Source organism: Chiloscyllium plagiosum, unplaced genomic scaffold (assembly GCF_037043375.1).
Source record: "Chiloscyllium plagiosum isolate Xiang-an unplaced genomic scaffold, Cpla_swu_hap1 HiC_scaffold_5, whole genome shotgun sequence".
In the NCBI taxonomy this organism is placed as follows: domain Eukaryota; kingdom Metazoa; phylum Chordata; class Chondrichthyes; order Orectolobiformes; family Hemiscylliidae; genus Chiloscyllium; species Chiloscyllium plagiosum.
The window spans coordinates 14198792-14342970 of NW_028270143.1; the positions used below are offsets into that span (position 1 = coordinate 14198792).

Genomic DNA, 144179 nt, shown 5'->3' on the forward strand with positions numbered 1-144179 from the left:
TCCTCTCTGTGTGAAAAACTTTAACTCTGAATTTCTGCCATCCTTCTCTGAGACCCTGGGTGAAATTTTGTTTGAGTGGAGGAAGGTATAAAAATAGGAGGGACTTCTGCTCAGGGACACATTGGGTTTTTCCACATAATTACATCATTCTTAGCTTGTTCCATATTCATGCACAGGGAAAATGCCAAATGTACTGCACGGGCAGGCATGAAGTTCTGCACCACTCCCAGCCCCTTCATTGAGGCATCTGGAAAAAAACTGAACTCTTTTTTTTTCCCATTGCATTTTAACTTTATTTGAAGATGTAAAACGTATAGAAAATCCAAGTTTACTTATTAGTATGTACACAATCAAATTCATTTAAATTCAAATGGCAGACGTGTGAAGAAAGGCGTAATAGTTGAAGCACCATACCATAGTGTACCTGGTTTCAGCATTCCTAGCATTCAGCCTCTTTATCATTCTGGATGAATAAAATACAGTTTTTCTCATATTAGGTGCAGCAATCAATGTCAGGAATGGATGCCAGGATCCAGCATGTACAACTTCCAGAAGATCAGGAGGTTAAGGGGTTTATAGAGGTATATAAAATCATGACGGGCACAGATTAGATGTTTAGTAAAGGTCTTTTCCCTAAGGTAGGGGTGTTCAAAACTAGATGGCATAATTTTAAGGTGAGAGGAGTAAGATTTAATATCCTTTAGGGAAGGAAACTGTCATCTTTACCTGGTCTGGCTTACATATGACACCACACCCACAGTACTGAGGGTGACTCTTAACTGTGCTCTGGGCATTTAGGGTTATGCAATAAATTCTAGCCAACAATGCCCTTACCCTGTTGTGGTTCTGTTCGCCGAGTTGGAAATTTTTGTTGCAAACGTTTTGTCCCCTGTCTAGGTGACATCCTCAGTGCTTGGGAGCCTCCTGTGAAGCGCTTCTGTGGTGTTTCCTCCGGCATTTATAGTGGCCTGTCCCTGCCGCTTCCGGTTGTCAGTTTCAGCTGTCCGCTGTAGTGGCCGGTATAATGGATCCAGGTCGATGTGTTTGTTGATGGAGTTTGTGGATGAGTGCCATGCTTCTAGGAATTCCCTGGCTATTCTTTGTTTGGCTTGCCCTATAATGGTAGTGTTGTCCCAGTCGAATTCATGTTGCTTGTCGTCTGCGTGTGTGGCTACTAAGGATAGCTGGTCGTGGCGTTTGGTGGCTAGTTGATGTTCATGGATGCGGATCGTTAGCTGTCTTCCTGGTTGTCCTATGTAGTGTTTTGTGCAGTCCTTGCATGGGATTTTGTACACTACATTAGTTTTGCTCATGCTGGGTATTGGGTCCTTCGTTCTGGTGAGTTGTTGTCTGAGGGTGGCTGTTGGTTTGTGTGCTGTTATAAGTCCTAGTGGTCGCAGTAGTCTGGCTGTCAGTTCTGAAATGCTCCTGATGTATGGTAGTGTGGCTAGTCCTTTGGGTTGCGGCATGTCCTTGTTCCGTTGTCTTTCTCTTAGGCATCTGTTGATGAAATTGCGCGGGTATCTGTTTTTGGCGAATACCTTGTACAGGTGTTTCTCTTCCTCTTTTTGCAGTTCTGATGTCAGATATGTTGATGACACCTTTGTAATCATTAAAAACACAGAAATAGAGAAAACACACCGGATCATCAACACCACACTAACAGGAATCCGATTCACGAGAGAAGAAGAAAAGGATAACCAACTCCCATTCCTAGACGTGATGGTACAGAGAACACCGAACGGAGAATTCACCACCAAGGTATACAGGAAAGCCACACACACAGACCAAGTCCTGAACTATGAAAGCAACCACCCCAACATACACAAATGAAGTTGCATCAAGACACTATTCAAAAGGGCCACAACACACTGCAGCACACTAGAACTGCAAAAAGAGGAAGAGGAACACCTGTACAAGGTATTCGCCAAAAACAGATACCCGCGAAACTAGCCACGAAACGCCACGACCAGCTATCCTTAGTAGCCACACACGCAGACGACAAGCAACATGAATTCGACTGGGACAACACTACCATTATAGGGCAAGCCAAACAAAGAACAGCCAGGGAATTCCTAGAAGCATGGCACTCATCCACAAACTCCATCAACAAACACATAGACCTGGACCCAATATACCGACCACTACAGCGGACAGCTGAAACTGACAACCGGAAGCGGCAGGGACAGGCCACTATAAATGCCGGAGGAAACACCACAAAAGCGCTTCACAGGAGGCTCCCAAGCACTGAGGATGTCACCTGGACAGGGGATGAAACGTTTGCAACAAAAATTTCCAGCTCGGCGAACAGAACCACAACAACGAGCACCCGAGCTACAAATCTTCACCCAAACTTTGATGCCCTTACCCTGTGAATAAAATAAATAACAGACTTCCTCTGAGCTTTTGAACATAAAGAAGCTTTATCCCTTTTGCCGTAGGCATTTAAATACAATGCAGCAAACCGCATATGGGACTTCTCTTGAGCTGGTTGATCTGATCAGACTTTACCCCATACTCTGCAAGTGTTTGCACAAAAAAGGCTTGTTTACAAAGAAGCAAAATCAGTGAAGAAGTTGGCACTCACTGGAGCTTGGAGGAAGCAGTCTTCCCTGCCAGGGACACACCTCATATACTACAGTTATTTTTCCTGTTTTTGACTAAAGGGATTGTGAAAGTAATTCCAGTCAGCTTGGGTATCAATGAGCATTTATAACATGGAAGTCAGGAAACCCAGCCAATCTAAAGGCTTCTGAAAACATAATACCAGAAGTTTCATTCACTGCGAGGGCATGGAACTTTTGCCTTCCAATTATTTAAGTTCCCTTGCTGCCCTCAGTAAAGCATCAAGCAGGAACAAATGATTCTGCCCTTTCTCTTTCCTTGCAACACTTAGTGATCTGAATCATTTGAATTCTGGCTTTTTGATAATTGAGGAAATTGTCCTCTTTGTCCCCAGATGTGAAGCCATGATGTCGACTTAAGCATCATCCTGTCAGTTCTGAAGGGCCACTGGACTCGAAATACTAACTCTGCTTTCTCTTCACAAATGTGAAAGACATTTGGAATAAAAATAGGAAAGGTTTAGAGGGATATGGGCCAGAAACAAGCAGGTGGTACTAGTTTAGTTTGGGATTATGTTTGGCATGGACTGGTTGGACCAAAGGGTCTGTTTCCATGCTGTATGACTCTATGATGTGAGACCTGCTGAATTTCTCTGGCAATTTCTATTTCTATTTCACAAATCCGGGTATCCACAGTTTTTTATTTTATTCCAATTCTCAAGCCCTCTTTGAAAATGTTCAATCACGAGAAATATTTTAGCCAAATTAATGAGTAGTGTTTGTTTGCATCACCATCCCAAATGACATAGGCTGAGGAGTGGCAGATGGAGTTTAATTTAGATAAATGCAAGGTGCTGCATTTTTGGAAAGCAAATCTTAGCAGGACTTATACACTTAATGGTAAGATCCTAGAGAGTGTGGCTGAACAAAGAGACCTTGGGGTGCAGTTTCATAGCTCCTTGAAAGTGGAGACACAGATAGAGAGGATAGTGAAGAAGGCATTTGGTATGCTTTCCTTTATTGGTCAGAGTATTGAGTACAGGAGTTGGGAGGTCATGTTGCGGCTGTACAGGAGATTGGTTAGGCCACTTTTGGAATATTGCTTGCAGTTCTGGTCTCCTTCCTATTGGAAAGATGTTGTGAAACTTGAAAGGGTTCAGAAAAGATTTACAAGGATGTTGCCAGGGTTGGAGGACTTGAACTATAGGGAGAGGTTGAATAGGCTGGGGCTGTTTTCCCTGGAGCGTCGGAGGCTGAGGAGTTTGGGAAGTGGGTATCCCAAACCAATAAAGCGACTCCACTTTCAAGAAACAATGAACCTGCACCTGTTTTCCTCATTTGTTTCTAGTTCTGGGAGAGTTTGGAGATGTGTTGGCAAAATGACCGGAAGTCGGCATCCATTCCAATTTCAGTCCTGTTGCTTTAACTACATGAAATAGGCCAGTTAATGAACTTCATTTATGCCTCACACCATGTACAAATGAGAAAGAAATAACTGGTAATTGAGATTATGTTTGAAGAGCAAATATTAGGCAAAGGTAATTACTTAGAGAAAATAGGTGGCTGAAGTTTTATTAAAAATTAAGTGATGAACTGGAAAGGAGCCTATGATTGAGGTGCTACAATTGGGAGCAAATAAGACAACTAGACCCTGTCATCAAGAGTGGAACGAGTTTCAAGTTTGGTCTGGGAGAAAACAGAAAAGCCATTATTGCGAGTAAGAATGCTTGTGGATGGAGGGGTGGGTGGCATCAATTGGGATCCATTACAGGTCAGGGGTACTGTTTGTTAATTTGCATGGACAGATGGTGTGGAAAACCTAACAAACATGTGTTTTCTACTGTCAAAACAAAAGATAACAGAGCAAAAAATGATATGATGAATGGATAAAAATACAGAGCAGGAGCAAGAGATCCTGAGTTTAAAGCTTAATCTGTAACTGCAGGGTTACCACAACTGATCTCTGTCCACCTTAAGGGAAAAGAAATATTTTGACCTAGTAATAGTACATGTGGTGGAGGTGAAGTAATAAACAATGTATGCAAAGAATATCCTTAAAAATCTTCTGCTGGAGTACTAGCAGCAGTATCCAAAATATTAATCACTGATTCCTGAAGATACCAACCAACTTTAACATTATAGAGAATAAGGCAAGATGTTCAATGAGGATGACTGCTTGGTGCCTCTCAGAAAGGAGACACCCAGTCATACAGTTAAACCCCAAATCAATGATGGCTTCAGACTCAATGATAACTTATTTATATAGCTTCCTTTTACATCGTAGTGTCTCTCACAGAAATATTATAAAACCAAGACATATGTGGACATATGAAGATATTAAGCAAGATGAGCAAAAACTTTGTTAAAGTTGGATTTAATAATTATCATAAAGGAGGAAAGTGAGGTAGCGAGAGATGGAGTAGGATGGGAATTCCAGAGATTGGACCCTAGATAGTTGAAGATACAGCCACCAGTCATAGAGTAATTACAATTGGGAATGCAAAAAAAAACGAATTAGAGAAGCACAGATATGTTGGAGAGTTATGGGGTTTGAAGTAATTAACAACATGGAGGTTGAGACCTTGCAGGGATTTGAGAACAACGATGAGAATTTTAAAATCAAAATGTTGCTTGACTAGGAGTTGATGAGGGTCAGTAAACATAGGGATGATAAGACAACAGGAATTAGACCATAAGATGTGGGAGCAGAAGTAGGACAATTGAATCATCAAGTCACTTCCACCATTAAATGAAATCATGGCTGATCTGATATGCCTCAGCTCTACTTTCCTGTCTTATGGCCATCATCCTTGATTCTCTCAATAGTAATCTATCTCAGCATTCAATATATTTAACAAACCAGCCTCAAAGGCCCTCTGTGATAAAGAATTGCACAGACCCATCACCCTGAGAGAGAAAAAAAATCCTTGGCTGTCTTAAATGGGTGACTCCTTAGTCTAATTCTCACACAAGAGGAAACAACCTCTGTTTCTACCTTAGTGGTGCTGGAAGAGCACAGCAGTTCAGGCAGCATCCGAGGAGCAGTAAAATCGACGTTTCGGGCAAAAGCCCTTAATCAGGAATAAAGGCAGAGAGCCTGAAGCGTGGAGAGATAAGCTCGAGGAGGGTGGGGGTGGGGAGACAGTAGCATAGAGTACAATAGGTGGGTGGGGGAGGAGATGAAGGTGATAGGTCAGGGAGGAGAGGGTGGAGTGGATAGGTGGAAAAGAAGATAGGCAGGTAGGACAACTCATGGGGACAGTGCTGAGCTGGAAGTTTGGAACTAGGGTGAGGTGGGGGAAGGGGAAATGAGGAAACTGTTGAAGTCCACATTGATGCCCTGGGGTTGAAGTGTTCCGAGGCGGAAGATGAGGCATTTTTCCTCCAGGTGTCTGGTGGTGAGGGAGCGGCGGTGAAGGAGGCCCAGGACCTCCATGTCCTTGGCAGAGTGGGAGGGCGAGTCGGTCCACAGAGCAGTGTGGTTGATTGGTGCGGGTGTCCCGGAGATGTTCCCTAAAGCGCTCTGTTAGAAGGGGTCCAGTCTCCCCAATTTAGAGGAGACCGCATCGGGAGCAACGGATACAATAAATGATATTAGTGGATGTGCAGGTAAAACTTTGATGGATGTGGGGTTTTACCTGCACATCCACTAATATCATTTATTGTATCCGTTGCTCCCGATGCAGTCTCCTCTACATTGGGGAGACTGGACGCCTCCTAGCAGAGCGCTTTAGGGAACATCTCCGGGACACCCGCACCAATCAATCACACCGCCCTGTGGCCCGACATTTCAACTCCCCCTCCCACTCTGCCGAGGACATGGAGGTCCTGGGCCTCCTTCACCGCCGCTCCCTCACCACCAGATGCCTGGAGGAAAAACGCCTCATCTTCCGCCTCGGAACACTTCAACCCCAGGGCATCAATGTGGACTTCAACAGTTTCCTCATTTCCCCTTCCCCCATCTCACCCTAGTTCCAAACTTCCAGCTCAGCACTGTCCCCATGACTTGTCCTAACTGCCTATCTTCTTTTCCACCTATCCACTCCACCCTCCACCCCCAACCTATCACCTTCATCCCCTCCCCCACCCACCTATTGTACTCTATGCTACTTTCTCCCCACCCCCACCCTCCTCTAGCTTATCTCTCCACATTTCAGGCTCTCTGCCTTTATTCCTGATGAAAGGCTTTTGCCCGAAACCTCGATTTTACTGCTCCTCGGATGCTGCCTGAACTGCTGTGCTCTTCCAGCACCACTAATCCAGAATCTGGTTTCCAGCATCTGCAGTCATTGTTTTTACCCTCTGTTTCTAGGAGAAAGTGAGGACTGCAGATGCTGGAGATCAGAGCTGAAAATGTGTTGCTGGAAAAGCACAGCAGGTCAGGCAGCATCCAAGGAACAGGAGAATCGATGTTTCGGGCATAAGCCCTTCTTCAGGAAGAAGGGCTCATACCCGAAACGTCGATTCTCGTGCTCCTTGGATGCTGCCTGACCTGCTGCGCTTTTCCAGCAACATATTTTCACCCTCTGTTTCTACCTTGTCAACCCCTTTTAAGGATCCTATGTGTCTTCTCAGGCCTCCTCTTATTCTCCTAAGGTCCAAATAGTACAAGGCCAAACTACTCATACTGCATTTAAAAATCCCTCCATACCTGGGATCAACCTAGTGAATGAAACTTGTTGCAAGTTGAGATAGGAGCAGCAGATCTTTGAATGGCCTCAATTTTGCATGGGGAGATCACGTGAATAGGATAGAATAGTTGAAACTACAGGTTCTGAAGAAAGGTCCTTTACAAGATATTGCATGATTTAGAAAGGGTGGACGCTGGAAATTTTTTTGATAGGTGGGGAGACTAGGACCCGTGGGCACAGCCTTAGAATTAGAGGGGGTCAATTTAGAACAGAAATGGGGAGACATTTCTGCAGCCAAAGAGTGGTGGGCCTGTGGAATTTATTGCCGCGGAGGGCAGTGGAGGCCTGGACGTTGGGTGTTTTTAAGGCAGAGATTGATAACTTCTTGATCTCTCAAGGAATTAAGGGCTACAGGGAGAGTGCGGGTAAGGGGATTTGAAATGCCCATCAGCCATTACTGAATGGGAAGTGGACTCAATGGGCTGAATGGCTTTACTTCCACTCCTATGCCTTATGGACTTGAAATGTTGACTCTTTACTCCACCCCCAGAGATCCCATCAGACTTAGCATATGCTTCCAGCATTTTCTGTTTTATAGTAGACAGCTGCATCTTTCTAATGAGACACTAGATTGAAGGCCCATCTGCTGGTTTGGCAGCTTGGGGGATGTAAAAGATCTCATGACTGCACTGCCAACGACGAGTAGAAAAGGAGTTATCCTGGTGACTTGACCAATACCCATCCCTCTGACAAAATGACAAAGCCACAGAGTGTCTGGTCATTATTCATTCATAAATGCTGGCGGAATACAGATGTAAGTCAGAGAACAACAACTGCTGTTTGCGAGGAAGCCCAGGGATGGAGCTAACATCGGCCTCACACTGCAGACCACAAACTGATTTGGAGGTGCCGGTGTTGGACTGGGGTGGACAAAGTTAAAATTCACACAACACCAGGTTGTAGTCCAACAGGTTTAATTGGAAGCACACTAGCTTTCGGAGCGCTGCTGCTTGAGCAGGTGTGTGCAGAGGACACCATTGTAAGATACAGAACTGATAGCAAAAGTTTACAGTGTGATGTAACTGAAATTATACATTGAAAATACAACAAACAATCAAGGCATTTTTCAATGTATACAATGTTACATCACACTGTAAACTTTTGCTATCAGTTCTGTATCTTACAATTATGTGCTCCACAAGCCCCTGGCTCAAGCAGCAGCCCTCCGAAAGCTAGTGCTTCCAATTAAACCTGTTGGACTACAACCTGGTGTTGTGTGATTTTTAACACTGACCACAGACTGTGCAGTCCACAACCGGAAGAAGGAAGAGGCTGCTCCAGGAGACGGGCGGAAGTGACCTCACAGACTGCCCGACAATGGTGGCGTGAGGCGGAGCGTGCCGCTTCCGGTTCTTGCGCAAGGAGAGAGAGAGAGCGCGAGAGTGTGTGTGTGTGTGAAGGGGGGCGGGGCTCTCCAACCGTTCGCCCGGTCGCGCGATGGCGGAGAAGTTCGACAACCTGGAGGAGCAGCTGGAGAAGTTCATCGAGAACATCCGGCAGCTCGGCATCATCGTCAGTGACTTCCAGCCCAGCAGCCAGGCCGGCCTCAACCAGAAGCTGTAAGCCGGGAGGCGGCCTGGCCTGGGCCGGGCCGGGCCGGGCCGGGTCGTCAGATGTGGGCGCGGGGAATGGGGGCAGTGGAGTTGGGGAGAAGCAAAGCCGGGGTAAGGGGGGGGGGGGGGCGGGACTGGGACTGGGACTGGGACTGGGTAGAGGTACGTCAAGGAGACCAAAATAAGGCAGAGGGGTGTTAAAAGTGCCCAGACAGCAAAGTAGTCTGATCTGAAGGTCTTTTGCAGTTGCACTGTGTTCCCTCTGTTCTAAGTTGAAGGTGGGTGTAATTGCAGCCTGCAAAGCTTAATTTCATTGTTCACAACAATGCTGTTTCTTTAAGTTACACTCCAGCTGGATATGGACCTCAAGTAACCTACTCAGGATGCATTTCCATGTCGTAGGCTTTTCCAATGCACATAATTTTATTAATTGGTTTGTGTGCTGCTAGAAGACTTGTTAGCTTAGTTGGCTAGATGGTTGCTTTGTGAAGCAAAGTGATGCCAACAGCGAGTTCAATTCCTGCACCGGCTGAGTTACAGTGAAGGGCACTCCTCAACCTTTTCTTGAACCTGAAGCAACGTAACCCTCAGGTTAAACCAGTTACAGTCATGACACACTGATGAGAGCAGTTCCATGGTCTGGTAACACAATGGTGACTTTACCTTTGCTTAAACAGGCTATTTTGGCCCTGCTGGGTCTCTGCCAGGAGTGAGCAGGTAGGTGGAGATGGAGACCAGAGAGAGAGAGAACAGCAGTTAGGGAGACAAAAGGATAGGTGAATGTGTGCTCAAGAGAAAGAAAAAGTGATGATGACCATAAGTAGGTGAAAACTGGTTTACTGTACTGAAAGCAGTCCATGTCATGACAGGGCCTGGGGTGTGTGGGGTTTGGTAAATGGAACGGAAGAAAGTGTTTAGGTTCTGAACTTATCAAATTTGATATTCAGTCCTGAAGACTGCCTTGGTGGAGTGCTGCAATAGGCCCAAAAAGAGAAGTGAAACATGGTGGTGTGTTAAAGTGGCAGGCAACTGGAAGCTTCAGACTACTTTTGCACACAAAATGAAGGTGTTCTGCAAAGCAGTCACCCAGCCTGTGTTTTGTCTCCTCTGTGTAAAAGAATGAGTAGTGAATACAATAGATTAGATTCAGTGGAGTGCAGCTAAATTGTTGTATCACCTGGAAGGTGTGTCTGGAGCCTTGCAAAATGAAGAGGGACAATGCAAAAGGGCAGGTGTTACACCTTCTGCAATTGCATAGGAAGGTGCTGCAGGGATGTGGGGAGCTGTTGGAAATGGCGAAGTAGTGGACCAGGGTGCCCTGGAGGGTACGGTCCCTATGGAATGCTGACGAGAAGGGTGGCAGTATATGTCTGGTGGCATCCCACTGCAGTTGGCAGAAATGGAAGCTTATGATCCTTTGGCTGTAGATGTTAGTGCTTTGGAAAGTGAGAACCTTATTGGTACTGTTGGAGGGAAGGGAATAGGTAAGAGCAGAAGTGCACAAAATGAGTCAGCCATGGCCAAGGGTCCTGTCACCTTGTCTGTCTTTGCCTCAATGCAAGTTTAACCCACAGCACTATGTCCTGCACTGAGTCGGCAGGATCCATCCTGGCCAAACAGGGATTGAACCCTGTGCAATTTGCACCAATTTGATCAATTTGGGGTATCCAACTAACTGAACAACTATCTTCCTCCTAAGGAGTCTTGTGTGTTGTGACATTGTAAACTTTACATGCATTTTGTAGGCTGGAGCTATAGATAGTGATAAAACATAACAAACTGAAACCAATATAGGGCATTTGGCCCCTTGAGACTGCATCTTTGTTAACTACATTATGGCTGATCATGCCTAATACCATATTCCCACTCTATCCCCATATCCTTTGATATTTTTATATCTGGAAATATCTATCTTGAACAAGCCCAATGACTGCACCTCTACAGCCCTCGGATAGAGAATTCTAAATATTTACCGTACTTTTGGTGAAGGAGTTCCTCCCTATTTCAGTTCTGAGACTTTTTCTTCTGGGTTTAGACCTCCAAGCTGGGGGAACATCCTGCAACTATGGTGTTGGGCCCTGTAAAAACTTTGTACGATTCAATGAGACCACTTTTCATTTTGCCAAACATGACAAAATAAAGGCCAATCTCCTTGATTTAATCTGCCCATCCCAGTATGATTAAATGGGAGTTGAACACCAGAACCTGATAAAGTAAAAATAGCGTGGGTATCAGTGAATTGTTGGTTATATTCTAATTCAGGTTTCAGAATATGGATCTTGTTTATATTTAATGTACTTAGTGGCAATTTAGCAAATCCAGGTAAAATTGTTCACTAGTATAAATAAAAGTGAAGCCTTCTAAAATCTAAATCAAGGTACGTTATTAAATCTTTTAACAGGATTCATCAGTCATCATAGGGTCATTGAGATATACAGCACGGAAACAGACTCTTCGGTCCAACTTGTCCGTGATGACCAGATATCCTAAATTAACTTAGTCCCATTTGCCAGCATTTGGCCCATATCCCTCTAAACCCTTCCTTATTTATGGTCACTGCCTTTGTCTTCCTTCTACTTTTTTAAATTGCTGTTGTTTTGATCTCGCCCCCTTCTTTTCGTTCCCCCCCCCCCCCATTCTGAAACAATGCAACAGCTTATAAAACAGTAACTACTGCTTCTAGAATTTGAGGAAATCAGCTCCAACACTGAAAATATCCCAAAAAAAGGAATAGCTCTTAAACAGCCACAATTTATTCCCATCCACCATCTTGGATTCCTTTCAACATTTTAAAAAATTCTGGGTGTTTCACAACAAGGCTTTGTAAAATAGTCTGTGTTTAAACATTAAGTTAGAGTGTATATTTTACATATAACATTAATCAAGCAAAAAGTACGATTGCCCAAAGATTTTGCTAATAATATCTTGTACAAATTCTTGATTTAATTTGATAGTTTGTGAGTAAAATCATATTTCACTCTTCTTCTCCAGAAATTCTATGATTTCGGGGTTGCAGGATGTCGATAAATGCCGACAACAGCTACATGATATTAATGTACCTCTGGAAGTATTTGAGTAAGTATGAATTATAACTCATAATTTGTGACACAAAGTAAGTCTTGACAAATACTTTTTGCAGTCAAGCTTGCAAGTGTGGACTGAGCAGGGTATTTGTATGAGATATCTGTAATCTGCAATGTATTACTGAATTCTGAAGATCAACTTTCATTTGGTGAGTTTTTAATGTGTAAATAGGTTAATGCCAGTCACTTCAATTGTTTCACAAGTGAAAGTGGTTAAAGTACCTATAGTCTTTACTGTAATTATATTAAATCTTTGTTGTTTAAAGCTGCATTTACATAAGAGTTTATTGCAAAATGGGTGTACTTGAACTATTTTTGTAAATCCAGAATCAAACTTTTTTTTGTAGGGTAAAGTGATAATAAGATTCCCTGAAATTTTTTTAATGTACTTTTAATTTCATCACAGCAGCCTAGGGCTTTGCAGCTTCAATGTCTGGATTATGATTGTTGTCATCAGAAAACTCTTGATAAAGAAATACTTCACTATGAGACTGAATCGCTTTTGGTTTTTCTAACTTAACTGATGGAATCAGCTTTGAAGAGGAAGGCCTCTTAATAAAGTGGGAATGATTGGTCTCGACATCATGGCAGCATTTGGCTGGCAGCAATGAACCCCAGCAAAATTTAAATCAGTTGGAGTCAGGGCAACTCTCCATTGGATGGAGTCATAACTAGGAAAGAAAGGTGGTTATGGTTATTGCAATGAATTATCTCAATCTCAGAACATTGTTGCAGGAGTTCTGAGGGTAGTATTCTAGGTTCAGTTATCTTCAACCATTTAATGACATTGCTGTATCGAGGTGAAAAATGAGGACGTTCTCTGCTTGTACAGCATCAAACACTACTCTCGAACACCTCAGTTACTGAAACAAGCAGTAAGACTTAGACGGCAGTCTGGTAATAGACCGTTGACAGTCATGCCACCCAAGTCGCTGATATTCAGTGGTATTATCATTATTATTTCCTTACTATTAACATTTTTGGGTTGCTATTGACCAGAAATATAACAGCATGAGTCATATAAATACAGCCGCTATCTAAAGCTCTCTGAAGAAGTTTGTTTTTTTACTTGTTCTAAATCTCTTGCATTTAATTTTGGAGCAATGTGGAAATGGAATTGGTAAATCTTCCTCTTCTTTCTCCTCTTTCAAAGTTTAGCATTCAGTCTAGTTAAAGGTTAATAAGGTAGCTGACTCAAATGGTAGGCAATAAACAGCGCATACATGTGAGGAATATTAAAACTGACAATAAGACCTTTTAAATACATAAAAAACACTTCCCAGAAAATTAATCTGGGAAGAGACTACAGGGGAACAAGGAAATGGCAGAGGAATTAAACACATATATTGCTTCAGTTTTTACAGTGGAAGATATTATGAGTATCCCATTAATAGTAAAGAAAAATAGGGAAGAATTAAGTACCACTATCGGAGTAGTAGTATAAGGCTAATGGAGTTGAAGACAGATAAGCCCTTTGACCCTGATGCTTCCTAGGATCCTAAAAGAGGTAGCTACTGAGGTATTGAATACATTAGTTCTAATTTTCCAAAAACCTTTGGATTCTGAAAAACATTGGAAAACCTTCCTATTCAAAAAGGGAGGGAGGTAAAAAAGTGGGTAAGTATGGGGGTTAATTAGCCTGCCATCTGTTATTGGAAAAATATTGGAATCCATTATCAAGATTTAATAGCAACACATTTGAAAATCATAATCCAACCCAGCAGAGTCAGCATGGCTGCATGAAAGGGAAACTGTCTAGCTAATTTATTCAAAGTCAGATGTCACAACACAAGGTTATAATAAACCAGGTTTATTTGAAGTACTTTTGGAGTACTGAAAGCTTGTGATTTCAAATAAACCTGCTGGACTATAACTTGGTGTCATGTGACTTCTGACTTTGCCCACCCCAGTCCATCTCTACATCATAATTTGTTCAAGTTTTTCGAGGAAGTCTCAACCAGAGTAGATAGAGAGGAGCCAGTGAATGTGCTGTATTTGGACGACCAAAGGTGTTTGACAAGGTACCTTACAAAAGGTAACCTAAGATAAGCATCCGTTATGTTGGAGGTTGTATGTAGGCATAATGAATTGGCTAATGGGCAGGAAACAATGAGTGGGGATAAGGGGTTATTTTCAGGTTGGCAACGTGTGACCAGTGGATTCCGAAGACAGTGATTAGTGTTGGGACCGCAACTGTTTAAAATATATATGAATGATTTGCAGGAAGTAATGTAGCCAGATTTGCAGACAACACTAAAATAGGTGGAAAGGCAGTTTGTGAGAAGGATGCAAGCAGTTTACAGAGATATTAATAGGTTATGAAAGTGGACAAAAAGTTTGTAAATGGAGTATAATGTGGGAAAATGTGAACTTGTTCATTTTGGAAGGCAAATCAAAAGAACAGTATTATTTATATAGTGAAAATAACTGCTGGAAGCTTCAATACAGTGCTTGAAACACAGGAGCTAGCACACAGCTGCAGCAAGCAACCAGGAAGGAGAATAGAATGTTGGCCCTTATAGCTTAGGCTTTATGATTATGGAATATGATTAGGGAAGTCTTACTGCAACTGTACATGGTGCTGATGAGACCACATCTACTACTGAGAGCAGTTTTGGTCCCCTTATTTAGGGTAAAAGATAATTTTGGTGGGGGCGTGGGAAGGGGAATTGTCTTGAGCAAAGGCTGGAATTATTTGGAAGCTTGCTCACTGAGGTTTAGAAGAATGAGCGGTGATCTCATTTAAATATATAGGATTTTTAAGGGGATTGGCAGATAAATGCTGAAGAAGGGCTTATGCCCGAAACGTCGATTCTCCTGTTCCCTGGATGCTGCCTGACCTGCTGCGCTTTTCCAGCAACACATTTCCAGCTCTGATCTCCAGCATCTGCAGACCTCACTTTCTCCTCAAAGATAAATGCTGAGAGGATGTTTCACGTTATGGGAGAGTCCAGGTCCACCGGGCATAATCTCAAAATTAAGACTGAGATGAGGAATTTATTATCACGATTGAGTCTTTGGAACTCCTTGCCATAGAGTTGTGGGTGCAAAATCCTTGTCTACATTTACGTTTGAGAAAGATAGGTTCTTGATTAATACAGTGTAACAATTAAGGGTTAAGTGGTAAATGCAAATAAGTGGATATGACAAATATTGAATCAGCCACAATGCTTTTAAAGGTGGAGTAGGCTCAAGGAGTTGAAAGGCTTACTCCTGTTTTTTCTGAATCTTGTTTCATGATAAGTCACTATGAAGAGAGGAAATGCACCGTAAGCAAGGATGGAAATTGCCAGGGCACTTGCCATAACTTTCCAATTCTTCTTAGGTACAGATCTAGTGCCAGAGGATTGGAGAATTCCAGATATTATACCTTTTTGTTTAAAAACCCAGCAGCTACAGGCTAGTTAGTTGAGCCTTAGTGGGAGGCTGTCCTTTGGAACTGATAATTTGGGACACAATTAGCTCACTTTTGCAAATGTGGGTTCTTTAAGGAAAGCCAACATTGAGTTACTGAGGTCAGATCGTGGGCGGCACGGTGGCACAGTGGTTAGCACTGCTGCCTCACAGTGCCAGAGACCCGGGTTCAATTCCCGCCTCAGGCAACTGACTGTCTGGAGTTTGCACATTCTCCCCGTGGGTTTCCTCCGGGTGCTCCGGTTTCCTCCCACAGTCCAAAAATGTTCAGGTCAGGTGAATTGGCCATGCTAAATTGCCTGTAGTGTTAGGTGCAGGGGTAAATGTAGGGGAATGGGTCTGGGTGGGTTGCGCTTCGGCGGGTCGGTGTGGACTTGTTGGGCCGAATGGCCTGTTTCCACACTGTAAAGTAATCTAATCTAAGTAATCTAATCTAATCTAATCTAATCTAATCATGTATAACTAACATATTCACTGAGTTCAACTCAGAAGTTTGACACCCTTATACTGGAGGATTGAGCAGTATTCATGTTACAAGATTCAGGCCCCTCAATGAAGTGCTTAAAGGTGGTTATGCCCTTCAGTGATTGAAACATAGAGATAGTGTATTGATTTTAATTACAATTTTGATTCAGCACCACTTGCCTGTTAGTCAGTTAACCCATCCGTTTTTGTTTTTACGCAGTGCTTAAAGGCTTGCAGATTTTGAAACTGATTAACGAGCACGTTAATTTTTTGATGCAAGTCACTATAATTCCAGCATCAGGATGTGAATGTATTTCTTGAATAAAATAGCATGATAATTTAAGTTTGTTCCAGTAACTGGTTTGAAGGAGTAATGTGGTTGATGTGGTTGCCATGGACTTCCAAAACACATTTAATAAAGTGCTCCAACAGTTTTATAAACAAAGATAGGACTCCTAGAATACAACGGACAGTAGCAACATGGATGTGACATTCGCTGAAAAATAGCAGTGAACAGTTTTCTTTTGGACTGGAGGAACATTTATAGTGGGGCTGCTCAGGGGCTGATGTTGGAATCTAGCTCTTTTTAAATATTAATGACCTAAACTTTGGTGTTAATGGCACAATGTCAAAGTTCCAGATGAAATAAAGATTGGAAGTAATGTGAACTGTGCACATTGAGGAAACTTGTGTAGAATGCAAAGTGGTCTAGACAGGTTTGTGGGAATAAATGGTCAGATGACAACTGAAATTTAATGTAGAGAGCCATGAAGTGACTTATTTTGGTCTGAATTCTAATTCTAAAGAGAATTCAGGAGCAGAGGGACCATTTGCACGAATCATTGGAGGTATCAGGATGATAAAGCATTCACAATTCTGCGAGGTATAAAATATAAAAGCAAATATAAAAGATTGATTCAGCTTCATCCTTGTTTTTATTTCACCACATCTTAATGTTGTGAAGACATTAGAATGCAGGAACAACTTAATGATTCCATGGATGAAAATCTTCAGTTATGTGGATAGTTTTGAAAAGCTGGGCTTGCTCCTCTTGTAGAAGAGAAGGTTAAGAGGAGATTGACAGAGATATTCAGAATTATGAAGGATAGTGAGAGTAGATGGGGAGAAGATATACCCTTGGGAAGAATTAAGAACCAGAGTGCCCATTTAAGGTAATTGAGAAAATCAACATTAGTATGATGAGTAACTTTAAGCAGTGAATGGTTAAGATCTGAATTGCACTACCTGAAAGTTTGGCAGAGATAGATTTAATTATGGCTTTCATGATGAATTGTATGAATTTGATTAAGTAAAGTTTGCAGCACTGTGGTGAAAAAGGTAGGCAATTGGAACTCGAATTGCTCTGGTAAAGAACTAATCCTGTCACGAGTTGAATCACTGCATTTGTACTGTAGCCATTCTGATTCTATGATGTGTTACCCTTTAATTATTGGAAGTAGTCTTTTTTTAAATCAACCTTGTCTCATCCCTTCATAATTCTGGAAAAAAAACAAGACATTTGCATTCTTTCACATGATTTTCCTTGTATTTCTATGTCTTCAATGTGTGCCACATATTTTCAAAACTCTTAGCTTTTATTTTGCAGACTCCAATAGTCTGCAGCACTCTGTAACTGAGGTATTAAGGTTTTATAAAAGCTCATGATTGTCTGAGAATTTTTATATCTATATTTTTTGGGATAGTTCTATTAGTATTTTTACTGTTATCCCAGCTGATGGTAAAACTGGACAAGTCAGATCCCAAAGTGAAACATGGCTAGACTGAACATAAGTTTTATTTTTGCCATTTGTTTACTTTGGTGATCTGTCACTGAACATTTTCTCAAGAGGATGCTGAGAGGTTTATAGAAAGAAAGTAAAGATTTGGGGTGGCATGGTGGCTCAGTGGTTAGCACTGCTGCCTGACAGCACCAGGGACCCGAGTTTGATTCCAGCCTCTGGCAACTGTCTGTGGAGTTTGCACATTCTCCCCGAATATATATGGGTTTCCTCCGGGTGCTTCAGTTTCCTCCCACAATTCAAAGATGTGCAGGTCAGGTGAATTGGCCATGCTAAATTGCCCATAGTGTTAGGTGCATTAGTCAGAGGTAAGTATAGGGTAGGTAAATGGGTCTGGGTGGGTTGTTTTTCTGAGGGTCGTTGTGGACTTGTTGGGCCGAAGGGCCTGTTTTCATACTGTAGGGAATCTGACTTAATTTATTATACAGAAAAAAAAATACACAGTGAAAGAATTGTTTGAAATGATATTTTAAACGTTTAAATGATATATTCCAGAGGCTGGAATCAAACTCGGGTCCCTGGTGCTGTCAGGCAGCAGTGCTAACCACTGAGCCACCATGCCACCCCAAATCTTTACTTTCTTTCTATAAACCTCTCAGCATCCTCTTGAGAAAATGTTCAGTGACAGATCACCAAAGTAAACAAATGGCAAAAATAAAACTTATGTTCGGTCTAGCCATGTTTCACTTTGGGATCTGACTTGTCCAGTTTTACCATCAGCTGGGATAACAGTAAAAATACTAATAGGACTATCCCAAAAAATATAGATATAAAAATTCTCAGACAATCATGAGCTTTTATAAAATATCATTGCAAATATCATTAATAAGATTTCAACTCTTTTGCGCTCAGCAAGAATCGTGCAATATTCAACTTTTGGAGAAGGGTCACCCTGTCTCCACTTTAAAGCAGCTTGTTCAGTTGGCATACTTATAATTGGTCTACTTTGGAAATTTATTTTGCATTCACTCCATGTTGCTTTCTTTAGTTAATGTCTTTTCTTGATATCCTTAAATAGTTGACTAACACAGCTCACTTGTTATTTAACATTGGCTGTTTAAATGCATCCAGAAGGAATTTTCTTCCAAACAATTTGAGACATTTTCACCACCTCAGCTGCTTTGGAGACTGCTATAAATAGTACTTCTGCCGACATTTTCCTCTCTGAATGAAGCCTGTTATTGCCTGACCTTTTTTGGGTTGTTCTGATTTTATGTTGCTTCACTCTTGTTTTTTGCTCCTACCTTTTTGTTCCTAATGCACTGAACTAATAATTGTCTATGTTTTAAAGAGCTTGTTGAAATGCATATAAACAAACCAAGTCTTCCATCATTCTTGCAACGCATCTAAAATGAAAGTACAAAGAATGAAATCTTTTAAAAATGCTCTCCCCTTAACACACAATGTAGAAATACAAAGCTCTATAGATCATCCTTCCACTTAGATTAATAATCTGTTATGAACCTACATCACATTGCAGATACATTAACCTTGGATGCGAACATTAATGTTTTAATAGGCTCACACGAGTAGCTCATTCAACAAATTGTCCTGCTCCATCATTCCATGTGATCAGTGTTGATCCTCTCTTCCACTGTCATAGTCTCACTTTCTCCCATATTTCTTGATATTTTTAAACATATTTTATTGAAAAATAGATTTTTTGCTATTACAAAAAGTACAAAACATTACAAATATATATTAAAAAGCTAAAGACACATAAATAATAACTAACAAATAATATGGCTCAGTGAGGCAAAACACTAGCTCTTGACCATCAAGAGCATTAACTTACATGTTCATATGTTCGCAGTTCCCCCATTCTGGGTATTAGACTTGTAAAACACAATCTTTACGGTTATATAAAAAAAACTCTTATTAGTGTGGCAGCCAGAGCAATGTTTAGGTAGTCCAATAAGGGCTGCCATGTCTTATAAAAATTCTCAGTTTTATGGTGTACCATACATGTAAGCAAATCCAAAGGGATATGCTCCAAAACTACCTTACACCAATCCAACAGACCCGGAGGATTTTCAGACACCCAATCAAACAGAATATTCTTTTTTGTGCAAAAAAGTAAGTATGTTGAAAAGTTTTTTTTTTCTTATGCACACCTACAGGGCAGGCCAGGAGGAGGAGAAACCAAGTCCATCTCCACCCTTGTCCCTGAGATCCTCACAATTGCACCTACCATAGAGCTCCAGTATGTCCGGAGCCTGCAGCAGAACCAGAGGCAATGAGTAAGAGTGCCCGTACTTGCTTTGCATGTGGAGAATCTTCAACTGTAAAGCATGGCGCCTATTGCAAATCAAAATCTTTCTCGTGTTTTCCTAAATATCTTCCCATGTCTCTGAAGTGGTCTCAATGCCCAACTCTCTCTCCCGCACTCTGCAAAGCCATTTGGTCTCAACAGGTGATAGAGTGCTGACAAAGTGTTTTCTTAGCACTGAGCACCCTCTTCTCTATCAGATCTGTAGAGATTGGTTAAAAGTGTAGCCCTTTTTTGAATGAAATCCCTGGCCTTTGGCGAACCTGCTCACCCCTAAGGCATGCTTGGATGGCGAAAACGCAGGTAAGTGTCGTCTTAGAACTTTCTAGGACTCTGATTTTTTCAGAGTTCTAGAATACCACGATGACCTGGGTAGCATGGTTTTGGACTTTGCCCCGCCTGCGATGTGGTACCGAGCTCTGCAAAGCGATCTTCCTACCAGATCACTACCATCTTGGATTCTTCCCCCCCCCCCGATACCTTTAACCTCTATGTTTCTTAAAATATGGTCAGTGACCTGGTCACTGCAGAGGTAGAAAATTCCACAGGTTCATAAAAATCTTTACCTCAGTCTGAAATGGCTGATCATGGATCCTGACCTCTTCTAAACTCTCCTGCCAAGGGAAGCATTAACTGTGTCTGGCTCTGCATCCAGTCTGTCCAGCCTTTCAGAATTTGATGTTACAATCTGTTCGCCCCTCCCTCTTCTCAACTCCAGTTCAGGTTGTTCTGCTATAACAAACATTTTGTTAACGTGAATTCGCTATAACACAATTGATGAATTGGGGATGTTATTTTTGGAAAGTGTGAACTTTTAAAATATGTTGCCTGTAACGCGATTACATTGCCAACATTTTAAGCAAGGTTTCTAAAGTGCAATTTTTCTCTAACATGGAGTTGCACGAGAATGTAACCATCGCGTTATAGAAGAACTACCTATAATTACACCCCCAGATGTATTATCTCTCATGACAAACATGCCATCCCAGAAATGAGTCTGGTGAAATCCCTCAAATTCTTTAAATACATAAAGCTGTGGCTACTTTTTATTCACAACATAATTGCTGTTTTCAAGCCAAATTTTATCAACTGACAGTCACTGATATTGAATTCCATCGATGTGTTTTCATTGATGTGCTTCAGGTAGCTTTGATGTTGGATTTTTTTAGATATTTGTTCAGCAGGTATTCAAGTTTGTGCTCGTGAGGAATTACCAGAGTAAAGATGTGACTTGCTCCTGATAGGAATGATCAGGATTGAAGGGATTGAAGATTTTCATAAGTAGACAAGGGCAGAAGTGGGATTAATTGATTAGATCAGCAGCTGCAAAAGTATTGCAGTGAATGGAGGGCCTGAGTTTAAGCAATAAGGGATCATGACTGTTGAGTGCTGATAGTATTTGGAAAGCTTTATCTTTTCTGGAATTTAATGTGGGGTGGGGGCGCGGGGGGGGGGGGGCGTTTGAGTGAATGCAAGAGAATAATCAATGTGGTCTTATGATTGGAGACTTGTTTCAACTTCTGTTTCTTCTGAGTTCTTAGTGCTCAGAATGGCTACTCTTGTGCAATATTGCTGTGTAATACTTCGAAAAAAATACACACACAGCATCTCATGCATTTCATGTTTTTAATTTTAAACAGGTATATTGATCAAGGCCGAAATCCTCAACTTTACACCAAAGAATGCCTGGAGCGAGCCTTGGCCAAGAATGAACAAGTCAAAGGAAAAATTGACACATTAAAGGTAGACAATCTGAAGAATTACTTTGTCAGTACTGATTGAAATGAATCATTTTACAAGAGTATGCTTATTCAAGTCCCAGCCTTGGCCAAAATGCAGCCTCACTTCCACAATATCAATTAGTTTGCACTGGTTTGTTTTTACTTGTTCGTCTTCCTTGCTTTGCATGTTGCGTGCATTGAGAAAGTCTTTGAATTATCCTTTTTAATATTTTTCCATTTTGTGAGCCTAATTAAGGACAAAAGGACAACTAGGGAGTGAATAGGGCCCCTCAAGGATCAGCAAGGCGGCCTTTGTGTGGAGCCGCAAGAGATGGGGAGATACTAAACGAGTATTTTGCATCAGTATTTACTGTGGAAAAGGGCATGGAAGATATAGAATGTAGGGAAATAGATGGTGACATCTTGAAAAATGTCCATATTATAGAGGAGGAACTGCTGGATGTCTTGAAACGCATAAAGGTGGATAAATCCTTAGGACCTGATTAGATGTACCCTAGAACTCTGTGGGAAGCTAGGGAAGGATTGCTGGGCCTCATGCTGAGATATTTGGATCATTGATAGTCACAGGTGAGGTGCTGGAAGACTGGAGGTTGGCTAATGTGGTGCCACAGTTTAAGAAGGGTGGTAAGGACAAGCCAGGGAACAATAGACCAGTGAGCCTGATGTTGATGTTGGAGGGAATCCTGAGGGACAGGATGTACATGTATTTGGAAAGACAAGAATAAAGCTACAAGAGTTCATGGTTTAAAATAAAAGTTTTTTTTCCTAGACAAGGGTCAAACAAGGGAAATGCTAAATATTATCTTAGGTAAGGAGTGATACCTAAACCCAGAATCATTATAAGCTAAACACGAATTAACAGAAATTATAATTAATTATAAATGACTAACTTCTTGGTCGATGCAACCAACATGTTATCATTGGCTCAGCAGACCATTTGGCATTTATGACATAAACGTCTGGCAGAAAATCCTTCAAAACTCTCTTTCTCAAAGAATTTTAGCCTTCTAGTGGCTAACTTGCTGTTCAACTGTCAGCATTTTCCAAGTTCTTCACCAAAATGGCATACATCTGCAAGCTCTTCTCAGCTTTGATGAATGTACACAACACAGATCACAATGTTATCATTAAGTAATAGACACAACTGCAGTAACTAACTTATGCTAATAGAAAGCTTTGTGGTTGAGCCGCTGTCGTCTTCAACCTGTACTGCATCACTAGACTTGTCTACAACTAACAGCTCTTGGTTTTCCTTTTTATATAGTTTCAATTGCACTTTTTGTTTTGTTTTCCAATATTGGTTTCAGCCTTCATTTCTGTAACAAATGAAAGGTGATTTTTCAGTTTATGTCTTTGTCAAAAACAATAATCCCTTTTCTCAGATTTAATCACATTAACATTTCTTCATTTAATAGGCAAGTGAGTTATTTTAGTTTTTTGTTTTGAATAAAATAATTTGGGTCGAATGTTCACAAGGGAATATTTGTACTCAAGGAAGTGAAAGTAACACATGGTCACAGCCCGTTTTCTTTCAGGTAACACTTGGCCAATTTCTGGTAAAATTCACCCCATACTCTTTAGGGCCTCTTGTATCACTCCGAAGTTTCTAAACAAGACAGCCATTGGAACGTAGTGAGATAATAGAAGTCTAATTGTTGTGTCAGGTGGGCCAACGTAAAGAAGAACGTTATAAGTGATCAACATTCTGAAAAACATTAGAAAATCAAGTCCTGCAGGAACCGAAAAGTATGTATGTTTTACTGTGAAATTGAAATCTAGTTGCAAGCGATTAAAAACACCTAATTGTGGGAAACTATATAGTAGACCCCCTAGTAGTCAGCGGGAAATTGAGTAACAAACATGTAGGGAGTTTTCTGTTATCTGTAAGAATAAGAGGGTGGGTACGGTAGGGGATTTTAACCTTCCAAACATAGACTGGGACTGCCATAGTGTTAAGGGTTTAGATGGAAAGGAATTTCTTAAGTGTGTACAAGAACATTTTCTGATTCAGTATGTGAATGTACCTACTAGAGAAGGTTCAAAAGTTGACCAACTCTTGGGAAATAAGGCCGGGCAGGTGACTGAGGTGTCAGTGGGGGAGTACTTTGAGGCCTGTGACCATAATTCTACTAGATTTAAAATAATGATGGAAAACGATAGACCGGATTTAAAAGTTGAAGTTCTAAATTGGAGGAAGGCCAATTTTGACGACATTAGGCAAGAACTTTTAAAAGCTGATTGGGGTCAGATGTTCGCAGGTAAAGGGACGGCTGGAAAATGGGAAGCTTTCAAAAACGAGAGAACAAGAGTCCAGAGACAGTATATTCTTGTTAGGGTGAAAGAAAAGGTTGGTAGGTATAGGAAAAACTGGATGACTAGAGAAATTGAGGTTTTGGTTTAAAAAAAAAAGCCTTTGTCAGGTATAGACAGGAGACATCGAGTGAATCCTTAGAGTATAAAGGCAGTAGGAGTATACTTAAGAGGGCAAAAATTGGACATGAGATAGCTTTGGCAAATAGGGGAAAGGAAAATTCCACAGGGTTTTTATAAATACATTAAGGACAAGACGGTAACTAGGGAGAGAATAGGACCCCTCTAAGATCAGCAAGGCAGCCTATGTGTGCAGCCGTAGAAGACTGGGGAGGTACTAAATGAGTATTTTGCATTAGTGTTTACTGTGAAGGGCATGGAGGATATAGAATGTAGGAAAATAGATGGTGACGTCTTGAAAAATGTCCACATTAGAGAGGACGATGTCGTGCTGGATGTCTTGAAACACAAAAGTGGATAAATCTCCAGCACCTGATCATACATACCCTAGAACTCTGTGGGAAGCTAGGGAAGTGATTGCTGGGCCTCTTGCTGAGATATTTGTGTCATTGATAGTCACAAGTAAGGTGCTGGAAGACTGGAGGTTGGCTAATGTGGTGCCACTGTTTAAGAAAGATGGCAAGGAAAAGCCTGGGAACTATAGACCAGTGAGCCTGACATCAGTGGTGGGCAAGTTGTTTGAGGAAATCCTGAAGGACAGGATTTACGTGTATTTGGAAAGGCAAGAACTGATTAGGGATAGTCAGCATGGCTTTGTGCATGGGAAATAATGTCTCATGAACTTGATTGAGTTTTTTGAAGAAGTAACAAAGAGGATTGATGAGGGCAGCGCGATGGGCGTGATCTATATGGACTTCAGTAAGGCGTTCGACAATGTTCCCCATGGGAGACTGGTTAGCAAGGTTAGATCTTATGGAATACAGGGAGAACTAGCCATTTGGATACAGAACTGGCTTGATGCTAGAAGACAGAGGGTGCTGGTGGAGGGTTGATTTTCAGACTGGAGGCCTGTGACCAGTGGTGTGTGAGAGAAGGATTGGTGCGGAGTCCAGTACTTTTCATTTATATAAATAATTTGGATGTGAGCATGAGAGGAATAGTTAGTAAGTTTGCAGGTGACACTAAAATTGGAGGCGTAGTGGACAGCAAAGATGATTACCTCAGAGTACAACGGGATCTTGATGAGATGGGCCAATGGTCTGAGGAGTGGCAGATGGGGTTTAATTTTGATAGATGTGAGGTGCTGCATTTTGGAAAAGCAAATCAGAGCAGGACTTGTAAACTTAATGGTAAGGTCCTGGGGAGCGTTGCTGAACAAAGAACTTGGAGTGCAAGTTAATAGCTCCTTGAAAGTAGAGTCGCAGGTAGATAGGATAGTGAAGGCAGCGTTTGGTATGCTTTCTTTTATTGGTCAGAGCATTGGGTATGGGAGTTGGGAGGCCATGTTGTGGCTGTACAGAACATTGGTTAGGCCACTTTTGGAATATTGCGTGCAATTATTCTGGTCTCCTGTCGGAAGAATGTTGTGAAATTTGAAAGGATTCAGAAAAGTTTTACAAGGCTGTTGCCAGGTTTGGAGGATTTGCGCTAAAGGGAGAGGTTGCATAGACTGGGGTTGTTTTCCCTGGCACGTTGGAGGCTGAGGGGTGACTTTCATAGAGGTTTATAAAATCATGAGGGGCATGGATAGGATAAAAAGACAAAGTTTTTTCCCTGCTGTGGGGGAGCCCAGAACTAGGGGGCAATAATTTAGGGTGAGGGGGGAAAAACCTAAAAGGGACCAAAGGGGTAACTTTTTCACGCAGAAGGTGGTACGTGTATGGACTGAGCTGCCAGAGGAAGTGATGGAGGCTGGTACAATTGCAACATTTAAAAGGCATCTGCATGGGTATATGAATAGGAAGGATTTTGAGGGCTATGGGCCAGGTCTTGGCAAATGGGACTAGATTAGGTTACCATATCTAGTTGGCACGGACAAGTTGGACCAAAGGGTCTATTTCCGTGCTGTACATCTGTATGACTCTATAAATGTAGTAAGTGGACAAGCATGGATGAAGTGAGAAACAAAGGAAAGATGTTGAGGATGTGAAATTACAAGAGGACAAGAATTTTATACAGTAAGTTTTGTTCTTCAATTTCCATTATTTAATATTACTGAAGAAGGCAATATTTATCAAAACATTCTTGCATTTATCAGGAAAATTGACAAACATACCAAGCCGAAGGGAAAATCAACAATTATACTACATGATGAGAGTGCTGATTCATTAACACCTGAGTTCTGGTCGATTGTTCTCATGACAAATGTACCAACTAATGATTGACTGTTAACTGTCAGGCTGTGTTTAAATTTGAAACCAGACCGGTTGACCCTAATTAGCCAGGCATTGGACAGAAAAGCGATACTACTTTTATTGGGTTGAAACAGGCACAATATGTGAATGTATTCTTTCTTTTTGCAAAGGGCAGGGCCCTGTGTATTATGTGCAGCTTCCATTCCATGCAAGTTCCTCACAATGTGAGCCTAACTGACAATCTAAATGGGATGTCAGTGTGATTCTATATACAATCAGGGTTATCCAGCAAATATTTGGTTTCAGATAAACATCAAATGTGAATATGATTTGCTGCAGTCTTAATGGCAATGCCTCTACCAGTGAGAGACCATTTTCAAGAACTGTTATCTCATGCGGTATGAATTTTGGTATTCCCCTTGAATTAGTGTTGTGAATTATCCTGATGAATGCAAAATGAAAAGCTTTGACAAATTGATTTCTTTTCAACAATATTCAAGAAATGGAAGAGGTAACAATAAGTTGCACTTGAAAACAATGAAGATCAAGATTTGGAGATGCCCGTGTTGGACTGGGGTGTACAAAGTTAAAAATCACATGATACCAGGTTATAGTCCAACAGGTTTAATTGGATTCACTAGCTTTCGGAGCGCTGCTCCACCTAATGAAGGAGCAGCGCTCTGAAAGCCAGTGCTTTCAATTAAACCTGTTGGACTATAACCTGGTGTTGAATGAAGATCAAAGAATTCTAAACTATTGAGCAAGGACAAAAACACTAGGATTAATTTTCTTGCATGTCTCAACAATGATCTTATGAATTTTTGATGTAGCTGAGCTGTAAAAGATTTGGAGACAGTAACGATACAGGAAGAAAGGGAAAATTTTTTGTAGTTAACCTGCTAAGGTTGAATGTTGTGCTTTCACTATAGCAGTTTTTCTGACAGAATTGACCTCAAGCGCACATGTCCATTGTTGAATGCATCTCGCTTCACATTTCTGCACACCTTTTAATTTGGTCTCTTGTGAACTACATTTCTAGCACTTTGGCCATTCAGAAGACATTTCACTCCATACTATCAAATCACTTCTCTTTTCATCAATTGTGCCTCTTTCACTGGTCTTCTCTTCAATTCAGTTGCACATTTCAAACAGAAGATGGAGTTAAAATCAGTTCAATATTGCTACCACGTGGGAATGTTCAATCTGGCAACATGGCGTCACAACTCTGTTTTATAATTCTTGACTTCCAAAATTTGTCAGGTTGCCACTTTATTTTTTTCCTTTCTAATACTTGCTGAAATTTAATGCAATTTGAACTTTTCTCTGTTCAGATAAAATATTATGGATGTGAAACATGACCTCTATTTCTCTGTCCTTGTTACTAGCTGACTTTTGGTGCAATTGGTGTATGATTTGATATTTCTTGATGAAAGGATGACTATAATTTAGGCAGCAATGAAAACATACATTGGTTCATGTATGGTGTCTAGGTGTATGCTTCTCACTTTTGGCGAACTAGTTAATTATTATGTAAGAGGTACCCGAATTCATATCCCAGAGAAGCTGTCATGTGCTGCCAGGTTGTTGGTAAGATGTCCGGTAAGACCATGTCGCTAACACTGTGGAGGCAAAGAGTTATCTACATATGTGTAGGTTATGTAAATCACATAACATCATTTGTGTGAGAGCTCTCTCCATCTGTTCACTGGACATGTTGATTGCTGTCTGACACTGCATCCTCCAGTTCCACCCCATTCCCTTCCCCCACATTGCTCACATCTCTCCTCCATTTGATGGTAGGGTTGTCAAAAATCACAACCTTTTAATTGATCTTGTACTTAAGCAGGTGGGATTTACTAAAATAAGGAGTAGATTTCCTAACCTTAGGAGTCAATGCAACCAACTTCTCATTGCAGCACACATGCAGAGAACAAAAATGTACTCAAAAGCATATTTGCTTGTGTGATTATACTCTGAAAATATGAATGAATACAACTCTATGCTTGTAGGTTCAGGGAACATGCTGAATGTATTTAATTGAAATCTTGTCTGAAATAATACTGACAGAACTAGGAGTCCTACAGTTTAATTTGCATTCACTTTGTTCTGAGGCTTTCACTGAACCAAAAATGAGTCTTTGTGTGGCTGAGCAATCTAAAACAGGGCAACTAACTATCAGGACAGTTGGGTTAGACTAAAATCAATTGCTGGGCAGCAAATGTTTGATAATGGTTTCACTAGTCAGAGTTAAAAATCTCGCAACACCAGGTTATAGTCCAACTGGTTTATTTGGAAGTACAAGCTTTTGGAGCTTTGTTTTGCTACTGATGAAGGAGCAGTGCTCCGAAAGCTAGTGCTTCCAAATAAATCAGTTGGACTATAACCTGGTGTTGTGACATTTAACTTTGCCCACCCCAGTCCAACACCAACACCTTCACATCATTGTCCGATAGTGTTAGAGGGAGAACTTTGCACAGCAAATGTTAAGAGTGGCAGTTTATTTTCTGACAACCTGGTCCAGTAAATGAACCAGACTACCAATGAACTCATCCACAGAGTTAAGATGGTGAAAAAAAATGATTGACCAGCCATCAGGCTGACCACAAGGCTATTGGCTATCTCCAGTGTAGCTCTATGCTCCCTTGTGGGATAACATCTCCTCTTTTCAATGCGACACTTCACAAACTTCCAGAGTCAACACTGAGTTCAATAATATCACTTTGGATGCTGCCTTAATTTTAATTTCTTCACTTTGCAGGTATGAATCTTAGCCTTGTACAAGTGAATGTTGTTTGGATATCAGTTGTTCATCAGTCTGCTGTTCACACTTCTTCCAGACACAGCTTTTGGATTTTGTTGCGTTGCTTCATTTCAAATAATTTAGAGACATTGTATCCCATTCATGGTCTTCCTTCTCCTCTCTTTTGCTCTGTTTGACTTTCTTTTTCCTTTCTTCTTTCTCTCTGTCATAGTCTTCCCTCTTTCTTTGCCTCCTAGTCTCTGTCACAGGTAGGATCGAAGACTTATTCCTGATCCAAGCAGTTTGTTCTTCAGGGATAACAAGAGATAAAGCATTGGTGAAATAAACAAACAACTGTCTGGATTCAAATCATGCTTTCTGGTTATTGTTCAGGAACCTTCCAGAACCATCTTTCTCATAGATTAAGATCCTTGAATCTTTTTAAAGCAGTGGTTGGTAGATTATGAAGCTGAGGGGTTATTGGGCAGGTGGGAGTGTGCATTTGGTGTTGCAAATCAGGTCAATAAGTAATTATTCTAGTGAAACAAAGCACTTCTAAACTGTCTGTGATATTTCTGGGAAAATAATCATTTGATGGTGGTGCATTGTGTTATCAAAAGCCATTTTAATCTTTCAGTTAATTCTGAATATTTCAGCTCCTTTAGCAGGATGTAGGGGTGAATGGCCTCATCCACTCCTAATTTCAAAGTTTGTGTAGAAAGTATTTGTTAAAGATGTTGCAGAATCAATTGCATTGTAAATTAAGGGAATGTCTGTGTGCCCTCTGATATGTGTTAAATAGATCTCCATAAAAGTGGAGTGTATGGAAAGCGTTTGCATAGGGATCAGGTAGCCAGAAAAATAGAGACTCTGACTGTTTGTTTGTTTTATGAAATATGCGTCCAAAGGTTAAGCTGAATCTAAGCAAAGCAGATGAAATATGAATGATGGACTGATATCATTGTTCTGTCCTGGTGATTTTTCTTGGAGAGAAGTGAGGCATAAATTATTGCCAAAGCTTGAAGTTGAGTGTGAAAAGGATAAGATTAAATGGTTTTCAATAATAGAATGTGCAATCATTAAATAGTTATTTTTGCAAAAGTTAGAATCTAATTATTATATTTGTGCACTAAGGAATTATGTAGGCTGGAGAAATTACATGACCTGGATAATTTAAAGGACACAAATTTAGTTGGGGAGTTGGTTAGGATGTTTGAAAGGTGAAGAGAAGGAACAGGTTTGTGTAGGATGACCTATCAGGTGACAGGACTGCATCATTGCTGGATTAATGAGTGGCACTTAATTTGGTGGAGCTTTCGCTGACTATCCAGCTGACTGGCGGGACCACTGCAGCCAATGAAAAATACTTCCTGCTGTTTTCAGTTTGCACCAAATCTTAGCTACTGACTCCACTCCTTTTCCAGACAATAGTCTCAGGCTGAACCAAACTAGTTGACTTCAAGATAAGCATGAGTTGATATCAGCACTGCATCACCAAGGCTGCTTATTCTATTGTTAGATTAGATTAGATTAGATGACACTTTATGTTTGAGTCCATCATATCATCTGTTCATCTGTAATTCTTATCCATGCCTTTGTTATCTATTAACATGGCTAATTCATCGCACCTATGTCTGGTCTTCAATCTTTCACACTGCATAAATTTCAGAATTCTACTCCATGTTATCTTACATTGCATTCCTGTTCTCAGAGATAATTTGACTCCTGGTCAATTAACAGCACAATTGAAAAAAAATGTTCATATTTGTTGGAACATATCATCAAGTCACCTCTTTTGTAACCTTCTCCAGGCATACATCTCTCATTCTTCCACTACTCCAATTGTGGCATCTTGTTCATGCCAGATTTTAATCATTTCAGTGATCAGCTATTCCTTCTGCCTTAGCCTTAAACTATGAAATTGCCCCCCTAAACCTCACCCCTCTCCATTTCTTTCTTTCTTATTTCAAGATGCTCCTTAAAACCAACCTTTTAACCAAGCTTTCAATTATCTGTCCTAGTCCAAAAAATTGTTCATGTGCTTTTGAATGTTTTCATGTTTTGCTATGTTAAAGATTATAAGGAACCTGCTGCCTTGTCATTTTGCATCAACATCTAAACTCCAATCTAAGACTCTTCTCTAGATACATGCCACTTTGTATCTTTGTTATAGAGAAAGACACAATGGAAACAAATTGAGACATGGTGTCTCATATTGGCACCAAATGTCTGCAACACAGCATAGCTAAGGGAGTCCACATTTTTCTTATTTATGGGATCAGTGTTTACTGCAAAGAGCTGTTCTATTATGTTTCCTTATCTGTATTGATATTTGTATTAGATGTTTGTAACTTTTCAAAGCTGTGAGGTTTAAAAATGTTGAGCTTTTAACTTTTGTACTGATTTCAATATCATTTGAGTGTTTTTTGGAAACATTTTGTTTTGCTTAGACAATACTGCCATAAACGTTGTACTTCCATATTGTCCCTTCAGTGTCATGTTGCAGGTATTCACTGAAGCTGTTTAATACATAGGGTCACATTCCATGCTTTTATTGTTAACCCTACATAGTAAACCTGTGTGCCTCAAATACAAATATGCATTCCATGTCCAAAAAATTGAGGCTGTATGATGTGACGACTATGTTCTTGTAGATCTATCTTGATAAAATAATGACCTGAATCTTCTATTGGAAACATAAAAACCTAGAAGATAGGAAGCCAGTTGGTCCTTCGAGCCTGCTCTGCCATTCATCGCGATCATGGCTGATCGTCTAACTCAATAGCTTAATCCTACTTTCTTCCCGTAACCTTTGCTCCCATTCGTCCCAAGTGCTTTATTTAACTGTCTATTGAATACATTCAACGTTCTGGCATCCTGTAGTAATGAATTTCACAGGCTCGCCACTCTTTGTGTGAAGAAATGTCTCCTCATCTCTGTTTTAAATGGTCTACCCCGATTCCTCAGACTGTGACTCCTGGTTCTGGATGCACTCACCATTGGGGACATGCTCCCTGCAGAATTTTATAAGTCTGTTAGAATTTTATAAGTCATTATATGATGTCCCCTCATTTGTCTGAACTTCAGCGAAAACAATCCTGGTCTAGTCAATCTCTCCTCATGTGTCAGTTCCGTGATCCCCTAATGTGGGGACCAGTGAATTATTGAATTTGGCTGATGTGTATGCGACCCTGAAGAAGTCTCAACATGCACAAATGTCTGATACTTACCTGGGAAGTTTCTGTTTCTAATTGTTAGTTTTACTGTTCTTGAATGATGCGCAGTTCTATAAAACATAAGGATCAGGTAACCAGAAAAATAGAGACTCTGACTGTTTGCCCAACTTGGCGTACATGTTCAGATGTTCAGTTGTTTGAGATTCATTTGCCCTGTGTTTTTTATATCTATTATCGGCATGGTGGCTCAGTGTTTAGCACTGCTGCCTCAGCGCCGGATTCAATTCCAGCCTCGGGCGACTATCTGTGTGGAGTTTGCACATTCTCCCCGTGTCTGTGTGGGTTTCCTGTGCTCCAGTTTCCTCCCACAATCCAAAGATGTGCAGGTCAGGTGGATTGGCCATGCTAAATTGCCCATAGTGTTAGGTGCTTTTGTCGGAGGGAGTTGGGTCTGGGTGGGTTACTCTTAGGAGGATTTGTGTGGACTTATTGTGCCAAAGGGCCTGTTTCCATACTCTAGGAATCTAATTTTCTTAGCAGGTGTGTGTAAAGCTTGCTGGAAAGTGTAGCGTGAAGTAACTCTGTTGTGAAAGCATTCTTGAAAACAATGTTGATACCACTCCCATTCCAACAATGTTTATGGACCCCCTCGCTTCCCACAACTCTTTCTCCTCTTCTTGTCATCCATCCTCTGCGATGAGTGTGTCCAATCCTCCTTACCAAGGCTCACCCCTCCACTGTTATCACCTGCTCCCAGCTAATATTTGTCACTCCTCCTCATTTGTCTTATGGGGTCCCTGTTCAGTTAGGGGAGTGATAATTTTTTTTGGGCAAGTTTCTGAGCTGACAGAGCAGTTTAAAACAGTAAATGGTAATGAACTGAAGACATCTTAAATGGCGAGCCTTCAGTTCACGATGACAAAAGGCCTAGGGATGGCTTCATTGTAGTTATTCTTAGTACTTAGCCTCCCAATATTGTCACTGCTGGATTTGAACTTAACTTTCAGGTATCCAGTGCCAGCTATGATTTGAGGAAGAAGGCCCAGGGGCCAATGCATCTAGATGCACCAAGCACACCGGAAGCAAAACTGTAAGATAAAACTGCGAGCTTCCCAGGTTCTGAATACTGTAGTGACTGTTGATGAACTGCAATAGGCAGAATTTCCTTTAGGCCATCTTAATTATGCATTTGCCTGTTAAGATGTGATCTGAACTGGGAGTATTTCTTGTCTAGTCCGTTGTTTTGTCTGTTTTGTGTGCAGTTAATTTACTCCAAACTTGAGAGAAACTATCCTTCTGCACCCAGGTTGAAAGTAAGGATGTTTGTCCTTCTGTCTTCTGTTTCTTATAATAAATTTGCTTTTTATCTTCACTGACATTGTTGTGAGCATGGTGTTGAACTAGGATCAAACTTGTTTTGGTTGTTTTTTTTTCTATTTCACACTGGTAATTATATACTTCCAAATTCATTGCTTTACAACACAATGAGAATCTCAAAATTGTGAAGAATTGCAACATTTTGCATACTATTCTGAGCCATCTTAATATTTCTATAATCATTTTTCTTTGTTTTGCTTTTTATATATAAAAGTCTTCAAACGTTGCAGCAATCTTTCTTTTGAACATTCAAAAATGAATGAGGATACTCAAACTCTAAATAATAGAACCAGAAAATAACTAGTATCCATCAAGATTGCATGGAGAGGTGGATGGTGTTGATGTAATGAATGGATAAAACACAGAGAACTATGAACTAAAATTAAATAAAACTAATAATTTTAAGCTTGTCATGTAAAAACATCTTGCAATTAATGAATCTTCTTCATTGTTCCAGAAATTCAAGGGACTTCTGATTCATGAACTGAGCAAAGTTTTTCCTGAAGAAATGTCCAAATACCGAGCTATCCGATGTGACGATCACCTGTCCACGTAGCTGGGATACAATAAGTTCTATTTGATGGAATGAAACTGCTTCCTTTTTTCAGGAACTAACTGAATTTGGCTAACTTTTTGCAGCCAGAGTTGTTCTTCCTCGATGCTGAAAAGTAATACATAATTTGTTTCCTACTGGAAAATTGACTAGAAACTTACTTGAGAAATGTGCAAAGGCCTTCTTACTTCCTAGATGTATTAGTGTTTGGACTAAATGGGATTTATTTAGTTCATGACATAATGTGAAGGCACCACTGTTTAGATGGGAAGATAAACTCAGTAAAATAGATTGAAATACTTTTGTACCAGTATATGTGATAAAATCACTTTGTAGAGTGCTAGTCAATGCAGCAATTTTTGTAACAAAATAAGTTCTTTGCTACCAGAGTGCTTAAACAGATTTTTGGCTTATCATATTTATTACTAACTGTACAATTTTTGAATGGATTTAAAAATGGCAAATGAGACCATTAGGAAACCGATACAAAAGAACTGTTTAGCTCAGCGTATATTATCCAGAGTCCATGGATGTCCTTCCACACTGCAGTAACAAATACTAAAGTTTTTCCATGACTCTGCTGATAGTGCAGAATCAGGTAGTGATGTTAATTATTTCTGAAATCTCAGTCTCACTGTTTAACAGTTAATATCACAGCTTTAATACAGTGCTAGTCATTCCCAATCAATCATTGTCCTGAAATGTTCATTGTTTCTTTGTCCACAAATGCTGTCAGACCTGAGTGTTTCTGGAATTTTCTGATTTTGTTCTAACTCTTTGTGGGTTGGTGGGGGGAGGAAAGGGTATTTTTCTGGTCCTTGAGGTTTGTGAATTTTTATATGTCCTTAAGGCATATGTTCATGGAAATAAAATTAGATTTTTCCAGATATTTATTGTACAATGCCTTTTTATTATGTATTGTTATTGACAAAGTAAATATCAACAAACTCACTTTATTTCCCCTTTCACTGATCCCATGAATGGTGCCATTTCCCATTGAATTTGATGAACAAGTAATCATTTAAAAGCCTTCAGCCATAACATTTCAACTGCAGCTCAGATTTCTAACTGAGTTTTCCTTAAGACTAGTAACTTAAAATTTGCAGTTAATATTTTTGCAACTGAAATCAATAACCAGTACAATTATTAACATTGTATTATTTTGTAGTAGTCATTGAAATTATTGACATCTTTTTTGAATCTTTAAATTTAAATTTGTAAATGTTTTCTCTCAGCACTATTCTGATTTTTGTTTTAAAGTAAATTTGATATCCGACAATGAAAACTTGCCATTAAAAGGTAAGGATATTAGATTTAATTTGGACTTGGGGATTTTTCACTTTGCCAACCCTGTAGGCTTCCATGGAACCATTTTGAAAACAGTATTCCAGTATTTTGAATAAAAGTTGGATCCTAAAGTAAATTTGGTCAGAAACAACTAAATAACATAGACCAAAGCTAGTTTAATAACAATTATTATTGAAAATATTGCCATGTAAGGAATTAGAGATGAATCAAGATTAGAGCCCATGGTCTTATGGGGCAAGATACTGGCATGTATAGAGAATTGGCTGACTGACAGAAGGCAGAGAGTAGGGATAAAGGGGCCTTTCAGGATGGCAGCTGGTGACAAGTAGAGTTCTGCAGAGTTCATTGTTGGGACCACAACCATTCATGTTATACATTAACAAGCTAGATGAAGGAATTGAGGGCATATTTGCTAAGTTTGCTAATGATGGAAATATAGGTGGGACAGATATTGAGGAAGGGGGAGGCTGCAGATAGACTTGGGTATGCTCGGCAAGTGGTCAAAGAAGTGGCAGATGCAATACAATGTGGGAAGGTGTGAGGTTTTGCACTTTTGGAGGAAGAGTAGAGGTATAGACTATTTTCTAAATTAGGAAAGACTTTAAAAATCTGAAGTGCACGGAGACTTAAGAAGTCCTAAGTTCTCTTAAGGTTAGCATGCAGGTTCAGTTGGCAGTTCGAAAAGCAAATGCAATTTGGAATATTGAGAGCAGTTTTGGGTTCTGTATCAAGGAAAAGTTCAGAAGAGATTTACAAGAACGATCCTGGGGATGAAAGGCTTGTCATATGAGGAGTGGTTGAGGTCTCTGGAGTAGTTAAGTAGGATGAGGAGCGATGTTATTGAATTTTTAGGATACTGAGAGGCCTGGATAGAGTGAACTTGGAGATGTTTCTGCTAGTAGGAGTAGATAGGACCTAGGGGCATAACCTGAGTAAGAACGGGCAACCATTTAGAACTGAAATGAGGAATTTCTGCAGCCAGAGGTTCGTGGCTGTGGAACTTATTAACACAGGGCTATGGAGGCCAAGTTATTTGAATGTATTTAAGACAGAGGTTCTTGATCAGCAAGGCAATTGAAAGTTAGTGAGAGATGGCAAGTGAATGTGACTGTGACTAGTCATGATCAAGTGGCAGAGCAGACTTGATGGCCTATTATTTTGCTCCTAATCTTATGGTCGAATGTTTTATTGCTAATTCTACGTTTACAGTTCTATGAAAAAGAAGTGTTATGGCAAGCTGATCAAGGAGTTTTTGTAGCCAAGGGGTACAGCAACTGAAGCTTCATTTGCTCTCAATTTGAAGTGTTTTATATGTGGGTGCAAGATTCTGAGCTGCAGCTGCAAGAACTTCTGAGCTTTTGCTATGAATGTTGAAGACTGGCTTGAGTGCTGAACCAGCACTAATTCAACACCAAAACAATCTTATGGAAGACTTAATTTCAGTTATGACTTTTTAGTTAATCTACTTAAAAACCGTTCTTGCTGTATTCTGAGCTGAGGAAAGTGCATGTGCAACCAGTATCCATCCAAATTATATCTGCATAGTGATTTAGTTGCCATTTTAGATGGTATTTAATAATCCTGTAAAAGTGTGGTCAACATGGATATAGTTATTTTTAATTGCTTTGATGCAAGCTTTTGATAAATGAGGAAATAATTTAGAACAAACATTTTCAGTTTGAATCTTTTGAGAATTGGGATAAGAAAATGAATAATAACTGAATTTAATGTATTATGTATGCCATGTGCAAACAGCTCTGCATTGAGGCTCAGTGCACTACTCATCCAAAAACTCTGGTATTGTGTTTAAGCTTAGTTCGGTGTCTCAAATGGACAATTACTGTATTTCTTGACGAAGATAGGCATCGAAAATTAATTGTTAAAAGCTTTAAAATCAAATTAGAGATTAGTTCACAAACATTTACGTGATATTGCACTGCTTTGAGTTATTTGATTTCCTTCAAATTGGACATATTACCAATAGGGGTAATAGTCTATAAGTATTGTTTAATTTTGATTCCCATCTGGCAAATTGGCACATTGCCTTATTTGAATCTGGTAATGCTCATTCAAAAATGCAAATACCCTTTGGGCCATTAACATGTATCATATAAAGATATTTCACTTGTGTCTAATCTTTATTGGACTCACTTAACAATGATTTTTGTACATGACTTTGATTTTCAGAAAATAGAAGTAACAGCTCCCAATTGTATGCACATAGTCTCAAGCTCACCTTGAAGATCAGAAATTAGAAACACTTGTCACTTTGATTAGTCCTGTGGGCCCATATGACAATGATGCTGTTCAGTTAGCATACGATTTTCTAAAACGGTAAACTTGAAATTTCTCTTATCACAGATCCTGCAAAACATACTGCATGTTTTCAGCAGTTTGTTTATTTTGTTATAAATAAACCTTAATTGGGGATTAAGCTTTTGTAATCCTTTACATGTGTGAGAATTTTGATGCTTATGCCTCAGAGATCAGTATTGGGACAGCACTTGTTTACATAGGTGGTTTAGAATTGGGAACAAATATAGTGTGTTCAAAATTTGCAGATGAACTGGTAGAGCAAAACGTACAGAGGATACTTAAAAATGTCTGCAGAGAGATATAGAAGTGAGTGGGCAAGGGTCTGGCAGATGAGTACAATGTTGGTAAATGTGAGGTCATTGATTTTGGAAGGAATAATTGCAAAATGGGACTATTAATTGAATGGCGAAAACTGGCAGCATGCTGCTGTGCAGAGGGATCTGGGTGTGGTTATGCATAGAACATAGAACAGTACAGCACAGAACAGGCCCTTCAGTCCACAATGTTGTGCCGACCACTGATCCTCATGTATGCACCCTCAAATTTCTGTGACCATATGCATGTCCAGGAGTCTCTTAAATGTCCCCAATGACCCTGCCTCCACCACTGCTGCTGGCAACGGATTCCATGATCTCTCAACTCTGTGTAAAGAACCCACCTCTGACATCCCCTCTATACTTTCCTCCAACCAGCTTAAAACTATGACCCGTCGTGTTAGTCATTTCTGCCCTGGAAATAGTCTCTGGCTATCGACTCTATCTATGCCTCTCATTATCTTGTATACATCAATTAGGTCCCCTCTTCTCCTCCTCTTCTCCAATGAAAAATGTCCGAGCTCAGTCAACCTCTCCTCATAAGATAAGCCCTCCAGTCCAGGCGGCATCCTGGTAAACCTCCTCTGAACCCTCTCCAAAGCATCCACATCTTTCTTATAATAGGGTGACCAGAACTGGACACAGTATTCTAATTGCGGTCTAACCAAAGTTTTATAGAGCTGCAACAAGATCTCACGACTCTTAAACTCAATCCCCCTGTTAATGAAAGCCAAAACACCATATGCTTTCTTAACAACTCTGTCCACTTGGATGGCCATTTTAAGGGATCTATGTACCTGCACATCAACATCCCTCTGCTCCTCCACACTGCCAAGAATCCTATCCTTAATCCTGTACTCAGCTTTCAAATTCAACCTTCCAAAATGCATCACCTTGCATTTATCCAGGTTTAACTCCATCTGCCACCTCTCAGTCTATCTCTGTATCCTGTCAATGTCCCGCTGCAGCCTGCAACAGCCCTCTATACTGTCAATGACACCTCCAACCTTTGTGTCATCTGCAAACCTGCTGACCCATCCTTCAATCCCCTCATCCAAGTCATTAATAAAAATTACAAACAATAGAGGCCCAAGGACAGCCCTGTGGAACACCACTCACCACAGACTTCCAGGCAGAATATTTTCCTTCTACTACCACTCGCTGTCTTCTGTTGGCCAGCCAATTCTGTATCCAGACAGCTATGTTCCCCTGAATCCCATTCCTCCTGACCTTCTGAATAAGCCTACCAATGGGAGCCTTATCAAATGCCTTGCTGAAGTTCATATACACCACATCCACAGCTCGACCCTCATCAACTTTTCTAGTCACATCCTCAAAGAACTCGATAAGGTTTGTGAGGCATGACCTGCCCCTCACAAAGCCGTGTTGACTGCATTTAATCAAGCCATGCTCTTCCAGATGGTCATAAATCCTATCCTTCAGAATCCTTTCTAACACCTTGCAGATGACAGACGTGAGACTGACTGGTCTGTAATTGCCGGGGATTTCCCTATTTCCTTTCTTAAAGAGAGGAATTACATTTGCCTCTCTCCAGTCCTCAGGTACGACTCCAGTGGAGAGTGAGGATGAAAAGACCTTCGCAAGTGGCGAAGCAATTGCATTTCTCGTTTCCCAAAGCAGCCGAGGACAAATCTGCTCCGGGCCTGGCGACTTGTCAATCTTTGTCAAATGTTTGACAAAAGTTTCAGCACATCAGCTACCTCTATCTATATTCATTTCAGCATGCACACCTGCTCTTCAAAGGTTTCATTCACTACAAAGTTTGTTTCTTTCGTAAAGACAGAAGCAAAAAACTCATTTAGGGCTTCCCCTCCCACCTCACACTCACACACAAATTCCCTATGCTATCCCTGATCGGCCCTACTCTTTCTTTGACCATTCTCTTATTCCTCACATAAGTGTAAATTGCCTTTGTGTTCTCCCTAATCCGTTCTGCCAAGCCTTTCTCATGCCCCCTCCTGGCTCTCCTCAGACCATTTTTAAGCTCCTTCCTCACCTGCCTGTAATCCTGTAGAGCGGAGCTTGACCCTAGCTTCCTCCACCTTATGTAAGCTACCTTCTTCCTTTTGACGAGAAGCTCCACCGCTCTCGTCATCCAAGGTTCCTTTATCTTACCCCTTCTTGCCTGTCTCAGAGGGACATATTTATTCATCACTTGCAACAACTGTTTCTTAAACAGTCTCCACATGTCTATAGTGCCTTTACCATGGAACAATTGCTCCCAATCCATGCTTCCTAACTCATGTCTAATCGCATCATAGTTTCCTCTTCCCCAATTAAATATCCTCCCATTTTGCCTAATCCCCTCCTTCTCCATAGCTATGTAGAATGTGAGGCAGTTATTTAAAAATGTGTTGCTGGGAAAGCGCAGCAAGTCAGGCAGCATCAAAGGAGAATCGATGTTTTGGGCATAAGCCATTCCTGAAGAAGGGCTTATGCCGGAAACATCGATTCTCCTCCTTTGATGCTGCCTGCCCTGCTGCGCTTTTCGAGCAACACATTTTTAAGCTCTGATCTCCAGCATCTGCAGTCCTCACTTTCTCCCTGTGAGGCAGTTGTGGTCACTATCACCAAACTGGTGTCTCACCACAAGATCTGATACCTGCCCCAGCTCGTTTCCTAGCACTAAATCTAGAATGGCCTCTCCCCTCGTCTGCCTGTCAACGTCCTGAGTTAGGAAACCCTCCTGAACACATCTTACAAAAACAGCTCCATTCAAATCTTCTGCTCGAAGGAGGTTCCAATCAATATTGGGAAAGTTAAAGTCACCCATTACAACAACCCTACTACATCCACACTTTTCCAAAATCTGCCGACCTATGCTTTCTTCCATCTCCCTGCTGCTATTGGGGGGCCTGTAGTAAACCCCTAAAGAGGTGACTGCTCCCTTGCTGTTCTTAATTTCCACCCATACTGACTCGGTAGGCAGATCTTCCTCGACAATGGAAGCTTCTGTAGCTGTGATATCCTCTCTGATTAGTAGTGCTACACCCCCTCCTCTTTTATTCCCCCCCCCTCCCTATTCTTTTTAAATGCTCTAAACCCTGGAACATCCAGCAACCATTCCTGCCCCTGAGAAACCCATGTCTCTGTTATGGCCACAACATCATAGCACCAGATACTGATCCATGCTCGAAGTTCGTCACTTTTATTCCTGATACTCCTTGCGTTAAAGCAAACACACTTTAACTGATACCTTGGTTCCTTGCCAGGAAAATCCTTCCCACTAACTGGTCTACCTCTTGCTATTGCCTCATCTGCATCAACTCTCACCTTCGGTATACAGCTCAGGTTCCCACTCCCCTGCCATACTAGTTTAAACCCTCTTGAACTACTCGAGCAAACCTTCCACCCAGGACATGGTCCCCTTCCAGTTCAGCTGCAACCCATCTTTCTTGTACAGGTCCCACCTTCCTGGAAGGCATCCCAATTATCTACATATCTGAAGCCCTCCCTCCTACACCAGCTGCGCAGCCACATATTAAGCTGCGCCCGCTCCCTATTCCTCGCCTCGCTATCTCGTGGCACCGGTAGTAAACTAGAGAACACTACTCTGTTCGTCCTGCTTTGCAGCTTCCATCCTAACTTCCTGAAATCACTTTTTATATCTTCGATCCTTTTCCTGGCTATATCATTAGTGCCAATATGTAACACGATTTCTGGCTGTTCGCCCTCCCCTTTTAGAACCTTATACACCCGATCGGAGACGTCCTGGCCCTGGCACCACGGAGGCAACATACCTTCTGGGAATCCCGATTCTGACCACAAAATTTCCAGTTGATTCCCCTAACTATCGAGTCCTCTACCACGAGTACTTTTCTATTCTGCCCCCTTCTCTTCTTTGCCACAGTGTCAGGCTCAGAATGAATCACCAAAAGTTGATTTGCAGGTGTAGCAGGTAATCAAGAAAGTAAATGAATATTGTCCTTCATTGCTAGAGGGATGGAGTTTAAAAACAGGAAGGTTATGCTGCAGCTATACAGAGTACTGGTGTGGCCTCACCTGTACATTTTTGGTGTTCTTCCTTGAGAAGGGATGTACTGATACTGGAAGGGATGCAAAGAAGGTTCACTAGGAGTTGAGAGGGTTGGTTTATGAGGAGAGATTGAGAAGATAGGGATTATACTCATTGGAATTTGGAAGGATGAGTGGGGAACTTCCAGAAACATACAATTGTGAAGGGAATAGCTGAGATAAAAGCAGGGAGGTTGTTTCCACTGGTGGGTGAAACTCGAACTAGGGGGCATAGCCTCAAAATAAGGGGAAGCGTTTTTAGGACTGAGTTGAAGATCTTTTTCACCCAAGGGGTTATGAATCTTTGGGGCAGTTGCGACTACCTTGTTGAATGTGTTTAAGGCAAAGATAGATTTTTGGACAGTTAATGGTTATGGTGAGAGAGCTGGTAAGTGGAGCTGAGTTCATGAAAAGATCAGCCATGATCTTAGAGTCATAGAGTCGTAGAGACGTACAGCATGGAAACAGACCCTTCGGTCCAACCCGTCCGTGCCAACCAGATATCCCAACCCAATCTAGTCCCACCTGCCAGCACCCGGCCCATATCCCTCCAAACCCTTCCTATTCATATACCTATCCAAATGCCTCTGAAATGTTGCAATTGTACCAGCCTCCACCACATCCTCTGGCAGCTCATTCCATACACATACCACCCTCTGCGTGAAAAAGTTGCCTCTTAGGTCTCTTTTTTATCTTTCCCCTCTCACCCTAAACCTATGCCCTCTAGTTCTGGACTCCCGGACCCCAGGGAAAAGACTTTATCTATTTACCCTATCCATGCCCCTCATAATTCTGTAAACCTCTATAAGGTCACCCCTCGGCCTCCGATGCTCCAGGGAAAACAGCCCCAGCCTGTTCAGCCCCTCTCTGTAGCTCAGATCCCCCAACCCTGGCAACATGCTTGTAAATCTTTTCTGAACCCTTTCAAGTTTCATAACATCTTTCCGATAGGAAGGAGACCAGAACTGCACGCAATATTCCAAAAGTGGCCTAACCAATGTCCTGTACAGCCGCAACATGACCTCCCAACTCCTGTACTCAATACTCTGACCAATAAAGGAAAGCATACCAAACGCCGCCTTCACTATCCTATCTATCTGCGACTCCACTTTCAAGGAGCTGTGAACCTGCACTCCAAGGTCTCTTTGTTCAGCAACACACCCTAGGACCTTACCATTAAGTGTATAATACCTGCTAAGATTTGCTTTCCCAAAATGCAGCACCTCGCATTTATCTGAATTAAACTCCATCTGCCACTTATCAGCCCATTGGCCCATCTGATCCAGATCCTGTTGGAATCTGAGGTAACCCTCTTTGCTATCCACTACGCCTCCAATTTTGGTGTCATCTGCAAACTATACCTCTTATGCTCACATCCAAACCATTTATGTAAATGACAAAAAGAAGAGGGCCCAGCACCAATCCTTGTGGCACTCCACTGGTCACAGGCCTCCAGTCTGAAAAACAACCCTCCATCACCATCCTCTGTCTTCTACCTTTGAGCTAGTTCTGTATCCAAATGGCTAGTTCTCGCTGTATTCCGTGAGACCTAACCTTGCTAATCAGTCTCCCATGGGGAACCTTGTCGAACACCTTACTGAAGTCCATATAGATCACATCTACTGCTCTGCCCTCGTCAATCTTCTTTGTTACTTCAAAAAACTCAATCAAGTTTGAGAGACATGATTTCCCACCCACAAAGCCATGTTGACTACCCCGAATCAGTCCTTGCCTTTCCAAATACAGCTACCTTGTGTCCCTCAGGATTCCCTCCAACAACTTGCCCACAACCGACGTCAGGCTCACCGGTCTATAGTTCCATGGCTTGTCTTTACCGCCCTTCTTAAACAGTGGCATCACGTTTGCCAACCTCCTGTCTTCCGGAACCTCACATATGACTATCGATGATACAAATATCTCAGCAAGAGGCCCAGCAATCACTTCTCTAGCTTCCCACAGAGTTCTCAGGTACACCTGATCAGGTCCTGTGGATTTATCCAACTTTATGCATTTCAAGACATCCAGCACTTCCTCCTCTGTAATCTGGGCATTTTGCAAGATGTCACCATCTATTTCCCTAAAGGCTATATCTTCCGTATCCTTTTCCACAGTAAATACTGATGCAAAATATTCATTTAGTATCTCACCCATTTTCTGCGGCTCCACACAAAGGCCACCTTGCTGATCTTTGAGGGGCCCTATTCTCTCCCTAGTTACCCTTTTGTCCTTAATATATTTGTAAAAGCCTTTGGATTCTCCTTAATTCTATTTGCCAAAGCTATCTCATGTCGCTGTTTTCCCCTCCTGATTTCCCTCTTAAGTATACTCCTACTTTCTTTATACTCTTCTAAGGATCCACTCGATCTATCCCGTCTATACCTGACATATGCTTGCTTCCTTTTTCTTAACGAAACCCTCAATTTCTTTAGCCATCCAGCATTCCCTATACCTACCAGCCTTTCCTTTCACCCTGACAGGAATATACTTTCTCTGGATTCTTGTTGTCTCATTTCTGAAGGCTTCCCATTTTCTAGCCGTCCCTTTACGTGCGAACATCTACCTCCAATCAGCTTTCGAAAGTTCTTGCCTAATACGGTCAAAATTGGCCTTTCTCCAATTTAGAACTTCAACTTTTCGATCTGGTCTATCCTTTTCCATCACTAATTTAAAACAAATAGAGTTATGGTCGCTGGCCCCAAAGTGCTCCCCCACTGACACCTCAGTCACCTGCCCTGCCTTATTTCCCAAGTTTTGCACCTTCTCTAGTAGGTACATCCACATACTGAATCAGAAAATTGTCTTGTACACACTTAAGAAATTCCTCTGTATTTAAACCGTTAACACTATGGCAGTCCCAGTCGATGTTTGGAAAGTTAAAATCCCCTACCATAACTACCCGATTATTCTTACAGATAGCTGAGATCTCCTTATAAGTTTGTTTCTTAATTTCTCTCTGACTATTGTCAGGGGTGGGGGTCTATAATACCAATAAGGTGATCATCCCTTTCTTATTTCTCAGTTCCACCCAAATAACTTCCCTGGATGTAATGCTATCCCTTATCAAAAATGCCACTCCCCCTCCTCTCTTGCCTCCCTTTCTATCTTTCCTGTAGCATTTGTATCCTGGAACATTAAACTGCCAGTCCTGTCCATCCCTGAGCCATGTTTCCATAATCGCTATGATATCCCAGTCCCATGTTCCTAACCATGCCCTGAGTTCATCTGCCTTCCCTGTAAGGCCCCTTGCATTGAAATAAATGCAGTTTAATTTATTAGTCCTACCTTGTCTCTGCCTGCCCTATTTGACTCACTTCTGTTCTCAGCTGTACCCGTCTCAGATCGATCTCTTTCCTCACTATCTCCCTGGGTCCAACCCCCCGCACCTTACTAGTTTAAATCCTCCCAAGCAGTTCTAGCAAATTTCCCTGCCAATATATTAGTCCCCTTCCAATTTAGGTGCAATCCGTCCTTCTTGTACAGGTCACTTCTACCCCAAAAGAGATTCCAATGATCCAAAAATGTGAATCCTTCTCCCATACACCAGCTCCTCAGCCATGCATTCATCTGCTCTATCTTCCTATTCCTGCTGGGACTAGCTCGTAGTACTGGGAGTAATCCAGATATTACTACCCTTGAGGACCTCCTTTTTAAATTTCTGCCTAACTCTCTGTAATCTCCCTTCAGAATCTCAACCTTTTCCCTTCCTATGTCGTTCGTTCCAATGTGGACAATGACCTCCTGCTGGCCCCTCTCCCCCGTGAGAACATTCTGCACCCTCTCTGAGACATCCCTGATCCTGGCACCAGGGAAACAACACACCATTCCGCTTTTTCTCTGCTGGCCACAGAAATGTCTGTCTGTACCTTGGTCTACAGAATCCCCTAACACAATTGATCTCTTAGAAGCCGAAGTACCCCTCGTTGCATTCGAGCCAGTCTCAATACCAGAAACTTGGCTGTTCGTGCTATGTTCCTCTGAGAATCCATCACCCCTTACATTTTCCAAAACAGCATACCTGTTTGAAATGGGTATATCTACAAAAGACTCCTGCATTAGCTGCCTACCTCTTTTACCCTTCCTGGAGTTTAGCCATCTATGTGACTGTATCTGAGACTTTCCCCCCTTCCTATAACTGCCATCCATCACATACTGTTGCTGTTGCAAATTCCTCATCGCTTCTATCTGTCTCTCCAACCGAACCACTCGATCTGATAAGATTCACATCCAACAGCATTTATGGCAGATATAATCCGCAGTAACCCTTAAACTCTCTTTAAACTCCCACATCTGTCAAGAAGTACATATCACTGCAAAGGCCATTTTTGCTCCTTCACAATCTCCAGACCCAGAAATTAACACTTATTGAATGGCTGAGCAAACTTGATGGGCCAGATGGCATACTTCATCTCCTATTTCTTATGTCTTTATTTGGCACATCATAAAGCAAGAAAATAGTGAATTATTGTGTTCATGCAATGTAAGCAAAGTTAGGACAATCTGTAAAGTTGTACCTTTTGGTGCAACAGAAGAGCCTGCAATTTTTTCACCAGTCAACTTACCTCTTCCTGCTGCACAATGCCTCAAGTTAGTAGTATACTACCTAGTTATGATATGAAAACAACCTTTGCAGTTTTCTTTAAGTTCAATCCCTCAATTATATGCTGATGTAATAGAATACTATTCCTTTATAACATGCAGTGGAAATATCTAATAATGTTTCAGTAACACTTGAACACAAATTGCATGATTTGCAGCGTCTATTCATCTGTTGTGGTATGAAAGCCAATTTGGGGCTAAAAATACTTGTAATTATAAAATGCTTTTCATATTGTACAAAATTTCAAGGCACTTCACATGATCTGAATCAGAAGGCTAGCCAAATAGTCATTGCCATATTATGAGCTGGAGAAATTGTTGAAAAATTGTTTGATACTATGAAATTGATTGTAATATTTTAATAATTTGGAAGCAGATTCGGCAGTGACTGACAAAAAGAAATTGGTAGATACTTTTAGGGAAAAATTTTAAGATCCGTGGGGCAGGGCTGAACAAGTAAAATAGTGTTTTCAAATTGCTGACACAGGCGCAAAGGGCCGAATCATTCTTTTGTGAGACATTTTACTTGACCAAATAACAATTGTGTTCTGATTGTTCGTTAATAGTTTAAACATGCCGAACAGGTTCATCTAATCTTAATCCCTTAAAGCAAAATCAAAATGCTGGATAGAAAAACAATGCTGGAATTACTGAGCAGGCAGGTTCCATCTGTAGAGACAGAAATAGAATTAACATTCAGGTCAGCAACCACCTGGAAAAACCTAGAAATGCAATAGATTTTAAGCAGGCAAAATTGGGAGAGGGTGCAATATAGGGAGATTAATTGATAAGGTCATGGCTCAGATTCTAAAAAGAGATAGTAAAACATAAACAAGATATAATAAAAGAAGGATTTAAGTTGCACACCGATGAGCAGCTGCTGTCCAATGCAAAGATGAGACTTGAGAGGAAACATGCAAAGAGAAAATAGGGGTTGAGATAAGGTCTGATAAGGTTGAATTCAAAAGTTGCAATCTGAAGTTTAACCAAATGAAGCTGTTCCTTGAGTTTGGGTTGAGCTGCAAAAGGGCAGAGAGGTTAGCATTAAAACTGGCTGCAGAATGAAAGGATAAGTGACCAGAAGGTCAGGGTTGTATCTGTGGACTGAAGTTTGCAAAATGGTCACCCATTTGGTTTCTTCTGTGTAAACTATTATGAGCAAAGGATGCAACATGCTAAATTGAAATAAACACACAATTAAATCACTTTTGATGCAGAGGAATATTTGGGTGTCATGGACTGTGGAAATGGAGGAGGTAAGAGGACAGGTGTTGCTTCTCCTGTGTTTGTGTGTAAACACTGCATTAGAAGTGGAGGATTTGTTAAGAGTGCTCCAGGAATAGACTAGGATATTACAAAGTGAACATACCCTTTTGGGCTGTCAAGGGAAGGGAAAATGTGTTCATTGGTGGTATTATGCCAGAGGTGGAAGAAATGGTGCACGATGATCCGTTGAACATGAGGGTTGGTGAGGTTAAAGATGAGGCCAAAAACAAACCCATTGGAGCTCTGGGAGTGAAAGAATAGGCTAAGAGCAAAAGTGTTAAGTGCAAAATGGGACCGGCACACTGAGGCCCCTGTCAACTGTCCCTCTTGTAGTGATATCCTGGGTCTGAAATGATATTTATTTCCAACAATCTCAGTCATGTTACTTTGTGCTGGGTATGGCTCCAACCAGCAGAGAATCTGAAAGACTCTGCCCCCCCCCCCCCACTCCTACAATTCCCATTGACTCCTGGTTGCTAGGAATCCTATCTACACACTGAGCACAAGCCTTCATTACTAATGCTTGGCTGTTATTCAGTCACTTCAGCCATTTCTTGATGATATATGGAGTGAATTGTATTAACTGAAGACTGGTAACTGTGATACTGAGGACATCAGGAGGAGACTGAGATTGATTATCCACTTGGCAATCTTGATGGAAACTTTAAATGTTGACTGTTTCTCTTTTCACAATTCTGCCTGAACTGAGTATTTCCAACATTTTTGATTTTTGACTGTTTCATGTACTGCTTGTTCCTTATTCTCAGCTAAGGAAGATGCAGACGCTATAACACATCTGTGTTCCCAGGTTTGGGAACAGAAAACGTTCTTCAAACTAATTAGTGTGCATCATATCATACCGAAAGATGGCCTGTGCAAATCATTGGTGAAACGGAAATGCTTTGAGCTGTGTTCTCCCCTACAGTCAAGAAACCTCACTATGATAAACCTCTTTGTAAAGAATGCTTACTTAAAGAATGCTTGTTTGGATTTAAGAGTGACTAAAAATCATGGTGCTGATTCCCAAGAAGAAATAAATCCCTTCAAAGTATAAGTTTAAAGATAAAGTAACAAGGGGGTGGTTCATTTCTGTGAGGGCCTGGTTAGAACAAAACTAAAGCAATTTAAATCATAGTCTATTTGTACTACAGCTAATATAGCAAATAGCCTGAAATAAATTGTGAAGCTGTTTACATTGAGAAACTCAGCTACCATGAACTGAAAATGACTGGCAAAATCTGGATCCTGTAAAGTGTTTTTGCCTGAAGTAATATTTCCATACAAGTAGAACTCAGTGGTGGGTTATTCTGTGGACTTTGTTTTGGTACTTGTGGAGTTTTTGCATAGAACTGCAAGTTAAAGAAAATATGATGAAATAGTTTGAGTTGAGATGTCATGGTGAGTTTAAATGGAAAGGTATTGGATTTTCCATGACATGTTATACAGAAAAGCACACTATCATAAGGCAGTCATTTCTGAAGAACTAAATTTGTAAAGATCAGAAGGAAAGGTTGAACTGCTGCTGCTTCATCAGCACTACATCTGTATCACTGATGTTGGATCTAAGAACAGGTGTAGACCGTTCAGCCCTTCAATCTTGCTCTACTATTCTAGATCATGGCTGATCCCTCAATGCCATATTAATGGGAGCTTGAAATCTATTGATCTCTGTCTTGTACTTACTTTAATGACTTAGCACCTCGAGTAGAGAATACCAAAGATTCACTATACTCTGCACTTTAGTCTTAAATGGGTTTTTTTCTGAGACTGTGTCCTTGGATCCAGACTCCTCAGCAGGAAGATATCCTTTCTACAGTTACACTGTCAATTACTTTACGAACTTTATGTCTCTGAGATAGTCTTTCATTCTAATAAATTTCAGTCTTCTCAGTCTCCCTTAATATATCATTACCATTATAGCAGAGGTCAATTTGGTGAATCTCTGTTGTAACCCTTTGCAGAATAGAGATAGGAGGGGCAATCTTTTCGAAACACTTTTTTTGCTCTGAAAATGATTTCATTGTACAAGCACCTTTTTAATGTTTTTATAGAAACAATTTGGTTGACAAGTGCTCTGACTGAAACTGCAAAAAGACAATGCAAACAAAGGCCATTTGCATTTTTGAAGTAATGGCTTAAATTAAGATGATCTTGCTAAGAAGTATTTAGGCAGGAAAATGTACACACCAGTCTGAGTTACTGGAGTTACATACTTTCCGGATAGTAGTAAGGGGCTCTTGAGATGCTGTGGTAGTGTCTGTGCCTCTGAATCAGAAGGTCTGGGTTCAACTTCCACCTACGCTGACTGTGCCTAAACAGGTTTCACATCAGGCAGACTTTGCTGGGCTGACATATAGTACGTAAGTGAAAATTTGGATTAGAAGGGCTTCTGACCAGCTTCCTCTAAAGGGAAGTCCATAAGACATAGGAGCAGAAATTAGGCCATTCAACCCATCAAGTCTGCTCTGCCATTCAAAGATGGTTGATAAGTTTATCAACCTTATTCTCCTTTCTCCCTGTAACCTTTGATCCCCTTAATACTGTACTCAAGAACCGATCTTTCTCAGTCTTGAATATACTCAATGACCTGGCCTCCACAGCTTTCTGTGGCAATGAATTCCATAGATTCAACACTCTGGCTGACTAAGTTTCTCCTTATCTCCATTCTAAAAGGTCTTTCCTTTACTCTAAGGCTGTGCCCTCAGGTCCTAGTGTTTCCTACTAATGAAAACATCTTCCCAACATCTACTCTGTATGTTTCGATTATATTCCCCCCTCTTCCTTCTAAACTCCATTGAGTATAAACCCAGAGTCCTCAAACGTTCCTCATATGTTAAGCTTTTCATTGCTGTCTGTGTATATATTTGTAAGGGCAGTTTATAAGGGTGTTAAGCGTTTTAACCGGTAGAGTTACATGCCAGCAGTTAGAGTCTATTTACTGTAATAACTGATAATTCTGTTAAATGCCGCATTCTGATCCAAGCTTTCTATCAACTTGGGTCTTAAAGGCAAGTACATTGAGAGCGTTCTGTGTGCTTCTTAAAACCTGTACTTTTGTGATAACTCTGGAAATAAAGGGGCTTGAATTCCAGTGTGCTTACCTCAGAGAGGCATAATAGGAGCCAAATAACCCCCCTGTAACATATCGGATTTGAATGTCACAGGCAAGGATCTATTAGTTGCTCAACCACAATTGCCCTTGAGAAAGTCATGCTGGGCTGCCTTCTAAATGAACAACTTGCTTGGTCCTTTCAGAGGGTATTTAAGAAGAAACAATATTGCTGAGTCTGAAATCACATCTGTGCCAGACCAGACATGAACATCATGTTTCCTTCCCTAAAGGATGCTAGTGAACCAGATTGGTTTTCACAGCACTCTATAATTCTGCTGTCAGTGTTTCTCAGTCAAACTTATAATTGTAGATTTATTAATCAATTGAATTTAGGTTTCGAAACTGTTATGGAATTTTGAACCCATATCCTTACCAAATAGTCTGCGCTTTTGGATGACTAGTCCATTAACATGGTAGACTTTGGGAAAGGGGGTATGGAGGATGCGTTGGATGGAAAAACCATAGAATCTAGTTATTTTCAAGTAGGCGTGTTAGGCAGTGGAGTACTGCAGCATTCAGTGCTGGGATCTCAGCTCTATACAGTCAATTGAATCATAGAATGATAGAATTTTATTGTACAGAATGAGGCCATTCTACCCAATGTCTGTACTGGCTCCTGAAAGAGCTACCCACCAAGTCCCATCTCCATAGGTCTCTAAATTCTTCACTTTTAATATATATCTAGCTCTCTTTTAAAACTTCCTTTGGAATCTACCTCCACCATTCTTTCAAGCGGTCCATTCCAAATCCTAACAACTGAGTTAAGAAATGTATTCTCATCTCAATCTAAGCTCTTTTGGTGACAATCTTGAAATTGTGACCTCTAGTTACTGACATACCAATCAATGGAAACAGAATATCCTTATTTATCCTGTCAAAATTGTGCATAATTTTGAACACCTTAATGAATATTTTAATCCTCTCTGCTCCAAGGAGAATAGGCTCAATTTCTCTGATCTCTCCTAGAAACTGAAGTCCCTCATTCCTGGTATTATTCTTGTAAATCTCCTTTAAACTCTCTCAAGGGCTTTAACAGTCTTCCTTAAATAAGGTGCCCAGAACTGAATATATCACTCTAAATGTGGTCTGATCAATGATTTGTAGATGTATGTACTGCATAATTTCCTTGCTTTTATACTCTCAGCAGCAATTTATAAATCCAAGGATTCCGTAAGCCGCCTTAATAACTGTTTCAACTTGCCAGACCATCTTTAGAGAATTATGCATGTAAACCCCAAAGCCCCTCTACTCCTGTATTATTGAGCTGGAATTGTCTGTACATGTTTCTTCTAACAATACACATATCTGCATTGAAATTCATGTACCATGTGTCTATCCATTTGACCATCTTGTCAATGTTCCTCTGAAGTCACTCAGTGTCATCCTCACAATTCAGTATTGTCCCTAGGTCAGCATCATCTGCAAATTTATAGATTTTTCCCACAACACTAATCTCCAGATTGTTTATATAAATCAGAAAAAGCAAGAACCCAACACCAATCTCTGGGGATCACCACTTTCAACTCTCCAATCTGAGAAATGCTCTTTTATACCAAACCCTCTGTTTCTTATCTTTTAGCCAAATTCTAATCGATGCTGCTGAGAACCCGCCAATCCCAAACATTTCTAATTTCTTAACCAGTCTGCCATGTGGTACCATATCAAATTCTTTTTGCAAGTCCAAATATACAACATCCACAGCACTACAACTCATCCACTGCTTGTGTCACCTCATCAAAGAACTCAATCAAAGTTATGATGTGGAGGTGCTGGTGTTAGATTGGGGTGGCCAAAGTTAAAAATCACACCACACCAGGTTATAGTCCAACAGGTTTATTTGAAAGTACAAGCTTTCGGAATGCTGCTCCTTCATCAGTTAGCTAGTGGGGCAGGATCATTTTACTATACATTTTGTGTCTGATGATCCTGACGAGAGCAACGCTCTGAAAGCTTGTGCTTCCAAATAAACCTGTTGGATTATAACTTGGTGTTGTGTAATTTTTAACTCAGTCAAAGTTGTCAGACATTACCTGTCCTTGCCAAAGCCATGTTAATTGTCTAATATTAACTTATTCTTCTCTAAGTGTATATTTATCTTATCCTGTATTATGGCCTCCATCAGTTTCTGTGATATTAATGTCAAGTCGGAAGGTCTGTGGTTTCTTGGGTTATCCTTTGCCCCTTTCTTAAACAATGTTAATTACTTAAATGAAGTGACAGTAATATATGTATATCTAAGCAAAATTGTAAGGAAAGCTGTAGAGAGGACGGAAAGACTGCAAGGTGATGTAGAAAAGTTAAGTGAGTAGGCAACAAGATGATGGATGGACTATAATGTGGTGAAGTGTAAAGTTATCACTGGTTGTAAGAGTAGAAAAGCAAAATACATTTTAAAAGTTATGAAACTTGTAAATGTTGCTGCTCAGACAGTACTGGGAATGTGTATACAAGGAATGAACAAAGCTGTCTTGCAGGTACAATAAATATTTAGGAAGGCCATTATTGCCAGGGAATTGAAGTACCAGAATAAAGAATTCTGGCTACAGTTATACTGCGCTATGATGAGTCCACACCTGGAATTCTGTGTAGTCGTAATCTTTGGATTTAAGGCAGAATATATCTTGCACTGAAGGTTCACTAAATTGATCCCTTGGATGAAGGTGGTCTTCTGTAATGAGAGGCTGAGCAAATTTAACCTCTGTTCTCTGGCGTTTAGAAGAGAGAGATCTTATCAAGACATATATAAAATTACAAAGGGGCTTGGTAGAGTGCATACCCAGAGATTGTATTCACTAGTCATGGAATCACAGTCTTATGACAAGGGTCGAATTATTTAGAACTAACATGACAAGAGTTATGTCACTCAAATTATTGAGAGCTTCACCTCAATGTGCTGGCTGTTCACAGTGAATCAAATGATTTCAAAAGTGGATTTGATGTTTAACAGGCATTATGACTGATTCCTTCTACTTCCTGTGTAAAATCAGCATTGCATTATTGTTCCCTTTGAACTGTGTGTTTGTTCATTAGAGAATGTTACTATCCAATTAGGTGTTTCACTGGCAATTGTAAAGGGAAGCATTCAGTTTCTCTCCATGGATAAGCTTAGAATGTATCTGGTATCATCTAATGAAGCATCAAACCTTAATTTAGTATTTATACAATCAAGAGTACTCCAGTATCCCCAGTTTAATTTCAAGAAGAATTTAATTTTTTAGTATTATTGTGAGGACCAATTCAGTTACATAAACTATAGAGATGTACAGCATGGAAACAGACCCGTTGATCCAACTTGTCCATGTGGACCAAATACTCTAAATTAATCTAGTCCTATTTGCCAGCATTTGGCCCATATCCCTCTAACTCCTTCCTACACAAGTACCCATCCAGATGCCTTTTAAATGTTGTAATTGTAGCAGCCTCCGCCACTTCCTCTGGCTGCTCATCCATACACGCACCATCCTCTACATGAAAAAGTTGTCCCTTATGTCCCTTTTAAATTTTTGCTCTCTCACCTTAAATCTATGCCCTCTAGTCTTAGACTCCCCATCCTTTGGCTGTTCACCCTGTCGATGCCCTTCATGATTATTATAAGCTTCTGTAAGACCACTCCTCAACCTCTGACACTCCACGGAAAATAGCCTCAGTCTATCCTGCCTATAGGGAGACCCCATAGCTCAAACCCTCCAACTCTAGCAACTCCTCGGTGGCATAGTGGTCAGTATCCCCACACGGCAGACCGGGGCTCAGTTCCCTGTTGGGAGGGAATACGAATATTAGTGGTAGCACAGTGGCTCAGTGGTTAGTACTGCTGCCTCACAGCGCCAGGGACCCGGGTTTGATTCCAGCCTTGGATGACTGTGTGTGGAGTTTGCACATTCTCCCCATCTCTGTGTGGGTTTCCTCAGTTTCTTCCCACATTCCAAAGATGTGAAGGTTTGGTGAATTGGCCATGCTAAATTGCCCATAGTGTTCAGGGATGTGTAGGTTGGGTGCATTGGGTAAATGTAGAGCAATAGGTCTGGGTGGATTGCTCTTTGGAGGTTTAGAGTGGACTTGTTGGGCAAGATGGCCTGTTTCCACACTGCAGGGATTCTATGGAATCTTTTCCGCACCCTTTCAAGCTTAATAACATCTTTCCTCTCACATGGAGACCAGAATTGAACACAGTATTCCAAACGTGGTCTAGGCAATGTCCTGTACAGCTGTAACATGACTTAATGCATTGACCAATAAAGGCAAGTGGACCAAATGCTGCCTTCACTACCCTGTCTACCTGTAACTCCACTTTCAAGAAACTATAAACCTGTATCCCAAGATCTCTCTGTTTGGCAAAACTTCCCAGGATACTATCAGTGAGTGTATCGGATCTGTCAATCCTGGTACAGTTCCATTTATTCGAAATTTGTTCACTTATGTTTAAATATAATTCAGTACAAAATGTCAATAATCCGATTCAAGTTCATTAATCAGCTGGTCAGTCTTTGAAGTGGGATTTGTGAAATACATTCATTACAATAATACACAAAACATATTTTGTAAATTATGTTTTCTCTTTAATGTCTTTACAATCTCAACAGTTCAGCTAGTGCTACTGCCATAAAGGAATATGTCACTACTAAAAAGGAATGCATTTTAGACCCACCAGTGCCATAAAGCTGGGAAAGAATTACACTAAGAGACCTGTATTGACTGTGGACCACATCATGTCTCTCAGCATCAGGTTGAACATGAACAAGGAAGCCTCCTGTTGACTACCACCTGGCATCCCCCTCAGATTAAATCCCACTTGGAGGAAATATTGAGGGGAGCAAAGGCTCAGAAAATACTCTAGGTGAGGGACTTCAATGGTCGTTACTAAATGTGCTTAAGTAGATCCACTACTGACTGAGCCAGCCAAGTCTCGTTTATGGAAAATGGTGTGCAAATCCACAAGAGGGAAAAATCTACTTATCTTGTCATCCCCAATCTACCTGTTGCCAATGCATCGTCAATGACAGTATTGATCAGAGTGGTCACCTTATGGAGGCTAAATCTCATCTTCACAGTGTAGTCATTGTATTTTAGAATTGTGTTCAAACATCTGTAAAACCCATGGCCTGGTGTATCCATCACTTCACCATTACCATCACACTGGAAGATCAACCCTGCTACAATGAGGTGTATAGAGGGAATATGCCAGGAGCAGGGATGAAGTGTCAACCTGATGAAGCTACAACATAGGAATATTTGCATACCAAACAGTGAAACTGCATGCAATAGACAAGGCTAAGTATCCCACAACCAATGGATTAGATTCAAGCTCTGCAGTCCTGCAAAATCCAGACTCCCTAAATCTCCCTAACCTCAAAGATAGGGAGCTCAACACATCAATGCAAGTAGCATGGCTGAAGTCATTGTATCCATTTCCAACTGAAAGTGCCAATTGGATGATGCTGCATCACAGCCACCTCCTGAGGCCCCTAATTAAAAAAACATGAGAATTTTCAACCATTTAATTTGTCAAGGGATTGACCAAATTATTGCAAAATGTATAGTGTCAATTAAGGTAATAGGAATTGCTTTAACTAAATTGCATTATATCCTGAATTCTAAAAGATGCTAAGAAGTATCAAACAGAAATGGAACATGTGTGGGACTCTGAGGCACTTTGGAAGGTAGCTGGACATTTGTGACAAAACCAGATGAGAGAACTATTTGAGCCATAAGAATTCATGAGAAAACAGTATTCGCAAAGTTGATAAGGTTGTTTTTGCGAAAATAGAAACAACAATGACATCCCACCTTGTTCAGAAACAAATCATAAAGCGATACATAGATATTAAAACAAAGACAGAGAGGTAGAACAGTTTCTATATTAAGGCACAACAGGGTCAACTTTATCATAAACTTCCCACTAAGGAAAAGAATGTAATTAAAGTATATTGGATTTTGAGTATTATTGGATATTCAAGATGCATTTAAACATTGTGTAAATTTAAACTGTTACAATATCATAATATAAATATCTTTGATATTCTATGATATTGTAATTTAGAATTTGTTCTTTCAAGAAATATCAATAAGCAAGTATAAGCATTGTCATTTCATACTAAAATCTTCACAAATCCTCATCTTGACATAATTCATGTAGAATTTTGAAATGTGAATTTAAAATGTTGGTATTAGTAAACTTAAGAAAATGAGTTGTTTCTGCTTTAACATACTTGTATGGATATTCAATCCTGAAATAAATTTGCTGGTTTAAACACATAACAGACATTACATTCCTGGACCCACTCTATAACTTGTAAAGGTGACAAAGTTCTTTTAACTATCTACAGTTTCTTCTAGTTGAGATGTTTTAACCTATCAAAAAGTTTGACTGGGTAGGTTTTCCTTGTCAGAGGTAAAAAGATATACAACATCAAGAAACGGCTGAAGGTACTGAATATGACAAAAGCTGCAGGAGAGACAGGGCGTGGGTGCTTAGTGGGAGGGCACTAACTACTGGCTCAATTAAGAGTGTGCAGGACAGCATGTTTTGAAATGCGCTGTCAACCTGGTCAAGCTACAAAACAGGACTACATATATGATTAGAAGCAGCATACAATAGACAGAGCTAAACAATCATTCAACCAATGAATCACATCTAAGCACTGCAGTCCTGCCATGTTCAGTTGTGAATAGTGGTGGACAATTTAACAACTCACTGGAGGAGGTGGCTCCACAAATAACCCCAACCTCAATGCTGGGGAAGTCTAGCATGTCAGTGCAAAAGGCGAAGCTTAAGAATTTGCAAACATTTCTCTCCATAAGTTCTGACCAAATGACACATCTTGGCCTCCCCCTGAGGTCCTTAGCATCACAGAGGCCATCATTCTGGTAAGTCAATTCACTCAAGAAATGGCTGAAGGTATTGGATTGACAACATTCTGGCAAAGTGCTGAAAACATGTATTCTGGAACTATTTGCAACCTAGCTAAGCTATTCCAGTAGACCCAAAATGCTGGCAACTACCCAACAATATGGATCATTGCTTAGGTACGTAATGCATGCAAAAAAGCTGGGCAAATCCAAGTTGGTTCCAATCAGTCCTGTCAGTCTACACTTGGTCATCAGCAAAGAGATGGAAGGGATCATCAAACCAAGCAAATACTTCTTAACAATAACCTGCTCATTGATGCCCAGTTTGTGTTATGGCAGGACCACTCAGCTCCTGACCTCATTACAACCTTAGTTCAAACATGAACAAAGCAACTAAATTCCAGAGGTCAGAGAGATTGATTGCCCTTGACATCAAGGCAGCATTTGACTGAGTGGTCAGAGATAGATTCTTGATCAGTAAGGGAATTAGGGGTTATGGAGAAAAGGCAGGAGAATGGACATGAAGAATGTTGAATCAGCCATGATCCTTTGAATGACAAAGCAATCTCAAGAGGCTGAATGGTCTGCTCTTGTTCCTAATTCTTGTGGTCTTATGGAGTGTGGCATCAAGGCTCCATGACAAAGTTAGGCTCAATGAGAATCACGAGTAAATTCTCCATTAATTGGAGTGAAAGGACAAAGCATAAAGGAAGATGGTTCTGATTGTTGGAGATCAATCATCTCAACTCCAGCACATCTCTTCAGGAATTCTTCAGAATAATGTTTTCAGCCTAACCATCTCCAGTTGCTTCATCCATGACTTTATGTTCCTCTCATGAGGTCAGAACTAGGGAAATGTGCTGACTGTACAATGTTCAGCACCATTCATGTCACCTCAGATACAGAAGCAGTCTGTGCCCATTGGCAGCAAGACCTGGACAACATCTAAACTTGGGCTAATAAATGCCAAGAAACATTTGAGTGACACAAGTGGCAGGCAATGGGCGTCTGCAACAAACCAGAATTTAACATTGTCCATAATGCTCAAGAGCATCATTGCTGAATCCCACAACATCAATGTCTTGAAGGTTACCATTGACCACAAATTGAACTGAAGCATCCACATAAATACACTGAGGAAAAGAGTAGGTCAAAGGCTAGGATTACAGCAGCAAATAACTCATCTCTTGTTTCTCCAAACCTCTCCACCATCTACAAGGCACAAGTCAGGATTGTGATGAAATGAATGAATTTAGCTTTATTGTCATATGTATCAGATGGGTACAGTGAATAGTTTATAAGTCACCACTTATAACGCCAGTAGGTACAGTTCTTCAGTACAAGTTCTTAGCATGGTAAAAATAGTTAGAAAATAAATAAAAAGTCCAGCTTTGCACATTGTAGGATAAGATTAGAAAAGGGAGACCGGTCCTTCCAACCCAGTCTGTGCTGGCACCGAACTATAAATCTGCACTGAGACTTGACTCCAGAATGCGCTGAGCTTCACCTTGAAGTTCTTGAGGCAGGGAGACTGCTCTGGAATCATGTCAAGACCAGAGGTTCACACTGAAGCCACGCCAGGCCAAAGCACCACTATGGGCTGCTGAAGTACCTCCACACTGAGCCGGGAGACTGCCATGTACTCCCAAAAGACCGCCATGCTAGGCTGCTGAGAGACCACCACGCTGGGACAAGAGTATAGTTCTGTTCTCTCACTGTTATTGGGATGCAGTCCTGGAATGTCCTTCGTAACAACACTTTAAGTATACCTACTCCATGTAGTCTAGCTGTTCTAATCTCCAGGGTGATTAGAAATGGGCAATAAATGCTGGTGTAGCCAACAAAGTGCACAATCGATGAACAAATAAATAAAAACTATTGCAATGCATAATTTTATGCTGTTGTTAAGTTGTATAGAATATCTTGCCAACATGAGAAGTTTTAGGACAGCCTTGAGTTAATATTTTTTCAGTTTTCTCTTTATGAAAATAGATTGAAGAAAACAGTTTTTAAAAGTCCTCTGTCCTTTCTTCTCCCTCTCTCCTGAAGAGGTGAACTCACATTGATTCATTTCTGCACTTCTCTGTTAACATGACCCAGAGGCCTGAATGAGCCAGTCAATCAGTATTCATAGGTTACCTGCTTGGCAGTGATGTGGATAAACTCTGGGGCTGATTTTCATTACCTCCCTGCTCTAAGGTGCCGAGCTCCAATATATCAATTCTATTGTAGATATTCTCTAATCAATCCATTCAGTGAGGTTGTTCCACATCTCTGGGGCAGGGTGGGACTTGAACTTGACTCCTGGCTCAGAGATAGGGTCACAATACCACAAGTTGCCCTCCATTCCCATTGAGCATGAGGTTACTTAACATAGTTTAGATGGAGATCAAATATGGATCAATTGTTTTCAACAATTATTTCATCAGTTTAAATGTTTAGTTTAATTTAATTAAATATAACCAATATGTTAAACAATTTTTCTTTTTAAATTTATTGCAACTATATTTTGCTCTGATTCTCTCTTGCAATCACTGTAGGCTTGAGATTAACATGTACATGCTGAGGAGCATTTACTTAAGGCAACTATCCTAAATATAACGCTCTCACCTGAAGATCCAACTAACTTAAATAATGTTAATTATTAAAAGGAATTTTGTTTTTTGTTAATTAACATCTTTGCATAAAATTATTTGATGTGATTTACTTTGCGACTCTGAGAAGTACTTCATCATTTAAAGTTGTTAACTTTCCTTTAAGGTTCCTTGATGTGAATGAATGATAATGTACAGATATCAAACAAAGCAATGATTCACATCATGCTAAGTAAAATGTAAAAGATTACTGCCGCACTCCTATTATACTGTCATGATGAAAGCGTGCATCTTTGTGATCACTCTGTATTTACAGTGGGGAAACACCTTGAATCAGAAATCAGAGCCTAATGTGATAGTGGAAAGAAACTGACTGAGATTCCCCTATGGAGAATGTCCCACTCTGCTTCATTTTGGAATCCAATCTGATCTTGGTAACTAATTTGTACTCTAATTTCAACATTGGTATAACACAGATCTTTAACATACATTGGAACAGACAGAGTGACCATTTAGCATTCTATTCAAACAAAATTCCAAAACAAATCCTGTAGTAAAACTATATCCTCTGATAGTTTAAAAATACCTCCAAGATTTTTGTTCAGTCTTCTCAATTATCTCTAGCTTTGACTTGGCATCCAATTATCACTTTTCTCTAATACAGTGGGTTCTCGTGCAATCCCATGTTATAAGAAATTTGTGTAATTAAACTAATGGGGCTGGAATCACGTTATAACTAATACATATTTAAAAAGTTCGTACTTTAGAAAGAGTGTCGCCAATTCATCAATCATGTTATAGCAAATTCATGTGTTATAGCAGAATGACCTGGACAATATAAATATTGTCTTCCCTTTACATTGCTTTTTGTTGTGAATTTCCTGACAAGGATAGGGCGCCATGGTAGCTCAGTGTTAGCACTGCTGCTTCACAGCACAGGGACCTGGGTTTGAGTCCACCTTCGGGAACCTGTCTGTGTAGAGTTTGCGCATTCTCCCTGTGTGGGTTTCCTCCGGGTGCTCCGCTTTCCTCCCCAGTCCACGGATGTGCAGGCCAGATGGATTAGCCATAGGGAAATGCAGGGAAAGGGTAGGGAACTCAGTCTGGGTGGGATGCTCTTCGGAGGGGTGGTGTGGACATGATGGGCCAGATGGCCTGGTTCCACACTGTAGGGATTCTATGAGTGCAAGGTGTAAAGATTTGACAAAATATGTCTATGAGCAATGTTAAATTCTGTTTCCTCATAATAGGCCTCATAAGTGAAGTGTCTTGATATTTTTCTATGTAAAATATGCCAAATAAATGCAACTTATTGTTGATATACCACAAATCTTGAAATAGGCCTTGAAAATAGAACTTTTGACTCAAAGATGAGTGCTACCAACAATGGCAACCTGACACTTGTTTACTTCAGGAATTTACAGCTTGCGTAGTCAGGGGAGTATGAAAATAAAATGCAATTTTGTTAAAGCAACACTCTGATTAATGTTGTCATTATAATTACACCCTAGAGTGCTGCAAGTGTATCTAAGCTGAGAACAAAATTTCACCATCTTCAGATGTAGAGTCTCTGAATATTGGCTCAGTGGTTAGCACTGCTGCCTCACAGCACCACGGTCCCAGGTTCAATTCCTGCCTCGGGTCCTGTGTGGAGTTTGGCACATTCTCCCCGTGTCTGCGTGGGTTTCCTCCGGGTGCTCCGGTTTCCTCCCACAGTCCAAAAATGTGCAGGTCAGGTGAATTGACCATGCTAAATTGCCCATAGTGTTAGGTGCATTGGTCAGTGGGTCTAGGTGGGTTACTTTTCGGAGGGTCGGTGTGGACTTGTTGGGCTGAAGGGCCTGTTTCCACACTGTAGGGAATCTAATATTACGTCAATCAAAATCAATACAGATCACTGGAGCAAGACAGTAAGATCAACGTGCCATATTTTGCCCCCACACTGTATTAGAATTGACAACAAGTCTTAAGCTTTAGGAGTGCAATTGTCATTTTAAAAAGGCAGGCCATATTCACCTTTCCTTTACAGTAGTTGTCAATCTTGATATTTTCTTTCATAGGTTTAAATTTTTCCCAACAACTCAAAAACATCTTTATGTCTGAACTGTATAATGAATATTCTCTGCAAAGAATCTAACTTGCTGTGTTTAAACATAGCTTGCCCACCTCCTCTGATGGCATATTGTGCTGAAGGATTAATTAAGCCTTGCTATAATGAGCAGAAAGCAAGATTTTTGTGTCAAAAGGCTCTTGGCTCCTGTGCAGAGCTTGGAGACTCCCTGGCTTTGAAGCTCCTTGTTGCCATGTGAACAATTCTGCTAAGAACTTGGCTTTCTTCACAACAGTCTTGGGAACAGGTCTACAGTTAGTCTTAACAGACAATTAATATTCATACAATTAAAATGAAATTACCATAGCAAGGCTATTAGATTTACTGATCATCAAGTTTAACTCATTGTAGCTTAAAACCACTCCCACTAAAATGTATACAAGTATCTCATAACTGTGGGGACTGATAATTGCCAATATGTTGAGTCAGACTACATTTATATGCAGTCATATTTTACATTTGCTGCAAATAATACAGTAACTCAGGAATTATTCATCTCTTGATGCCATGAAACACAAGCTTTAATCAACTATTTAAACCTTATATGCTTCTCTCTTTCCCAATTGTGAAAAGCACATAGATCTAACCTATTGCATAAAACAGTCTAGTTCAAAGCACAAATCCACTACAAGACCTAAGTAATTATTCTCTTTTCTCTCTCCTCCTCTCCCTTTTCTAATATACATTGGTCTAGCCACTGAAAAAAAACATGCCAGGTTCTGCTAGCAATCCAAGCTAATGAAGATGTGCTGAGCATCGTACAGGAACTTTTCAAAGTTTAAACCTAATATTGGGGGTGAGTAGGTTCAGTTGCATGGAAAATTATGGAAAGAGTTAAAGGGGGGATGGGGGAGGGTGGGTGGGGTGCTGAGAGGAGAGGGCTCAGTAGAGGTTAAAGTTTCTAGAACAGCAGAGGAGTGGTAGATGGAGTTGAATTTCGATAAACGCGAGGTGCTGCATTTTGGAGAAGCTAATCAGAGCAGGACTTATACACTGGATGGTAAGGTCCTGGGAGTGTTACTGAACAAAGAGACCTCTGAGTTCCTTGCAATTAGAGTTGTAGGTAGATAGGATAGTGAAGAAGGTGTTTGGTGTACTTTTCTTTATTGGTCAGACCATTGAGTATAGGAGAAAGGCAAAAGTGAGGATTGCAGATGCTGGAGATCAGAGTCTAGATTAGAGTAGTGCTGGAAAAGCCCTTCATTTGACATTGAGTATAGGAGTTGGGAGGTCATGTTGCGGCTGTACAGGACATTGATTAAGCCATTTTTGGAATATTGTATGCAATTCTGGTCTCCTTCCTATCGGAATGATGTTGTGAAACTTGAAAGGGTTCAGAAAAAATTTACAAGGATGTTGCCAGGGTTGAGGATCTGAGCTATAGGGAAAGGCTGAACAGGCTGGGGCTGTTTACCCTGGAGCATCGGAGGCTGAGGGGTGACCTTATAGAGGTTTGTAAAATCATGAAGGGCATGGATAGGGTAAATAGACAAGGTCTTTTCCCTGGGGTGGGGAGTCCAGAACTAGAAGTCATAGGTTTAGGGTGAGAAGGAAAAGATATAAAAGGGACCTAAGGGGCAACGTTTTCACGCAGAGGGTGGTGCGTGCATGGAATGAGGTGCCAGTGGTGGAGGCTGGTACAATTACAGCATTTGAAAGGCATCTGGATGGGTATATGAATAGAAAGGGTTTAGAGGGATATGGGCGAAGTGCTGGCAATCTGTTTGGCATGGACGAGTTGGACCGAAGGATCTGTTTCCATGCTGTACATCTCTATGACTCTAAGTTAGGACAGAGAGTATGGATAGGAACAGGAATCTAACTTCAGGCACAGCAGGTAAGAGGACAACTATGCAAGACTGAGGGATTCGTACTAAAATGCACACAGTATGTGAAACAGGGTAAGTGAGCTTGTAGCGCAGATTGAAATTTGTAGGTACTATGATTAGACTCCCTACAGTATGGAAACAGGCCCTTCAGCCCAACAAGTCCACATCAACCCTCTGAAGAGCAACCCACCCAGACCCATTCCCCCTGATTAATGCACCTAACACTATGGGCAATTTAGCATGGCCAATTTACCTAACCTGCACATCTTTGGACTGTGGGAGGAAACTGGAGCACCCGGAGTTGATAGGAGTTGTGCACTGGCCTCCTTCCTGTAGTCAGGGTGTAGGGAGGAAAATAAATCAGGAGATAGAAAAAGAATGTAAGAAAGGCACTATTGCAATAATCACGGGGGAATTCAACATGCAAGTGGAGTGGGAAAATCAGATTGGTAACAAGTTTCAAAAAGAAATTCGTGAAATGTCTGTGAGATTATTTTTGGAGCAACTTGGGGTAGAGCCCACTCGGGAACACGCGATTCTGGATTTAGTGATGAGGCAGAATTGATGAGCGAGTTTAAGGTGAAGGAACCCCTTGGGAGCAGTGACCAGAATGTGATACAATAGACCCTGCAGTTTGAGAGAGAGAAGATTGAAACAGATGTAACAGTGTTAGAATTGAGTAAAGGGAACTATGAAGATGTGAGGGAGTAGCTGGCCACAATTGGAAGGGGAGCTTAGCGGGGAAGATAGTGGGGCAGCAATGGCAGCAGTTTATGGGGGTAATTCAGGAAGCACAGCAGAAATTCATCCTGAGGAATGAGAAACATACAAAGGTGTGGATGTGACACCCATGGCTGACAAGGGGAGTCAGGGACAGCATTGAAGCAAAAGAAAGAGCATACAATGTGGTGAAGATTAGTGGGAAGTCAGAGGATTGGGTATCCCTTAAAAACCAAAAGAGGATAATTGTAAAAGAAATAAGGGGGAGAAGATGGAATATGATCGAAAATGAGAGTAAGGTAGCAAGTAATGTAAAAGAAGATAGCAAGAGTTTCTTTAGATATCTGAAAGATAAGAGAGAGGCAAGAGTAGATATTAGACTGCTGGAAAGTGAGGCTAGAAAATTAGTACAGTCAAAGATGTTCAGCATGGAAACAAACACTTAGCTCCAACTCATCCATGTTGACCCGATCTCCTAAATTGATCTAATAGCATTTGCCAGCGTTTGGCCCATATCCTTCTAAACCCCTCCTATTCATATACCCATCCAGATGCCTTTTAAATGTAATTGTACCAGCCACCATCACTTTCTCTGGCAGCTCATTCCATACATGCATTACCCTCTGCGTGAAAAAGTTGCCCCTTAGGTCCCTTTTAAATCTTTCTCCCCTGCCGTCTAGTTTTGGACTCTGCTCACCTGCAGAAGAGACCTTGTCTGTTTATCCTATCCATGCCCATCATGATTTTATAAACTTCTATAAGGTCACCCCTCAGCCTCCGACGTTCCAGGTAAAATAGCCCCTGTCTAATCAACCTCTCCCTACTGCTCAAACCCTCCAACCCTGAGATAGCGCCAATACAGTCATCGATGTAGCAGAGGAAATGGTAGTGGATGGTACTGGTATAGCTGCAGAAGAGTGACTGTTCCATGTACCCAATGAAGAAGATCTGTTTCAAACTGCCCATTCCACACCCCTGACGGCATGTCCATCCTGGGCCTCGCTCCACTATCAACACTAGGCCATGCACAAACTGGACGCATAACACCTCATCTTCTGCCTCGGGAGCATACAAGCATATGGCCCTAACATAGAACTCACCAGCTTCCAAATTTACTCACTCCCCACCTCCCACCAACCACCTCAGCCCCAGGTCCAGACCTCCTCCTTCACCCCACCTCCTTAACTTGACCCTACCTGTCCATCTTCCTTCCCACCTATCCACTCCACCCTTCCCACTGACCAATCACAGCCACTTCCTACATGTATCCACCTATTGCCATCCCACCACCTTCCCCCCAGCCCCACCCCCCATTTATTTTGCAGCCGTCTTCCCCTACCCCAGCCCTGATGAAAGCCTCTGACCTGAAACGTCAACTCTCCTCCTCCTCTGATGCTGTGCTTTGTCCTGCTCCACCCTTATAGCAGGAGAGGGAAAATTCTATCCTTAGTCTCTTATAAGCAATATACATTGCTTTTGTATCTTTGAGTTGTCACTAACAAAGTGCCTTATGGTCACCTATCCACCTCTGTGAAGTCTTCGACCAAGAGATTTTCATGTTTCTCAAAGCTATCCCACGTTATCTTAAAGAAAACTAGTACTTCCAAATAAACTGTTGGACTATAACCTGGTGTTGTGGGATTTTTAACTTTGAGACTGTGAGGTCTGCACATGCTGGAGATCAGAGTTGAGAGTGTGTTGCAGGATTCCTGATGAAGGGCTCCAGCCCGAAATGTCAATTTTCCTGTTGTGCTTTTTCAGCAACACACTCCCGACTCTGATTTTTAACTTTGTCCATCCTCGTCCAACACCGGCCCCTCCAAGTAAAGGAAACTCAGCAAGATAGCAGACTATGGCTATCTGCCACCCCCTAGTGTAAACAGCATAACTGTTAATATCGAACAGTCTTCTTCTGTCATGTGCCCAGTAGACACATTTTGGAGTGTTGCGTGTTCAATGATTGTTAGCAAAAACCAACCATCTCCAGATCTTGTGGAAATCCTATGGGCCTAAAGTCCTGCCACCCACTAAGTGCAAAAATGAGGCTCATGACCAACTATTGGGCAACTCTCGGGTATCCATCAGAGAAAGAGGGTGAAAGTAACCAAGGGCATTAAGCCATTTGCTAGCCAGCCAAGTTAAATATTTGATTCATCGCTAAATTAGCCTCAGTGCTGGTGAGGCAATACAGGTCGTTTTGCTATAACGCGCGTTCATCAACGTGAATTGGCTGTAATGTGACTGACGAATAGGTGACACTGTTTCTAAAGCGTGAACTTTTAAAACATGTGTTGGCTTTAACACGATTGCATTGCCAACACTTTAAATGCTATTTTTATTGCGCGATTTTTATACAGTGCGGGCTCACACAAGAACACAACCTCATGTTATGAAAGAACTGTCTGTAACAATAAAGCTGACGACATTTCGATCAGAGGTCCAGGTAGTGAGAACTAGGCCTGGAAACACAGATCAGTTTCATTTCTACTTCTGAGTGTCCCAGAATACCAAGGCTCAGCTGGTGCTTAGCTCACTTAGCACTAGAGAGAACCTAGAACATAGAACATTACAGTGCAGTACAGGCCCTTTGGCCCTCGATGTTGTGCTGACCTATGAAATTAATCTGATGCCCATCTAACCTACACCATTTTGTTTTTATCCATATGTATGTCCAATTTCCGTTTAAATGCCCTTAACTTCAGCGAGTCTACAACTGTTACAGGCAGGCCGTTCCATGCCCCTACTACTCTCTGAGTAAAGAAACTACGCCTAATATCTATCCTAAATCTATCACCCCTCAATTTAAAGCTATGTCCCCACTTGTTAGCCTTCACCATCCGAGGGAAAAGGCTCTCACTGTCCACCCTATCTAACCCTCTGATTATCTTATACATCTTGATTAAGTCACCTCTCCACCTTCTCTCTAACACAAACAACCTCAGTCCTTCTTTCCATGACAGGTAACATCCTAGTAAATCTCCTCTGAACCCTTTCCAAAGCTTCCACATCCTTCCTATAATGTGGTGACCAGAACTGCATGCAATACTCCAGGAGCAGCCTTACCACTGTCTTGTAAAGCTGAAGCATGACTGTGGCTGCGAATCTCAATCCCCCTACCAATAAACACCAACACACCATATGCCTTCTTAACAACCCTATCAACCTGGCTGGCAACTTTCAGGGATTTATGCATCTGGACATCGAGATCCCTCTGTTCATCTACACTGCCAAAATTTTTACCATTAGCCCAGTACTCTGCATTCCTGTTACTTCTACCGAAGTGAACTACCTCATACTTTTCAGCATTAAACTCCATTTGCCACTTCTCAGCCCAGCTCTGCATCTTATCTATGTCCCTCTATAACTCACAACATCCTTCAGCACTATCCAAAGCTCTGCCTACCTTAGTGTCATCTGCAAATTTACTAACCTATCCTTCTACGCCCTCATCCAGATCATTTATAAAAGTGACATACAGCAGTGGCCCCGAAACCAATCCTTGCAGTATACCACTGGTAACTGAGCTCCAGGATGAACATTTCCCATCAGCCACCACCATCAGTTAGCCAATTTCTGATCCAAACTGCTAAATCGTCTTCAATCTTGAAACTCCTTATTTTGTGCAATAGCTTACCATGTGGAACCTCATCAAATGCCTTACTGAAGTCCATATACACCACATCAACCACCTTACCTTCATCCACCTGTTTTTCACCTTCTCAAAGAACTCAATAAGGTTAGTGAGGCACGACCTACCCTTCACAAAACTGTGTTAACTATCCCTAATCAAATTATTCTTTTCCAGATTAATATAAATCCTATCTCTTAGAACCTTTTCCAACATCTTACCCCCAACCGAAATAAGACTCACTGGTCTATAATTACCAGGGTTGTCCCAACTCCTCTTCTTTAACAAGGGAACAACGTTTGCTGTCCTCCTGTCTTCTGGCACTATTCCTGTCAACAATGATGACACCATCCCCCCAGACCTCCCCCTCACTGAGGACGAACGATCAGTCCTCAGCAAAGGACTCACCTTCATCCCCCTCCGTCCATGCATCAATGAATTTAATACACACCGTGACATCGAACAATTCGTCCGTCGCCTCCGCCTCCGAGCTAACATTCACAATCAGGATTCCCGCCCACCTTCTGAGGGCCCCTTCGCCCACCTCCAACACACTGCATCCACCTGGACACTCCGCGCTGGCCTATTACCTGCCCTTGACCTCTTCATTTCCAACTGCCGCCGGGACATTAACCGCCTCAACCTGTCTACCCCCCTCCCCTACTCCAACCTCTCACCCTCACAACACGCAACCCTCCAATCCCTCTGCTTCAATCCCAACCTCACCATCAAGCCAGTGGATAAAGGGGGCACAGTGGTAGTCTGGCGCACTGACCTCTACACCGCTGAAGCCAAACGCCAACTCAAGGACACCTCTTCCTACTGCCCCCTCGACCATGACCCCACCCCCATCACCAAACCATCATCTCCCAGACCATACAGAATCTCATCACCTCAGGAGATCTCCCACCCATAGCTTCCAACCTCATAGTCCGGGAACCCCACACTGCCCGGTTCTACCTCCTTCCCAAGATCCACAAGCCTGACCACCCTGGCTGACCCATTGTCTCAGCATGCTCCTGCCCCACTGGACTCATCTCTACCTACCTCGACACTGTCCTATCCCCTCTAGTCCAGGAACTCCACACATATGTTCGAGACACCACCCACGCCCTCCACCTCCTCCAAGACTTCCGTTTCCCCGGCACCCAACGCCTCATCTTCACCATGGATATCCAATCCCTCTATACCTCCATCCGCCATGACCAGGGCCTCCAAGCCCTCCGTTGTTTCCTCTCCAGATGTCCCCAACAGTACCTTTCCACTGACACTCTCATTCGTTTGGCCGAACTGGTCCTCACCCTTAACAATTTCTCCTTTGAATCCTCCCACTTCCTCCAGACCAAAGGGGTAGCCATGGGCACACGTATGGGCCCCAGCTATGCCTGTCTCTTTGTTGGCTACGTAGAGCAGTTGATCTTCCATAATTACACCGGCACCACTCCCCACTTCTTCCTCCGCTACATTGATGACTGCATTGACGCCACCTTGTGCTCCCGCGAGGAGGTTGAGCAATTCATCAACTTCACCAACACATTCCACCCTGACCTTAAATTTACCTGGACCATCTCTGACACCTCCCTCCCCTTCCTGGACCTCCCCATCTCCATTAATGACGACCGACTTGACACTGACATTTTTTACAAACCCACCGACTCCCACAGCTACCTGGATTACACCTCTTCCCACCCTACGTCTTGCAAAAATGCCATCCCATATTCCCAATTCCTCTGCCTCCGCCGTATCTGCTCCCAGGAGGTCCAGTTCCACCACAGAACACACCAGATGGCCTCCTTCTTTAGAGACTGCAATTTCCCTTCCCACGTGGTTAAAGATGCCCTCCAAAGATGTCCACATCCCGCACCTCCGCCCTCAGACCCCACCCTCCAACCGTAACAAGGACAGAATGCCCCTGGTGATCACCTTCCACCCTACCAACCTTCACATAAACCGAATCATCTGCCGACATTTCCGCCACCTCCAAACAGACCCCACCACCAGGGATATATTTCCCTCCCCACCCCTTTCCCCCTTCCGCAAAAACCGTTCCCTCCGTGACTACCTGGTCAGGTCCACGCCCCCCTACAACCCACCCTCCCATCCTGGCACTTTCCCATGCCACCACAGGAACTGTAAAACCTGCGCCCACACCTCCTCCCTCACCTCTATCCAAGGCCCTAAAGGAGCCTTCCACATCCATAAAGTTTTACTTGCACATCCACCAATTTCATTTATTGTATCCGTTGGTCCCGATGTGGTCTCCTCTACATTGGGGAGACTGGGCGCCTCCTAGCAGAGCTCTTTAGGGAACATCTCCGAGATACCCGCACCAATCAACCACACCACCCAGTGGCCCAACATTTCAACTCCCCCTCCCACTGGGCCTCCTTCACCGCCGCTCCCTCACCACCAGACGCCTGGAGGAAAAACGCCTCATCTTCCGCCTCGGAACACTTCAACCCCAGGGCATCAATGTGGACTTCAACAGTTTCCTCATTTCCCCTTCCCCCACCTCACCCTAGTTCCAAACTTCCAGCTCAGCACTGTACCCATGACTTGTCCGGACTTGTCCTACCTGCCTATTTCCTTTTCCACCTATCCACTCCACCCTCTCCTCCCTGACCTATCACCTTCATCCCCTCCCCCACTCACCTATTGTACTCTATGCTACTTTCTCCCCACCCCCACCCTCCTCTAGCTTATCTCTCCATGCTTCAGGCTCACTGCCTTTATTCCTGATGAAGGACTTTTGCCCGAAACCTCGATTTCACTGCTCCTTGGATGCTGCCTGAACTGCTGTGCTCTTCCAGCACCAAGAATCCAGACTCTGGTTTCCAGCATCTGCAGTCATTGTTTTTACCTCAACAATGATGACATAAAGATTGAAATCTCCTCCCTGGCTTCCCAGAGAATCCAAGGATAAATCTCATCCAGTCCTGGGGTCTTATCTATTTTCAGATCTTCTAAAATTGCTAAAGCCTCCTCTTTTTCAACCTCAATCCCACCTAATCTTGTAGCCTGGATCTCCATATTCTCACTAATATTGTCCTTTTCTAATGTGAATACTGACGAAAAGTATTCATTAAGCACTTCCCCTATGTCCTCAGATTCCACACACAACTTTCCACAATGATCTTTGATTGGCTCTAATCTTACCCTCATCATTCTTTTATTCCTAATATACCTATAGAAGGCCTGAGGGTTTTCCTTGATCCTATCCGCCAACAACTTCTCATGTCTCCTCCTGGCTCTTCTTAGCCCTCTCTTTCAATCTTTTCTGGCTAATTTATAACTCTCAAGCCCCTTAACTGAGCCTTCACACCTCATCCTCACATTAGCCTTCCCCTTCCTCTTGACAACAGCTTCAACTTCTTTAGTAAACCATGCCTCCCTCTCTCGACAACTCCCTCCCTGCCCGATAGGTATATGCTTATCAAGGACCCGCAATAGCTGTTCCTTGAATAAGCTCCACATTTCAAGAGTGCCCATCCCCTACAGTTTCCTTCCCCATCCTACGTATCCTAAATCTTGCCTAATTGCATCCTAATTGCCTTTTCCCCAGTTATACCTCTTTCCCTGCGGTATATACCTATCCCTGCCCATTGCTATTGTAAACATAACCAAATTATGGTCGCTATCGCCAAAGTGCTCACCTACCTCCAAATCTAACACTGGCCGGGTTCATTCCCCAGTACCAAATACAATATGGCATCGCCCCTACACACTGTGTCAAAACACCCTCCTGCACACATTGAACAAAAACGGACCCATCTAAACTACTTTGAACTGTAGTATTCCCAGTCAACGTTGGGGAAGTTAAAGTCCCCCATAACAACTACCCTGTTACTCTAGCTCCTATCGAGAATTATCTTGGCTATCCTTTTCTCTACATCCCTGCAACAATTCGGAGGCCTATAGAAAACTCCCACAAGGCTGACCTCTCCTGTTTCTAACCTCAGCCCAAACTACCACAGTGGGTGAGCCCTTAAATGTTATCTCAGCTGCTGTAATACTACCCTTGATCAACAATGCCACATTGTTGATCCCCTCCCCCCCCCCGCCCACTTTTACCATCATCTCTGTTCTTGCTGAAATATCTAAATCTCGGAATCTGCAATAACCATTCCTGTCCCCCCTCTAGCCATGTCTCTGAAATGGCCACAACATCGAAATCACAGGTACCAACCCATGCTGCAAGTTCACCCATCTTATTCCGGATGCTCCTGGCACTGAAGCATATGCATTTCAAATCAACATGCTGATTGCCGGTGCCCTCTCGTAACCTTGTTATCCTATCCCTAACCTCACTACCCTGAACCTCCTGTAAACTGGAACTACAATTCAGGCGCCTATCCCCCTGCTGCATTAGTTTAAAAGCCCCTCCGAAGAGCATTAGCAAATTTAACTCTCCCCCCCCCCCCCCCCCCACCCCTCTCCCCCATGATATTGGTACTCCTCTGGTTCAGGTGAAGCTCATTGCGTTTGTCGAGGTCTCACCACCCCCAGAAAGAGCTCCAATTATTCCAAGAATCCAAAACCCTTTGGAAAATTGCCTGCTGAAAATGGGTGGCACAAAATGGAGGCAAAGATTTTGTTTTCTACACCAATTTTGCTTTACTGCTAGCTGTAAATCTGCTATATTTATCTTGAAATTTTTATTTCTTTTCTATAAAGTATTATATTGAGAAAGTTTCCACAGCAACAGAGATGGACTCCAAAAGTTGAATTAAATGATAGTTAGGACTAAATAGCATATTAGTCACTGGTGGAGTTATGTAATTACGTGTCATACCTAACCCTATGAAACCTTTAGTGCTGGATGTTCTGAGATAACAACTTAGCTTCAAAACTTCAGATGTATTTCTTAAACTTATGTAAGAGGAGCAATGAAACGCATGGAAGTCCCTCTCGATAGTCGAAAAAGCTCATCTCCCTAGACAGCTTCAGTCCTAGAACACAATGTCTGGATTCTGGGCAACTGAGTCCTCTTTTGTACTTGGGTCACTAGAATAGGTGACCTTAAATACTGTATGTATGAATCTTTGTCCTCACTTTATATGATCTCCTGCAGTGATGTGACATGACACAATTTGCGCATCTATTGCACATCAACATCTATACTAAGGAAACAATTTTTTTTTCCTCAGGCAAGAGCTGGCAAGCTGAAAAATGACATTAATATTATTCTGACCTTCTCCTGGTTTCACCTGTGTGTCTTTGAACACACGTGGGGAAGACCTGTGCAGCTGTCAGATAAAATCTTTAAACATTATTTATTTTTTAAGCTTCCACCCTGGTTTCACAGCCAGTTCACTGTTTGCTCACCTGTCAGGAGCTTGTGTAGGTGAACAAGTCAGATACAGAGTGATGTGTGTGCCTCTTCAGTGGAGTGACCAAACTGGGAAGACAAGGAGATCAAACTATAGTTTGTTAAGAAGTTGCAGTTTAAGATGCTTATTCCTTGATAGAGTCCTTTCACTGCTTGACCAATGATTGCCAGCTTCCTGAAAAATAGACTTACACGGTCCTGCACTTCACTCAGCTCCAGCTGCCCTTCCCTGCTGCCATCCTTCATTGTGGATTCTGCAGCTTTATCCTGCACATCTACATGAGGATTAAGCTGTAAAGCAAAACCCACACCCACGACCAATAGCCGCTGTCTTTCTCCTCAGCCACAGGCTGCTCCATCAGTACAAATGCAGAACAGATTCCCCGATGCCAAATCCACAATCGAAAGATCAGCTCTCGATGTGTGTGAAAACCAGTGTACCAGCATTCTCAAAGATCCATCTCACCCTGGTAATGTTTTTCTACAACTTCTACCATCGGGGAGAAGGTATATAAGCCTGAACACATGCACCAGCCAGTTTCATAACAGTTTCTACCCTACTGTTGTTAGAATACAGAATGGACTCACAAACTCTTAACATTCGCCTGTACCTGTGTTTTTGTTTTTGCTCCTGTTTACCTTTTTTTTTACTTATCAATGCTACTTAACTCTGCGATTTGTCTGTATTGCTCGCAAGACAAATCTTTTCACTGTGCCTCGGTACAAGTGACAATAAGTTCAATTCAATTCAATTCCATTCAATTCTTGGGTTTTCACGGCAGATCATCTCACCATAGAATCATTGTAGTGTGGAAACAGGCCATTTGGCCCATCATGTCCACACCAACCCTCCAAAGAGCATCCTACCTCACGCAACCCCTACTCTAGCCCTGTAACCTTGCATTTCCCATGGCCAATCCATCTAACCTGCGCATTTTTTTGGACTGTGGGAGGAAACCAGAGCATCTGAAGAAAACACATGCAGGCAGGAGGAGAATATGCAAACTGGACACAGCTAGTTGCCTGAGGGTGGAATTGACCCTGATTCCTGCCGCTGTGTGGGAGCAATACTAATCATTGAGTCACCATGCTGCCTGGAACAAGACCTCTATCTCATTGGGTAGGTAGATATACATTGCCAGTGACTGACAAATTATCAGCTGTGCACACTTCTCCTTGTAATAGAGAAAACAAAAAGCTTGAGTATCAATAGTGACCTGTCAGAAGAACAACATTCATGAAGGATGACTATGGAGCATGCAAGCAAGAGGGCAACAGGATGAGGGTGAGAGAAATGTTAACCACTCAAATGGCGATGCAAGGAAGTGCTGGGAATGGGAGAATGAGTGGAGCTGAAAAATAAGTGGTTCAGAGGACGGCTGTCCAAAAAAATGTGAGGAAATTAGGAATATGAGTTAATGATGTGCAAGTGTTACGGCAGTCACAGTGCAAACCCTCCTGCCGTCCTTGATACTCTAGGTACACAGTTCCCAGTTGGATGGACAGCTGCTGCTGACCTCTTCACCTAATTCCATCCACATCTGCTTTGTTGGAGAAGTGGTATTCTTCCATTCATCCTTGGGAAGATCATCTCACTGTAGTCCTTCCCACTGAAAGATCTGAATGAGCATCACACAGAGCAGCCTTCCCAAGTCTCCCTTCCTTTACTGTAGGTGCTGTGGCCTCAAACATCTATGACTTGTTGACATATTCTATCCCCTGCTGAAATCCTGTTAATTAACAATCCTTCTCTTGACACATCCAGCACATTATCCCACCTTGCTGATTGGCTCAGAAACCTGAAGAGCAAGGTGCCTCTGATTAAAAGAAGCCTCAGTAAAACCAACTACTTAATGATGGGTTTCTGAACTGCTAATGATCACAATCTTTTGGCAGGGACTAATTTAAAATAGAATCCATCTAATATTTCAAAATTGGACTGACAGCAACAAGTGCCAGTGGAGGTCTAATTGTATTAAATAAAAATGAGCAGGTATTGATATCATGATGAATTAACAAGCCTTTAATTGGTGTAATTAAACAGTCAACATTAAAATATTGAAGGAACATTAGTGATAATAAGTATTTTCTCACAGGGCAGAAAAATTAGATGAGTGCTAAAATCACCAGCTGATGTTGCTGCTGCTCCGTTATCATCCATTCATATTAGTATTGCAGAGCATAGCTGAATGTAGCTTTATAAACAAAGAGAGGTACATGTGAGTATAATCAGTTTATAACAGTAATGAGCTGTCAATTTTCCTTTCAAACCGAACTGTTATTATATACCATACATTGGGATTCTGGCAGAATTTGTCATAAACTTTAGAGGGTGGCCTTTGTGCCTGTCCCGTGTCAATGATCCTGAAGCTTTCCAGTTTTCAGGTTTAGGCTAATGTGATTTTTTTTCAGCAGTCTCCTTATGTGGTCCCTACCTTATTTGAGAGATTTGCCTTCAGAGGTAGAAGGGAAAAGACTCTGGGCACTGTTCTATGTGTACCTTGTCATGAAGAGATTTTGCTTGCAAGGAGTCTTGGTGCTGCATGTGTACATTGTTGCGACTCTACCTGACTGTTAGTCTGTTTTGGGTTTGCAAGCTGCATGAACAGAAATACATTGTTTTATTGTACTATCTGCTACATATCTTGTAACGTGTTGTAAATAAACAAATCTATGCTACTACTGCAACAACACGTTCGATAACAGCTTCTTCCCTGCCACTATTAGACTGATGAATGGACTGTCTCACTTCAAATAATGTTGATCATGTTAATGTTGATCTTGCTTCACACACCTCCTGTGCAGTGTAACCTGTATGCTTCACTCTGATTAAGAACCCTAGGATCTGTATGTCCTTGCTTACTATGATCTGTCTGTACAAAGCTTTTCACTGTACTTAGGTACACGTGACAATGAATCAAATCAAATCTACTCCTGATGAGTGATTGATTAACAGATCATTATTGTTAACCACCCCAGTCTGACCTATCACCCTCACCTTGACCTCTTTCCACCTATCGCATTTCCGACGCCCCTCCCCCAAGTCCCTCCTCCCTACCTTTTATCTTAGCCTGCTGGACACACTTTCCTCATTCCTGAAGAAGGGCTTATGCCCAAAACGTCGATTCTCCTGTTCCCTGGATGCTGCCTAACCTGCTGTGCTTTTCCAGCAACACATTTTCAGCTCATTATTGTTAACATGTCAGGCTCATGTTCCCTTTTTTGAGAGACGAAAATACCTTATTGAGGCAAAGTGGACATTGAAATTGTAATTCTTTTTCACGCCAGGAGCACCATTTTTCAAAATTCTTGCAATCTAATCTTGTCAAAATACAAATTACAACCTTTAAATCACCTATAACATTTTTTTAAAACTCAGTTTTGGAGGTTCCTGTATCTTTCACAATGGTTTCTCTCCTTGCATTCCCTTGAAGCATTGTAGCATTTATTTTTCTCATTTTCCCCCTTTGCACTGGCTTACCAGATAATTTAGCCAAATTTCTTTCACTCGGTTTGCTAATTCTTTTTCAACTAAACCTAGTCAACTCATGCTGGTAATTGAGATTCTGGACCCACTAGTATGCAATATTTTGATAGTCTGTTTGTCATTTTTTTGTTATTTAGAAATTTCTTGAAAACAATCTCATGAATAGCTTTAATTTTTAATGTAAATGTGTAGACTAGGTGAATTAACCATAGGTTGCAGGGATAGGGTCGGGCTGTGTCTGGGTGGGATGCTCTTCAGAGGTCGATGTGAACTCGATGGGCCAAATGGCCTGTTTCCACATTATACGGATTCTGTCCTATTCTTAGTTGCCCTTGAGAAAGCGGTGGTGAGCTGCCTTCTTCAATTGCTGCACTGCTTATGCTATAGGTAAGACACACAACACCCTTAGGGAGGGAATTCCAGGATTTTGACTCAACAATGGTGAAGGAACGGTGATATATTTCCAAGTTAGGGTGGTGAGTGCCTTGAAGGGGAACATGCAGGTGGTGGCATTCCCATGTATCTGCAACCATTGTCCTTTTAGATGGAAGTAGTTGTGGGTTTGGAAGGTGCTGTCTGAAAATCTTTGGTGAATTTCTGCGGTGCATCTTTTGTGTAGTATGCACTGCTGCTACTGAGTATTGGTGGTGGAGGGATTGGATGGTTTTGCATGTGGTGCCAAACAAGAAGGCTGCTTTGTCCTGGATGTACAAGGTTTATTGGAAATTTTTTTGTTTGGAACATATATTATGCATGACAGTATGGAATATTCAAAGTTTGGGAGGAGATTTGTAGCTCGGGTGCTCATTGTTGTGGTTCTGTTCGCCGAGCTGGGAATTTGTGTTGCAGACGTTTCGTCCCCTGTCTAGGTGACATCCTCAGTGCTTGGGAGCCTCCTGTGATGCGCTTCTGTGATGTTTCCACTGGTATTTATAGTGATTTGTCTCTGCCGCTTCCGGTTGTCAGTTCCAGCTATTCACTGCAGTGGCCGGTATGACAAGCAACATGAGTTCAACTGGGACAACACCACTATTATAGGACAAGCCAAACAGAGAACAGCCAGGGAATTCCTAGAGGCATGGCACTCATCCACAGATTCTAGCAACACACACATCGACCTGGACCCAATATACCGGCCACTGCAGCGGACAGCTGGAACTGACAACCGGAAGCGGCAGAGACAAACCACTATAAATGCCGGAGGAAAGATCACAGAAGCGCTTCACAGGAGGGTCCCAAGCACTGAGTGTGTCACCTAGACAGGGGACGAAATGTCTGCAACACAAATTCCCAGCTCGGCGAACAGAACCACAGCAGTATAGAATATTCTAATTTTATTTTTGAATATAAGTTTCACTCCCCTTAGTGTTTGATTTTGCTGTCATTTCCTCAGAATGCGCTCTGATTGTTTGCCAAAATCTCCTTGGAAAATCTGTGAAATTCTGGAAAATGTTATGCTGGTAATTTATTTCTGTGATTCTCACAGATCTACAGTTCAGCTCTCAGTAATAAGAAGAAAAGCTCATGGAAATCCAAGCCCTATATCATCCTATAAGAGGTGGTAGTGTATGGTACTGATGAACAATACTCAACCAAGTCTCTTCCCTGGCATTAACTCACTGTTCCAAATTTTACTGTAAATTTTAGTGTCTAGAATTACCTCTTGTGGCCAGCCATCCTTGTCTTTAGTTTCTTTTTACCATTTGTTGTTTCTCTTTTAAGCAAAATAAAGGATCTGCATTGTCTTCTTTTGATCGTAGGGTTGGAGTTTCAGTAATGGAGAATGATTCGTAGGGCATCGAGCCAACTTCAATGTTCTCCATTCCTGCTAACTGAATGATATGCAAAGCTACACAAACATCTTCACTAAGTAAACAGTAATGATTAGAAATGATTTGCAGTAAAGTGTAGTGTGCATTTGCCCTTTCACACTGATCGTAATAACTCCTCTGCCTCAAAATTGAATGGAGGGTGGTGGAAGAAATGTTTATCCAATCTATGGCAGAGCAACTAAAATAATGAATACTCCTTGATATTCAATTTAAAATTAGTTTTCTTGCCCTTAACTGTGGTTCCCAGAATTTGTCTTATCGGTCTGTGAAATCAGTACAATTGAAAGCCTACAGTAGGATTGCTAAATCTTCCAGGAAGAATTCATCTTGCTCCTCACTGTCCTCTAAGGCTTGTACATTTGCAGACTGCTGTCGTCTGATATTCATTTTCTGTGCTCTAACTCAGCCCTTAAATGGTCTGTCATGGTACTCACAATCCTCTGTAAAGGTGTTTAGTCCTTGTTCCCATCAGTGGAATGCCTAAATGGCATTAACTGGATCCAGTTTATTTGCACACTTTATTCTGGTGAGCTTTCGGAATGTTCTTTTTTACCCCCCTGCCTGAAAAGATCTTTGATTTGACTATTGTTTTACTCACAGTGGCTGACTGATATTGCTTGCATACTGCCTAGATGTCCTGCTGTGGGCTTCTCCCCCTCTCCCTGATCCAATGCCGAGCTGCATCTTGAAGTCTGTCACCTGCTGCTCTCTGCTGGGCTTCTCTTCAGGTTATTCCTTGGCACCTTGCTCCATTTCTGTGGGTCTGGTCACTGCAGCTATCATAAGGTAAGGGCAAGACTGGATTCATGTGTGTGGTTTATTGAACAGGGTTTATTGAACAAAATTATAATAGAAAGGTTGGTAAGACAGGTTATCTCTGCAACCCCCGGACTGCCTTCAAATCTATGTGAACTGATGTCACGATGACATAGCACCTTAAGCAGCTCAGCGTCTATGCTTAGAATAAATGAATAGTTAATCTTTCCTTCACAGGGAGTATATAAAGAAGGAAACGTTCACCCACAAGATAAATCTGTTGCAGAGAAAACCTGATGGGTAGAGTGAGCAAGATGACATGAATCTCAGTGAATCTGTCATGGAATCCACCTTTCCTGACTGAAGGACCTCTGAGCAGAGTTCAGGAGTGGGGCAGTTCACTCCTCCATTAGCTCCAAACACATTTCCTGTCTCCATTGCAGCCTTCTTCCTTTTGTCAGTAGAGAAAGATTTTTCTCTGCTTTCTCACATCCCACAGCACTGCATCCAAAAAGCTATCACAGAATAGAGGAGCAACCTTTGCCTGTCTTGAATCAATTCTACCCCTTCCTGGCCTTTTTTTCCAAACACTGAAAGCACTTCCAGGGTTGTCAAGCACTTTTGGAAATGTTGCGGTCATGAAAGGCACCACATAAATGCATATTATTCTTTCTGCAGACCAAAGCTGTGTGTTGGAGTGTCTCTTTAAGTACTGGAGTTAGATCAGGCCATGCGTGTCCACATCATATTTGCTGCTGTTGATTGAATAGGAAACCTGGAAATGAAATTATAATAAGGTGGTGGGTTAAAAAGCCACTGATAGATGTGCTGAACTTGCTTTTGAGTGGCTTGTCTGCTACTGGACCTCCTTTAGTTTTCTCATTCGGCAGACTGCAAAAAATAATCAGGACCAATGGCTGCAATAAATGAAACATCTTTCAGCTTGAATGTTTAACAAATATCAGCATTCTGTTGAGAATGATTTAGAGATGAGCTCTGACATACTTTTGGAGGGTGGCTATGTAAGCATTGTAACTTATTTTCCTTTGTGTTTGACTAGGTCAGTTTTTCATGTGCGTTTTCTGGTTCTGAGTCTGAGTCACTCAGCATTTCTAATTCACACTGACGTCATCAATCTCCATCTACCCTCCATGGAAACCTCATGATATTTAAATTCAGTCTGTGACTTCCGTGCAGGTGCTGAGGGGGGGAACTCATCATGGAAATGGCAGACTGTGTATTGTGCAGCATTTAACAAACGATTTTAGTCAGTCATTAGGTTATTACAAATGTTTAAAATATTGCATTAAAATATTGTCACTGGCTCTCGCCATTGTCAAAGAAGATTACAGCATAAAATCCAGAGCTTGATAACAAAATATATTTTCATTCCTCTATCTGGTCTTGTTATAAATGCAGCATTATATCTCATCTTCTTTGAGTTATATCAGCTAGATTTAAACCGTATTCTGTAAGTTTAATGTAGCATTGAATTCCTAGAACCTGCTTGGCATCCTACAAAGAATTCAGTAAGTGAGTTTTGAGAAGATTTGTAGCTCAGGTTGAGATTCTGGATGTAGGTTTGCTCACTGAGTTAGAAGTACATTTTCGGACATTTTGTCACCGTACTAGATAACATCATCAGTGAGCCTCCAGATGAAGCACTGGTGACATGGCCCGATTTTTATTTATCCGTTTAGGTTTCCTTGGGTTGTTAATGACATTTCCTGTGGTGTTGTTATTTCCTGTTATTTTTCTCATGGGTGGTAAATGGGATCCAAGTCAATGTGTTTATTGATAGAGTCCCGGTTGGAATGCCATGCTTCTAGGAATTCTTGTGCGTGTCTGTTTGGCTTGATCTAGGATGGATGTGTTGTCCCAGTTGAAGTGGTGTCCTTCCACATCTATATGATGCACTCTCACTAGTATCCTTACATACCAATGAGTCCATTTGCTAACCAATCAGCATTCTTCCCTATTGCACTATAAATATTTTTTTACCTTATGTTGGTATTCTTGCAAAATGTTCTGATGAATGCAAAACAAATAAATGTGTCTTGTTTCAGCAGTACTCAAATTTTGTATTACCAAACAATTCTATGGATATTGGTGAGACAGGATCTTGGCTCAGAAGATCAACAAGTCTGATCATTGTCAGTGGAGGTAAGGAATAGCAACAGCCAAAAAAACAGAAATGGGAGATTTTTATAGCCTAACATTAATTATACTGTAGGCTAGCAAATCATATACAATTTGTATTGCTGTATAGAGCATTAAGTAAGAAATAATTAGAGATTGTAATGCAAGTGATCCAACAAGCATAGGGATTTAAACCTTCTTATAGACATGTTAAATTAAAAATAGTTTTAAGTAGGAGATTGTAAAATGCTTTTGCAACTGTTTCTTTGATGGAAACGCCTCAATAAAGTTATCTGGGGTCTGATGATATGATTGTTTTAGTGAATAGTGATCAAAGCGTAGATAAAAAATAATTTAAATGTAAATTGGACAGGAATATAAAAGAGCTTTTAGAAGTAAAAATATGAGTAGCTAAAATAAATGTGAATCCCTTAAAGTTATAGAGAAGAGAAATTGTGACAATGAGGAAATAGCAGAGATATTGGAATATTGGAAAATATTGGAAAACTGTAAGGGACAAAATTTCAGGATAATGAATTTACCATTAAGACTGAGATGAGGTGAAATTTCTTCACTCAGAGAGTTGCAAAAGATAAGGCTGATACATTCACAATAATCTACAGTCAGAAGTGCTGAGTACATGATCCACCTCAGGCTCTTCCAGTGGTCACCAGCATCACGGATACCAGTCTTGAACCAATTCAATTAACTCCATGTGATACCAAGAAATGGCTGGGGACACTGGATTCAGCAAAGGCAATGGATCCTTGATAACATTCCAGCAATAGTACTGAAAATGTGTACTCCAGAACTTGCTGCCCTCCAAGCCAAGTGCTTCCAGTACAGTTACAACACTGGCACCTAACCGACAATGTGGAAAATTGACCAGGTATGTCCTGTACACAAAAAGCAGGACATATCTAAACCAGCCAATTACTGCCCAATCAGTCTACTCTCCATCATCAGTAAAATGATGGAAGGGGTCATTGGCAGTGTCACTCAGCTCCTGATCTCATTACAGCCTTGGTTCAAACATGGACAAAGAGCTAAATTCCAGAGGTGAGGTGAGAGTGACAGCCCTTGACATCAAGGCTGCATTTGACTGAGTATGGCATCAAGGAGCATTGGCAAAATTGGAATCAATGGGTATCAGGGGGCAAACACTCCGCTGGTTAGAGTTATACCTGGCACAAAGGAAGATGGTTGTGGAGGGTCAGTCATCTCAGCTCCAGGATATCTCTGCAGGAGTCCCTCAGGGTAGTGTCCTAGGCCCAACCATCTTCAGTTGCTTCATCAATGACCTTCCCTCTGTCATAAGGTCAGAAGTGAGGATGTTTGTCAATGATTGCACAGTGTTCAGCACCATTCATGACTCCTCAGATACTGAAGCAGTCTGTGTTCAAATGCAACAAACCTGGACAGTATCCAGGCTTGGGCCAACAAGCGGCAAGTAACATCCACGCCACACAAATGCCAGACAATGACCATCGCCAATAAGAGACACTCTTACCACCACCCCTTGACATTCATCAGTATTACCATCATTAAATCCCCAACTGTCAACATCCTTGGGATTACCATTGGCCAGAAACTCAACTGGACTCATCACATAAACACAGTGGCTACAAGAGAAGGTCGCAGACTAAGGATACTGCAGCAAGTCACTCACCTCTTGACACCCCAAAGTCTATCCACCATCTACAGGGCGCAAGTCAGGAGTGTGATGGAATGTTCCCCACTTGCCTGGAAGGGTTCAGCTCCAACAACACTCAAGAAGCTTGACACTGTCCAGAACAAAGCAACCCATTTGATTGGCACCACATCTACAACCATTCAATCCCTCCATCACCGGCGCTCAGTAACAGCAGTTACTATCTACAAGGTGCACTGCAGATACTTTGACACATCTTCCAAACCTACAACCACTTCCATCTAGAAGGACAACGGGCAACAGGTACTTGGGAACACCACCACATGCAAGTTCCCCTCAAAGCCACTCGCCACCCTGACTTGGAAATATTCCGCCGTTCCTTCACAGTCATTGAGTGAAAATCCTGGAATTCCCTCTACCGGCATTATGGGTCAACCCACAGCAAGTGAACTGCAGCGATTCAAGAAGACAGCTCACCACCGCCTTCTCAAGGGCAAATAGGGATGGACTATCAATGCTGACCAGCCAGCGATGCCCAAGTCCCACAAATTAATAAAAATATTAAAACATATACTTTGTTACTATCTTCACAATGGAAAATATAAATTAATAAGTAGAAATAGTTGGAAATCAGGGGGTGAACTTAAATTAATCAGTACAATTAAAGAAGAAATATTGGAAAACTGTAAGAGACAAAACCTGAGATGAGGTGAAATTTTTTCACTCAGAGATTGTGAACCTTTGGAATTGCCTGCCCTGGAGGGTAGTGGATGCTCTATCAGTAAGTCAATTCCAAACTGAGATTGACAGGTTTCTGGTCTCTTGGGCAATTAAAGGCTATGAGAAACAGCCAGGATATTGGAGTGTGATAGACGATCATGTTTAACAGCAGAGTTAGCTTCACAATCAATGGTACAGTGGCTCAGTGATTAGCACAGCTGCCTCATAGTGCCAGGGACCCAGATTAGATTCCACCCTCGGCTGACTCTCTGTGGGGAGTTTGCACATTCTCCCTGTGTCTGCATGGGCTTCCTCTGGGTACTCCATTTTTCTCCCGCAGTCCGAAGATGTGCAGTGTGGGTGAATTAGCCATGTGAAATTGCCCACAGGGTCCTGGGATGTGCAGGCTTGGGTGATTGGTAATGAAGTGTTATAGGGGTAGGGTGAATCTGGGTGGGATACTCTTCAGTGTGGATTTGATAGGCCGAATGGTCTATTTCCACTCTGTAGCGATTCTATGATTTATTTCTCCTCCTAGTACTTATGCTGATTGGAGTTTTATGTTTCAGCTGCAAGGAACCAAAATCAAGATAGACACTGGAGGAGTGAAGGTGTAGTTCGGGTTAGGGTTAGGGTGGGTGTAGTCAGTTAACAGGAAGGGCACAGAGGCTATGGAATTCAGTATTGTTCAGATCCACAAGAACAGTCACTTTGATGACACTCTTGCATTACATGGCTTTTAAAATATTTCACAATATGATTCTTGAACAGGCATTAGTTACCTCTTGAGCAGAGGCCAGCAAGGAGAAGCAATCTCAGACTGGGGGCTGGCAAGGGGCATTGAATCCCGGAGTTGAGGCCAGTGATGGGAAGCAGTCCTGGAGTGGACGCTAGTGAGGGGAAGTGAGTCCCAGAGTGGAGGCTGGGGAGGGGAGTGAGTCCCAGAGTGGAGGCCAGGGAGGGGAAGTGAGTCCCAGAGTGGAGGCTGGGGAGGGGAGTGAGTCCCAGAGTGGAGGCCAGGGAGGGGAGTGAGTCCCAGAATGGAGGCTGGGGAGAGGAGTGAGTCCCAGAGTGGAGGCCAGGGAGGGGGAGTGAGTCCCAGAGTGGAGGCTGGTGAGGGGAGTGAGTCCCAGAGTGGAGGCCAGGGAGGGGGAGTGAGTTCCAGAGTGGAGGCTGGGGAGGGGGGTGAGTCCCAGAGTGGAGGCCAGGGAGGGGAAGCAGTCCCGGAGTAGAAGCCAGGGAGGGGAGTGAGTCCCGGAGTGGAGGCTGGGGAGGGGGAGTGAGTCCCAGAGTGGAGGCTGGGGAGGGGGAGTGAGTCCCAGAGTGGAGGCCAGGGAGGGGAGTGAGTCCCAGAGTGGAGGCCAGGGAGGGGAGTGAGCCCCGGAGTGGAGGCTGGGGAGGGGGAGTGAGTCCCAGAGTGGAGGCTGGGGAGGGGAGTGAGTCCCAGAGTGGAGGCCAGGGAGGGGAGTGAGCCCCGGAGTGGAGGCCGGGGAGGGGGAGTGAGTCCCAGAGTGGAGGCTGGGGAGGGGAGTGAGTCCCAGAGTGGAGGCCAGGGAGGGGAGTGAGCCCCAGAGTGGAGGCTGGGGAGGGGGAGTGAGTCCCAGAGTGGAGGCTGGGGAGGGGGAGTGAGTCCCAGAGTGGAGGCCAGGGAGGGGGAGTGAGTCCCAGAGTGGAGGCCGGGGAGGGGGAGTGAGTCCCAGAGTGGAGGCTGGGGAGGGGGAGTGAGTCCCAGAGTGGAGGCCAGGGAGGGGAGTGAGTCCCAGAGTGGAGGCTGGGGAGGGGAGTGAGTCCCAGAGTGGAGGCTGGGGAGGGGAGTGAGTCCCAGAGTGGAGGCTGGGGAGGGGAGTGAGTCCCAGAGTGGAGACTGGGGAGGGGAGTGAGTCCCAGAGTGGAGGCTGGGGAGGGGGAGTGAGTCCCAGAGTGGAGGCTGGGGAGGGGGAGTGAGTCCCAGAGTGGAGGCTGGGGAGGGGAGTGAGTCCCAGAGTGGAGGCTGGGGAGGGGAGTGAGTCCCAGAGTGGAGGCCAGAGAGGGGAGTGAGTCCCGGTATGGAGGCTGGGGAGGGGAGTGAGTCCCAGAGTGGAGGCCAGAGAGGGGAGTGAGTCCCGGTATGGAGGCCAGAGAGGGGAAGCAGCCCTGGAGCGGAGACCGGCAAGGGGAAGCAGTCTCGGAGAAAATGTACCTTGGAGCAGGTAAGAGGCGGTGTGGAGTGAACTGGAGCCTTGGAGCAATGCACGTATGGTTGTTGGATTGGGACCTGGCACGGGCGGCCAGACCATGTTGGAAGCCTCTGCTTGTTTGTATTTGTTTGTATGACTGTAATGACTATTCTTTTAGCTGTATCTTTTTTCTATAAAATAATGCAATTACTTTTTTTTGTTCTCTTTTTGTATCTAAGATTTGTACCTAGGTACCTGAACCTAAGGTAGCTCCTGGGAGTGGTCATCCACAACAAACTTTCTTGGACTCTTCATGTGGACGCACTGGTTACAAAGGCCCAACAACATCTCTTCTTCCTCAGGTAGCTGAGAAAATTTGTCATGATGGCGAATACCCTTGCCAATGTTTATAGGTGCGCCATTGAGAGCATTCTGTCTGGATATATCACTACCTGGTATGGCAACTGTACCATTCAAGATCAGAGACAGTTACAGAGAGTGGTGAACTTAGCCCGGACAATCACAAAGGCCAACCTCCCATCTATAGAATCCATCTACCAGGCCCACTGTCAAGGAAAGGCCTCCAGCATTCTCAAAGATCCATCCTGGCAATGTTTTTCTACAACCTCTACCATCAGGGAGAAGGTACAGAAGCCTGAACATACACTCCACCCGGTTTCGCAACAGTTTCTACCCTACTGTTGTGAGAATATTGAACGGGCTCACAAACTCTTAACAGTTGCCTGTATTTTTGTTTTTGCCACTGTTTACTTATTATTTACTTATCAATGCTACTTAACTCTGTGATCTGCCTGTATTGCTCGCTAGACAAAGCTTTTCACTGTGCCTCGGTACACGTGACAATAAATTCAATTCAATAAGAGGCAACATTGTAAAACCTTTCACCGTATTCCTGTACGTCTGTAATTGAGTACACGTGGCAATTAAAGATATTCCATTCTATTCATTTGGGTGCCAGATGTTTTTAAGGTGCGTTTGGGTTGTGAATGCAGCACACAAACTGAGATACTCTTGTCCCTATTTCATGCTCATTAAATGAGCAAAACAAGGTCGAAACTTTTTTCTTGATTTCCCAACCAGTCACGTGAATATATTGATATGGCACATAACTAGAAACTATTCATTACTTCTTTTGTTCAGAATATCTTTAGATGAACTTGAAAGAGAGTGAGTGGAACTGTTAAACAGGCTTTATTTATAATCTTGCCAGAAGGCTTGTTTTAATGAATTTTCCACATTGAAACATTATATCTTTTTCTGAACCATTACGTTCAGCAGCTAAAGGCATTACTCTGCTGATCAGAAGCTGTTAATAATTAATGAAAGAAGCGGGAAATGAGTTGCAACTGGTTTGTAACTGTACCCAGATCAAAATTATGAATAATAAGCATCAAGTAAGTTCCAACTTTTTGTTGGCTCAAACCTGTTACCTCAAGTAAAACCATTTTATGGAAACAATATAATGACATAATTGAAAGAGCGTGCTGAACGTATGCATTAACATAGTGATTAATAATTCCAGAAAATTCTCGTTTAGATTGTATGCTCTGAAGCATTTAATTAACGCTGTACCGAGACCTGCAATTTGTAAGCAGTACTCATATTGTACAGTTGATTGCTAGATAATATGCTTTTTCTTAAGGTTTAGGTAAAATAAGAACATTTGAAAGCTCCTAGTACAAGACTTGTATTATGTGACCATCGTTGAGTTTTTGGCGTCATTTTTGCCGGACCATAATGGTTGATTTATATTTAACATTGGGAGAACAGGATTGAAGTACATGCGACAATGTAACCTGACAGAAGTTATTTTTAAAGACACATTTCAGTGCTAGTAAGCAATTTCATAATCCAGTTTCCAATAAATCATCCTCTACATATTAATGCTTGAGTTCAGTTCTCAAAATTCAACTCATATTGGAAAATCACACCCAGCTAACCAAGGGAATAACGCACATCAGTTTGGAAATGTGAATAACTCAGTCACTGGCAAACCTGCAGGTGAAATACATGCTTACGACCGTGGAAACGTCCTTAACAACTTGGGTTCTGAAGCCTCAATGAAAAGCAAATAATTAAATTGTCAGAAATTTTATTTCTTGTAGTTAAATCAGCTGACTTCAGTTTTGTAGTCTTTGAAGAGTTGTCCCATCTGTCACCATCGTTCACCGGAACATTAAGAAATATAACGGTGCAATTGTCATTGTGGTTGTGCTGCAGTTTTGTGCAGAAGAGCATTTGGGAGACTGAATGACTGTCTCAAAGTCACACTGGACAGAAAGACTCAGCACTTTATCCGCTATCAGTTTACAGTGCAATTTTAAATGCTTTTTAGTCCAGTGATGGTGCTCTAGTTTTTCAGTCAGAGAATGTGCAGCTAAGAGTACTCTGGAGACTGGAGGAAGAAATAAAGATTGATTCTGAAGATGTACCCTCTTTCAGTTGAAGTGTTTGAGGCCTGATTTCCATTTAAACATTCCCATGTAAAAGTTCCTAAGACATTAATTGAAGGAAAGGAAGGGAGTTCTCATGGTGGTCTGCCCAATATCTATTGTTTAACAAGCTCCACTAAAGTAGATCATGTTGTTACTTATTTTACTGATATTTATAACATTTTACTATGGTTATATTGGCTACTGTATTTGCCAATATTGGCATGCCTAACAAAAGTCCTTCGGTGGTTATGAAACATTTTAGATTTCCCTAAGGATGTAAAAGACATTATGTAAATGTAAGATTTCCCTTTGTCTGAAGTCATTTGATTTAATTCTGGAACCCTATTATTACTCAGCATCTGTCCTTTAAAATCAAAGCAAGATGGTGTTCTACAAGCAGTAGTGATGCAAGGAATCACCAACAGTCCCATCAAGCAGCACCTGCTCAGCAATAACCTGCTCAGTGACACCCAATTTGGGTTCTGCCAGGGCCACTCAACTCCTGACCTCATTACAGCCTTGGTGCAAACATCGACAAAAGAGCTGAACTCCAGAGGGGAAGTGAGAGTGACAGCCCTTGTCCAAGTGTGACATCAAGGAGCCCTAGCAAAATGGGAATCAATGGGTAGCAAAGTCTCCATTGGTTGGAGTCGTACCTGGCACATAGGAAGGTGGTATTGGTTGTTGGAGGTCAGTCATCTCAGCTCCAGGGTATCTCTGCAGGAGTTCCTCTGGGTAATGTCCTAGGTCATCTTCATCAATGACCTTCCCTCCATCATAAAGTCAGAAATGGGGATGTTCGCTGATGATTGTACAATGTTCAGCACTATTCGTGACTCCTCAGATACTGAAGCAGTCTGTGTTCAAGTGCAACAAGCCTGGACAATATCCAGGCTTGGACTGACAAGTGACAAGTAACATTTGTGCCACACAAATGACAGGCAATGACCATCTCCAATAAGAGACAATCTATTCACTGCCCCCTTTACATTCAATGGTGTTACCATCACTGAATCCCCCACTGTCAACATCTTTGGGGTTACCATTAACCAGAAACTGAACTGGACCTGTCACATAAGCAGAGATGGTACAACAGCAGGTCAGTGATTTAGAATACTGCAGCGAATAACTCACATCCTGACCCTCCAGAGACTGTCCACCATCTACAAGGCATGAGTCAGCAGTGTGATGGATTACTCCCTACATGCCTGGATGGATGCAGCCCACTTGATTGGCATCATATCCACAAACATCCACGCCCTCCACCACCAATCAATCCTCAGTAGCAGCAATGTGTACTGGCTACAAGATGCACTGCAGAAATTCACAAAGACCCTCAGACAATACCTTTCAAACCCATAACCACTTCCATGTAGAAGGACAAGGGCAGCAGATACATGGGAACACCACCACCTGCAAGTTCCCTCTAGGCTGTTCACCATCCTGACTTGGAAATACATCAGTGTTTCTTCACTGTCGCTGGGTCAAACTCCTTAATTCCTTCCCTAAAGACATTATGGGTCAATCTACAGTAGGGTGACTGCAGTGGTTTAAGAAGGCAGGTTGCCACCACCTTCATAGGGGCAACTAAGGACAGGCAATAACATGCTGGTGAGCCAGCCATGCTCATATACCACAAGTGAATAAAAAAATTCAGTCTTTGAAATTGGAATAAGTAAGCCAACTATGAAAAAACATAAATGGGAATGTTTGGCAAAGTTTGCCAAATGCTTCGACTTTATACATCGCATCAAGTTTGCAGCTGCTTTTATTTTTAGGATGAAAGATTTGTTGCCACATGTCCTGGCATTTAATCAGTGACAGAAAAACACTGACAGGAGTAAGATATATTTTGTATTCCATTTGTTTCAAAAGTACGTGGACTGTACAGAATGGATGTACTTCAACATAGTGAAGTTGCCAGAGTCCCTATGCCATGCAATAAACTGTCCCTTGTTTACAAGATACCTCTTCATTTTAAACTATGAAGTGGTTTTCCTTTATTACCCTTGACCAAACAGGCCATGTGGGGTACATGAACTTGGTGACAATTCAACTTACAACAGAAGAAATCCATGCAAGCAGGTAACAGTTGTAAAATGATTCCTGTAATGTGTGCTCATTCTACCCATTATACCACTGGGGACAGTATTGTTAAGAGATGTTATCTTAAACTAATTGCAATTTGGAATTTCAATACATGTGAAAATTATAGTGGTCATAGTTATTGCGGTTATTACCTTAACATGACAATGTAAATTAATATCTGCACCGTTTTAACAGAGACCTGAACCTGCTTATACATAATATGAATTTGGTAAATTCACAGTGAACAAGCCACCCTCTATTGCCAAATTAAGAAGATGATCCATAGTACTAGTCAAGTGTCCTCTGAGCACTTATCAGTCCTGTTACTTGCTAAATTTACTTGTTTTGGAGAAATATTGTGAATGACATCTACTGTAAAATGGTCATGTCCTTCACTCCCTGAAGTGGTTCTTGACCTGAATTAGATTTTGAAAGATGTGTGATGATTCAGCTATGAAAAGTAAGAGTTACGTTTAATCAGACTTTCATGAACCACTGGGGAAGCAGAGCAAATTTATTACAGAAAGCAAAACAAAGCTCATTAAAATGTTCACAAATAATGAACAATGCAAGTCATTGTTCTTGGAGAATGAGTGAGAATTTAAAACTTTCTATTGGCAGTGAAATGAAAGCTACCAAGTACCAGAGGGCCACAGACTGCTCTCTTATTAGAGAGAGATAACTGGTAGTGAATTTACCCTGAGGGCCACCGTGACTCAGTTAAGGGGCAAGGTTGAGAGGGTGGAGCTTTCATGGTGACCTTAGCCAGTACAGGAATCAATCTTGCGCTTAAGTCCACGATCTAAAGTCTTTCTACCAAAATTAAATGGGGGTCCATTCAGTTATCAGATCCTTGTAGTGCCTCAAATGTATGTAAATATAGTCTTGTAAAAGTAAGAAATGCCATGGGTTTGTTTGTTCTCCATATGTAAAACTTGTCCATATGTAAAACTCACCATATGTAAAATTGAACTGTTCTAGTGACTATGTACGTATATAAAGTCTTTTTTTGAATTAAGTATATTTAAAAAAAACTTTGGGAGTTTTATCTTTATTCTTATTGTATTACATCATATGCCTTACTCCATTATAAAGTTAAAGAGAAAGCAAGTTCTTATTAGTTTATCCTGGTAGTTTAATTTAAAAGTCTTTATCTTTACACATAATGCCAGTATAGATTTTATATGTATATTTTTATCTGTATGTGTATTTAATCTAGATATAAACTAACTGAAGCACACTGATTACCATCCACGAACACAAGGAGCTTTGGAGAGTTACCATTAGACTCTGAAATCAATGATTACGGTGTAAAGGTATCGTGCCACAAATGCTCTTCCAGTTCAGACTTTGATCTTCACAAGCCTGCCAGCAAGTGAGGTGTCACTCCCTCTCTTTGTGAATGGAAAATAAAACACTCAAAGACATTACAAGTAGCAGGAACTCCTGACTCAAGCCAAGACTTAGATCCAACTGACCAGTTGCCAAATTAAGAATTGCCACAGTCAACAAGAGCGAGATATCAGAGAAAAACAGAAAGGAACTGTGAGAAATTCACATAATTTCCTCTTATCACTTAGACTCTGATTCACACACTTTGTGTATTTTTTAAAATTCATTTGTGGGATGTGGGTAGCACTGGCTGGCCAGCATTTATTGTCTGTCCCTAGTTGCCCTTGAGGAGGTGGTGGTGAGCTGTCTTCTTGAACTGCTGCAGTTCACTTGCTGTGGGTTGACCCACAATGTCAGTAATATCTTCTTCTTTATTTTTCACCCACAATGTTCTTGCAAAATTTGTCTTATCAGTCCTTTCCGTCCTATATGTGTGTGTGTATGTGTCTGGATTTAAACGGAGTATAGCTTAAACTTTCAACTTAGTAAGGAATATTCTGTTTTGCTGCATGTTAAAGCATAGGTTTGCTCTAACAAATAACTTTTGATTTTGTTTATTTGTTTTCTGATGAAACATGGTGTAAATTTATTTTATCTTAGACGTGGTCAGTCAGGCATTAACCACTTGAACGATTGAATCAGTCACGTTTCCCATTTGTGACGATTAATAGAATAGTAGAGCTTGGTTTCCAGTGCACAATTCCCACCAGGATTACGGCATTTTTGTCATCATGAAAATTTTATGATAATGAATTGGAAGTCAGATTTACCTCTCTCCCATGCTGATACCTTGTCAGGTTTTAAGTCATATCTGGTATTTAAGCTGATATTAGTTATATAAGTAATATTAGCAAATTTGCTGATGCCACAAAGCTGGGTGGCAGAGTGAAATGTGAGGAGGATGTTATGAGAATACAGGGTGACTTGGACAGGCTGGGTGAGTGGACGGATGCTAGGCAGATGCAGTTTAATGTGGTTATCCACTTTGGTGGCAAGAACAGGAAGGCAGATTACTACCTAAATGGAGTCAAGTTAGGTAAAGGGGAAGTACAACGAGATCTAGGTGTTCTTGTGCATCAGTCTTTGAAAGTATGCATGCAGGTACAACAGGCAGTGAAGAAAGCTAATGGCATGCTGGCCTTCATAACAAGAGGAATTGAGTGTAGGAGCAAATAGGTCCTTCTGCAGCTGTGCAGGGCCCTGGTGAGACCGCACCTGGAGTATTGTGTGCAGTTTTGGTCTCCAACTTTGAGGAAGGACATTCTGGCTATTGAGGGAGTGCAGCGCAGGTTTACGAGGTCAATTCCCAGAATGGTGGGACTATCATATGTTGAAAGATTGGAGCGACTGGGCTTGTATAAACTTGAGTTTAGAATGATGAGAGGGGATCTGATTGAGACATATAAGATTATTAAAGGATTGGACACTCTGGAGGCAGGAAGCATATTCCCGCTGATGGGTGAGTGCCGAACCTGAGGACACAGTTTAAAAATAAGGGGTAGGCCATTTAGAACAGAGTTGAGGAGAAACTTCTTCACCCAGAGAGTGGTGGGTATATGGAATGCTCTGTCCCAGAAGGCAGTGGAGGCCAAGTCTCTGGATACTTTCAAGAAAGAGATGGATAGAGCTCTTAACGATAGTGGAATCTAGGGTTATGGGGATAAGGCAAGAACAGGATACTGATTGTGAATGATCAGCCATGATCATAATGAATGGTGGTGCTGGCTCGAAGGGCTGAATAGCCTACTCCTGTATCTATTGTCTATTGTCTATTGATATTCTTTTATGTGTACTGTTGAGTTGAAGCTTATGTTTTATTGATCTTTCGAGAAAATGGCAACATGTTAAACCATTTATTAGGAGCTTTCAGGTTTGTGTTCAATGGATCAACAAAGTAATCAATGAATTAATATGTACTGATCATTTCGCAAAATGTTTTAAAGAATAGTTGTTTCCATTTTCAGAATTCCCTGATTTCTTAGGCTACATCAGTTGTTATTCAGTCTGTACAGAAATGAGAGAAATGAGACCTTTCCCTACTATATTATCAAGATGAGATGACATACGTTTTTACACAGCGCCATTCTGCCTCCTCTTACCTCACTGAATATTTTACAATACCTGAAAAGTGATCCGTTTAAGAAAATGGAAAGGATGTATCAACCTCCACCTCAGAATACTTGTTTTCTCCATCTTCTATATTGAGGATGTTACACTGAATCTGGTGGAACAGCTGATCTATGTGGACAATGTTTTCGTTTACTCTTCACCACACACAAAAAAAATAAGAATTTGTCCTTGTATTACATTTTCACATCCTTAGGATATCATCAATATTTTCCAGTCAATCAACCATTTTTGAGATGTGGTCACTGTTATTTTAATTAGTTTGGTTGATCATTTAAATAGAATGACCATAAGCAGTTTAAAAAGAAACAGGATCTGTTTGTTGAAATGTGTTATATGAAGCAGCCAACTCGATTGGAAACTTAAGACAGTCAACGAATTAACTGCTGTGGTCAAGAAAAGTTTTCAGAAAAAGGATTACATTTATTAGTTAAACATAAAACAATATTTAATACTAGTTATGCACTCAATATTTTGGCAAGTGAAGGAGCACATTTGAAACCTAAGTACTATAGGAACTGTACCATTTATTTGTTAGATAATTATTTATCAAAACACTTTGATAATTTCAATTGAAAATAAGATTTGATTTAGTGTTCTTGTGCTTCCAAAGCTTGAAGTAGAGTTTGATGGATCTTCATTAATGTTTTTAAGGAAGGAAACCTCTCATTTTGATCTGATCTACCATAAATATGATTCCTTTCTACAGCATATGATTTATTCTTGATGTCCTCTGAAGTGGCTGAGCGAACCAATCAACTGTAAAATGACTGAGAAATAAGAGAAGTATTGGGTGAATCCATTGACTACAATCCAAGCGTCGTGTCAGGATGAGAGTCAGAACATCCCAACAACATCAACTTTGCAAATTTCTTCTCATCAACCGATGGGAATTGGTGCCAAACTGCAAATTAGGAGAACTGCCTTACAATTTGGCCATGAAATAGCCTGATGTAATTGTACTGACAAAGTCACTTCTTTTAACCAAAATCACGTATTTCTGAATTGCTTTGGATATGTTATGGCTGACAGGCTAAATTGACTCATCAAGGTTGTGACTCTAAAGGCGTACAGTGTGGCCCAAGGGTTCATCAATATTGGCATGACGTCTCTTGAAATCTCATGGGTCCAGAATGAGCACAACAAGACATCCACTATGTTCAAAACTTAAGGCCGATTTCAAGCCTCCAAAATCGGGACAATTTGTATCGAAATTTCCATTTAGTATACTAAGCACCTTCCATCCAGGTGATGATTTTTAAAAAAAATTCTGAGGACATATTTCACTTCTTTAAAAAATTAAAGTGAATTTTGTTTTCAAATTCTCGCTTTGTTTTAGTGATCACAAATACTTGAATATAAGAACTGCTGATCCTTAAGGCTCTTCTCGGGAGAGCTTAAATGCGTTATGTTGGGAATAGCAAAATCAGATGAAAGATTCTCCAAGCTGTTTTCAAGTCAGAGCTGATGGAAGAAAGGTTTTTTTGTGACGTGAGATCTCTGGTGCAAGAGTAATTCAAGATTATGAAGATTCTGCTGCAACTATAGTCTTCTAGTGAGAGTGCACCTAAAGTACTGGGTGTTGTTTCTGTTTCCCACTCCCTGCAAATGAGAAAAAACAATCTGTATTATTTCTTGTAAAATATATGCACTGTTAACCTCAATTTAAGTTTAACCTTTTAATATCAGCAAAAGTGTTGAAAATAAGTTTGTGTTTTTGGAAATGCTTCCCATAACAAAAAGAATTGGATTCATTTTAATCATTTCTAGAGTTCATCAGCATTAACTAAAAAATAATTTTCTAATTTGTGACTATTTAATGGCATCCAGCATTCTTAAATCAGTCCATGCTAATATGGAATAACACTGTTCAAATATCCACACCTTCTGTGACCTTGGCAATGTAATGATACCCCATAGATGCCGAATCCAAAGGTTGTCTGAATTTGCACTGACAAATTTGTGCTCTGGGTTGTTATTGTTCACATTACATTACAGCATTCAAACATTGGAGAGAACTGCATTTTTTTAAAAATCAAGTTCTTCGTGGGATGGGAGTGTTGCTGACAAGGTCAGCATTTTATATTCATTCCTATTTGCTGTTGTAAAGGTGTTATTCTGTCAGCTTCTTGAACTGCTACAATTCATCTGATCTATGTACACTCACAATGCTAGAGTTCCGGGTTTTTGACAGGACAGTGTGTATCTTGGAAGGTAGCTCGCAAGTAATGGTAATCTCATGTATCTGCTGCCTTTGCTCTTTCAGGAGGTAGAATTTGTGGGTTTACGTGATTCTATTAAATGATCCTTAGGAGGTATTGTGGTGCCTCTTCTATGTGCCAGACACTGCTGCCACTGTGCTTTGATTGTAAAAGGAATGAACGTTTAAGGTGGAAGTTTGGTTACCGATTAAGCTGGATGCTTTACCAAGCTAACAAGGCTTGATGTCAGACAAAATTTTAAGAAGATTATTTGAACTTATTCATTTCTCAATTTTACCTTGAAATAAACAGACAGTTTCAAAATGTAATCATTTTATAAAATCTCATACTTCACCTCTTGAGTTTAGTCCTTTGGCTTTGTTTGGATCAAGATTGTACGGTGGCCTGGAGCTGCATGCTCCTGGCAGAATCCAAACTGAGCCCCATGTGCAGCGTATTCCAATGGAAGTGCCACTCAATAATATTATTGATAGCACCTCACATCAATTTGGTAGGGATGATCAAGAGTTGACTGAGGAGGAGGTAATTAGCTTGATGTAACCTGCTTTTTGTGAACACAACCAATCTTGGTAATTTTCCACTTGTCAGGCAGACATCAGCATTATAGCTGTACTGGAACTGCTTGGAGAATGTCTTCAGTTCTATTGTCAGAAGTTTGTTCTGGCCCATACCCTTTACTGCGTTTAGTGCCTTCAGCTGTTCCTTAATATTAGATGGAGTGAAGTAAATTAATTGGAGACTAGCATCTGTTTTGTTATGGACTTCAAGAGAAAACCAAGATGGACCTGTGCTGGAAGTCAGTTCGACTGCTAAGAAAGAAAGGAATGAAATCTGATTAAGCATTCTAATAATCAGATTTTTCTTTCCACTCAAAAATACAGGCTGGCCAATGTAGTTTTATCAGTTTTGCTTGTGGGTGAGGCTGGACCCGTCCCAACTCCAGTTTTATGAGATAGGACAGACTCCTATTGAGTCTGAGCCTAGAAATAGCATGGAGACAGACCCCTCACACCAGATCACAGGATGATCTAATCTTCTTTCCAAAATGATAGAGCCACAGCCTGCAATGTCCACACTCATGGCTAGGATCACTCCGGAGGAGAGATTCCACCTAATGACATTTCCCTGCACTATCTCCTTATCTCTTCATATCTTTTAATATCTAAAAATCAGTCCATTGACCTGCACTGTTGAGGGCATCTGTTCTTCTCGAATGAAATCGGATCAGTGACCGTGTCTCTTTTGGTCAATTAGCCTGCAGACCACATTTGGACAATAAAATGTATCTCCTCATGATGATTAGGCTGAAACCTATTGCCCATTCTTAAAGGTCTTGAGATGGTGGTGTTGGGTAATCACTAGAACTGTTGCTGTTTGTATGGTAGTTTAACTCCCTGAATTACTAGTCGAGTGACATTGCCATCAACAAAATCAAGTCACAATTATACAGCTCCTCAAGACAGATGTGGAGAATTCTTTTCTAAGAAAGAGTTGTAAATCTTTGGAACTCTCTTCCTCAAAAGGCAGTGGAAGCAGAGTGCTTGAATGATTTTAAGGCAGAGTTAGATAGACTCTCAGCAAACACAAGGAGAGAGTTTTTGAGGGTGAGTGGAAATGTGGAGTGATCAGATGAGCCTTGATCTTTTATGATGGTAAGATATGTTCAAGGGGCCAGCTTCTAATTTGCAAGTTGGCATGTTGTATCTCTGGCACATCTTTCTGTAAGCATTTTCTGCTGGGAGCGGCAAAACTTAGCTTTCCCAGCAACCTTCAGGATACTGTTGGATATCCCATCTCACAATTCCTCCTGCCTTTTTTAATTTGATGGTAAATATGGAGACAGTAACTAACTAGGAAGCCTCAATTACTTCTGTTGTGAAGGATGGGCTGTGGCAATGCACAGGTTCAGATCTTGTGTATGGTTCTGATATTGGTGTCCTGACATTCACCTGAAGATTCAGCCAAACCTGTTGGAAACCAGCAAATTGAGAACAATGCATAAACCTGAGTGTGGCTACAGAAAAACCTGATGCAGTAAAGGCCCTTTTACAATCACCCCCTAATGGGCTGCATATAGTCTAGGAAACCACTTTATAAACCTATGCTCCAATATATTTATAGTGGCAAATGTTGATCTAAGTAAGCACATTAAACAGTCACTGAGTTTGAAAATCTCAAACATTATGTGATAAACCGCTGATCCTGCATCTTGAAAACCAAAAAATAATCAAAAACCATGGGTTACCTCAGATTACAATAGGATCTTGATCAGATGGGCCAATGGGCTGAGAAGTGGCAGATGGAGTTTAATTCAGATAAATGCGAGGTGCTGCATTATGGGAAAGCAAATCTTAGCAGGACTTACACACTTAATGGTAAGGTCCTAGAGAGTGTTGCTGAACAAAGAGACCTTGGAGTGCAGGTTCATAGCTCCTTGAAAGTGGAGTCGCAGGTAGATAGGATAGTGAAGAAGATTTTGGTATGCTTCCCTTTATTGGTTAGAGTATTGAGTAGAGGAGTTGGGAGGTCATGTTGCGGCTGTACCAGACATTGGTTAGGCCACTGTTGGAATATTGTGTGCAATTCTGGTCTCCTTCCTATCAGAAGGATATTGTGAAACTTGAAAGCGTTCAGAAAAGATTTACAAGGATGTTGCCAGGGTTGGAGGATCTGAGCTACAGGGACAGGCTGAACAGGCTGGGGCTGTTTTCCCTGGAGCGTCAGAGGTTGAGGTGTGATCTTATAGAGGTTTACAAAATTATGAGGGGCATGGATAGAGTAAATAGGCAAAGTCTTTTCCCTGGGGTGGGGGAGTCCAGAACTAGAGGGCATAGGTTTAGGGTGAGAGGGGAAAGATATAAAAAAGACCTACGAGGCAACTTTTTCACAGAGGGTGGTACGTGTATGGAATGAGCTGCCAGAGGAAGTGGTGGAGGCTGGTACAATTGCAACATTTAAGAGGCATTTGGATGGGTATATGAATAGGAAGGGTGTGGAGCAATATGGGCCGGGTGCTGACAGGTGGGACTAGATTGGGTTGGGATATCTGGTCGGCATGGACGGGTTGGACCGAAGGGTCTGTTTCCATGCTGTACATCTCTATGACTCTATAACTCTATGACTCTCTAAATATCTGACAGGACAGTCAATAATACAGCAGCAAAATACTGTTGATGTCAGTAATATGGAAGAAGTGCTGGAAATATAATTGCGACAAGAAGTCGTCAACCTGAAACATCAAACCTGATTCTCTCCAGTTTACCATAGACATTTTCTGATCTACTGAGAGTTTCCAGCACAATCTGCTTTTTACTTTAGATCAATCAACATCTGGGAATGGAACAAATTAAGTCTGAGGTGAGAACCCTTCATCAGGAGATTTCTCTGTTGTTGGTAGTAATTTGTTGTGACAATGTGAAGGCAGCTCTCATCTTCAGCTGGCAGTGCTGTGCACTCCCTGGGAGATGGTTTAATTGGGTGTTTGAAATGGAAAAATGCTCCACACCTCAGTGCTTGCATCCCTCACCTCTAGCACGGCATTCATCATAAAAGGGAAAAACAAGTTGCAAGTCAATGCACGATGCATATTAAAGATAGCTAGTGGAATCACATAGGTGTATCACGGTGCTATCATTCTTTAATTGAAGTAGGGAGCACACTGACCCATTTGAGTGTGAGGATGATTTGGCCTCCTTTATTGATTAATTGTGTTTGTGCAGTGTGTTTTAAACACTAACAATGAATGAGAAGAAAGCAACATTATTATCAGGCATTGTGATATTCCAGAGGAGTGTAAGTATGGCAGGAGAAGAATGTACAAGAGCTGCTAATAGAATTTAGTGTTTAAAAGGGCAGTAAAATATTTTTGGGGCTATAAATAATACGATCAGTCTCAGGTGTTATGTTAAGCAGAATATTTAAGGCAATTTGGGTTTGAAGTAACAGAGAGAACAATGGACTGAGTCGTACATTTTTGGCGAAGTATCTATCCTGTTGAGCTTCATGGGAGATTTCTCTTCCCAAGGCCTACAGAGTTTTCTCTTCACAGCTCACTAAACTTACCTGACCTGCACAGTCCCTGTCTGCCCTTCTTGTCCAATTCTAGTGCCATTCTACCACTCACTGTACCTGGAGCAACTTGCAACTGCCAGCATGTGTTAGAGTGGACCAGCATCCCAGGCGCCATTTTCAAAAAGGACCTTTGGATAAACACTGTTAGTTCAGAGCAGCCCTGTATGGTTCCTGACATTTTCCCCAGACAAGGGAAAATTGGTGGAAGGAGTGGTGTGGGGGTGGCATGTTCTCTTCCTCAGGACTGGCAGTGGAGGCCACAACACCAGACCATACCAGGCTGGTCTGAGAGTGCCACTCAGATTTTGGTAGTCTAGACAAATGTTAAACAACATAGGCGTACGGTCAATGCCCTTCTTCAGTCCTCTCGCTTTCCTACTCTCTGATAGCTCCCATCAGTCTATCTCTGCCACTGTCCCAACTTCATATCAAAGATCATTCTCCCCCAGTCTCACTGTTACCTGCAATACCTTCCCTCACCCACACCCACAAACTACAAACCCCTGACGTTTCTACCCTGCGGGCCCTCTATGTTTCCTATGCACTCAGGACACCTACCTGCTTGCACCACCCTTTTGCATCACATTTAAACCTGCTTGTCTTTTTTTTCCAGGAGGAAAACAGCCCACAGCAGGGCAGGAAGAGTCAAGAACACTTGTGTGCTGCCTGACATTTGGCTCCTCTGCCCTAATGAGAAAACGGTCCTTGTACTGATCCTCCTATGTAGGTGACTGAAGGCTCCAAATCCTTGGACCGTTGCGGTGATGTCCTTAGCTTACTGTGACAGGATCCTCTGACCAAAGGCTTGTCGGAAGACTTTCCTGAGGCCAGCTGACAGCCATGATAAGCTTTTTGGCTTTGTGTTTGTACTACATGGCATGGCAAGATAACAGTACTGTGAGTCGTGTATCTCTGGTTGAGGGGCAAGACCTAAAAAGGCAAGGCAAAGCAGGGCATGCATCTATGTTGGCTCAGAGTGATTGACTGTGAAGAGAGCAAGCGAACAGGTTAGAGATGAAGCCTGGTCCAGTCCATGAGTTGGGTGAGTGTCCCTGAGTGCACAGTATCTTTGCTGCAGCATTATAGGTTGCCAGTGCTGTCAGAGTGCAGCATTGAAGTGTGCTGTAGGTGGATCAAAGATATGCCATATGGGTCCTCAGATGTTGGCAAATGTCAGATATCAGTGTTTGCTGACCTGGATTATGTGTGACTGGTGCCCATGGACCATACCCTGAGTTGCTGGTGCCTTGTGTCCAATATATTGGTCTTTTAGAGTAAGCAGCTAGCTGAAGTCACCAGATACCGGCTTTGATTTCCATTCTGAGAATTTTTGGTGTCTGGTTTGCTTGCAGTATGTGGTATGATAGAAAGCTGCATACTAATGAGGCAAGATTTGCGGTTAAGAAGCAATGATCCGCCTTCATAAGCAACTTGCACGAATCTTGCCTCAATGCCTGGAACTTGGGTAAAAGATGCAGCAAATTCCTCCTGGAATTGAGATAGGCCATCGAGATATGGACTTCTCACACAATTCTGCCAAATTTTCGCCAGAGCCCACATCCTTCAGCCCCGAAGATTCCGTCCATAGATTTTGTATAAATCTTTGAAAGTAAGAATAATATGAGAGAATTGGGTATTGGCAAATGAATAAGCCATGAAACTATAGCACAATATTCTTAACTTGGTTGAAGGCAAACATCTAGAGATTAGTTTTCAGGTCCATGTTGCCCTTTGCAGCATGGTGGCTCAGTGGTTAGCGCTGCTGCCTCATGGTGCCAGGGACCCGGGTTCGATTCTAACCTCGGGCAACTGTCTGTGTGGAGTTTGCACATTCTCCCCGTGTCTACGTGGGTTTCCTCCGGTTTCCTCCCACAGTCACAAAGATGTGCAGGTCAGATGAATTGGCCATGCTAAATTGCCCATAGTGTTAGGTGCATTAGTCAGAGGGAAATGTGTCTGGGTGAGTTACTCTTCAGAGGGTCGGTGTGGACTGGTTGGGTTGAAGGGCCTGTTTCCACATTGTAGGGAATCTAATCTAATTACCTTGCGGCAAATAACAGTCAGATTAGAGGGGAAAAAGGCATGCATTTCCACAAGATCCATATTTCCTCAGGCTGGGTGAGGTTGGGATTGAGAGTAGAGATAATTCATGAATAGGTCGGAGGCTGCACCCCCTCCATGCCATCACTTGCATGGTTTTCGATGGGATTTTTTTTCTATTTATTGTACCAGAGAGAGCAGAAAGCTTTTAGACAGGTCATGATGCATGTGAAGTGTTCTGTGATGATTCACTGTCATTTGTACATACAGTCAGAAGTAAATATACCTCACCTTGACAAATAGTATGTGCATGAAGAAGTAATGAGCTTCAAAATAAGTTTTGACAACAAACCAGATCACCGAACATTATGTTACAAATTCATAACATGCCATATTGTACAATGGAAAGTAAAATAAAGTTGCCATAGACCCAGAAGACCAAAATGCTGCTCCCTCATGGTAGAGAGATAACTGCTGGTGAGTTTTAACATGCAGGTCGACTGCATCAGTGGAGGGATGATCCTTGGAAAATGAGTTTGGTTGATATGGCCAATGTATCACCAATCATATTTGCAGCTTCTTTCATACCTATCTGACAACAATTGTGAACAATGTGTTAATTGGCAGAGAGCCTGAGAGCCAGATGCAGCTACAGTAAAGACACATGCGTCATAAATCTAACACTGCAAGTGGCAATGCAGATCGACTGTTGTGTGTCGCCCTCTTCCATTCACTTCTGGCTGTGCTTGATTTCAGATCTGCAGATGGTAACATTGGGTGGGAGGAAGGAAAGGTCACAGGCTTGAAATGTTAATTCTATCGCCAGCACCTAAATGAGTTGAAGAGAAGAAAAACTGGCTTTGGATCAGTGTGAGGCTTCAGAGTGGTGGCAGACTGGTGAAAGGCAGCGTCTAGATGAGAGTGGTGATGGAAAAGCACAGCAGGTCAGGCAGCAAAGGCAGCAGTGAGAGAGGAGAGGTCCCAGAAGCAGACAGACCAACGGTGGACCCGCGTAGGACTCGGGAGCGGGGAGGTGAGACAAAAACATACAGTGAGCATGGATAGATCCCAAAAGAAGACAAACTGACACTGAAACTGCTTCAACAAAATCTAAGAGTGACTTTACAGGAAAACAAGTGGGTATTTGACAGGTATTTCTCTCTCAGCTCTTGTGACTGGATTTTGATTTAAGTTAAAGCCCTAAGTACTGCTTATTAATATTTGAGAACATCAAAACAAAGGCATTCTGGCTATTTGACATAAGCAATAATAAGATTTTTCCAGACTAATTTTAAATAGGGGTCAGAGTAAAATAAAGCCGACAGGTTTCTTTCACCTGAATTCTGTCGAATTAAGCTGTGGCCTGTGATTTACACATCCTGCACTATGTGGGATCTCCCAGAAGCCCCTGGAGGTCTGGGTAACCATGTGGGAGGGAGGTGCCTCCAGCTGCAGCAAGTTGCGCTCAGTGTTTTGGGACTTGTGCGGCAGCTCAGGGACACTAGGGTGCATTCACGGGCCTGAGAGGTTTGTGAATCACACATTTCAGAATGTGTTCACTCTGCAGCTTAAGGAAGTGCAATCAGAAAGGGAATGGGTGAGTTCACAGACAGAAGGAGGGGAGGTAATGAGGAATCCCCTGAGTGTATCCTGCTCTGCTTGTTGGCCTTGGCAAACAATGAGAGTGATGTTCTTCTGTGGAGGCCAGCCCAAACCATGGAAGTGTGAACTGTGAGTGGCTCAGCTGCTCAGGGGCAGCTGGAGGCAAAATGAGGAAGGGCAACATTACAGGGGACTTGTTAGTAAGTGGAGTAGACAGGAACTTGTGGCCACAGGCAGATTTGATTAGAAACCTGAATGTTATAGGAAGTTGGTAAAGTCTAAGCTTTGTTTTGTAGATATTCATGTCAGAAGATTCTACAACTCACAGGAAAGAAACTGAGGGGAATCAGTAAAGTGGAACTGAAAGATTTTGATACAGAGGAACAATTTATGCAGATTTGAAATTCTGCAATGGGTAGTGTCAGTAAACAGATTGTTTTGATGTGTGTTTTAAGATATTTCTAACTATGTTCTGTATTTAGCTTATTTTCAATTTCTTCTTTTATGTAAGAAATCTCTGTTCTGTCATTAAAGAAAACTTTCTGCCTTGTGCAAATGTGTTTCAATGACTGACCATCACATTAATTAAATATTAAAGAGTTTTGAGAAGATTTGTATCTCAGGTTAAGGCTCTGGATGTAGGTTTGCTCACTGAGCTGGAAGGTTCATTTCCAGATGTTTCGTCACCCTATTAGAGAGCAGGAATCATCAGCAGTGCTTCGCCCGGAGGCCCACTGAAGTTGTTACCTAGTAGGGTGATGAAACGCCTGGAAATAAACCTTCCAGGTCAGCGAACAAACCTATATCCAGATTAATTTTTTTAAAAATGTACCAAGTTCGATTTAATTCTGGAATATGACTTCTTCAGTACTACCATCAACTGAGATCATAACACCATTTTTGTTAGTGGTTGTGGTTGGGGAGAGGTAAGCAATCAACGAATTATGATTGCTATTTGGGCATCTTGGAAAACTAGTGATTCTGGTACAAGAGACTTATTGAGCAATGACATGAATATTGGTTTGTTGAACAAGCTAGGGTTTCAATGCCATATAAAATATATACTTCAGGGGTTATCTGCTAGTTCTAGGGAACTGTACTAGGTTGATATATGCAGGCAGACATGAAATTAAAATAAGTTCCATTGAAACCAAAAGAATTGCAGAATGACTTGAGAGTTTATTACTTCTGTGCATTCTGGTGCCTTTGAGTTCAAAGTCCGAATGACATTTGGTCAAAAGTATTTTAAGTGGGTTTGTTTTAAGCAGAATTTAATGGTCTAAATTTTTCTCATGATGTAATCTTGTACTAAGCAGGTGGGAGCTTAAAATCTTGAAGAACTCTGTTTTCACTAAATTCACTTAATATCAACCCAGATTTTGAGGTCAACGGTGAAGTGATTTTTAGATACCATTGCTTTTGAAATGTTTTAGGCAAACTGTTGACCAACCTTCACAGGAAAACATGTCATTACCCATTGAGTTTCTTTGACAAATTATTTTTCGATATTACCTATAACAATAAGGTAGACTCTGAAACCTTGAGATTGTTTGCTGCAGATTGCTAAAAGCTTCTTTTGAAAATATAGAATATTGTCAGCAGTCACATTGCTAAGTTGTTACTGGTTTGCTAACAACCCGCAGCCTTGTTTTATAACAATTACCCAAACACAAACATTTAAGGTATTGTTATGACGAGACCACGGGTGAGATCCCCAGTTTGATACAGTTCCAGATAGGATACCCCAAACTATTAAAGTGCTGGATGAAGAGGGATGAACTCACTCCCTTTATTCACACTACCCCCGCCCCCAGGTGGTTGGTTGAAGCAAAATGAATTTACAAAGGATACCCGTGCATGTGGACACACTTCTCTCAGACCCAAATGAACTTATGCTTTTAAAGGTTGCAATTTAACCAATATAGTGGGTGGCACAGTGGCACAGTGGTTAGCACTGCTGCCTCACAGCGCCAGAGACCCGGGTTCAGTTCCCGCCTCAGGCGACTGACTGTGTGGAGTTTGCACGTTCTCCCCGTGTCTGCGTGGGTTTCCTCCGGGTGCTCCGGTTTCCTCCCACAATCCAAAGATGTGCAGGTCAGGTTAATTGGCCATGCTAAATTGGCCGTAGTGTTAGGTAAGGGGTAAATGTATGGGTGGGTTGCGCTTCGGCGGGGCGGTGTGGACTTGTTGGGCCGAACGGCCTATTTCCACACTGTAAGTAATCTAATCTTTTCACACGCTGTGATGGTCACAGTTAATGAACCATCTCCATTGTTACCTGGAGCACCCGGAGGAAACCCACGCAGACACGGGGAGAACGTGCAAACTCCACACAGTCAGTCGCCTGAGTCGGGAATTGAACCCGGGTCTCTAGCGCTGTGAGGCAGCAGTGCTAACCACTGTGCCACCGTGCTGCCCACAAAACTTGAACGCAGGCTGGTACACATAAATCAGTTCAGTCCCAATTGTCGACTCTAGTAGGGCTGAAACTGGCTTTTTACTTCCAGGCTTTACATATTTTTCAAAAGGAAAATCACAAAATGTGTCTGGCTTGTGGAGATAATCCATAGGGGATAGCCTCTTGTTGAGCAGGGGTCATCGGTCCCCCGTTGACTGTTACTAATATATCATAATGATTTTCCCCCATAAGTAAAAGGCAAATAAGAAACAGAAATGTCGAGGGAGAGGAATAAATTGTTAAGGACTGGTTAATGTCTGAATATTATTGTTAAAGGTTTTTGTAGTCAGTCAACATCAACCAAGCCAATGACAATATCTGTGCCTGAACTGTTATGCCATCAGCCCCCTTTCTAGACACTGAAGATATGAACCAACTGTCGTACGGCAAAAAAGTAGAAAATTGCAGTGGGAAGGATGATAGTACCATCCATAAAATGTGTTTTGGGCAAAATCAAAACAAGACCAATCCTGTCCATTAGTGGGTGTGGATTCCAATGATCTTGCTCACAAGTGAGTAACATTCTGGAGGGAAACACTGAGAAGGACATTGGTTTTCTATTAACCAGCAGAGGTTATGGCAGAATATTCCCTTAGAGGTTGACTAGAAAAGACCATTTGGCCTTCACAAACTATTCCTAACAAGATTTAGAGGTGCTGGTGTTGGACTGGGGTGTACAAAGTTAAAAGTCACACAACACCAGGTTAGAGTCCAACAGGTTTATTTGGAAGTACTAGCGTTCGGAGCGCTACTCCTTCAGCAGGAGGGTGTGGAGTATTAAGATTGTAAGACACAGAATTTATAGCAAAAGTTTACAGTGTGATGTAACTCAAATGATATATTGAAAAAGACCTGGATTTGTTAAGTCCCTCATCTTTTACTATAACCATGCTAATTTCAGTTCTTTCATATATAAATCTTAGAACTTTTTTTTAAAGTTACATTCTCAAGTGAACTTTAACAATAGGTGCCATGTCAATTCAGAGAATGAATTGAAGGCATGAGATTAAAGTCTGTCTGTCTGTGCATCGACGTTCAGACAGATTCTATTTCCAAAAAAGTGATTTACAGAATCTTACATGGATTCATGCAGTTTTTGAGCAAAATAAAATGTAATTCAGCAAGTATAAGTTCACTTATATGTGTATGTATTGGGAGGTGTGAGTGTCGTGAGAGTGTGTGTATGTGTATGTGTGTGAATGTAATGGGGTATAAGTCTGCGAGAGGGCGCATGCGTGGATGTGAGTGTGGGTGAGTATGTGAGAGAGAGTCTGCATGAGGGTATGGGTCTATAAGAGTGTGTGTGTGTTGGTTTACATTTTCTGAGCAGCATGAAAAAAATACAGATTTGAGAGAGAAAACCAAAATCAAAATGGCAGGGCTGAATGGGAGGAAGAGGAGGTGAGAGATTAATGTGGGGTTTAAGGAGGGCCACAAAGAAAGACAAAAATAGTGAATCTGATTCAATTGGTACCCCAAATATCCATGTAAATTGTCACAAATTGGATTGTTGGTTACATAGGTATTGTAAAGGTTAGGCAAGCTGTTGTAGTGTTAGACAATCTAGAATTGCATTGGCTCTACATTGGGGAGATTGGACGCCTCCTCGCAGAGCGCTTTAGGGAACATCTCTGGGCCCAATCAATCACACCGCCCTGTGACCCAACATTTCAACTCCCCCTCCCACTCTGTTGTGGGCATGGAGGTCCTGGGCCTCCTCCACCGCTGCTCCCTCACCACCAGATGCCTGGAGGAAGAACGCCTCATCTTCCGCCTTGGAACACTTCAACCCTCGGACATCAATGTGGACTTCAACAGTTTCCTCATTTCCCCTTACCCCACCTCACCCCAGTTCCAAACTTCCAGCTCAGCACTGTCCCCATGACTTGTCCTACCTGCCTATCTTCTTTTCCACCTATCCACTTCACCCTCCCCCCTAACCTATCACTTCATCCCCTCCTCCACTCACCCATTGTACTCTATGCTACTTTCTCCCCACCCGCACCCTCCTCTCATTTATCTCTCCACCCTTCAGGCTCTCTGCCTGTATTCCTGATGAAGGGCTTTTGCCCGAAACGGCGATTTTCCTGTTCCTCGGATCCTGCCTGAATTGCTGTGCTTTTCCAGCACCACTCTAATCTAGAATTACAGTCCATAGACCAAGAGGTTGTGGTGAGTGCAAATACAGGCAAAATGGGGTCAGCAGTAAAGAGTTTTCTCCTCCCCACTGGAACCTGACTCTGCGTATTTTTAATAATTAGTCAAACATTATCTATTTTTTGAAAGCTTCCCACTTGTCAGTCATCCCCTTAACCTGTGAACAGTTTACTTCAATCAACTTTTGAAAGTTGTCTTTCTCCAACTAAAACTAAATGGATTATGATCACTGGGGCCCCACTCACACTTTGGTCACTTGCACTGCCTTATTTTCAAAGAGAAGGTCCAGTTTTACTCCTCTAATATGTAAAGAAAATTTTCTTGAACACATTTAACTAATTCCTCAATATCCAAGCCTGGAACACAATGGCGGTTGCAGATGATGTTTGGAAAATTAAAATCCCCTACTATTACAACCCTGTACGACCCTATGACTATCATCCATCCTTTTGCCTCCATAACCATATTTTTTTCTTTCTCTGGGCTCCGTGTCTACCTATCCATTTATTCTTTTCCCTCTAATCCCCAGTCTTCAGCATACCTATTATTTTTTACCTGCTATTAGTTCTGAAGTAGGATCACTGGACTTGAAACCTTAACCCGCTTTCTCTCCATAGACGCTCCTGGACCTGCTGAGTTTCTCCAGCAATCTCTGTTCTTGTTTCAGATCTTCAGCACCTGCAGGGTTCTTTGTTTTATTGAAAATGGCAGTGCCCCTGTCAAATTAGGTTGACATCATGAGATGCCTATTTGGCATACTTCTGGAGCATACTTTCAACACTCAAATTAATATCCTCAACAAGATGCAATTTGGCATGAAACATGTTTTAAGTACGTACATGTACCATAGTATAAGCAATAGACAGCCCAGTTTTGAAGACTCGCTCTTTAAGAACAGTTTTTATTTGTCAGAGTCCTTGATGAATAAATCCTTTCGTACACCTTGACTTGATGATTGTCACAGTGATAGGAACACGATGAAAACTTTGTGATAAGTAGTTCGGAGGCATGAGAGCCACTTCAAATATTTTTAAAATCCAGTTTTGATAATCAGAAATCAACAGCTGTCATTGTATCTCTTTACCCCTGGCACAATTTACAGACAGCTCCATCAATCAGTCAGAAATGCTCATGAGATAAATCCCGAAACAAAACCAAACTAAAAGAATAACATTCATTGTACATGATGGCAACAACGTTCCAGTACCTACATTCTGATTAGATTCCCTACAGTGTGGAAACAGGCCCTTCGGCCCAACCAGTCCACACCGACCCTCTGAAGAGTAACCCACCTAGGCCCAATTCCCTCTGACTAATACACCTAACACTATGGGCAATTTAGCATGACCTGCACATCTTTGGACTGTGGGAGGAAACCCACGCAGACACGGGGAAAATGTGCAAACTCCACACAGTCACCCAAGGCTGCAATCCCTGAGTCCCTGGTGCTGCGAGGCAGCAGTGCTAACCACTGAGCCACCGTATTGTCCGTGCTTTGGACATTTTGACTAGTTTCTGTTATAAAAAATACTTCAGCCAAGGGCTCTTATCAGGGAAGCAGACAAAGAGACACAGAATTCAGTTTGTGGTTTCATGAACAAACTCTTCCTTATTAAAAATACCATGTCAATGTTTCCCAAATTCCCACAATATTTACTCTCTGACTAGCTCTATCCCATCTGAGAAAAGGATATTACCTGCAATAATCCATGTGTTTGAGTTGGGTTGTTAGAATGTCCTCTCTCTCCAACGCAGGGCTGGCTCTATTCCATGAAAGTGGGTCTCCCAGGTCAGGGCAGAGCTTCTCCTGGGTCTTCGTGTGTTGCTGCAGGGTCTTACGGGGTGGCTTCCTCATCCTGGTCCTTCCAGAATGATCTATGGCCTTTGGCCAATGGAGTTATAAGCAGCATTCAAATCATTGAATAGGTTTGTGCCAATGCCCTTTATTATTACCATGCCGGAGAGGTGTGAAGGGCATGTCTGCAGGGACTAGCTAGAAGTCAAAGTTCCTGAAAGTTTGATCAAAACTTCTCCAATGCACAACCTTTTAAAGAGGGTTTAAGGGTTACTGCGGATTATATCTGCAATAAATGCTGTTGGCTGCGAATCTTATCAGATCGAGTGGTTCAGTTAGAGAGACAGATAGAAGCGATGAGGAATTTGCAACAGCAACAGTATGTGATGGATGGCAGTTATAGGAAGGGGGGAAAGTCTCAGATACAGTCACATAGATGGGTTAACTCCAGGAAAGGTAAAAGAGAGAGGCAGCTAGTGCAGGAGTCTTTTGTAGATATACCCATTTCAAACAGGTATGCTGTTTTGGAAAATGTAAGGGGTGATGGATTCTCAGAGGAACGTAGCACGAACAGCCAAGTTTCTGGTATTGAGACTGGCTCTGATGCAATGAGGGGTACGTCGGCTTCCAAGAGATCAATTGTGTTAGGACACTCCCAAGTCAGATGTACAGACAAATGTTTCTGTGGCCAGCAGAGAAAAAGCAGAATGGTGTGTTGCTTCCCTGGTGCCAAGATCAAGGATGTCTCAGAGAGGGTGCAGAATGTTCTCACAGGGGAGAGGGGCCAGCAAGAGGTCATTGTCCACATTGGAACCAATGACATTGGAAGGGAAAAGGTTGAGATTCTGAAGGGAGATTACAGAGAGTTAGCCAGAAATTTAAAAAGGAGGTCCTCGAGAGTAGTAATATCTGGATTACCCCCAGTGCTGCGAGCTAGTGAGAGCAGGAATAGGAAGATAGAGCAGATGAATGCATGGCTGAGGAGCTGGTGTATGGGAGAAGGATTCACATTTTTGGATCATTGGAATCTCTTTTGGGGTAGAAGTGACCTGTACAAGAAGGATGGATTGCACCTAGATTGGAAGGGGACTAATATACTGGCAGGGAGATTTGCTAGAACTGCTCGGGAGGATTTAATTTAGTAAGGTGGGGGGGTGGGACCCAGGGAGATAGTGAGGAAAGAGATCAATCTGAGACTGGTACAGTTGAGAACAGAGGCGCGTCAAACAGTCAGTGCAGGCAGGGACAAGGTTGGACTAATAAATTAAAGTGGGCGGCATGGTGGCACAGTGGTTAGCATTGCCGCCTCACAGCGCGAGAGACCTGGGTTCAATTCCCGCCTCAGGCGACTGTGTGGAGTTTGCACATTCTCCCCGTGTCTGCGTGGGTTTCCTCTGGGTGCTCCGGTTTCCTCCCACAGTCCAAAAAAAATGTGCAGGTTTGGTGAATTGGCCATGCTAAATTGCCCGTAGTGTTAGGTGCAGGGGTAAATATAGGGGAATGGGTCTGGGTGGGTTGCACTTCGGCGGGTCGGTGTGGACTTGTTGGGCCGAAGGGCCTGTTTCCACACTGTAAGTAATCTAAACTGCATTTATTTCAATGCAAGGGGCCTAACAGGGAAGGCAGATGAACTCAGGGCATGGTTAGGAACATGGGACTGGGATATCATAGCAATTACAGAAATGATGGGCAGGAGTGGCAGTTTAATTTTCCAGGATACAATTGCTACAGAAAGGATAGAAAGGGAGGCACAAGAGGAGGGGGGGTGGCATCTTTGATAAAGGATAGCATTACAGCTGTGCTGAGAAATAAGAAAGGGATGATCACCTTATTGGGATTGTAGTATAGACCCCCTAATAGTCAGAGGGAAATTGAGAAACAAACTTGTAAGGAGATCTCAGCTATCTGTAAGAATAATAGGGTGGTTATGGAAGGGGATTTTAACTTTCCAAATATAGATTGGGACTGCCATACTGTTAAAAGTTTAGATGGAGAGGAATTTCTTAAGTGTGTACAAGACAATTTTCTGGTTCAGTATGTAGATGTACCTACTAGAGAAGGTGCAAAACGTGACCTACTCTTGGGAAATAAGGCAGGGCAGGTGACTGAGGTGTCAGTGGGGGAGCACTTTGGGACCAGCGACCACCATTCTATTAGATTTAAAATACTGATGGAAAAGGATAGACCAGATCGAAAAGTTGAAGTTGTAAATTGGAGAAAGGCCAATTTTGACAGTATTAGGCAAGAATTTTCGAAAGCTGATTGGAGGCAGATGTTCGCACTTAAAGAGACGGCTGGAAAATGGGAAGCCTTCAGAAATGAGATAACAAGAATCCAGAGAAAGTATATTCCTGTCAGGGTGAAAGGAAATGCTGGTAGGTATAGGGAATGCTGGATGACTAAAGAAATTGAGGGTTTGGTTAAGAAAAAGAGGGAAGCATATGTCAGGAATAGACAGGATAGATCGAGTGGATCCTTAGAAGAGTATAAAGGAAGTAGGAGTATACTTAAGAGGGAAATCAGGAGGGCAAAAAGGGGACATGAGATAGCTTTGGAAAATAGAATTAAGGAGAATCCAAAGAGTTTTTACAAATACAAAAGAGTAACTCGGGAGAGAATAGGGCTCCTTCAAGAACAGAGCTGAAAATGTGTTGCTGGAAAAGCGCAGCAGGTCAGGCAGCATCCAAGGAACAGGAGAATCGACGTTTCGGGCATAAGCCCTTCTTCAGGAAGCCCTTCCTGAAGAAGGGCTTATGCCCGAAACATCGATTCTCCTGTTCCTTTGATGCTGCCTGACCTGCTGCGCTTTTCCGGCAACACATTTTCAGCTCTGTTCTCCAGCATCTGCAGTCCTCACTTTCTCCTCCTTCAAGAACAGCACGGCGACCTTTGTGTGGAGCCACAGAAAATGGGGGAGATACTAAATGAGTATTTTGTATCAGTATTTACTGTGGAAAAGGATATGGAAATATAGACTGTAGGAAAATAGATGGTGACATCTTGAAAAATGCCCATATTACAGAGGAGGTGATGTTAGATGTCTTGAAATGCATTAAAGTGGATAAATCCCCAGGACCTGATCAGGTGTACCCTAGAACTCTGTGGGAAGCTAGAGAAGGATTGTTGGGCCTCTTGCTGAGATATTTGTATCATCGATAGTCACAGGTGAGGTGTCGGAAGACTGGGGGTTTGGCTAAAGTGGTGCCACTTTTTAAGAAGGGTGGTAAGGACAAGTCACGGAACAATAGACCAGTGAGCCTGATGTTGGTGGTGGGCAAGTTGTTGGAGGAAATCCTGAGGGACAGGATGTACATTTATTTGGAAAGGCAAGGACTGATTAGTGATAGTCAACATGGCTTTGTGCGTGGGAAACATGTCTCACAAACTTGATTGAGCTTTTTGAGAAAGTAACAAAGACGATTGATGAGGGTAGAGCAGTAGATGTGATCTATATGGACTTCAGTAAGGCGGTCGACAAGGTTCCCAATGGGAGACTGATTAGCAAGGTTAGATCTCATGGAATACAGGGAGAACTAGCCATTTGGTTACAGAACTTGCTCAAATGTAGAAGACAGAGGCTGGTGGTGGTGGAGGGTTATTTTTCAGACTGGAGGCCTGTGATCAGTGGATTGGTGCTGGCACCTCCAATTTTTGTCATTGACATAAATTATTTGGATGCGAGCATAAGAGGTATGGTTAGTATGTTTGCAGATGACATCAAAATTGGATGTTTAGTGGACAGCAAATAGGGTTACCTCAGATTACAACAGGACCTTGACCAGATGGGCCAATGGGCTGAGAAGTGGCAGATGGAGTTTAATTCAGATAAATGTAGGTGCTGCATTTTGGGAAAGCAAATCTTCCTGTTGGAAAGATGTTGCGAAACTTGAAAGGGTTCAGAAAAGATTTGCAAGGATGTTGCCAGGGTTGGAGGATTTGAGTTATAGGGAGAGGCTGAACAGACTAGGGCTGTTTTCTATGGAGCGTCAGAGGCTGTGGGGTGACCTTATAGAGGTTTACAAAATTATGAGGGGCATGGATAGGGTAAATGAGCAAAATCATTTCTCTGGGGTGGGGGAGTCCAGAACTAGAGGGCATAGGTTTAGGGTGAGAGGGGAAAGATATAAAAGAGACCTAAGGGGCAACTTTTTCACACGGAGGGTGGTACGTGTATGGAATGAGCTGCCAGAGGAAGTGGTGGAGGATGGTACAATTGCAACATTTAAGAGGCACTTGGATGGGTATATGAATAGGAAGGGTTTGGAGGGATATGGGCCGGATACTGGCAGGTGGGACTAGACTGGGTTGGGATATCTGGTCAGCATGGACGGGTTGGACCGAAGGGTCTGTTTCCATGCTGAACATCTCTATGACTCTATGACTCTTTGGGCTGGTTGTAACTGATTCCCCCGAGACTTTTTGCGTCTTTGACCTTGGTTTCCTTGTTCTCTGTAGCCAGTAGCTGCTTGTTGTTGGTTTTTCTGGCTGTTGGTCAATTTAGAATGTCCAGTTTTTGGTCTGTGGTTGCTTGGCTACACATGGAGCAGAAATAAAGTCTAATTTCCAAGGTATTCAAACATAAATTGATAGCAAATAACATGATCCATGCAGACAATTCAGCAACTTGTTAACTAAATCAAGGCAAAATACACTGTGAAAGAACTGCAAGCTGACTTTAACCAAATTTCTCCATTTGCAGCTAATTATGTGCATGTTATGTGAAAATTAGTTTTAAAAATTAACCCTACTTCTCATGGAGAGAATTGTTTTTGTTATCTCTATTTTTCTAAGATCACAAGATGTATGCCAGAGCCAAGTGTTCAAGCTGAGAAGTGTTATCGGGCTGTGGACTAAGCCAGTTTATTGAAAAATCATTTCTTTCCAGGATGACATGAATTCATTACTTAAAATCTGGTCAAACATATTTGAGGGAGTTTGCATGCTTCAGGGCAAAGGGGCTTTTGCTTTGCTTCTGAAGTTACAAGATTAATGGAGTCTGCATTCAGTATCAGCTCCTGACCTATAACATTTGAAGGAAGCTGAGTGAAAGTCCCTGCAGAAGGAAGTCTCATCCTGCATAATTTCACAGCTAGTATAGCTTTGATTTTCAATTTGCTCCATGATTATACGAGTTTACAATTCACATGAACGCAAAGCACGAGGAGTATGAAAGCATCTCTTTTCCCATTGTTTTAATTTTCAGTTCAAAATCTTTATTTTACAGTATAGTGCCATTGAAGTACTTCAGAATAACAACTTATAACATTCTGTTGGAGCTTGTGGGTGGAATTTGCACTGGCTGGATGAATCCTTCACCTACTTTAGACTTGCCTTTTGAAGCAGGCATTTTTTCCTCAACGTTGCCCAAAGGGCATTTGTCCTTCCCTAGTATTTAATGTTTCTATGGGCAAAAGAGAGCCCATTTATAATTTAAAGGGAGAAAATGCAATTGATTGCAGAGCTTAACTTTAAAAAAAATCAATGAGCACTTTTCCTGAATTTATCATATAGAATTCGTATAGTATTTGTAGGACATACAGCTGCACGGCATCATACATGCCGACTAGACGTCCTAGGTTAATTTAGTTCCATTTTCCACTTTCTATTTGACCCATATCCCTCCAAAGCCTTCCTATTCATATATCCATCCAGATGCCTTTTGAATGTTATAAATGTACTAGCCTCCACCACTTCCTCTGGCAGCTCATTCCATACTCGCACTACCCTCTGCATGGAAAATGTTGTCCCGAGTTCCTTTTAAATCTTTCTCCTCTCATCTTAAATCTGTGCCCTCAAGCTTTGGACTACCACACCCTGGGGAAAAGACCTCGGTTATTCACCCTATCCATGCCCATCATGATTTTACAAACCTCTATAAGGTCATCCCTCAGCCTCCAATGCTCCAGGGAAAACAGCCCCAGCTTATTCAGACTCTCTGCACAGCTCAAACTCTCTAACCCTGGAAACATCCTTGTAAGTCTTTTCTGAACCCTTTCAAGTTTCACAACATCGTTCCTATAGCAGGGAGACCAGAATTGAATGCAATGGTCCAAACCAGGTCTGACCAAAGTCCTGTACAGCTGCAACATGACCTCCCAGCTCCTATACTCAATGCACTGAACAATAAAGGCAAGAATGCAAATGCCTTCTTCACTATCCTGTCTACCTGTCACTCCACTTTCAAGAAACCAGGAACCTGTTCTCCAATGTCTCTCTGTTCGGCAATAGACCCCAAGATCCTATCATTAGGTATATAAGTCCCCTCTGATTTGCAGCACTTCACATTTGCCTTCCTTGGCCCATTGGCCCATCTGATTAAGGTCCATTGTACTCTGAGGTAACATTCTTCACTGCCCAGACCTCCAATTTTAATGTCATCTGCAAACTTACTAACCATACCTCCTTTGTTCATATCCAAATCATTTGTATAAATGATGAAAAGCAGTGGACCCAGCACCAATCCTTGTGGCACATCACTCCAATCTGAAAAGCAACCCTCCACCACCACCTTCTGTCTTCTACTATCGAGCCAGTTCTGTATCCAAATAGTAAGTTCTCCCTGTATTCCATGAGATCTAACTTTGCTAACCAGTTGACCATGAGTATGCAGTATTCAAAATCCTAATCCATTGTAACATCACCTGTGTTACAGACAAATGGATAATATAGATATATTTTTCAGTACTGTTGTGATTAATATTCTTAAACATAATGAGCTGGGGCCATAGCATATTTACTTTCAGTAGAACAGATCCCTATGGTTAGATCCCAGTTATATTTTTATCTGTCAAAATTTGGTTTTGATGACAAAGCATTTTTCAATTAATTAGCTCATTTCTTTTGATTCATTGGACCATTAGTTTCTTTGCTACTTGCCGTACACTAGGAATTTAGTTTCATATTTCATTATGACACCAATTTTGCCTCAGAATCTTGTAAAGCTGTTGAACAATACATGTATTCAGCTGTTGTGCCACCTGTAGACAGGGCCCCCCTCTGTTGTCCCAATCCTACTCAGCCCCCTCTCTCAGCTTCTTTGCTGTTAAACTAATGAGTAGATTGATGCTGTTTTCCGCTCTTTTCTGGAGCTGGAAATTTTCATCAGCTTTGCTTCCTTTCCACTCTTCGCTGTCCATACCCATCTATCACTGAGACTTCCCTTCTCTTCCCAGTTTTCTCTTCCACCATTTCTGAGAATAGGCCATCTACAAATATTCATCCCACATCCACCTGAGTTAAAAATCATACAACACTCCAAAAGCTATTGCTTCCAAATAAGCCTGTTGAACTATAACCTGGTGTTGTGTGATTTTTAACTTTGTAAACCCCTGTCCAACACTGGCACCTCTAAATCATCACATCCATCTGATTACACTTCATCACACCGTAACTCCTTTAATGATTGCTTTCCATTCTCAGTTTCCCAATCTCTATTCTTAGATGCAACTATTGACAACAGTGCTTCTGATAAGTTTCCCTTTTACTTCAGCTCAGGAAATCTCCCTTCACCTCCCATTGTGATTAACAGGTGTTTGAGCAGTTTCCCACAGTTTTGCTTTCATGCATTTCCCTCCCTTCCAGATCGACAAAAGGATTTCCCTTGTCCTCACATGCCCCCCAACAGCTTCTATGTTGCAAGGATCACACTGCACCATTTTCAACATCTTCTGCGTAATACCACACTATACTACACATATCTTCCACTCCCCTCTTCTGTCATCACTCTGACACAACCATTCACTCCATAATATGCTCCTCAATCATCTTCAACAGAGTCTCCTCTTTGTATGACTACTTCTCATACAATCCCAGGAGGTGTAACAACTGCCTCTCTCCTCTCTGTCCAAGGCCATAAACACTCCTTCCACGTGAGTTACTTGTACTTTAAAAAAAATTATATGCTGTACTTGCTGTTCACAATGTGGTCTCCTCGACGCTGGGGTGACTACTGTTTGGAACATTGGCTGACTCCCAGCTTCTGACTGCTTGCCATTTTCTTTCACCAGTTTGCCTTCATGCTCACATTTCTGCCCTTGGTCTGTTGCAGCGTTCCAATATAACCCAGGCCAAGCATTTACTGGTTCTGCATTTTAAAGCCTTCTGGACTCAACGTTGAGCTGATCGTTTCAGACCATGAACATTGCTCCTCACTTGGATTCCCGTTCTTTGTCATCTCCCTATTCAAAACTTGTTTCTTCATGTTTTTTTGCAATCAGCAGAGCTGCTCATTACTGAACGTTTCATTCTCACTCTATTACCTATTTAACGCCTTTGCCTTAACTGAAGCCTATGAGGAAATGGCTCACCAATAATGATATGCTGGTAGTTCAATAATCCATTGAGTCGCATACACTTCATATAGACCTCGCATGGGTTTTCTTCCTGAATGCTCCTAACTGGTAAACTTATTTGGGTAGTAGGTTCATTGTATTTGCATATTGTGTGTATTTGTCATATGTACTGAGTTTTGGACTTCAATGATTGGAGTTGCAATCAAGTAGCTATTTTGTCCTTGTTGATAGTATTGTAGGAGCTGCATTCATCCAGGCAAATATCTGTATTCCATCACGTTCCTAATTTGGACTTGCCAATAGTGGACAAGCTTTGAGTAGTTCAGGAGGTGAGTTACTTGCTGCAGACTCCATCAGCTTTCTACAAAGGGTGTAGGGGCAGAAATGTTTACCCAGGCAATGGAACTGAAGTGCCACATGCAGATTCACTACTTACTCCAGGGGTCAATTTTTGCTTTTCTTGAGAGCTACCTTTTGATATTCAGGGAATACTTTTCACCCATTTTTACAGATTACGAATAGATTAGATTGCTTACAATGTGGAAACAGACCTTTCGGCCCAACGAGTCCACAACGACCCTCCAAAGAGCAACCCACCCAGACCCATTCCTCTATGTTTACCCCTTCATCTAACACTATGGGCAATTTAGCATGGCCAATTCACCTTATCTGCACATTTTTGGACTATGGGAGGAAACCAGAGCACCTGGAGGAAACCCACGCAGACACAGGGAGAATGTGCAAACTCCACACAGACAGTTGCCTGAGGCAGGAATTGAACCCAGGTCTCTGGCGCTATGAGGCAGCAGTGCTAACCACTGTGCCACCGTGCTGCCCACATGCCCACTAACTGAGAATGATTAGGTGATGCATCACAAGTAATAATACCTTCTGTGTTTACGTGACAGTTCGAGTATTTGGACTTACACACAAATAGTATCAGAAGAACTCATCAGTATCCTCAGTAATAATCAAATCTCCATTAACCTTCAAGCGAAAACACACAAGAAAAGCATTCAAATCCTTGCTGCCTCAGTACTTAATTTGGTACATGATAATAGGCATACGTTAGAAACAAATTATTTTTAGAATCATGCACATTTCTACATATTAGAAGTGATTTCCCTAAACAAATCTTCCATAGACTGGTGAGGTCACAGTCAATATGTTTCCATCACACATGCAACAAACCCTGAATATTTTAGCCAGGCAGTTACTACCTACTTAATTGTATTCCAGATTTTAATCTTAGATTTAAACATAATAATTACCGCAATGTTCAGAATCATCTACATTTTTTTCCAAGCATTATAGTTCCTGAACCAACATAGCCTTAAACTAAAGATTCCACTTTAATTTACAAGGAATTCATTACCTCAGTGAGGTTTAAAATTTCTCCGATCCTTATTAGTTGAGTATTGTTTTTGTTGACAGGTTTAAAACTGCTATCTTCACATTGCAGTCACCCTATCTGCCCTTGCAGTTTTCCTCCCACCACAATCTTGCCACCTGCTTCTCCCCCAAGCCTTCTTGTCCCTCCACATCCATCTTGCAGTTCACCATATTCTATCCCACAGCATCCATTATGCAGACTCCTTCTCTCCACAAATGTCTTGTAGCCACCTCCACACTTGTCCAAGGTGCTCCCACCCGACGCCCTGTAGACAGAATTCCTGGATCCAATAAAAGGATCCCAATCCTAGCCTCGGCAAAAGGCGGCCCTGATTCTGGCATTGTTTAAAGGTGCTGCACATCCTGGCCTTGGTTAAAAATGGCTCCCAGTGACTGTCTCACTACCATCATTTGTTTTCCCATCTGCCTGCTGCTCTTTCATTCTCTGTTGGAGACAAACAAAAACTGTAGGTGCTGGAATCCAAAGTAGACATGCAGGATGCTGGAGGAACACAGCAAGCCAGGCAGCATCAGGAGGTGGAGAAGTCGACGTTTCGGGATAAGGGTTATACCAAAACGTTGACTTCTCCACCTTATGATGCTGCCTGGCTTGTTGTGGGGTTCATCCAGCTTCCTGCTTGTCTGCTGCTCTTTCATTCTTTGACACAGATCAAGACAGGTTGCTTGTCCTCAATGTTTGTCGTTGATTGGAGCATGAGTGAACCTATCAGTTGGAGAGAAATGTCCTGTGATTGGACAGCAGCTCCTCATGAGTTATCTTGCCCCATGGGTGGATTGTCCTGGGCAATTTGGGGACTGTTGAGAAGTGGGATTCATCCAATATCCTGGTGCATTTTCAGTTTTGACTCACACCCTTAGTTCACACTGACAAATATTGCTGGAAACAAAACTAGGGCTTCAGAATCCCACTTGCTATTTGAAAGTCCATTTGCTTTTGTTCTGTCACAGACAGACACATGAGCATCCAACCTTGAGCTTCTGAAACAAGGGTTTTACTTTGAGCTAAACATTTGCGCAGTAAGTAGAAGAAATAATATAAAACACTTTGAAATTTAACATCAACGTTTATGAGACGATGTGCTAGATATTCTTCATCTCAGGGAAAGTGATACTGTTGTGCAATGTCTCAATGCCGATGTACATTATACCTTTAAGGGACAGGTTTATGCTGTCATCACCATATCATGCTGGCATGTGATCTGATTGTGTAAAGCTCTCCACTTCCCTCTTACTGAGCTCAGTCCTCTTGCAATAGGACATGCTGAGGAAAATGTGCTGCAGCACATTGGAATTACTGAGCTGAACACAGACATGCAAGCAGCTGTAAATGTAGTGTACATAAGTAAATACCAAGGGCCCCGAAATAAAAGTTCATTGAATTCTTTAGTATTTACATGACCCACATCTTACCCTTATGTTACAGGAGCTTACAAAAGTATGTCACACCCAAGCATGTAAATAGTGGGAGAAAGAGAAATTGAGAAAATTGCAGAACCATATAATGCCTGCAGCAACAACCAGACTTCAAAGAGATCATGCTGCATGCAACCAATGGACCATGACCTGTGGGTTCTGAATTGAGCTCATTAGTTACAAGCAGATGCACCAGAGGGACCTGACATCATTCTGATGATCCAGCGATCTGTATGACAGGGGACAGTGCAGAGGCGCTACTGCAATACCATATGTGGTTTGATGGATTTGTTTTGCACTTGTTGACACTGATCCTGAGCCTGACTTGAGTTCAATGCACACATTCAATTTGCTCTCACGCAGTCCATAGCACCTGAGTCATTACAGACCTAGTGAATACAGGCTTTGTGTTGTTTACTCTGCTCCTGTTTTGAAGATGTAGCTAATTAAAGCATATTTCACATTCTGAAGCATTTAAAAATATATTTTTGCACCAAGAAGTGATATTCTAATCTAATCTTTGCAGTGTTAGTGTCACTATCTGACTGACACATTCAGCAAACTCCAAAACAGTCATAGATGAGTTTCTTTTTACAATCAGTGCTGTGCTGTCTAGTATCTTGAAACACACATTTCCTTATCATCTCTTATATTGCTGTTTTATTTGAAATTTTTAACATTATAGATTAAAATTTGTAATATGTGTTCGCTTTACTTAGGCTTCCACAGTATTTCAAGCAAGCAGTGGTTTCAGCCTGCACATTACAGTGTAGAGGTCTAATTATGCAGGCATGCCCTTTATGAACTTACAGGAATGCAAGTGGCATTTACCAGCGTAGCTGCAGTGATCCAAAGGCACACCACAGATTTTGCTCTTTCTCTGTTTGATCTCTGGTCACAAGTGAAATAGTAACATTTGCAACAAAGATAACACTACAGATGACGAACCATACAATAGAATAGAAAGTGCTCGAATCCAGAAAACATTTGCATCATTTACCTTTATTAGAGCGGTAAATTACAATTCAGTGATCCAGTGTCACCTCTACCCGGTGTTAGAACTTGTATCTCTGAATTAAAGATGTCTGGGTTCAAGACATACTAGCGTGCCATACAAAATGTAGATTGGTTTACCTCAGTGTGGTAGTGAGGGAATTTTACTTTTTCAACTGTATCATTTTAGGAGAAATGAGTCCCCATCTCCTGCTTATACAAATATAAGAAATCTGATGTCGCCAGTTGAAGAAAAATGGGTTAGGTTGCAAGGGTAGGTTGCATATAAACATGCCTCATATTCTCTTGAGTCCAGAAAGCTGGCAGCTAGGTGATTCAATGGAGCTACTTAAATGATAAAGGGATTCTAAGTTTTGCTGTTAGGACATAGGGCGGAGCAGTGGGCTCATAGGTTAGCACTGCTGTGTCACAGAGCCAGGTATCAGGTTTGATTCCACCCTTGCCTACTTGTCTGCGTGCAGTTTGCACACTCACCCTATGTCTGTGTAGGTTAGGTGGATTGGCTGTGCTAAATCGCCCATACTGTTCAGGGGATGTGCAGGCTAGCTGGAGTAGCATGGGAAATGCAGGATTACAGGGATTGGGTAGAACAGTGGATCTGGGTGGATGCTTTATGTAGGGACGGTGTGGATTTGATGGGTTGAATGGCCTACTTCCACACTGTAGAAATTCTATGATTCTATGACATGGGTTGATACAGTGTCATAACCAAGAATTACCCATCAACAAACATTAGAATCAGAGAGCACTGGAGGTCATTCAGTCCACCATGCTTGTACTTTCTACTGAAAGAGCTTTCCAATTAATCTTGTTCCCCTTTTGTTTCTCCATTGTCCTAATTTGTATCCTATTACCTCTATAAGTATTTCACCTGGCCAATCATTTCATTGTTGTTTATGCAATGTTGTTATGTGTCAAACGTTTGTCACAATCATCTGCACAACAGCAGTAACTCTACCTCAAGATAATTCATTAGCTTTAGCGCTTGCAAAATCCAGAGAATGTGAAAGGTGCAACATGAATATGAATCTCTCATGTTAACTTTCAAAGATGGATGCAAATGGTGGATTTACTGGTCTCATATATTTTAATGAAATACTTATTTACCTTTCCATATATGTGATTTTCTTTTACATTAATTGTCAATGGACACACTTCAGAGTATACTGGCAGGAAATATGGATCTGAAAATAGGACAAGGCATGTTGTAATTGAAGCCCTAGAGAAGTCAGCAAGTTCCATTTTCTTGGTCCTTGCCCATCTTTCACTGTCAGAATGATTCCTGCTGATTAAATAGTTTAAATAAGCCACCTTTATCCTATGCTACTGCATGTAAGACTTTGTTAAGGCATAACATTATAGACACAAAATACAAAAGACACTAATCAAAATCTGATATAAACAAAATCAGAGGACAGAGTCTTATGGGGGAATAAGTGACATGGGCTTTAATGAGATTTGTGACAGAATTGGATGAGAAGTCTGTCAAGCATCTTGCTGCCTCTTTAATGCATTTGTGAAGTGGCACAGGGAGCTTCTCTCTAGGTAGCAGTGAGTTGCCAATTAGGGGGGATGAATGCTTGTTAAACACCTTATTAACAGCACAAATTGCCTCTTTAATATTCAGCTTCAAATCTTACCAAATGCACCAAACAAGCTAGACATCAAGAGAGTGGCAGCCAGACCAGCTACCTGCCAGATTCAGCTTGCTGCACACTCAAAAGAATCTCCAGGCTGGACACAGGGCACCAACATCGCAGGGTATGAACCTTACCTGCTGGCCATGTACACAGCATGTCCATGGGCATTAACATATGACATGTGCCAACAGTTAACAATCCTCATACATCTCCAATCCACTTACAGGATGCTGCAGAATTTCAATGCTGCACCTCAGGCTGCACTATCATTATAAAGCTGCAGCTGGAACACTGTGCACTCAGGGAGATGGACCCAGCTCTTAGACTGTACCATCAGTATCTCCAGCCTGATCGCTTGCTCCATTGTGGTCCTACACTTTGAGTCTACTTGAGTCTATCTTGCCTTGCCTTTTTGCACCTTCGTTCTCAGCTCGGAATATTAAGCTCACAGTACTGCTGTACAGCCATGACATTTAGCAGAAGTACAAAGCTAGGAGCATTGTCATGGTTGTCAGCAGTCTCCCTACTGTGCGTTCCTCCAGCCGTCTAAGACTGCACTGACCTGGGTGACAACCTCAGACAAGGCTGGCATGATCTGGTATCATGGCCAACACTGCTGGTACCCGGGGAGGAGTAAGTCCTTGACACAACTCATGCTGTCCCAAAAAAATGTAAGGCTCAGCCCAGAATTCTTGGAAATTTACATCAGACCTTTCAGGAAAGATAAAATAAATGACCATTTTACCTAAGTGCCACTCTCATGTACATTCCAGATGAAAAATAGTCCTCTCCCTTTAAAGGTACTGACAGATCTGCTGTATATTTACAGCATTTTCTGTTTTCATTTCAGGCTTGAGCATTTTCAGTGTATTTTTTACAGTGGCATCTGAAAGAGACAGATAGATTAACATTGCGGGTGGGAGCATTCATCACAACTGAAGTTTGAGCCTCTGCCAGTGTAACCATGGCAACGTCTGCACAATGATTCGCTTTAACGATTCTGTCGCAGCATGAAAATATAACACAGATGATGTCAGGACCTGTCCACCCTTTAGCCCTGTGGGGTGCTAGGTCTCTGTCACAGGAAAGCATCACCATATTCAATTAAAAACACTTCATGTCTAATTTTTAAAGTGACATAGGTCTAGCAGCTGAAAAATCCAATTTATTTCTTTTGTAGCTGTTTATTATTGGTTGTTTTATTTATATATTCTGATAAGTGATCTATGCCCAAAGCAATAACCTGTCTTTTCTGTTTTCAAATTGTATTGTGATTTAAGAGTATATTTCTGGCACTTCCTGGGTTTTTTTTCAATGTCCACACTTATGGGCTTTTATTAATTTTTGAGGTAGCTTTTGCCAATACGTGTTTCAGCAGTCAAGCAAATGACTCCAGTGTTAATATCAAATATATTGATAATGGATTATTAAAGATTTTTAATCCAGTAAAGCGCTCCTGTGAAGAGTGAAGGGGAAATCACTGGATTCCTGTTAATTAACTATCAGTGACCTTTTCTGAAAAGGCCTCACATATGAATGTCAAGTCTGAACATATTCAAACTTAGCTGTGATTCCCCAAGAGTGGACAGCAGGCCTGAATATTTTTCAGATATTCTTCTGATTTTTGTCGTGACTTCAGCTGGAGATTCTGGGAATGATCCCGGACGAATATGTAAACAAAGACCATTAAATCTGTTCATGTTTTAGCTGTGGTTTAGTTGTATCATTTTTGCTTTTGAATCTGGTAGGTTTAAATGCCCACTTCAAGGAGCTGAGCATATAGTCTAATCCGCTTTGATATTTCAGTGCAGAGCTGATGGAGTGCTGCGCTGCTGCAGGTGCTGTCTTTCAATGAAACATTAAACCAAGGCCCTGCCTGCTCCCTGTGAATCCAAGGGCTCTATTTAAAGCAGAGTGGGGATATCTATCGATACCTGTGCAATATTTGTTACACAGCCACCACTTAAAAAAAGAGATTATTTCATTGCTGCTTGCAGGAAATTGCTGTACACAAATTGGCTGCTGCATTTTGACATAGCAGCAGTAACTCTGCTTTGAAAAGTAAATAACTGCCTATAAAGTGCTTTGGGATATCTGGAGATTGTGGAAGTCTCCAAGTGACTGCAAATTCTTTTTTTTTTAACTGGGATCAGCCACCCAAATTAAAGAGAAGAATCTGGGCAAGGCTTGGGAAAATGCAAGATTTCCCTTCCCAGGCCATTCATTGAAAGGTGGATTCTTAAACAGAGTACAAAAGCATGTAGACCATCGATAGAGTCTTAGTAAATGCTTCCGGAGTCCCATCCAATCCAAGTGCTAACCAAGATTGAGTCGGCTTAGCTTCCGAGATCAGATGAGTTTGGGCATTTTCGGACCAGCATTGCTGTAGCCAAAATGAAAATGCCTTCTGGAGAAAAGAGCAAAAGTGGGAGGGGCCAAATATTATCAAATTTTCACAAGTTCATACGAAATATTTTAACACAAGTGCAGAGCTCTGTTGTTGAAATGATGCTTGAAATTGTATGAACTTTATGTAACTCTATGGCACTTTATAACAAAAGTCTTCTTTGAAAAGCCCTAAAATTGAAGGAATTTCAAAACATTATCCATTAGATGAATTGAATTGGAAAAGTGAACTGCTATAGTTCTTAAGTAGGACAGAAATATAGACTGTGACCTTTTCTTGTCAGAAAGGGTCTGAATCTTCAGTTCAGTGGCTTAAATAGAAATTTTCTTTTCCCCTGTGAGTGAATGAAAGAAAAAACATCAGTCTTCCATCATGCCTGAGTGGCGTTTGTTGAAGGTTAACTCCAACAACTATATTACAATTTAAATTCTAAGCAGCTGATTTTAAAAGTAGCTAAAACAGATTATCTAATAAAATTTAGTGTAATATTCATCCTCTTCTCCTGTGTTATATTTCAAGGATTTTCTGTGCATTTGGAATGTGTGAATTAAGCTCATTTGACTTGAATATTGTAAACTGGAATTTTCCTGAAATCAAAATGATTTCAAAAATGATTTCAAAATGAAATCAAAAATCAAAATCAGAATTCATTTTCAAAGCTTTCCCAATGTTTGTTGGTGCTAGGAGCCTTATAAATGAGGAAGACCAGGCGATTGGAGAGGCCCTGAGATTTGGCAAAGTGGAGAGCTGGCCATGGATTATGTAGGAAATTTTTTCACAATCAAGAAGAGATTTCACAATCATGGTAGCTCAGTGGTCAACACTGCCGCCTCACAGCGCCAGGGAACTGGGTTCAATTCCTGCCTCGGGTGACTGTGTGTGTGGCGTTTGCACATTCTCCCCCTGTCTGCGTGGGTTTTCTCCGGGTGCTCCGGTTTCCTCCCACGATCCAAAAGATGTGCAGGTCAGGTGAACTGGCCAAGCTAAATTGTCCATAGGGGTAAAAACAATGACTGCAGATGCTGGAAATCAGATTCTGGATTAGTGGTGCTGGAAGAGCACAGCAGTTCAGGCAGCATCAGAGGACAGGCAAAATCGACGTTTCGGGCAAAAGCCCTTCATCAGGAATAAAGGCAGAGAGCCTGAAGCATGGAGAGACAAGCTAGAGGAGGGTGGGGGTGGGGAGAGAGTAGCATAGAGTACAATAGGTAGGTGGGGGAGGAGATGAAGGTGAGAGGTCAGGGAAGAGAGGGTGGAGTGGATAGGTGGAAAAGGAGCTGGGCAAGTCGGACAAGTCCGGACAGGTCGAGTTACTGGAGGTTAGAAACTAGGATGAGGTGGGGGAAGGGGAAATGAGGAAACTGTTGAAATCCACATTGATGCCCTGGGGTTGAAGTATTCCGAGGCGGAAGATGAGGCGTTCTTCCTCCAGGCGTGTGGTGGTGAGGGAGCGGCGGTGGAGGAGGCCCAGCACCTCCATATCCTCGGCAGAGTGGGAGGGGGAGTTGAAATGTTGAGCCACTGGGCGATTTGGTTGATTGATGCGGGTGTCTCTGAGATGTTCCCTAAAGCGCTCTGCTAGGAGGCGTCTAGTCTCCCCAATGTAGAGGAGACCGCATCGGGAGCAACGGATACAATAGATGATATTAGTGAATGTGCAGGTAAAACTTTGATGGACGTGGAAGGCTCCTTTAGGGCCTTGGATGGAGGTGAGGGAGGAGGTGTGGGCACAGGTTTTACAGTTCCTGCGGTGGCAGGGGAAAGTGCCAGGATGGGAGGGTGGGTCGTAGGGGGGCGTGGACCTGACCAGGTAAAAGGGTGATTCCACCAATCTACTGCAGGTTGCTGGATTTTAGTGTGCTGTGAGAGTCACAGCTCTGTGAGCAGCCATTTAAACACCCCTGACCTACAGACATAGGAAGAAAAAAGTTCTTTTCCACTCTGAATTCAGTCAGTCAGCTACTGTCTAAAGCACTTGTAGCAAAAGAATTTGAATTGGCCTATAAGGCCAGCAATCAACTGTTCAACTGCCAAGTACTGGTAACAACCACTGCAATGGCCAGTTTTCAGCTATCCACTCTTCATGCACAATTCAGAATCTGACCTGTCAACTTATTAACCTTTTGTCTTTTTAGACTCAACACATTTTCAAATCTCTCTATATGTATGTTGTGCTATTGTTTCTTCTCACATTTAATAATCAATTAACTCATCTTTTTGTTAATTTGAGATAGCCCAGTTAACTTAGTTGCTTTGAAAATATAAACCATAGGGTCTGGGAGAAAGGGATCACAGAATCCCTACAGTGTGGAAGCAGGCCATTGACTCTGTGCTGCCCGTCTGAAGAGCATCCCACTCAGGCCCAATGTCCGACCCTATCCCTGAAATCCTGCATTTCCCATGGCTAATCCACCTGATCTACACATCTTTGGACTGAAGGGGATCTCAAGTGGAACTGTAGTGGGTGGGAAACCTCAGCTTAGAATAAGTCATAGCAACAGTTTGTGCCAGTGAAAATCAGCAGCCTTCTCCGAAGCATGCCGCTGTTAATGGATTCCCACTGTATGGGAACAGTAGGGCAGGTAAAGGCATCTGCAAACAGGCACTAAGATGATGTTTGAAATACAGAATTGCACAATATTTGCAATACAGACTGAGGCCCTTTGGCCATTCAATTCTGTGTTTGATCTCTGATAGAGTGACTTGCTAGTTCCACTCTCCTGTCCTTTTTTGTAGCCCTGAATTTTATTCCCTCTAAGGTGATTTTCCAAGTTATTTTGAAAGCACTGATTGGATCTGCCTTCACCACAGTCTCAGATAGTGTGTTCCAGATCCTAATCATGCACTGTGTAAAAAAAGCTGGTCTTGTACCAATGTTGGTTACGTTGCCAACACCGTAAAAGAATTCCTCAGGTTCCCGATCCTTCTCCCAATGAGCACAGTTACCCTCGCTTTACATCCTCTAGACCCCTGATGCTTTTGAACATCTCTATCAAATCTCACCTTAACTTTCTCTAAGGAGGACAACTCCAGATTCCCAATCAATCTGTGCAACTGAAGCCCCTCATTCCTGGAGCCATTCTTGGAGATCTTTCTAGTGCTCTGTCAAAAGTCTTCACATTCTTCCTAAAGTATGGTGCTCAAAATTGGCGACATTGCTCCAATACAGCCCAAATAGAGCTTTATAAAGATTTGTCGTAGCTTCTTTGTAATGGTGCATTATACATAGATACATGCCTCTTTAACCACCTTCTCCACCCACTCTGCCATCTTCGGCAAACTGTGCTCATATGCCTCGGATATATCAGCAGCAAAGGACAACACTAGCAATGAGTCTAAGGCCTATGTGACTTAATGGGATACAAAATGGAACAAAACAAATTAGAAGATAAAAACACATCCCTCCTTGATGCACTGAATGCTTTTTACACTCGGAAGACCAGTGGCATGGTGTCACCTAGCCTGATGTTCCCTCAGTCACCAATGCAGATGTCAGTTCAGCCTTCTTGTGAGTGAACCCAAGGGACAGCATGGTGGCTCAGTGGTTAGCACTGCTGCTTCACAGCGCCAGGGACCCAGGTTTGATTCCAGCCATGGACGACTGTGTGCAGTTTGCACATTCGCCCTGTGTCTGCATGGGTTTCCTTTGGGTGCTCCGGTTTCCTCCCACAATCCAAAGATGTGCTGGTCAGGGGAATTAGCCATGCAAAATTGCCCATACTGTTCAGGGATGTGTAGGTTAGGTGCATTAGTCAGGGGTAAATGTAGACTAATAGAGTAGGGGGAATGAATCTAGGCGGGTTACTCTTCAGAAGGGCGGTGTGGACTTGTTGGGTCAAATGGCCTGTTTCCACACTGTAGGCATTCTATTCAATTTTAAAGTGACCAGCCCAGGTGATGTCCCTGATTGTGCATTCAGATCCTGTGAGGACCAGCTGGCAGGAGTATTCACAGATACCTTTAACCTCTCCTTGATACAATCTGAAGTGACCACCTGCTTCAAGAAGACCACCATTATCCCAGTACCAAAGAAAACACATGCAACGTGCCTCAATGACTACCACCCAGTGGCTCTGACCTCCATAATCATGAAGTGCTTTGAGAGATCAGCCTTGGCTCACATCAGCTTTAGTCAAGAATGTGGTGCTGGAAAAGCACAGCAGCTCAGATAGCATCCGAGGAGCAGGAGAATCGACGTTTTGGGCAAGATCCTTTCATTAGGAATCAACTCTAGCCTCCCAGCCTGCCTTGATCTCTTGCAATTTGCCAACCAGAAAAACAGTCCTCAGCAGACACCATTTCTCTCACCCTATACTTAGCCCTGGAACATCTGGAAAATAAGGATACCTATGTCAGGCTCCTACTTATCAACTCCAACTCTGCTTTCAACATTATAAATTCAACCAAACTAATCTTAAAACTCCAAGACCTAGGAGTTTTGCCCTCTGCAACTGGATCCTAAACTTCCTGACCCACAGACTGCAATCAGTAAAAACAGACCATAGCACCTCCTCCATGATATTCCTCAACACTGGTGCCCCGTAAAGATGCATACTCATCCCCCCGACTGTACTCCCTGGGCACTCACGGCGGTGTGGCCAAATTTCATATGAGCCCAACTACAAGTTCTCTGATGACACCGCCATTGTAGACCAGATGTTGGATCAGAACACAGGAAGGAAATAGAATATTTGTTGTCATGATGCAAAGATACCAATCTCTCCCTCAATGTCAGCAAAACTAAAGAAATGATCACCGGCTTTAGGAAGAAAGGCGGACGACACGCCCCTAGCTACATCAGGTGGAGAGGGTCGAGAGCATCACGTTCCTAGGACTGATGATAACAGACAATCTGCCTCAGACCTCCTATGTAGATGTAACGGTCAGGAAGGCACAACAACACCTCTTCCTTCTTGGGTGGCTTAGGAAATTCGATAAGTTGTTAAGAACCCTCACTGACTTTTACAGATGTGTCATAGAAAACATACTATCCAGATAACAGCCTGGGATGGACCTAAGAAACTGCAGGAAGTTGGGTGCACAGCACACACCATCATATAAGCTAACCTCCCATCTATGAGGGTGGTACGGGTATGGAATGAGCTGCCAGAGGAAATGGTGGAGGCTGGTACAATTGCAACATTTAAGAGGCATTTGAATGGGTATATGAATAGGAAGCATTTGGAGGGATATAGGCCGGGTGCTGGCAGGTGGGACTAGATTGGGTTGGGATATATGGTTGGCATGGACGGGTTGGACCGAAGGGTCTGTTTCCATGCTGTACATCTCTATGACTCTGTGACTCCATCTCCACTTCTTATTGCCACGGAAAGGCAGCTAGCATCATCAAAGGCTCTTCCCATCCTGGTTATAATCTCTTCCAACCTCTTCTGTTACACAGAAAATGCAGAAGCTTAAACACACATATCAACAGGTTCAAGAAACAGCTTCTTCCCTGCTGTTATTTGACTGCTGAATGGACCTCTCTAATTTCAAATCTAATGCTGATCTTGCTTTTGTGTTCCTCCTGTGTAGCTGTAACCTTGTATGCCTCGCTCTATCTAAACACCCTATGATCTGTATATCCTTGTATGCTATGAGCTGCCTGTAATGCATGCAAAAAAATTCACAATATTTAGGTACATGTGACAACAATAAATCAAAGCAAATCATACATTGTCCTCAGCACAAATCTGCAGAAAGCAAGAACGGTGTACCAGCCACCCATGCAGACATTCACTGATGTGACCAACATTACCATTTCATTTGCAGATCTACCCATTCTACCATTCTGCAGCCATTTCAAACCAACACTCTGACATTCACCCTTTTGCTGCCTGAATATCCTAGTGGATGCCTATTTCAGTGTTTCATTCCATGCTGGACTAGCCAGAAAGAAACTTCCTGGGAAAAACAATTAAATAAAATGCAATCAATTCGTATTTTCTTACAAAGGGCTCAGAGAATGTGTACTCGGTGTATTTATATCCTAGTGTCTCTATTCAGTGACAGTATACTGTGTTTAATTTCTACAATTGACGCTGCTATTCTGTCTAGGTCATACCATTCATACAGTACCTGCTGCTGAGCACACCTCCATCGTGCCCAATGTATAGGAGAAAATCCTCAGATAACAAGTCCTATGAAGTGTCTCCTGTCATCCAATGCATCATTTTATATCCAAGCTCTAAAAGAGAATCTTCAGTTAATTAGAGTTCAAGGCTTTGTTCTTCCTATGTACATGAGATCTTTGGCGTTAGGAACTTTGCTATAAATACCATTTGAGTTGCAAGACATATCAATATGCATGACAGTGGCAATAGGTCACCTTGTATTGCTGCATAACTATAAAAAACGAACATAGTTAATGACACACCTTGTAGGTTGGTTTAGGCAAAGTCATACGATTTGCTGAGATGATGATATTCAGATGGCAATTGTCTTTCATCAGCAGGTACCATGAAGTCAGTATCTCAAGGCCTGCAACTGACTCGCCAGGCAAGAGAATCTTGTTCATCCACTTCCAGATTCAACCTTTTGATATATCCTCATGTTGACTACTTTAACTGGGCATTTGCCTCAGCTCATCTACTGAACTCCTTTGATATGAATTATGCTGACCGTTGTTAGGTGGAGCCATTTCTATTGAAATTCCTGTGCTTTGTCTGACCTGCATGGAACACCGACAAAAAACACAAGAGGATTGGTGATAAAATTGGCTGTGTCTGTCTTTTGATGTTTTGCTTCCTTGAGGAATGAATTGGCAGAGATGGAACATGGGAATGAAGTTGTAAAATCTCATCTGAGAATAGGTTTTTGGCTTGGTCCTGCTCCAATGCTTTGGTCTTCTTAACCCATGGATTTTCCAACATCCTCTTTCTTAAAGTCAGTGGGAAACTCCTCCACTTTTTGTCTACTGCAGTCCATTATACCTATTCTTTTAAAGAATTATTAAGCTGTCAGGAATGGTCAGAAGCACATCCAAAGAGTAACCAGACAGCGGTCAATGGTCCAGAATTTCTTCAAAATAGCTCCTGCTCCACGCCCATGGCTTCTCTTATAGATGTAGAAAAAAATTATTGCTGCATTGCTAGTGAAAGTTACAGCAGCAGCGTGGGAGTAGATTTGAGGGAATGTTGGACGACTGTGGGTGTGAGAATATGAAACTGTGTGGTGCAGCTAGATTTTGTCAGAGTGGTGTTTTGTGTCAAATCATTTCAAGATTCCAGTGAGTATCTGTGCATCGCTGTAATAAGGATATTGCACAGTATTCATTCAAAAGGCAGCACATACAGCTGGACACACCGCAGTTAAATGTGGAAGTTACTGAGTGGGAGTTAGTTTCTACATGCTGTCAATTTACTCAGCTTAAAACCATCCCTGCTTAACTCATTCCTAAACCCATGTATTCCTGCAAATAAAAATTTAGCCTGTTGTCATCGAATCTGAAGAAATAGCCAAAATAATTTATTGAACCTTTATTGGTCAGTGCATTGAGTATAGGAGTTGGGAGGTCATACTGCAGCTGTACAGGACATTGGTTAGGCACTTTTGGAATACAGTGTGCAAGCTGAAAACCTTGGAGCAGCAGTAACAAGGTGTAAGAAATCAATATATGACCAACTAAATGTCATAGTTTATTGGTACATTCAGTTAAATTCATGGAGTCATAGAGATGTACAGCAGGGAAGTAGACCCATTGGTCTAACTCTGCTATGCTGACCAGATATCCTGTATAAATCTAGTCCCATTTACCAGCATTTGGCCCATATCCCTCTAAACCCTTCCAATTCATATACTCATCCAGATGCCTTTTAAATGTTGTAATTGCACCAGCCTCCAACACTTCCTCTGGCAGCTCATGCCATACACGCATCACGCTCTGTTACCCCTGAGGTCCCTTTTAAATCTTTCCCCTCTCACCTTAAACCTATGGTCTCTAGTTCTGGACTCCCACACTCCAGAGAAAAGGCATTGTCTATTTAGCCTACCCATGCCCCTCATTATGTTATAAACCTCTATAAGGCCACCCCTCAACCTCCAACGCTCCCGGGAAAACAGCCTCCGCCGATTCAGCCTCTCCTTCTAGCTCAAACTCTCAGCCCTTGCAACATCCTTGTAAATCTTTTCTGAACCCTTGAAGGTTCACAACATCTTCCAATAGCAGGGAAATTAAAATTGCACACAGTATTCCAAAAGTGGCCTAACCAATGTCCTGTACAGCTGCAGTATGACCTCCCAACTCCTATACTCAATGCACTGACCAATAAAGGTTCAATAAATTATTTTGGCTATTTCTTCAGATTCGATGACAACAGGCTAAATTTTTATTTGCAGGAATACATGGGTTTAGGAATGAGTTAAGCAGGGATGGTTTTAAGCTGAGTAAATTGACAGCATGTAGAAACTAACTCCCACTCATTAACTTCCACATTTAACTGCGGTGTGTCCAGCTGTATGTGAACAACTCCCCCCCTCACAAGAGATGTGTTGTTAATATGTAAATAGTGAAGCTCACACAGCTTTTTTTTATAATGCTCACAGAATCTGAGTGTCACTGGCTAGGTCAACATTAAATCTCCATCTCAATTACCCAGAGGGCAATTAAAATCAGCCAGATTGCTGGAGGCCAGACAAGGTAATGATGCCAATTTTCCTTCCCTTAAGAGCACTTGTGAACCAGATGGGCTTTTACAACAATGGACAATATGATTAGGTCATCATTAGGCTGGCTTTTTATTCCAGATTTTCATTGAATTCAAATTTCACCATCTGTTATGCTGGGATTTGAACACAACTCCTGAGAATGTTGGCCTTTTATTCTGAATTATTTGTCCACTGAAATTACCACTATTCAGCAATTACACTGCCTTTGCTCTTGCTTTTGCAATGTACCTGTGCCAATATTTTGCAAATGTCTGCCATCACTGAAACAAAACCCTGAGCCCCCTGAGACATTGCTATTCTGACATCTCCAAGAAGCTTATGATCTGCCTGTACACTAGGGTGCTGGATACAGCCTCCGATGAGCTGCAGCTCACTGCTCATTTTCTCTCTCTTGTACAATACATTGACAGCATCTGCACAAGATGCCAGTGCAGCTCCTCCTGCTCTGCTGCCAAGTGGATCTAGTGGACAGTAGTCATCAAAGTTACTACCACCCTTAAGTGTTTTTGCTTCTGGATCCTTCAAGGGGTCTGCAGGTGACGTTAGGATCCCCTCAGAGTCTGATAACCTTTAGAGAGTTATTCAAATTTCTAGTGCAAGGATTGCAGAACAGAATTTAACATTTTATGACTTTTATTATAATAAACTACAAACAACCTTTTTTAAATACTATATAGTAGGAAATTAAACTCTAAACTATTGAGAAGATTTAACTTTTACACAGACAGAAAAATTCCTCTCTACTGTGAGATTTTACTCTGTCTCTTTAGTGGATACTCCATTTCTTAGGAACCAGTTCAAAGCTCTTCTTAGCTTTTGATGGCCATTTTTCTATTTTCCTTTTTCAACCAGGAAGCCTATAATCCTTGAACTGACTTTTACAGTGACTCATACAGGCATAGATTTGTACGGCAAGGAAACAGACCCTTCATTCTAACTCACCTGCGCTGACCAGATATTCCGAACTGATCTAATTCCATTTGCCAGCATTTGGGCCATATCCCACGAAACCCTTCTTATTCATGCACTGGGTCAGTAATAATTCAGAACCTCAGGTTGATGTTCGGCCAACATGGGTTGGAATTCCACTACTGAGATCCCACACTGAAGTTGGGTAAATTTTCCAACCTGGATTAAATCTTCATGAATTTGGACTCTTTAATTTGAACTTTATCTATTTAATCCCACTTGAATTCTGCAAGATGAACAATACACTGGCTGCAGCTATCTCTCTGCTTTCCCTCTCTTTCACTCTCATAGTCTTGCACACTGAGGTTCATCTATATGTTAAGAAAATATTGTAAACTGATTTGACAATGGCTTTTTATGACCTGTCCCCATTTTAAAGCTCATCTCCATGGAAACGTGAATCTCATAGACCTTGAATCCACATAGAATGCTGATTAACAGGCTTTGAAACTATTCCATTCTATAATCTACAGTTTAATTTAAAGTAATTTATAAACTCTGACATTTCTAACACTATCCAGTGATTGAGATTAACAGTCTACTCGCTGTAAGGACAGCAGCCCTGGTCATTGTTTGTAAATGTGGATATCTTGCAAGCTTCTGTGCAGAAAGAAAATCTGGGGCCCTTTTAATATCAAAATCATCAAACTTCTAATTGTGCAGAAATCTAAAAAAAGTCACATGACCCTTTTATTCTTCCATGTTACCCTATTTTTAAGTAACAGTTCAAAATGTAACAGTTCAACAAATTTCACATTTCAGAGAGATTGGCAAGATATTGAAGTTAATGGTGCACAAATACATGTTTGGTGCATGCTCCTCACTCCCATCAGGCTTCACCACGTCGCCCTGATAGTGCTCAGTCCCCACTTTCGACAATAGTCACTCCCATCATCCCCAACATTGCTCACCCTGCCCCAGACCTTCAACTCTACATTCCTTGACAATGTTGACTCCCAGTTGGCTTTGGTATTGTCATCTACCAGCATTTACCGATCTTCATCAGTACTTTTACTAGTCTTTATCTGCTGCTCCCGGAGGACAATAATTCATACCAGCGATAAGTTGGGCCTGAAATATTGAGCAAACATATTGGATGACACACTGGTGGCTGGTAATTTGTAAATACTGAACTTACGTGGATTTCTGGGTTTAACATTTAACCCTCTTATCACTGTGCCTCAAATGATTGTTGAAGCACAAATATGTTCACAACAATTTTGTTTTAAAAGTCAGCGTTAGATTGTGAACTTTCTGGAATTCCATGGTTCAACATCAAACCTCTGTACCTTTGCCCCTCAATGTTGTCTTAGTGCAAAGCTGGCAAATAAAAGAACCTCAAGGTCTTTCCAATCAGTGCACACTGCCTGGCAGTGGCTGACTGTTTTTGACTAGCCAATTCTGACAGGTTGTGAACATATCTGATTGTTTTGCCCACGTGCTGCTCAGTGCAATGTTTCAGACTTGACATATGCACAAGGAGCAGGAGTGGGTCTTTCAGCCCCTGGGAAACTGCTCTGCAATGCATTAACACCTGCAGAGTCGTACCACCATATTCCTGCTGCTGTTTGGCATGTGGCTCGACAACAGGAGCCGAGACAGGCAGCTGGCAGAAACGAAGAGTGAGTGTCGCAGGATGACCGCCAGGCCCTTGGCTGTAAATCTCATTCATTTTTACCAACAAAGACCTGTCTGCCACAGGCCTGTGATTGATGTATGTATATTTGTTGTCCCACTTACTTAGTTTTCTGTGCATTGAGAACATCAGGTGATAGTTATATGGAAGTCTTTAAAAATACATGTTTCTCTTAAAAGTTGAAAACTTTTACATTATTGAGCATTACACTACTGAACTTTTCCTCTTGAACAATACAGACAGTGCAACTAAAATACATGCACTGACAATATTGCAGTGTATAACATGAGGACACTACTTTACAAGTTGAGCATTACAGACAATGCAATGAAAGTGCACTGAAATAGCTCTACCAAGTCAGGACAGTTGGTGATATGATTAGATTGCATTGCAATTAGGTATTAGTTGAGGGTTGCATGATTTGGGAAACATGCCACATAGCATCTGTCTGCAATCTCCATTTTCACAATGTCTCCTCAGGAGGTACTGCTAGCCATTGCAGTGAAATGTCAGTGCAAAACCTTAGTAGCAGACAGCGATCCGTCACATCATTTTGGAAATGCAACGGTTTTACAACAATTACACTTTGTTCTTGAAATGTCAAGATCTTTTGCAGCTCAACAATTTTATAATTTCCGAGCAGAATCACACTATTATTGTATGTCAAGGTGCCAGGTTTTTATTTTGTTGTTCAGAAAAAGCCTTGCATATCCTGCCATATCGTTATTTCATGACAGCCAAAGTTGAAATCTCAGCAAATGACCCTTACTAAGTCCCTCCATTGCCCAAGATTTTTGATGATTTCCTACCCCTGGCCTGAGGTACAACATATCACTGCAAAACTGTTGTACCAGAATCCCTACATTGTGGGAGCAGGCCTTTTGACACATTGAGTTGGCACCAACTCTCCGAAGAGCATCTCACTCAGACCCATCCCTCCTATCCTATAACCCTGCATTAACTATTGCACATTATGGGCAATTATGCATGGCCAATCCAACTAACCTGCACATCTTTGGACTGTGGGAGGAAACTCACAGAGACACAGGGAGAATATGCAAACTTCACACAGCCAGTTGTCTGAGGGTGGAGCTGAACCCATGTCCCTGGCACAATGAGGCCAGCAGTGCTAACTGCTGAACCACCTTCCTGCCCACAAATGGACACTCGAGTTAATTATCCAGCAGCAGGGGCAGGTTTTCCATGAAATGAAACTTGAGTTACCTAAATAATGGCCTCTCTAACCCTCGTAATCTGTCATAAGTTGTACCCTTCGAAGAGAAGGCATGAATGGGTCTACAGGAGCACTTCTCTTGCGGTAATGCAAAGGTGAGTGGATGTTGAATGTTATATCTGTCTCACCATGCAGTGTGTTCAACCTACTGACAACTAAGCACATTAATAGATTGCACTGACCGACCTCATCAGACATGATTGATTTCTGTAGCAAAAACAAAGAAATCTGCAGCAGCAGAGTTTAGCGTTGTAAACAAACCCCTGTTAGGAGCACACTTAAATATGGTCAACTGAAGCCTCTCAGTAGTGTCTCTGAAAATGGGCAAGGGGTTCTGGTAACCAAACTCAGGGGCTTGATAGATTTCACACGGCTGTCAGCTACAGTAAGAGGAGTCCAAGAATAAAACAATAATCACTGTCTGCTCAAAAGATCCAAGTTTCAATGTACTGTCAAACCACAACCAGTAGAAAAAATCGGAGGGATTTCGCAACACACTCAGAAATGCGGCAAGTTGATCAAAGCTGAAGACCCTTCACACCTCTCACTATTCCCTCCCTGCATCTGTGCCTTTTTTATGTTCCTCTTCATCTCCTTGCCTATTCTATTCATGATATCTCAAATCTCTATTGTGTACTTGACAAGCTGGTCTGCTGGACTTCAGAATGGGAGCACAAGGTAAGGTAGATGTGGACTTCACATCACAATAACTATTGAGTCACGCTGAGTTCTGATTTGAAGCTGGTGCCTGAGAATTCACACAGTGGCACAATTTCTCCCTGACCATTTCCTCATCCATCTTTCATAAAACTGCATCAGACAGCCTTCTGCCCTCCTCAACAAACTGAAGAGGTTCCCAGGACATTGCCGGGGTTGAAGGGTTTCTCTGTTGACAGAGGCTAAATAGGCAGGGGCTATTTTCCCTGGAGTGTCGGAGGCTGAGGGATGACCACATAGAGGTGAATAGACAAGGTCTCTTCCCTGGGGTGGGGGAGTCCAGAACTAGAGGGCACAGAGTCATAGAGATATACAACACAGAAACAGACCCTTTGGTCCAACATATCCATGCTGACCAGATATCTTAAATTATTCTATACCATTTGCCTCTATTTTGCCCATATCCTTCCAAACCCTTCCTATTCATATACCCATCCAGGTGGCTTTTAAATGTTTTAATTGTACCAGCCTCCACCAATTCCTCTGGCAGCCCATTCCATACATGCACCACCTTCTGCGTGAAAAAAAATGCCCCTTATATCTCTTTTATATCTTTCCTCTCTCACCCTAAACCTATGCCCTCCAGTTCTGGACTCTCCCACCGCAGGGAAAAGACCTTGTCTATTTACCCTATCCATGCTCCTCATAATTTTATAAGCCTCTATAAGGTCATCCCTCAGCCTCTGACACTCTACGGAAAACAGCTCCAGCCTATTCAACCTCTCCCTGTAGTTCAAACACTCCAACCCTGGCATCATCCTGGTAAATCTTTTCTGAACCTTTGTAAGTTTAACAACATCCTTCTTATAGCAGGGAGACCAGAATTGCACGTAGTATTCCAATACTCACCCATTGTACTCTATGCTACTTTCTCCCCACCCCCACCCTCCTCTAGCTTATCTCTCCATGCTTCAGGCTCTCTGCCTTTATTCCTGATGATGGGCTTTTGCCCGAAACGTCGATTTCGAAGCTCCTTGGATGCTGCCTGAACTGCTGTGCTCTTCCAGCACCACTAATCCAGGATAGTAAGTTAACAAGAGAAAGTAGAAAGTCTGCCAAGGGATATTGACAGATTAGGTAATGGTTCTGGATCAGTGGTGCTGGAAGAGCACAGCAATTCAGGCAGCATCCGACGAGCAGCAAAATCGACGTTTCGGGCAAAAGCCCTTCATCAGGAATAAAGGCAGAGAGCCTGAAGTGTGGAGAGATAAGCTAGACGAGGGTGGGGGTGGGGAGAAAGTAGCATAGAGTACAATAGGTGAGTGGGGGAGGAGATGAAGGTGATAGGTCAGGGAGGAGAGGGTGGAGTGGATAGGTGGAAAAGGAGCTAGGCAGGTCGGACAAGTCCGGACAGGTCAAGGGGACAGTGCGGGCTGGAAGTTTGAAACTAGGATGAGGTGGGGGAAGGGGAAATGAGGAAGCTGTTGAAGTCCACATTGATGCCCTGGGGTTGAAGTGTTCCGAGGCGGAAGATGAGGCGTTCTTCCTCCAGGCATCTGGTGGTGAGGGAGCGGCGGTGAAGGAGGCCCAGGACCTCCATGTCCTCGGCAGAGTGGGAGGGGGAGTTGAAATGTTGGGCCACGGGGCGGTTTGGTTGATTGGTGCGGGTGTCTCGGAGATGTTCCCTAAAGTGCTCTGCGAGGAGGCGCCCAGTCTCCCCAATGTAGAGGAGACCGCATCGGGAACAATGGATACAATAAATGATATTAGTGGATGTGCAAGTAAAACTTTGATGGATGTGGAAGGCTCCTTTAGGGCCTTGGATAGAGGTGAGGGAGGAGGTGTGGGCACAGGTTTTACAGTTCCTGTGGTGGCAGGGGAAAGTGCCAGGATGGGTGGGTGGGTCGTATGGGGGCGTGGACCTGACCAGGTAGTCACGGAGGGAACGGTCTTTGCGGAAGGCAGAAAGGGGTGGGGAGGGAAATATATCCCTGGTGGTGGGGTCTGTTTGGAGGTGGCGAAAATGTCGGCGGATGATTTGGTTTATGCGAAGGTTGGTAGGGTGGAAGGTGAGCACCAGGGGCGTTCTGTCCTTGTTATGGTTGGAGGGGTGGGGTCTGAGGGCGGAGGTGCGGGATGTGGACGAGATGCGTTGGAGGGCATCTTTAACCACATGGGAAGGGAAATTGCGGTCTCTAAAGAAGGAGGCCACCTGGTGTGTTCTATGGTGGAACTGGTCCTCCTGGGAGCAGATACGGCGGAGGCAGAGGAATTGGGAATACGGGATGGCATTTTTGCAAGAGATAGGGTGGGAAGAGGTGTGATCCAGGTAGCTGTGGGAGTCGGTGGGTTTGTAAAAAATGTCAGTGTCAAGTCGGTCGTCACTAATGGAGATGGAGAGGTCCAGGAAGGGGAGGGAGGTGTCAGAGATGGTCCAGGTAAAGTTAAGGTCAGGGTGGAATGTGTTGGTGAAGTTGATGAATTGCTCAACCTCCTCGCGGGAGCACGAGGTGGCGCTAATGCAGTCATCAATGTAGCGGAGGAAGGGGTGGGGAGTGGTGCCGGTGTAATTACGGAAGATCAACTGTTCTACGTAGCCAACAAAGAGACAAGCATAGCTGGGGCCCATACGTGTGCCCATGCATACCCCTTTGGTCTGGAGGCAGTGGGAGGATTCAAAGGAGAAATTGTTAAGGGTGAGGACCAGTTCAGCCAAACGAATGAGAGTGTCGGTGGAAGGGTACTGTTGGGGACGTCTGGAGAGGAAAAAATGGAGGGCTTGGAGGCCCTGGTCATGGCGGATGGAGGTGTAGAGGGATTGGATATCCATGGTGAAGATGAGGCGTTGGGGACCGGGGAAACGGAAGTCTTGGAGGAGGTGGAGGGCGTGGGTGGTGTCTCAAACGTATGTGTGGAGTTCCTGGACCAGGGGGGATAGGACAGTGTCGAGGTAGGTAAAGATGAGTTCAGTGGGGCAGGAGCATGCTGAGACAATGGGTCGGCCAGAGTGGTCAGGCTTGTGGATCTTAGGAAGGAGGTAGAACCGGGCAGTGCGGGGTTCCCGGACTATGAGGTTGGAAGCTGTGGGTGGGAGATCTCCTGAGGTGATGAGGTTCTGTATGGTCTGAGAGATGATGGTTTGGTGATGGGGGGTGGGATCATGGTCGAGGGGGCAGTAGGAAGAGGTGTCCTCAAGTTGGCGTTTGGCTTCAGCGGTGTAGAGGTCAGTGCGCCTGACTACCACTGCGCCCCCTTTATCTGCTGGCTTAATGGTGAGGTTGGGATTGGAGCAGAGGGATTGGATGGCTGCGCGTTGTGAGGGTGAGAGGTTGGAGTAGGGGAGGGGGGTCGACAGATTGAGGGTCAAGTTTGACAATTGGCGTATTATGTGGGTAAATGTCAACTTGGCCACTTTGACATGAAGTCTAGAAATGTTGTTTTTAAATGGAGAGAGCTTACAAGACTCAGTGGTACAGATAGATCTAAGGGTCCTGGTACATTACTCATATAAGATCAGTGTGCAGTTATAGCAAATGATTAGAAAGACACACTGCATGTTAGTTACTGCAAGAACGATGGAATCTAAAAGTAGGGATATTTTACCGCAGCTGTGTAGGGCATTGTTTAGATCTGAA

The 144179-nt window shown here is 42.1% G+C and overlaps 1 protein-coding gene across 2 annotated transcripts; it reads left to right on the plus strand.

The window, feature by feature from the left end:
• Positions 1-8623: 8623 nt before the first annotated feature.
• On the plus strand, positions 8624-87756 carry med10 (mediator complex subunit 10). Of its 2 annotated transcripts, XM_087987017.1 has the most exons (5): positions 8624-8814; positions 11800-11883; positions 21479-21581; positions 82199-82292; positions 87035-87756. In XM_087987017.1, the coding sequence occupies exons 1-5, from the start codon at positions 8693-8695 to the stop codon at positions 87052-87054; spliced, it is 423 nt and encodes a 140-aa protein (XP_087843143.1). In that variant the 5' UTR covers positions 8624-8692; the 3' UTR covers positions 87055-87756. The 2 variants fall into 2 exon arrangements, with proteins under 2 accessions (XP_087843143.1, XP_043545568.1); XM_043689633.2 differs by lacking the exons at positions 82199-82292; positions 87035-87756 and adding an exon at positions 33956-34938 and having other exon boundaries at positions 8630-8814.
• Positions 87757-144179: the final 56423 nt, after the last annotated feature.

What these genes read in the sequence shown, in the direction of transcription:
- med10 (XM_087987017.1), top strand. Translation starts at nt 8,693, where the DNA reads ATGGCGGAGAAGTTCGACAACCTGGAGGAGCAGCTGGAGAAGTTCATC. An exon ending in GCCGGCCTCAACCAGAAGCT is followed by an intron (nt 8,815 to 11,799) that starts GTAAGCCGGGAG and finishes CTTCTTCTCCAG; the next exon opens with AAATTCTATGATTTCGGGGT. An exon ending in GTACCTCTGGAAGTATTTGA is followed by an intron (nt 11,884 to 21,478) that starts GTAAGTATGAAT and finishes AATTTTAAACAG; the next exon opens with GTATATTGATCAAGGCCGAA.